We start from the raw sequence: 126,040 nt of genomic DNA on the forward strand, positions 1-126,040 counted from the left end.
ATCTACAGTAGTTCTGTATATGTACACATTATAGAAACTTGTCGGGTAAAGTTTTTTAAATTTTTGCAAGTTTAATAATCCATGTCGCTCATGGTATTGTTACCATATTTCTTTTGAAAGATACTGCAAACTTCTTTACCTCATCAGCTTAATAGTAAAATTATTAATGCACAAATTGTTGAGCAAATAATTCGATTGTACTATGTCCACTTCAATTTCTCAGGTACCAATGATTAAAAATTTATGATGGTTAATTATATAATAGACCCCAGGTCAGACTACTAATACAGATTGTAAATGGACTATAGGTATATAACACATATCTACAGATCAATATATCTTAATCTTGTATCATTTCTGCAGGTATCTTAGTGACAGCCTCAAAGAGTAAAGACAATACGTACAACTTTAACACAGTAGCTGTGGTCCTGCTGACAGAATGCCTCAAGCTCATTGTGTCAGTTGTAGTCTATCTAAAAGAGTAAGTATCCCCACAACTACAGTCTTGAATTTAGATTTTCCAAAAAATGATTTTCTTTAATAAGAAGGACTTGTGTTGGATAGGAACTTTAAGTTATAAGATGAAGTTATACTTATTCTCATGGAGACAGTCACATATGTCCCTAAAACACACATAATTGATGTACATAGTAATGATTAATTGATGTTTTTACAAACATGCAGCTTATGATTCATATTTTTTTTTTCACATTTCCTGATGAAAAAAAAATATAGTTCTGCTCATTTGATACTGGTTGGAACTTTAGTGTGAACTAAATGTCTGTTTACATTTACCTGGTGTGTTGATTGCTGTCATTAAAGGATGTAAACAAAAAAAAACAGACTACAACATCATAAAATATTTAAATATCTGACAATGTACACATACAATATACAACAAATAAATAATTTATATATATATATATATGTATTTATATATATTTATATTTATATATGGATTTACCTTCCACAAGAAAAAATTATGTTATTCCATACTTTTACACTTTTTTTACACACTTTTCCATTTGGAATGTGACAGACCCACTCATTAATGAATTTTGAATGACTGAAAATTATGCAAATTAGCTGGCGATGATGTCATGTCATGCCAGCTTCTATGCGTAGTGGTTTTTTTTATAAATTAATTCTTCATGTAATGATCAAGTTCATACATTCATGTGATATTCTTATTTTAGGAACTAATATAAGAAATTAATTAGAAGCTTTGATAGGAATATTTTTGTTTCATGCAAGTATATCATGAATTTGTGTAGTTGTATTCATACCAGCATGGAACTGAAAAAATATTCCCATCAAAGATTGAATAATGAAGATTGATATGTAATGCAATAAAAATTGATTTTCATCACATTAGATGTCACTGTAGAGCAGTCATTTGGTCCAGTAAGAAAAAGAACGTCATTGTTGTGTTTGTTTTGTTCGACAACACCTATGCACTGATTTTGATCCAATTCTGACATTATGTTAAAAAAAAGGACTCTATAATTGTGTTCCTGATGTCAGTCAATACCTGCACACTATGCACACTAATTTTTTTGAAATTTGGATGTCTAAATTTCAACCAATCAGAAAAGGCTATGTGGTAGCAATCTTGTCATTCAGAAAAAGGATGTCACCATTGTGTTTCTGGAGTGAAACTACACCTACATACAAATTTTCATGGGATTGGGATGATGTCTAAATTTTGGCCAAGTTTTCACCAGTAAGAGGCCATGGTTGACCGGTCAGATGACCAGTTGGAATATGGAAAAGCTCTCGTACATAATCACTCATGTAAAGTTTTGTTAAATTCCATCCAGTAGTTATTGAGAAACAAGTCGGAAACTAGCCCTTGAAAGAAAGTAAATGATAAGAAACCAAACAAAACGATATAACCCCCCAACTCCCTCACTTTGCTTGGGCACATAATTGCTTGATACTTGATGTATTAAGTATTGTTTGAAGGTATAAATTTATATAAGTATGTTAAAAGTATTGTGAAATCTCCTTTTTCAGATACATTCTGCAAAATCAAGGTCATATCTTAAATCCATTGTTATTTGTATTAGAAGTACCGCAGATAAGTCAATATAAAAACACAATTGTTATGGCATTCAGGACATTCAGTAGACCCTCAAAAGACTGTTTTTAATTCTTAAAAAAAAATGAATTTTTATTCTTGAGTTTGAAGGAACATGTCTATTTGACATATCTACATAAACTACAGCATGAACACCCTGAGTACATTTTATTAAGGAAACAAACTTCTAACACTTTTTTTTGTCCACTAAGAACAGTTTCAGCTAACATTTAAAGTTTTGTTGCTGTGACACCCAAGTTTTTATACTAAAAACCTGATTACATTAACAAATCCAGACTTCCTGTTTAAAGTCAGACGGAGATAGTGAAACTGGTTTATTTGTAGCATTTCCTGGAAATATATTTATTAAGACATACCATATGTAATGTACATTGGCCTTGTTGTAATAGGATTAACCATTGATACAGAATGATGTATATTTCCTGTGTTAACAAACCGTAACAAACATGTATTTTGTGAATAGTGCAATTTTACTATTATTGATTTGATGTTTTCTTGTACATTTCAGCCATTCTGTTGGTCAATTTTTCTCAGAAATCCACAAGTACAAACAAGGTAATTACTTTGTTAGAAAGAAAAAATTGTGTGCAGCTGTTACCAATAGAAAACTCTAAAGACATATACTGGTATCTGTAGAAATGAGTTACAATAACATATGTCTAAATCTGTTGCATAGTATTTCAGGTACAAATTCTGTGGACATGAGCTATCATTTAGGTGGCTTTACATTTAAGTAGAATAATCATTCCTATGTTTAATGCTTTTTTCTTTCATTCAGATATGAATAGTTAACTTTCAGGATCGTGTTTCCAAAGTGTAGTGTAAGATGATATTATTTGGTTAAGCCCATGTCTCTGTATAAATCATTACTGGTGATGTACTACTACCTGTATGTTATATGTTTCAGTACTGCTGTATGTACTACCAGTAACTTGTATACCTTATGTCTCCTTATAACTGAATATACGTGAGCTAGTGTTATGGTGTGCTCCTGTCACCGTCAGATTTTCCCTTTAAATGACTTCTTCTCCATTAAAAAGGCCTAGAGTTATACTTGATTGGGAAATTCTTGCAATAAATTCTTACAAAATTTACAAAAAGAAAAAAAATGTTTACAAAAACAAAAAAGAAATTAAAAAAAACTTTTGACCCATGGTCAATGTCACAGGACTTGATCACTTCAAATGACTTCTGATGATGAATGAGAAGGTCTTGAATCATATTTGGCTGGTAAGTTTCTAGGAAAAATGACTAAATCAAGGTCATGGGAGTCAAATTTGTTAAAAAAAAGAGATCTTGACCCATATTTAAGGTCTCCAGGGTCAAATTTGTTAAAATTCTCCAATGATTTCTTCTAATTGACCAAGATTTTGAATATCAGTGGTGTATCGTATATTTCAGTATTACTGTAAACATCACAAAGGTATTTGAGTTCTGGACTTGTACTTTCCCTGTGGAACTCACTAAAATTTTGAGATCTAACTGTATCTCTTAGCATTGGGACTTCAAAATATTGGCATTTGTGTTTTGAACACGCCTTAAAAATTCTAGAAAAAATACTGCTACTTATATATTTCAGTATTACTGTAAATATCACACAGGTATTTGAGTTCTGGACTTGTACTTTCCCTGTGGAACTCACTAAAATTTTGAGATCTAACTGTATCTCTTAGCATTGGGACTTCAAAATATTGGCATTTGTGTTTTGGACTCACTTTAATAATTCTAGAAAAAATACTGCTACTTATATATTTCAGTGTTACTGTACTACTTCGTGCCTGCTGCTCTGTACTGCCTTTACAACAACTTGGGATTCATTAATCTGGCTACATACGACCCTACAACTTACTTTCTGCTGCTACAGTTCCGTGTTGTAGTGACAGGGGTCGTGTTTCAGGTAGGTTGACATAAGTAGTTAGTGTAAGTAACATAATGATTTGTTAAAGGTATGGGTTCTTCTTCAAACTTGGGAGATGAAAAGCATTCAAGATGCACAATATTAATTAATTTACTGATCTTCACATAATTACATTGCGGAAGTTAAAGGGACAATTTAGTCAACCATCGTTTTTTTTAAATAAATAAAAAGTATAAATATCCAGACGAACAAAACTGTATATAAAAGTCATTTGCTTCGTAGCCTGTGCCAAAGATAGCAAGAATCGTCATAAAAATACGAAATGACGTGTCCTCTGGCAGAAATATATTTGCTTGTGAACAGATCCATTTGATGGGGGAACAGAGGGATGACATAGTGATATCAATCTTAGTTATGATTTGCCTAAATACGTTGCATACAATCCTTTCCATATCTTGTATTCTTGTCCAACAGTTATTCTAGGATTTTTTCCAATCCATTTACTGTGTTTGCATTTGGTGTGAGATCCTTTTACTTGTTTTTACTTATTACCGCTTGGTTATGAAAACCGGTTTGGTTGGCATTCTCGAAACAGGTTTGCACATGCCTGTTAAGTCAAAGTGGCCTTCTATTTGCATATAAAATTTTGGTTGTATCTTTAAGAATTCATTACCATTAATTAAGGACATGCATAGTTCATAATTGAGTACAGTACTATATCTCCATGAAAGACTTTTTTGACATGAAAATAAATTTGTTTAACTTGACTAAATTGTCCCTTTAGGCATCTAATACTACCTAAAATAGATGCTAAATTTAGCCGTGATTTTGACTTTGTTTGAAGATAATGTGTGCTTAACTTTGACTCACTGATCAAGACATCATTACCATTGTGACATTATAGTCACCCTGCTGGATATATTGTTGTAGATAGCTGGTTGATACTCAGTAATGATCATTTTGTTGGCAGTCAACCTGCTGTCTTCAAACAAGTTTTTGCTATAGTCATATGAAATATGGGGAATGCTTTCCAATAAATAAAAAATATGCTTTGCTACTTTTTAGATTGTCTTTAGCAAGCAGCTGAGTCGTATGCAGTGGCTGTCACTGATTTTCCTGACTGTTGGGTGTGTGGTAAAGGAATATGGCCATGATCACGAGACAAAGGTGGAGCCAGGTGCTTCTAGTTGGTCAGTCTACCTCAACCCAAGCCTGCTCCTCATCATGGTACAAATCGTCTCATCCTGTTTCGCCGGAGTTTACAACGAATTTCTTCTCAAAGACAAAGGTGTTGATGTGCACATAATGTTACAGAATGTGTTCATGTATCTGGACTCCATTCTGTGTAATATGCTAGTGTTGACCTTCAAGGGCCAGTTAACCTCTGCCTTCACTTTTAAGAGTATAGCTACCCTCACTCAACCCAGCGTTCTCATGATCATGTGTAATAATGCTGCCATAGGTATTGTAACTAGTCTGTTTTTACGCTCCTTAAATTCCATTTTGAAAACATTTGCGAGTGCTCTGGAGTTAATGTTTACAGCAGTTCTCTGTTGGCTGATATTTGGTATCAGGATTGATATCTATACTTTTATAGCTATTTTCATTGTATCTGTAGCCACAGTCATGTACGCTCAAAAACCTGTTGTAAATCTAGCTAAAACAAGCAGCCAGCATGGAGCGGAACAGAAGGCGAAAGAAAATGATGTTGTATGAATTATATGTCAATGTTTTACTTTGTCTTCGATAAATTTTATTAACTTCTGAAAGATTTTTTTTCTTTTAAATGTGAACAAAAACTGGCATTTCGGGATTGATGGCAAGTTTAACATTCTGTGTAGTTTTTGTAATTCAAAGTTTTTAACACAGACCAAGGCAAATGTGGTCCTGTTTTCATTACCTGAAGAGGTTTGTTTTTTTTAACTATGAGGAAGCATATCAATGATAAAATTATTACTAGAATTATCTTCTGTACAATATCCTGATGTTTGCAAGTTTTCTCAAATGATTAACATTGATGGGTACTTTAGAATAGTTGTGTCCCTTCAAATTAAGTATTGTTTTACTGCTTGGTTGTAAATTAGAATATAGGCCATTGAATTGATAACCAAGATAGATTTGAGAAAAGTATACAACATACCTGTTCTCTCTAATGAAAAACAGTAAGTCAGTTGGCAAACTTTATGTCCTAGTCATTCAAAGCTTGGTTAGAATTAAGAAGTGGTAAGTGAAGAATTCAAAACTCATGCTACTAGAATAGAAATCTGACCTGTCCCCACAAATCTTCCAAAGTTAATTCTGACCGAGCTTAGTGCAGCTAGGGTCAGATAAATATATGTGACTTTGATATCAACATATCACCATGTGTATATAGAGATATAATCTCAGAACAGACCTCCACAGTAATGCTTCAGTGATATATCTTAAATGCTTGCTTTTGCCATAAACTGCTGGACTATGCTAATATACATCTACTTCGGTGTCAGTGTAGTCACTATCACAGTATGTGTTTATTGTAGCCATCTTTCCAGGAATTGCTGTGCATTTTTATTAACTGTTTGTGTAACAAATCTAATCATTGTGTATGTATATGTATATATGTGGGTTGTTTTCTTGTTTGTAGATTTTTTTATTAAGTATACAACTTGTTATTTGAGGTATGCATAAATTATTTAGAGGTAATTTTGATTTTATCAATTATTAGGTCATCTGATACAAAGTCTCATGTTGACCTATTTTGAACGCCTTTTGTTGCTGTGTCCATGTGTATTAGTATGTCTGTAAACTTTTTAACATGTTCAACTTCTCAACAAACCCCTGAACTTACTTCAGTGAAATTTTATAGAAACTTTCCCTGGTAAAAACAAACCAAATAGGGAATTATATGGTTCCCACACACGAGGGGCCTGAGAGGCGGGGTCAAATTTACTCAAATTTCAAAAATCTTCTTCTCGACACCCAGATATGGTAGAATAAGTGCTGTTTGTAGGTGGGAGGGTCTTCAGGTGTTTTATCAAACATGTGAATTTATATGACCCCAGGGTCTTGCATGGGACCATGGGGAGGGAATAAAGCTTACTATAGTTAATTGAGTGTAACTATTATTAGCATAGAGTGATGACTTGATGGTATGCACTTATTGATCCTGGAGGACCCCAAAGGGCCTGAGGGTTGGGGTCAAATGGGTCAGATTGATTCAAATTTTTAAAATCTTCTTCCCAACACTCAGATATGATAGAATAAGGATTGGAGGGTCTTAAGGTATTTTAAGAAAATTGTGGATTTCATAACCCCAGGGTCTCACATTTCATCCTGAGGAGCTGGTGAATTTTACATATGTTTTTTATAGGAAAATTGCATGTTTGAGAATAATGTTTGTTTATTCTCTATTGGGAATAACTTGGTAAGAATTATTACTATAGAATGACAGTTTGGATGGTATTTGACTATGACTGACCTGCCAAGGGCTTAGAACATACAACTTAAGTATTACTGTCATCAATGTCACAATTTCATTTTTTGGTGCTTGGAAGCTACTTACCCTATAGGCTGTATATCTAGTATTGCTTACCTCAGATAACTATCAATGCTGCTAGGCCTCTTATTTTATTGAATTGTTTGAATATAACAAAAGAAACTTTCTTGCTAATAGACCCGAAAGTAATATCGTGATAGAAAATGATTTGTGTTTGAATAAAGACCTAATTTGACAAATATGTTTCAATAGAGGAAAAGATCCACAAAGTCATGATAACCAATAGACAAGTAAATTTCCAGTGTTTTAATGAAGAATTTTTTTATCCATGACAGTTGAGGCGGACTCCGATGAGGGTAACTTTGGGTGGGTGCCAAGATATCTCTGGGATCTCTTGTTTACTTTGATAAACAATTATGCAGAAATGTGTTAATACTTTTATATGCACCATGGGGAATTTGTTCTGTCTTGATGTTCATTGTGAAATAAGAGACATGATGTGTTATTTATGAGGGTTAGTACTTTTAGTATATTATGGTATTTGTGTGTTAATATTATTTTTAGGGTAATATTTGTAGATAGGAAGGGTATATATTAAAGGGTTTTACATCCATAGAATAAACCCAGTGAAATTTGTAATATGTGATTAATTGGAAATGTAGCTAGTTGTAAATCCATTCAGAAAGCTTTAAACAGTACAAAACAGACTTCTTAAGCCAGCAGTCAGTTACTGTGATTTAAGTTTGATAGTTTGAACCTTAATATATTTGATGGATATCTTTATCTTTAAAAGTTAAATCTAGATTAGAATTTTTTATTGATAATTTATTGATAAATAGAGTCATTTAGATTTAAGTGTAAATTTCCTTATTAGAAAAATATTGTCATTGTCATTTCACTTCCTGGAAATTTTTCCATGTCATTTAATCTACTTGTATATAATCTATAATATGAAATCACTCTATACATTGAAACCAATAAATGGATTTAATTATATTATATAATTAGGTCCTACTGGTGTATAAGTTAACACTTAATACATGGAGTTCATTTATAATTGGAGTTTGATACAAATCTTGGAATGGTGATTTGGTATTCATTGTCAGAAGCTTGTATAAACCTGTTTCTTCACCATGATGGCATTTTCAGATTTTGATGTGACAGGAATGTGGTTGATGCCTGTACTTTTGGGTAGTTTGTGAGGATGTTTACATGGTCATGTTGTGTATTGATAGGTTGTGAATATTCATATAAAAGATTATCATCACTTACACAACAATACTGTAAATCCATTTTCTTCCGTAATTTCACCCCAATTTAAGAACTTACATTATAAGAATTTTCTACGATTTTTTCGCTCTGATCATTGCTCAAAATGGCATGTCCTGTCAAATCTTTCTCTTGATCTACGCAGACACTTTACTGGTATTTTTGTACCTTTTGTCTTGTGTGTAGTAACCTACACCAATATCTACACATGTTTACTACCATGTCTGGTTGTAGTAATTAATAAGACAGCGTGCTATCATAACCAACTGACCAAAAATCAGTAGGGAGGTTAATCAAAGAAATCAGTTTCATACATTACGAGAATATTTTTTAAATATATACTTTAAGTATACAACTTCTTTTTTTTATGTAATTTGAAATAATGATATTTCGTTGGTTTTTTGTACTCTTTTAATGGGGCATTGATTTATCTCTGCAATGAACTGCTAATGTGCTACATGTGGAAATTACGTTTACCCAATCGAGCAGTCAGTCACACTTACAATGTGTGCTTAAGTTTGTTAATCAGTTCAGTCAATGCGGGTTTAAAACATGCTGATTTTTCATCTATGGTTTTCATTGAAACATTGATGGTAGGAGGGGAAGTGAGTATGGAAAATAATCATAAAAAAAATTGACAAACTTTGGTCAGGATTTTACATATACCTCAATTTTCATCATAACAGATGTGGGGTCATCTGTATGTATTTTCAGAAACATTCCCAGATCTATACAAGGATAGTGTGATATACAATGAATATGCATCAACTGGTTATTATTTTCTGGGAGATATTGAACAATAGTTCTGTTTATGTTATTTCTACTTCTCCACCCTAATCACACCCAGTCACTCTGTCTCCCGTTAAAAAGTCTGTAAAGCTCTGTAACGGAATTAGTGTCTTTAACAAATTTCATCATCTCTCTTTTCATCTAGAGCTGGAAATGCGATAGTGTGTCCATTTACCTTACCAAGTTTGAAGGCTGTAACCACTCCGATGTTTTGTATGTGAAGGAGAAAGAAATATTTAAATGGAATGATCATGTTTCTCACATTCAAGTTTTCATGCTTTATAACATATAATTACTGTAACTTTGATGTACATATATCAATTTTTTACAAAACCATATTTAATGAATATTGGTGTTTTACATTGGAAACATTATTCCATTGATGTTTGTGCTGATCTTTGTACTAACTATAATACAAAATTAATATTGTCAGTGTTCTTCACCTTTTTCTTATAAGTTAACGTGCCAAGAAATTACCAATACACTGCACTAATATATCTGTATGTGTCTTTTAACTTAATGTCGGCACAAAAATTATTAGATTTTTAATATTTCATACAATAGAATGGTAAAATATAATTTGATGTGTAATATATCTGGAAAAGGACTATTATGTAACTATGTATGTACCAGATATGTATCACTGTAGAATGTTAAAAACATTCTTTGCTTGTTCTTTTAATTTATATTTTATTGTCAAGGTAAAATTCACATGACTACATTTTAAAAAGTTACTTGTTTTTCTGCATTAGAAATGGGTCCAGTTTTAGATCCCTGCACATGCAGGGCTCTCGATCTGCCAGATTTGGGGCCGATATTCGGACCCATTCCCAATGCAAAATAGTATCTTTTTTCCCCAATTTAGACCCCAAGTTTTCTCAATTCTAAGGAAAACGCTGCTATTTTTCCCAATTCTAAGGGTCCTGGGCCCCAGTCCCAAAATGGGGTGTGAGAGCCCTGATATGTATAAACTAGTATTTTTCACGAGATGCCAAAATTGACGAATATTATATCTTTGAAAACTTCTTGCAATATCTGACTTTACAAAAGAAAATGGTAAGAAAAAAGTCATGTCTATTAAAGTTAAATTAAGCAATAAACTGACCTATTACATTGGTTTCGTATAAAATATGTCATTGTGTATGTGTATTTACTCCCACACATGCTGATCTAGTGGACATGCAAGATAGTATAATTGCGTATTGTCTGTTCAAAACAGCTGTAAATCGGAATCAGTCATTACCAACATATCAGTAGAATTGTTTAGCCAGAAATGGCCTTGTGCAACGATTTCTTCTGGGTTAAGAAAATAGGTTTGTACCTTATACTAAGTCAAATTTGTTACCATCAAATTTATTTTCTCTTCTGACTTGTCTAAAATCATGTTACTAATACAGATACGATGCACCACTCTTAACAAGGCATGCTTTCTTTAATTAGTTAAATACTGTTGTTGTGTAAGCTTTCCGTACTGTTTCTACTTAAATAATGCTATTTATAGCATTTAACTGGCAATAAGCCCAGGCATGTGCTTGATAATATATTTAGTTATGCTACAACAGTTGTGAAGGAAACTATCAGTTTCTATTCATTTTTTCTGGTTGCATTGTTTGGAAACAGGAAATGAGGTTTACTGTGGGAGTTAACCAGAATACTCGGACACACCCCAGACATCCACTGTGCCATCCGACCTGCCTGATACAAGAAATTTCAATAAAAGTACATTTAAAAAACTTTCTAGTAAATATTGTTTTGAGAAACAGTTGACAAGTCTAACATGGGGGTGTTAAAACACTGTTTATAAGCCCACTGTTGTGTGAACAAATGCTGTTTCATCATCATTAATTAATCCCATCCCTTATAAGTTGTGTAGTCACCTGGGCCTGTTGCAGAATGTTATTTAATATTGTTGAAACTTCTTTGGCATTTTTTTTTTATTAATTTATTGTTTGATAGGCTGCTCTTGAGATACAAGTTTGATGCTGCCTGGAGGAAGGTTGAATTGTTTCAATAGTCCTATGTTGAGTTTCATGATAATAATATATATATTTTGCATTACTTTCTGATACATATATACATATTGTGTATTTATGTAACCAAAAGTCTTAGAGAAATGTCTTCTAAATACTCAGTAATTCAGTAATTTGATGACAACAAACATAAACGTAATATAGAGGTGGGAAATAAGAAAATTACACGTTCTGTCACTGATTGTTCTTAAATTTACTAATCAAACAAACATTATCAAATTTTACAATCTTGCCTGTTAATTTACCAAATAATTATATTTATTTCTGAATAACTAGAGTCTTAGCATTATTATTTTTGTTTTGCTGTTGTTGTTTAGTTACAGAGTTTATTTTCTTTAGTCGATATACCTGTGTTGGTTATAATGATGTACTATTTTACTGGGAGATGATTGTTTACTATGCAGTTTGAAATCTTTTGCACCTTAAAGCTGGCAACACTGCCGTTAATAAAGTCATAAGTATACACTTTGTTGTGTCTCTGTCTTGTGTTTAAATGGCAATTACCTTCTACACATTATTATATAAAAGTTGTGATGCAGCTACGGTAGTATTAACTGTAAGGAGACAAGTATAACTTTTTCAATTGACTTACTACCAGTACTGATCAGTCTTTTAAGAAATTAGGTGAAAGTTATTCTGGTATATATATAAATCAGAATTGGAATCTGACCTTTAAAATCATTTGTAACCATTAATATTTAGTATGTAGTTGTCATACTTGATCTTCATTCAAAGGGATGTAACTCTTGTGTAAGTTTTATATCAAGATGCGTCTAGCTAAAACTGTTCTGAGGTTAAGCTATTTGAGAAGAATTGGTCCTAATTGGTCATGATATATATATATTTAAGCCTAACATCTGATGATGTTGGTCTTTTCAAATTGCCCTACATCTGTGGTCAATTCTTCTGTAAACAATTTTTGTTATCACTATTTCTTGGATCTTTCTCAAATTTTAACAGATTTTCCCCCTTGGTCCATAATGGTGTCCATTTGATAATAGGACTGCTCAGAAAAACAAACAAAAAAAAAAAAAAAAAAACGACAGGTGGCTATCTTTGATTATGACTATGAAAGTTATCACTATTTCTTGTGAAGTACAGGGTAGATTTTACTGGGATGTCATTTGTAGTTCCCCTTGGTTCCTAGTTGTGCCAGTTTAAAGTTAGAGTAAAGAAGGGAAAAGATCCAACTTTTGAATAATGGTGGGACCCTAGATCCCTCTGGGATCTTTTGTTAACAGAAAAAAAGGATAGTGGTTAAGGATAGGATTGGTGTTGATAAAATGATGTTAAATAATTCTCTTTCACAAACAGACAAAATGCTGCTTGGTATCCACTTCACTGATGTATTGCTGTCAGTATATGTCATATTAGCCTTTGATTTTACAAAATTTTGGTGATTTGGTCACTAAACATATGTATTTTTGCAATGGCCCATCACTCACAAACCATTGAAACAATTTTAACTTGGCTGAATTGTGGCACTTATCAAAGCCTTATTGGACACAGCAGCCGTTTCTAGAATTGTTTCTATGGAAACATAATGGAAGATCTTGATTGGTTAAAATTTAGGTATTGCCAAATGAAGCTAACAATTGGTTTATGGGTTGGCATTGGTACTATTTTCAAAAACTTTGGTTGTCATGGTAACCAAAAGAAAAGCTATGACTGAACAAAGTCTTTTCCAAGCTGCTGCTCCTAACCTTGTAATTTGTGAACCAAATTCTATGAAACTACAAAGGAATAGAAAACGTATCAGGAACTGATATTAAGATAAACAGGACGTGACAAAGGAATTATACATCTCTAGAGAAATTTGTGGTCATACATGTCACTGTCTAGGTCACAGAGACTGAAATATTACGTAAACTTCTTACATCTGTATAGGGATATCAAGTATCCTCAAGATGATAATTCTGTTTAAAATGTGTTCCTTATTACAGAAAAAATCCACATATTTACTCATTATTTTATTATAGTTAAGATTGTTCTTTAGTTGATGTTGATGATATCAGTGGTCAGTATTGACGTAACAAACAGTCAAGGCCTTTGGGGCCTCTTGTCCAAATTAGTCACAAACACCCAAACCATCTTACCAGTCATTTGGTTACAATGATAACCATCCAGACCTCCTAATATTGAGGCTCTTACAAGGGTTTCAAGTCAGACATGCATACCGGGTAAGAACTTGGTATGACAAAACTTAACCCATCATAGCTAATGGTTGAACACCTCCAAGAAGCAATCTCCTTCTATAAATCAACAGCAACATTTATATTTCATCATACAGCATAAGCAGGCATTGAACAAACTCAGAATAAAGAAATTCATGTTTTGAAGTTCTCTCTGTCCTGATACAGCTTGCCTTCAGTAACCTTGATCAGACCATATTATGTGTCCTTGTACATTTTCCATCCTGATACCATGTGCATTTAGTACCCTAGATCAGACATTATTTACCAATCTTAGTCCCTGGACAAATCTGGACATCACAAAATCCTGGTCTTGGGAGAACCTGACTGAATGTCAAGGTCATGTAATCACTGCTTTACATTGTGAAACACAGTTGTCTACCCTCCAGCTCCACATCCACAGGGATCACCACATGTTTTCTTGAAAGTCCACATACTTTTTACTTCCTGCGGAGAAAGTTCAGGTATGGCCAAGGAATTGGCAGAACAGTTCTTGTCACATTTCCAACGATCATCCTGTAATGTAAAATCACACTAAGATATGATATTCTATTTCTCATTTCCCAATTTGCAGAATTTTGCAAGCAGGCGAGTTTCAATAAGGCATTAAGGCAAGACTACTGTATAGCTAATTATCTTCACAGGGATGATATTTTTGCTATTTACAGGTATGTAAATGTGTCCACCAACTATAATCTATGAAATAATGGCATGTGACTGTGACTGTGTCTTAAGTGCCCTTTTAAATCCAGATTACAAAATTTGTTAAAATATAACTTGATCTATCTAAAAGAAAATTTATAAAAAAAAAAAAAAACAACAAAAAAACATGAAAATTACCAGCTAAATGGTATGATGTTTTAATAGAATATACATTATCGACTGATCTTATGCATTGGAAATTTATCAGTAAAAAAACATTTCTAAGGAATTTAATCAATTTAGTTGGCTATGGAGTGTTGTATAAGAGTGTGTAAGGGTAAGAGGGGATAAAAGACTACTAAAGATGTTGTTTTCTACCTTTATATAGCTCAGTTGTACTGCTGACATCCATATTCCCATTGAAATGTCTTCTCCCTGCCAAAACAGAATTGGTACAAGAATGGGAGTAGCTTCCCCTATACTGGAAATTTTATCAATAATGTTTACAGTACAAAGCTATATGAATTACAAAAGGTAATACACTTTGAAGACTCAAATTGAAATAGCTAGATTACGTGTATGATAGATATATGTCCTTAGTTAAAATAATATATAGCCCTTTAATATTTACCTGGTAAGTTTTGAGATTATTGACATTTTGACTAAGCCAAGTATGTATGCCCCTGGATACTACGTTTCCAACACCACAGGCAAACCTGGGGTAAATATCTGCCGTGTATGTCAGCTCTGACCACTTCCCCCACTGCTCCACCAACCACTGATCTCGGAAACTACAACCAAGAACAGATTGTCAAGAGACTACTGGTCATCTTTGGTCATTACTGGTCATTTTTTTATCACTATTGGTCATCATTGGTCATTAATAGTTATTGTTTGTAATTTCTTAGTTCTTTCCCTTCATGCAGGGCTTCTTTTTAACCTTTGGATAAAGGCCTTTTTATCTCATTTTAGGGAGAAAGCTGATCAGTAGGGTGTAAACTATGTATTTTGGGAATTTTGGCCATATTATGAAATATTTGGCTCCAAAAAGCTCCCCCATGAAATATTGTCATGGGTCAGTTATGTCAACACTAGTCAGCATTGGTTATTACTAATTTCATATGTGGTAAGTAATGGTCATCTGTGGTCATTTCTGCATGGTTATCAATTGTCATATTCTAGTTGTTAGTGGTCATTACAATACTGGAATCTTCTATCTCCTCCAGTCTGTATGGTACCTTTATGCAGGTCTTTGCAGTTTTGACAAAATCATGCACCATATATAAAATCCATTATCCATATATGCACCTCAGTCTCTGGATGACATATTGTAACATCTCAATGTCAGCTTAATCTTGAATGAAATTTTCCCTACAGAATGTCCGTCCTTAACCGAGATAAATTAACCTCAAATACATATAGGTAGCATATTCTATTAAACTTAAAGCTGACAATGTAAGTTAAGAAGAATTACTTTAGAGATCACAAACAAAACATTTATGTTTTAGAAATGCATCGGAGATGCCCCCTATGCTATCATATCTTCCTGTCAGCATATCTAAGGAAGTGGTAGACAATTTAGTCTTGGCCTTGCTTTGAAATGAAATAATCTCAAACAATGCCCAAAGGAAAATGCAAACTGAATTTGGTTAAAATCTTTACCCCTGTAAAGAAGAAGAAATAATTTAAAGGTTTAAGCTTTATTTTCCCTATTTAGTCCCACCCTCATGGTTAATACAAAATTGATTCCACTAGCCCTAAGGATACTTCAGACCAAATTTAATTGAAGTACTTCTATTGGTATCAAAGAGGAAAAAGTTTTTTAGATTTTATCTTCATTTCCCCAATTTGGTCCAACATCCACCACAACAGTGTCCATTGTATTTACAATACAGAGCCTCCTGCCCTTATTCTGACCAAATTTAGGTGAAATCCTTCCATTGGTAAAGGTTTAATCTTTATTTCCCCTATTGGGCCCTGCCCCTCTGCCCCGAGAGGGCCACACCCACTGTTTATAACAAAAATTGAATTCCAATAACCCAAGGATGCTCCAGATCAAACTTTGTCAAAAACTACTGGGCTTTTCTCGACCAATTTTGAGTTGAAATGGTTGACAGATGATGGATGGACAATGCATGGACCACAGATGGACTCCACAGTACAACATAAGCTCACCATTGTACTTTGGACCAGGTGAGCTAATAAGTATGCACTGACCACTAAAGCATAATAAAATCAAGGTTGAAAGTTTTTACAGATCGAACAAACTATTATTACCTCAAAATATGATTTTTGAAATTATCGGCGATTCAAATATTCTGATTTTTTTTTTCTAGAATTTTTTAAGTATACACAGTTTCCTTTTTTCTGTTAGAATTAGTATAAAGACCACTTTCCTGTTCCTTGATTGGCATTAACAGGCAGGTTTGATTGCAATGTGTTGTTGATCTACCTGTGTCTCAAATGTAATTATTTAACTACTATGAATTAAGCTTTGAGCAAACACTAGAGTGGTTATGACAGTTGGAGTATCAGATGTACCTGCCCCACCACATATCTCTGTCCCTTTTGTCTATCTCATCAAGAGCTGACATCACACTCCCAATATTGACAAAACAATCATCATCTGTCTTCAAAACATTGCTGGCGTTGATGTGGTTGTAAAGCCTGGAATCAACAACAAATACATAACTGTAAATACTATATTACTGTCAGTAAGGTATGGGTGGGCTTATTACTGGCATATGCTTATTTAAGCATTGTACTTCATGTTGTGGCATTTATTGCTGTTATAAATGACAGATCTTTACAGGCAAACATTATATTGCATGCTAGCCTCATTTGAAATCATCATTACCACAGTACGACAGTTCAATGCTCATACAAGTATTTATGTTCCTTACCAATTTGTTTTCTTATGCTGCAATTCATTATCCACTGTTCAGTCAAGCAAATGCAGCAGCCATTTTGACAATGAACCATTGCTGTTTCTATGTCCACATTAATTATTAGTGACGCCATAATGATTATGATTGTCTCTTACACCACGCATCTTTCCAGTAAGTGTATATTGTGACATTGCTGTGCAAATGTTAATACTGTTGGATAAATATGATATATGAAAAATATTTACCAGTTGTGAAACATTAAAAGTTTAGTTGGTAGATTTCTGTACACATCTGTGATGTTCATTATCAAAATGTCTCCATATTTTTCTGCCTCTTGGTTAAGTTTAGAATGTACTCTCTCTCGCATCTTTCTCCAGAACTTGTTCCTTTTATGTTGTGCTGATACCCTCTCTCTCAATGAGTCCATTTCTGTGAAAAAATCTCAACTGTTATAATTTTCTTCTCATGCAAAATAGTAAAACCTGCAAAATAGTAAAACCTGCAGTATACCACGTACAATCAGGCACCAACACTTCAGTTTACCATACAACAGTTTGTTTTATTGTTGTTTTACATCTTATTAGCAGCCAGGGTTATTTAAGGATGTGCCAGTTTTGGTTGGTGGAGGAAAGCCAGAGAAAAACCACAGACCTGAGGTCAGTACCTGGCGACTGTCCAATGTAGGCGTTGAACTTATGACACAAGAGTCCTGTAACAATGGTGCCTTAATGGATGAAACAACAGTATTAAAGGAACTGATGAATGGTTCCCAAAAATAAGTAATATTTATACTCCAAAATCTCATTTTTCTAGTTTAAATGCTTAAATGCAAGCAAAGTTATGCTATGGAAACAGAATTTTAACAAACGCCATTAACACTATATATTAGGGGTTGTGGGGCTTGATCTGAGTACACTGCACATCACTTTAGTAGTGTAACTGATTTACACCCCATGTTTCATGATCCTTTCTTGAAGTTAAATGTTCCAGGCAAGGAAGAGGAAAGATGGATGAACAGATGAACAAATGAAGTGAAATAAAAAAAAAAAAAAAAAAAAAATGGGGGGTGGGGGTAGGGGTGGAGGAGCCTAAATTTGATAAGAATAATTTCCTTAAATGCACTGCTAATAAGCAACAAATGTTATATCTTGTAATCAAGCTGACAATGTCAGTCACTTTCTCCCTGAAGACAGATGGTATACAGTTATATTTTTTTCTGACAGTTTGATGATTTTAGCTCCTATTCACAGTGTCACCTTTAATGCCACTGAATAATAAATTTGGTAAAAGCTGTTATATATAAAGTGTTGTTTTACCCACCCCAACATCATCTGACTTCATATATTGTAGCTGTGATAATTATCTGGCAAGGGAATTGATTGGGTTAAACACCCAATATAACTCAAGTATTTTCCCAGAGGTGATCTGCACTTCCACTTTGTATGTTGTAGTGTACACAGATCTGTGAAACTTTATCATGCTGGTAAATTTTGCTTAATGGCTAATGGCCAAGTTTTCTGTGGTAATTTAAATATTTTGTAAGTAAGTATTATGGACAGTCATCAATTTCACAAAAACTCAGATAAATTGTCTATCAAATTTTATATACTTAAATAAAAATAACTGACCTTGGATTGCCAGCATCATAGACATGAGATGAACACGTTGCTGAAGTTTTCCTCCAACTAGGTCCAAGCTGCTACTGGACAGCTCCTGGGTATAAAACATTTTGTTTTTATTATTTTTTTTTGTCATCATTCAATAAATAATTATCGGTACCATGACACATTAAGATACATTTTTACACCAAACATAAAACAGGAAGAGAAAAATACACCTTTTAAAGGCACTAAAATTAGTTCATCGATGGTTGACATTAAGTGCACTGTTTCCTTCTTTGATCACAAAAACTCTTGCAATCTTCATCCTGAAGACAAACTTCTCTGTGACCAAGATTCCAAACCATGCCCTGCCAAGAGGACATGTTACTTGTAAAAGGGAATCACAGGTAGTAATTACCGAGCAAAGTTACCGAGTTTACCCTTAATTATATATTTTTAACAAAATCAACAGATCACGTAAGGGTTTTATACTGTGGTGTGACTGATGGATGACTTTGTGGAGTCTAGCTCTGTAGAATGTTTCATGTCACTTTCAATAGTTTCCAGGCCTCTCCTCTCAACATAACTGCTAACCAATATACCGCTAAACGTTTCTTCCTGAATGAAAATCTAAAAAACCATCAGGATCTAAAAAGTTGAAATGAAATGATTTAGTACCCATTACACGTACTCACTAGACGGAGCATTCAATCAGAACTTCACCTGCTTTTTCACCTTATTTCTTCTTCACTTGAACCAGAAGTGTAAAGAGACATTCCATTAGGAATGAAGTTGCGTGTGTAGAGCTAGATTTATTATATATATGAGACTAAGTGACTCCTACTGCACAGAAAACCACTCTAGTTATAATCCCATGGGCTAATTCAATCTTCTTTCATCTCTTTAATCATATGATTCATTTTTTCATAAATTCTTTCATACCATCAACATTGTATTAAGGACACTTGAAATTAAGTATCCTGGACTTCACTGCGAGCCTGTCTACATACATTAGCTGAAATCTTAAGCAGAAGCTGTAGTTATAAGGGGAGTTATTTGTTTGTCTGGAAAAAACAGGAAAAAAACAGGGACACTGTGCTCTTGAAATTCTGACAAAAATTGCTAAAAACAGAGCAAAAATAAATTTCAAAAGTCATCATGGTGAAATTAAATCTTGAATAAGAAATGGAGACTTCTTGACAAAATGAAAGTATTTTTTCATAAGGGGCCAAATAATCAATTATTCTAGTTTTAAGAGCAGTGCTCATCAGCTCTGGATAATTGCATGTTAAGTGTTAATGGTATGTATTGACCGTGTTTAGACTGTTTATCATGCTTTAGAGTTGTTGATTTACCCGCAGTACTCACCACCTCTAGATGGTGCTACACTGTGTTCACTGTGTTTGGATGGACTGACTGCATTGTTTCATTGGTTCATGGCACTGATTCTGACTGGTTCATATTCGATCAGAAACATGGCCAACAGCGTTGGAAGAAGAAGATTGCTTCCATCAAGTTGAATGATAAAAATCAAACAAACAAAAATATTTGCATCCTCAAATTAACTGTGGTAAAAATTTAAACAGAATGTTTCAATTTCTATCAATATTTTACCAGAATTTACTCAACGAAATTGCTTACAAACTGTCTGATTCAATGTTTACTGTAACACACATTTTGTTATAGTGTTGAAGTGTATATATATTACTGAATGACTCTGCAGTCTATCAACCACAGAGTATGTAGTGAGATTGAAATGTACAAAATCTCCAACGAATGTAATCCAAATCATGACGGTTGAGTTTCAGAATTTAAAATGATTACATAAACTAGTAAATGTCTGTAAGTGTTTGACAATTCTATAAATAAAAACAGTAACCTTAACCTTAAAACCCAGACACAGAAATTAATTGAAAGTATTCCCATATTAAGGTTTGATCAAAAACCCTCAGAATTATAGTTACTTAAATGATCTTAACAAATTGGTTGGTAATTTTCTATAAATAGTAACAATGTCCTTGACCTTGGAAAAAACCCACCAATTTGAGGTATTCTTTTGACCTTTGCAGAGAGATAACACTAAAGAAACAGAGTTGTTAGCTATGTCAGTGAATGGATTGATAATTATCATAATGGTGACCTTGACCCTTAAATGGTGCATGCACATGAATGAATTCTTTGGTGGTGCTTTAATTAGTGTATTTGTTTCAGAAAATCACCAGTCAATGGTGAAAATTAATTCCCCAAGGTGTTTGGACACACCAACAAATTAATTCCCAAGCCCATCATAGGCCAAGGGAAACAGTTCAATGAGAAAGTACACAATCTAACAGAAATAGTTTGGATATTGACTGACATTAAACGAATAAAGCAACTGTTCCCTGAATTATCTAAATTAATGTCTGGACAGAATTACGAAATGTCTAGAATAAGGAAAGCAAAATGTTATCCAATTACATTAGCAATCGGAGCAGAAAGACGCTTCATTGTAATTGTTTGAATGCATAGACGTGCTCTCTTTTCCTACACCATCGCTCATCAAAAGTGTTGACCAATGAAAAACAAATAAAATCTAAAACCTAACTCCATCCCCTCAACTTCACAAAAAAAAAAATGCTCCTTCCCTGGTATCAAATGACTTCAATTTCAATAAAATGTCTACAAAACAATTATCTAGCCTTAAACACTTACCTAAACACTTAAAATCCCAAAGCCCACTCATGGAACAGAAAAAAAGATCCCACACATCACTTTTCAACCATTTTCATTTAAACCCATTAGTCCTTCTGTCCAATCGAAAATCTATTCCACCATCCAATGTAAAATGTAAAACATATTTCTGAGTTTTTCCCTCTATAGTTATTACTAATGGATGTATTTTTATCACTTTATCCAAAATACTCGAGTTGAGTTACCACAGACTTGAAATTTGTGTCAAAGAGCAAATTATTAGATCCCAGAGGGATCTTGGCATCCATCATTTTTTTTCTTCAATTGCTTTTTTCTTCTTTCCTTTGACTTTTAATGCATTCCTCTGAAGAAATACCTGGAGCAGTAATCATGTTAAACTGTTGAATCAAGATGGTTGCATATCAGCAATTTTGTTTTTATGATCAGTCCTAAATTTTAACAACTTTTCATTTTCAAAATCAAAGATGGCTGTCTGGCAGCCATTTTGTTTTCTGATTAGTCAAAAAGCAAAAGAGCAAAAACAAGGTAACAAGGGAAACCTTCATATGAAATAAGAGAATGATCCATCAATTACTTCTCAAGAAATTGTGACAACGAGAAGAGTTTAACGATGGACAATATGCAAGACTGACCAGAAATGCTGGACAATTTGAACAGCCTGCCATCTATATTTGATGGGCTTAAAAACTTGAGTTATTGAAGTTTATAAAATGGCATAAAGAGCAAACTGAACTAAAGTGTAGCAAGGGATTTTACATCTAGATTCTTGTATTATCTTCTTTCCTTTACAATCACTAGCTAGATTAATTTCCTGATAAAACTTAAATTTTCAAGCTTGTCATTATTTACAGGTACAAAAAAGATATGTGCTGATTTCACAAAAACATTATCTACAAAGCTGGCTTTATGGTAACTGCATAAAGTATGAAATATTGGCTCCTGGTACAATATGAAATTTAAAAAAAAATTAAATAGTTTGCAATGCTCAATTATAAATGATATGTCACTGAAGTTTATCACACAGACAACTCACAATCAATTCTGCTGCACTGGACTCCACTAATTTCAGGCTAAAGAAAAATAATTCTAAAAGCCCTGGTCTTTTAATCAAAAAGACTTATGGACATGAAAGTTTGGCACTGGATTGGAAGTGCAATTCTAGTGGATTACTGGTGTGGCAGTGATCTGTTTTAATGGGCGTCACTGTCGACAATAAAACCAATTTGTGCAGGCTCTCAAAAGTCATCATAAAACATACTGTAAAAGTGCAATTTTGTTCTTCTAAAATTGAAATAAGTAACATCACAAAACATTTTACAAAGAAAAGGTGTCATTGTTGGGCGGCTGTATTTTAAACTTCCGAAGACAAACATTTTAGTTATGAAAAAATTTCTTTACTGTATAGATAGACATGATTGTTGAAGACAGGCATGTAGGGAAGTGTTTCTGTTATTCAAGTGTTCCTGTACATGAACTTAGTCCATTAAGAAATATTTGTTATATAAGCAGGAGTCCTTCTTGAAGCAAAAGAAGATGTTTCTGTGTTCATATGTGCAAAAATTATAATCTGGTTTGTGACGTGTAATAGTGAAGAATTTTGATATGTTTGCTGTTGCTACCTAGAGAGAGGGTCAAGAATATCCTACAGGTACCATGATACTGTAGCAATATATCATGATTCCAGAACATTTGGTTTGTGAGAAGAAGTTTTTAGAAGAACATAAGTTGGAATCAGATGGAAAACAAGATTGGACGATGAATGCCTCACAAAAGCCTTACTTTCATTTATCTTAAGCAGGACAGATAAAACCCTAAGTCTCATCCTTACTTTTACCTGTAATCACCTCCTTGTCTTCCTTACCTTTAATCACCTCCTTGTCTTCCTTACCTTTAATCACCTCCTTGTCTTCCTTACCTTTAATCACCTCCTTGTCTTCCTTACCTTTAATCACCTCCTTGTCTTCCTTACCTTTAATCACCTCCTTGTCTTCCTTACCTTTAATCACCTCCTTGTCTTCCTTACCTTTAATCACCTCCTTGTCTTCCTTACCTTTAATCACCTCCTTGTCTTCCTTACCTTTAATCACCTCCTTGTCTTCCTTACCTTTAATCACCTCCTTGTCTTCCTTACCTTTAATCACCTCCTTGTCTTCCTTACCTTTAATCCCCTCCTTGTCTTCCTTACCTTTAATCACCTCCTTGTCTTCCTTACCTTTAATCGCCTCCTTGTCTTCCTTACCTTTAATCACCTCCTTGTCTTTCTTACCTTTAATCACCTCCTTGTCTTCCTTACCTTTAATCACCTCCTTGTCTTCCTCATCTTTAATCGCCTCCTTGTCTTCCTTACCTTTAATCACCTCCTTGTCTTCCTTACCTTTAATCACCTCCTTGTCTTCCTTACCTTTAATCACCTCCTTGTCTTCCTTACCTTTAATCACCTCCTTGTCTTCCTTACCTTTAATCACCTCCTTGTCTTCCTTACCTTTAATCACCTCCTTATCTTCCTTACCTTTAATCACCTCCTTGTCTTCCTCATCTTTAATCACCTCCTTGTCTTCCTTACCTTTAATCACCTCCTTGTCTTCCTTACCTTTAATCACCTCCTTGTCTTTCTTACCTTTACCTTTAATCACCTCCTTGTCTTCCTTACCTTTAATCACTTCCCTGTCTTCCTTACCTTTAATCACCTCCTTGTCTTCCTTACCTTTAGTTTGAGGACACCTGACACATTGTTGACAGCTGTTGCAAAAGTCAAAGATGGAAGCTTGTGGTACAGGTCAGCCATTTGGTCACTGTCTAACTCTACACTCATGTACCCTTCAAATCCCTGCAAACATAGGGAAAACCCTGCTGAGTGATATAAAGAATGAGATGTTTCAGTTTCAGCAAAGATCTAATACACAATCAAGAAAATAGGTTTCAAGATTGCTTCACCTATAGTAAAGCCTGATTATTGTAGTTTACCCTAATGTTGTTGTAAAAAGATAAATTATTTATTATCTACTGACAATGTGTGTTCATTTGATGTTAATGTAAGTTGAATTGTTTATAGTAGCCGCCACAACTACTGCCATTGGGGAATTGATTGCAGCACTTCATCATCAATCCATGAAACATTAATAAGTTATGTTTTCCTATTTTCTTTTTTTATTACAGAAAAACATAAAGAACAGGTTAGCCTTGCTGTTACACCAATACAACAATACAAACACTATATAAACATAGAGTCTAGAAATCTCCTCGAGAGTACAAGTCCAAGTCTTGTGACGGTACAGTCAACAGCAGGTCCATCAAGTCTTGTGACGGTACAGTCAACAGCAGGTCCATCAAGTATTGTGACGTTACAGTCAACAGCAGGTCCATCAAGTCTTGTGATGATACAGTCAACAGCAGGTCCATCAAGTCTTGTGACGGTACAGTCAACAGCAGGTCCATCAAGTCTTGTGACGGTACAGTCAACAGCAGGTCCATCAAGTGTTGTGACGGTACAGTCAACACCAGGTCCATCAAGTGTTGTGACTCTACAGTCAACAGCAGGTCCATTGAGCCTTAACAGTCCAGATGTTATTTCTACTACTGTTGGATGACATGAAAACCCTTATGCAATTAACAAAGCCAGAAACCTAGTACTGAAAGTAATCAGTATAGCAACTCTGAATTACACATGAAATGCTATTAGATCATGTCTTTATATAATAGCTGGAATCTGTTACAAAATCAAAGAGTGAAAGATTTTGTTTCAAGCATATCTAAGACAGAAGAAGACAATTGTTGGAATTTTACCATGTTTTTGGCCCATTCACCCAATTTCTTTAATCAGAGAAACGGGGCTGAGAAATTGGAGTTGTTGGTTTCTCCTGTCCTATTTATACCATAATAAACTTCAGCATCACTAAACGGTGCTTAAGGAATTATCCTACATTATGGGACTTTTCTTATTAAATCACTGAATCATTCTCCCTGCTACAAGTAAGTGTCTGCAACATGAGGTGCACACCCTACCTATGCTGTTCAACAAGCTCTATTACATGTGGTTTGTCTTCCTCATTAAGTATGAGAAACCAACCATTCTGCAGTGGTTAGGCAATTACGACATTTTACTCCAATTACTCTGAATGGCAAGCAACATGCCTTCCATATCTTGTTCGCAGTGGAAGCCACCAGCAGTTGATGGGGTGACTGAACGAGAAAAAATAAACAAAAATCTCACGCAAAGTATCTAACTGATTATAAGCGAGGAAGTATAACCTCATCATTCTGCCATTAGATTTCATGTAAAACTTTCTATTCTGTTTACTAGTAAAACATTGTTACAGTCTGAAGCCTAAATGCCTAAACAATGCTACAATTAAATAAGTAAGGTAATGAACTACAGGCAGCCTAGACGTAATGATATCCATTCTGGGTCTCTTGAGCAACCATGATATATGTTATAAAACAAGACTGTTTGTAAATTTCCCATTTTCCTAAGTAGGGAAAAGAGACCTTGATATCTGTTGTGGGTAAAGAGGGAGATAGTGAAAAAAGTAAATCCAATGAGTGGTTTAAGTTTCGATTATACTTAATCATTCTGGCATCACTTCATCGGTACAGGGTCTAAACTCATTTACCAACGAACAGAACAACACATGATATCAGTTGTAATTTTTGCTAAAAACGTAACAGAAATAAAAATAATAAGCAATCAATTATACATTTAAAAGTCAACCAAAACTCCATTGATTTTCTCCATAGCTGTTCTGCTGTTAAAAACCACAAACAAACCATGTCAAATCTAATTTTGTAATACTAATTTAAATCTCCTAATTGACCTTGATTCAGTATTCTTGCCTGTCAAGCACGAAGGTTGTTTCCATTAGTTTCCTTCAACAGTCAATGCTTGCTAACCTTGTCACAGCTGCATGTCCTCATATTTTTGCCTTCCTTCTGACTTCCCATTTTCTTCAGAATGGTTTTCATTAAGATTCATTAATTATAAGAAATTTTGTCAAAATAAAAAAAGATTAAGATATGCTAGGGACGAATTGGGTTTACAACTAAGGTTGATAAGAGGAGAAAATAAGATACAAAATCCAGAAACACAAACAAAACTATTAAAACATCAATATAAAGTCATTTACTACAAGAAGGGATATCCCAGGAGAGTTCACTTTCCAATGAATACAAGATTAAAAGGCTAAAGCCATATCAGTGGCTAAACGAAAAGGCTGAGTCATTTGATAGCAACATCATGTTGTTTATTTCAAAAGCAAAGTTCAATAAGGAAGAATTTCTTTAAATTGCCTTTCAGTCACCTGTCCTCAGTCTACATCCAGATCTCCCTGACTAATTGTTAGTCACCTGTCCTCAGTCTACATCCAGATCTCCCTGACTAATTGTTAGTCACCTGTCCTCAGTCCACATCCAGATCTCCCTGACTAATTGTTAGTCACCTGTCCTCAGTCCACATCCAGATCTCCCTGACTAATTGTTAGTCACCTGTCCTCAATCTACATCCAGATCTCCAGGACTAATTGTTAGTCACCTGTCCTCAGTCTACATCCAGATCTCCCTGACTAATTGTTAGTCACCTGTCTTCAGTCTACATCCAGATCTCCCTGACTAATTGTTAGTCACTTGTCCTCAGTCCACATCCAGATCTCCCTGACTAATTGTTAGTCACCTGTCCTCAGTCTACATCCAGATCTCCCTGACTAATTGTTAGTCACCTGTCCTCAGTCTACATCCAGATCTCCCTGACTAATTGTTTGTCACCACCTGTCCTCAGTCTACATCCAGATCTCCCTGACTAATGGTTAGTCACCTGTCCTCAGTCTACATCCAGATCTCCCTGACTAATTGTTAGTCACCTGTCCTCAGTCTACATCCAGATCTCCCTGACTAATTGTTAGTCACCTGTCCTCAGTCTACTTTCAGATCTCCCTGACTACTTAATCTAAACTGCTTAAGCGTTTATTTGCTCCAAGGTTCCAGTAACAATATCCCACAACATGAATTTACAGGTACTTTATTATTTTTGTGATCATATTTTCAGACAATTTGTGTTGTCATGGTGACAAAAATTAGTGTGAATATAAAGCTTTACATAATGACTAAAAATGATATGAGGTAGAGACAAATTCACAGTATCAAGTCTGTTTTGTAAAATTCAAGCAGTGATTTCCCATCCAGAACTATTTCCATCTTGGATGAAATATTTTTTTAAATTACTACTTTGATGCTGTTAAATGACAGAGAAGATTGATACCTAATCACAGGGGTTATGAATGCACTGTTAAATTCACTTCATTTTCAATATTTTCAAATCACTGTTGTATTGCAACTTTTCAAAAGGAAACTTCCCCATTACTGGAAGTTTAATTAGGCTGTTTTGCTTCAGCACACACTTCTTACTCATACATGGTCAATCAAGGATGTGAGCACCATCAACGTCTTATAGCCCGGAGATTTATGATGTTCTGATGGAAAAACACAAAATCTTTCAATTTGAAAACAAATCACTTTTCAACGCTACATGTTTCTGTTGAAAAAACATCATTTCCTGTTTAAAATGAAGTTTCTCCTCAGAATCTGCCTCTAGTCACACAATCGTTCCATACATCTTAAACACAAATACTTGTAAGAATTACCTCTGAGGAAGTTTCCCAAAAATCTGATGATATGACTTATCTTGAAAACTGTGCCAAATTGTGTTGGTAAGCAGATAAAAACCAGGAGACCAGAACTCTCCTCAAAATATCGCAATAAGCCATTAGAGGTTCCAGTTGGTGTTCTTGGTTGATCGTTACAGCCATTGTTGTCTGTCTGTGCTCCTCAGAGGTCTGAGGACCCTTCTGGTAGGTTAGGGCTAATTAACACTGGTCATACAACAAATTGGTGGCTGGATCACATTTTCTGGAGAATTCTTTGTAACACTAGATAACCCTGCTGAGACTTTTACTACAAATATGGTATACTTAAATACATTGGGTTGTAATCTGTACATGTACAAAATGTACATAGGCTAATAGATATATACCCAGTCACAAGCTCTGAGAACAAGACGGAACCCAGTAATATCAAAAGTACAATTGAAATTCAATACATCATTTGTTCATGCTAATAGTAGATTTTATAAACAGTAATTTTGATTTAAGCTTGGGATTGAAGGATGGTCTAACTGACTGCGAATAATATTGACACATTTCACCGTGATAAAGACAGGAGTGCCGAGATCTGATGAAGCCTCCATCATTAAGATCAGATCTCTCAGAATCACAGACATACTTTCATACAGACACTCAATTTTCAGTGGAGGAAAAGAGACAGGTACCAACGACACACCCCCAGGTGGCAAAAACAAACACTCACAGACTGTTCACAATGCACAGACTGAAACACAGGCTGTTCACAATGCACTGACTGAAACACAGACTGTTCACAATGCATGGACAGAAACACGGACTGTTCACAATGCATGAACTGAAACATAGACTGTTTACAATGCATGGACTGAAACACAGGCTATTCGTAACTCATCAACTGAACTAAAGACTGTTCACAATGCTGAAATTATGAACTGAACTATAAACTGTTCACATCTCACAGACTGAATTAGAGACTGTTCACAATTCACGGACTGAACTATAGACTGTTCACAGCACACTGACTTGAACCAGCGATACTGCTGATCCATTCAACAATAAACAAGAGGACCAGAGGGCCTGTATCACTCACCTGGATCTTTATGACCAACTGTACAATATCTGTGCATATGTTCCACAGTAGATGCTTAAAGCAATATGACCAATTATTCCATATGGGTTCTGTCCTTTTGTAGTCCAAAATAAGTCATTTTTCTATGAGCCTTTAATGGCCAAATATGATGGGTTTTTGGTTAATTAGAAGAAGTTAATTAACTATTTTACCAAATCTAACCCCAATGACCTTAAATATCATTATGGGTCAAGCTATTTTTTCACACACTATGTGGGCACCATTAAGGGAACCTTTTGGACAAATATTATGATCCTAAGCCTTTAGCTTAATCAGAAGTTGTTCAAAGGTTTAACACATTTGACTGTTGTGACCTTGAATATGGGTCAAGGTCATTTATGTTCTCAAATATTACTGGGCATCATTGAGAACCTATTTTGGAATAATATCACTATCCTAGATGTTTTGGATCATCAGAAAATGTAATTAAAAGATTTAACACATTTGACCCCTGTGACCTTGACTATGGGGCAAGGTCATTTCTTTTTGCAAACATTTTTGGACTTCATAAAAGGAACACACTGGCCAAATATAATGATTCTAGGCTTTTCTATATTTCATAAGAAATTGTTTAAACATCTTAACACATTTGACCCCCTGTGACCTTGAAGATTGGTCAAGGTCATTTCTTTTAGCAAATTTTGTATGAACCATAAGAGGAACATAGTAGCCAAATATAATGATTCTAGGCCTTCCGGTATTATGGAAGAAGTCGTTTAAAGGTTTTAACACATTTGACCTCTGTGACCTTGAATATGAGTCAAGGTCATTTCTTTTTGCAAACTGTGTTGGGCTTCATCAGAGGAACCTTCCAGCCAAATATGATAACTCTACACCTTTCGGTATTTCAGAAGAAGTTGTTTATATGAAAAGTTGACGGACGACTGACGGACGGGCCAGGTGAGCTCATAACAACTATTTCCATATTCCTATAAATATTCCTTGTACAGGGTATATTACAAATCTGCAATTTTGAAAAAGAAATAACATTGACAGTCCTAGTTAGTATATGTTGTCATGAACTGAGTTACCAGATTGTCAGCTGGTGAATCTCAGGCCAACACAGGTGTGTCACCTATAGGGCTATTTATCAGAGGAAACTAATTTGCCCTTATCTCTTGAAGTCAACCGTGTGAAATGTGATTAATAAGGTCAGTAAAACGTCAATAACCTTAATTGGGTTGGTTGAACAAAAGGTTTGTTTGTGTAACAGTCTGTAGTTGATATTATTAATCTAAAATAATATTTCCAATGATGAAACATTTCTAATTGGTATAAAATTGCAATTTTCATCTGTTTGTTCTTCTGATATCACAAGTCATATTTCTAGTAATAAGTTTTATCTGAAATTGCAGTTTTCAAAAAGAAAAATCAGCTCTGAGAAAAGAAACACTTTTAAAACATTTTGACAATAAAATGTCCTATATTAATATATTTAAGACGACCCAGAGGAAACAACTGCAAAGCTCTACACAGAAAGAACTACAAATATCTATCACAGATATCCTTAAATTTATGACCAAACAAATGCTGGAATGGTTGCATGGTAAATAACCACAAAAGTGCACCAAGTGAGTGACAGCTGGTGACACATTAGCCATAGGGTTGTCTGCCCCGTAGAATGGCCATTCTCAACATGGTATCCCATCATTCTTTTCAAGTCTCCAACCTCTGAGGGATATCAATACAAATCTCATCCACAAGCACGACAGGGTCACAGTTTTAAGAATTTAGTAGACAGTAGGTGAATATCATTTCCTCCATGGCTATCTGATACTATTGATGAAGGAACAAGTCATGAGCACTTCTACAGGAAACCAATAGTTTCGAGTGTAGCCACTTTCACTGATTTAATATAGTAGTGTCTTACTGTCAAACAATGATAGGTATATCTTCATTCTACCAAATTGAAACTGATTTACCATTTTATTTAAATCAATCTTTTATTGGAAACTTATTTTATATATCACAAAATCTGTCAAAGGCCTGATACACTTGAATTTACATGCTTGCCTAACATTTCTGTTAGATAATTACAGTATTCAACTGAATCTATATTCTAAATTCTTTTCCAGGAATGCTATCATTATTATTTAATATCTTAAATTTTGATTGATGTGTCTGTGTACTTGTTTAAGTTGTATGGAGAGGGCTTTCATAGGCTCTGCCCGTTGCCCAATTCCATTTGTCACCAACATCAAGACAATAAAATATTCTGTAATGAAAAAATTCACATGAACAAGGACATTCACATCTGGAGCATGCTAGTATATAATCATAGGTAAGTCCTGTCTTGAGGATATGCCTCCAATACTACAAACAGAATGTTTTTGTAAACAATTAGATCTCATTAAGACACCAACCAATAACTTTTCTGTACTAGGATTGTATATTAGATATTATCACTCCAAACATTTGCCGTGATCAGTATTGGTCATTTAGCACAAGTCAAACTGATCCTACAGTAGTGCAGTCTGCATTTTACCATGGAAACAATCCAGTTTTGTTTGGTACTTAGGTGATGATTGTGGCTAAGCTGAATCTTTCCTGGCAATCCATTCTATTGGTTAACATTAACTAATTGCAACGAAAGCAATTTCCATAAAGCACATTCTGATATCAGTCTTTACCCTGTGATAAACCCACTGGTCCACTTTAACTCAGGGAGTTAGCTTATAACAGAAGACAATGAAAAGGTATTTTTCCAAAATTTTTGATAAAATGAAACAGAAATGGTTATTATTAGCTTCGTGCTTATTTCTGTATAAATATGATAATTTACTGAGAAAGGAAATTATCAAAATTACCAAGAATTCTTGATAAATATGTCTTTGAATAAAACAGAATATCAAAAATAAACAGAGTCAAGCTGCTCTACCAACCAACAGAAGTTTTAATCTAATTAGCTCGCTTACAGAGATTTTCAAACTCCCATTGATTCAGAAACAAGATTTAGAACGAAGTAGAGAAATGAAATCACAATATAGCTAATATTTGTTACAGGTGATGAATTTCGTAATTGTCCTTTGAAATGATTGAAATATTTTTAACCACCACCATCACCACATTACATTAACTGGAGAACTTGATACAAACTTTTCCAGCATAGAGATACCTTAATACTTTAATGTCCTTTATAGTTTTAATCCATTTCTCTATCTGTAGTCAAGGGGACCATTTAAACCTTTAAGAATCGTGGCTATGCGTAAATAGCAGTTAAACACCTTCTGAAATAGCAAGGTGGTACATAATAACCTTTCAAAGACGTCTTGATGGCTGAGAGTATTGAAATCAAGAAAATATCATTGTGATTATTTCCAATGTAAACCTGACCATTATATAATAGATAAAGGTCAGTGAAAAAATAAATCACACACCAGCACACATATTATGTCTGGTGACATTATGTCTGGATATTGGGTATCAACAAACTCAACTGAAGGTCTTTGCTTCTTCTAGTAGAAACATCACCTAGACATTCTAACCCATGAGACCTAATGCTACCACTGAGCAGTTTGTTTGAAGATGACAGTTCAGCAGATGGGATGAAAGATCTTCAGCATATTTTGTTCAGACATTTCAGAAATATCACTGTATTTTTGTCTCTTAAATATAAAACAATCTAAAAGCACAGAAAATGTTGTGCTTGACTCAAGATACAGTACCAAAGTCCAAGGAATGTTCTGTTTGACTCTATCATCACAGGATTGACTCAAACATCACAGGATTGACTCAAACATCAAAGGAATATGTCATGCTTGACTCAAGATACAGTACCAAAGTCCAAGGAATGTTCTGTTTGACTCTATCATCACAGGATTGACTCAAACATCACAGGATTGACTCAAACATCAAAGGAATATGTCATGCTTGACTCAAGATACAGTACCAAAGTCCAAGGAATGTTCTGTTTGACTCTGTCATCAACGGATTTGACTTTATCAATACAAAAATTGCTTGAATCCAAACCTAAATCAAATTAATCGTCCGGGTCTGATTTAAGATCCAATATTATCCATATTATTGTTCTGTTTGACTCTGTCATCAAAAAATTGACTCATACATCAAAGGAATATGTCATGCTTGAAACCAAATCTAAATCAAATTAATCTTCTAGGTCTGATTTAATATCCAATATTATCCATATTACTACAAATGATTGAAAGTCAAATATGTCAGACTTACAGAATCAAACAGAGAAAATCAAATTCTCTTTGAAATATCTTGTGTAATTCATTAATGACAGCAATATTTACAGAAGTTAAAACCTATTTCATTCTCAGGGTATTGATTTGGATTGTTAAAACAATGGCCTTTCTATTATAAAGTGTTCCCTACATGAACTCCCCACATCAAGGACAAGTGATTTAGCTATCTTAATCCTAACAAACTTTGTTTTTAACCTTATTTGTCTTTATAAAGCTGCCCTAAACTATCCTGGTCATGGTAAAACAGTTTTGAGTGAAATAATCACCCTCATGGAGCAGATTAACTGGATTAATGCAAGTGAACTCTTGAGAATGCCAATTCAGTGTTTCATGTTTCCAAGGGTTTCAAAGGTTTCTTTCAAAAACTATGTCAAATGAGAGCCCATATCAGTTTCCACCCACTGTGATTCTGTCCATATATACCAACTTCAGAAGCATTGAGGCTCTCCATCTTTTGTCCAGAAATAGAAATGCATTGATCTTCATGTAAATATATCTTTCTTTTTAGCAGTTACTATCTTTCACATGTATAGCTACACTTCATGAATCAGGTGACAATAAGGCTTGAACATAAATTACTTTAATGCTATTTCAGTTTCAATTTATTTGGATCAAAATGCCAATTTTCGTGATTTTGCAACCTTACAGGTACTGAGAAAACTATATGAAATCTAGAGCATGCTGACCTTGAATAATCACCTGGTTCATCAAATTAAAAATTTGGGATTTACAGCACTAGATTTTTGGCCATTGATACCTGCACTAATGGGTTTTATAAGATAAAAACTTGTCAGATTTAGCAGTTGGAGAAAAAGATGGCAAAAAAACAGAAATGAAATTTTATAAGATTTTGCAAATAGGTCAAGGTCACTTATATATATATAAAAAAAATCTTTATAGCACTCCATCCTAGGTACCTACCAATACCAATTTTTAATGCCCAGCCTATCTGTAAGAAGACTAATATAGTACGTAGTTGCAATCAAGTAACACAGTTGCTTATAGATTTATAGAAGAAGTTAAACTTTGATGGACAATAGCTCCTTTACCATTACATAAACTCAATAGTATTTTATGCCATGTGAGTTAAAAAAAAATACCAGACTAAAAAGTCACAGATAGAAAAAAAAATGAAAATCATTTCCAGTGATATTTTGCATCAACCTAAATATATCATGAATTGGATAATAATCCCGGAAACGAAACCCAGAAGAGACACAACTGATAATTCATTTGATTGTCAGTTTTACAAAAACACAAATAATTATCACAGTAACATAGACCCATATGTCATTACAAAAACACCAATCTGTACATGAGATGGCGTGTCCTGTGTTATCATAGTGTCAGAACACTGTGCAATATATCACAATAGCGACTCATCTTATCCTCTGTGTGTCCAACCAGATGAACAATGATGTCTATATCATAACCTTTGACCTCTAATCAACATTCCTGAAAACCAATGTGATGGAAACAGACACCATGTCTTTGACGTTGCATCATCAGCTTGGGACTAAGGGCAAAAAGATTGATAAGGTTTCGACAGCATGTAGTGCAATGTGTGTTGGCTGAAATAACACTCTCACCCGGTGTCCTTATCCTGTCTGATTAAACAGAGTGGTGAGATGGACAGCCACTACATCAGTCCCATCAGTATATCCCTGGTGATCCTACCAGTAATCAAGTGTCACATAGTCTCTTGTCTAGGTGTTTCATGAAGCCTACTGTCCCCCATCTTATTGTATCCAACAGGCCAGGGACTCCCCTTGTGGGCAGAACAGTTTGGTAGGCATTCCAAAGTAATATTGTTTCATCAACAGATATAGGCCTTCGCATCATGTAATAAAAACATCTTCATCATTTTAGCGACGCCATATCTAAGATTATTCAGTCTAAACTGTGGAACTAATGCCGGTATAAGTAAACAAACGAACAGACATATAAAAAAATGTTTTGCCAAAAAACGCTATCAAGCATATCTTAGATTTAGGAACTAACATTTTTTCATTTAGCCAACCAAATATGGTTATTATGATTGCACAGTCTCTGTCCAGTCATACATGGCTATTATGATTGCACAACCAACTACATTTATTTCAACGACATAACATTTACAATACATATACAAATTTGAGCTTTTCCAGGTTAGCGATTCTGATGAGATAGACAAATATGTCATACTTAGTGGCATTAAAAATAATAGCAATAAAAGTATTGCCAGGGCCGTCTCATTGCAATGCTGAAATGCATTCTCAGATTGTGATAGAAATTTTCGCTCCAGAGCAGTCAAACCATAATAAATTCAATAAATTGTTATTAAGTTATTAAGAAATCAAATTGAATCATTGGGCCAAGCAAGCCGAACAGGTTGATCAGTATAATTGTATAATGTCAGATTTGCTTGAGATCTCCTAATGACAGAAACATTTTCTACGCCATTATCGTAAAGAAAGACTGCAGACAGGTTGAGGGGCATATCATCACACTAACTATAGAAGCGGACTATTTATTGATACAGAATCCGGGAAGAGCAGCCTTTCAGTAATTGTTTTGATAAGGGTGAAAACATACTTGACACAACCTTTAGTAAGCCAAGGACACTCCATGTCACACATGATGGGCAGCTCTGATAGAAAAAACACAGCTTATATAAAGACTTACCTGGTAAGTTATTATGTCTTTATCAAATAGTGTAAAATTATTTTTCTGACTTCAATCAATAAACAATTTCAGCAAAGTTTAAATACCTTTGTCAAAACATGTTATTAGCAAAATATGATCCTGGGCATCAATATATTTAATGGTATTGACACTGGATGGATGAAGATATAGCTGAGGCTGTGTCATGGCATTAAGCTCATTTTGTTATAGAATGAGTAATTATAAAATGCCTGAGGGGTGTGTATTGCTCACAGGAATATTTCTAATCTCACTTTAAAATATTTCTATTCACCACTATAATGCTACATTACCCTCAAAATGGGAGAAATTTTAAAGCCTTTAACCAAATTTTGACAAAATACGTTCATTAAAGCAGAAAAAGACTGATTTTCTGACATATCTTAACCTTTTGTATTACCTTTCTACTGCAGAAACTGAGAATGGTTTCTGTCTTAATACTTCTGTTAGTGACAACATAAATTTCAAAATTAATATTATTGATCTATCAAAAACGCATTTCTGACAAAGACAATTCCTCATCATTGATGTTAAAATGATAAAATGATGTCAAAACCACCAGCCAGGTTCAGGAAAATTTCTATAGGTTTTATATAAGCTGGCATTTTAATGTTAGTGTATAGATTTATATAATCTGATATTTTAATGTTAGTGTATTGGAACAAAGCATGCTTCCTGCCAACCCTGTCATCACCACAAAGAATTGTTAGGGGTATAAAATCAGATGTAATACTGGCTTGCCTGATAGTTCCATCATAAAGACCAGTAAATCATCATTAAACTACAATAAAGACCAACAGAGACACTTCCTATAGTGACAGTGTAATTCACATGGCTCATTAAGATTTGCATTTTTCAATTTAATCCGTACCATTTGTCACACTGCTATTGCACAATTCAGAAGACAAGTGCTCCCCTGACTTGTAATCACTACAGGCATGTTGAAGTTTTATATTCAGAATGTTTCCTCTGGCATAGCACTCACAATGAAACCATCACACCCAAACAGAATCCGTGGTACAAAAATACTCCACCTGAGACAACTGGGAACATTGTATCTAGAATGACCTTAAAACACTGTATTCCTGTGGGATTTTGCGCCCACCGTTGTTTGAATTTTTTTGGTTGTCTATTTGTTGGACTTTCATCCTTGTACTCTTTTTCTTTGCTCTGATTTGCCTCTTACCGGTAATAATGTGTTGTATCGACAGCTACAAGTAAGAGCTGTAGACCTAGATATAGAGAATACAGGATCAGTGTCTTGAAACAGAAGCTGTATTTTGCTGAGGGTTAAAAAGACAAAAGTGGCGAGCCTCTGGCAAGCTACTTTTGTCTTTTCTGTACCGAACCAAAATACAGCTTATATCTTAAGACACTGACCATATATTCTATTTATCCTAAAACATTAACTGAAAATTACACCATCAAAATTTCAACAGTTTTTTGTTCAGTCTTTGTTAACCTGATGTTGATGTCATGCTGAATTTTGTCTGATGACCGCCAAAATAATTGCTTCACACAGAAATGTAGGTACAATTTTAAATGGATATGACAGTGATTTTATGAATATTTGTAAATAACTTGATTCATTATAACATATGATATTGCTTATTCTAACATTTATTTATATTGTTGAATGTAAATTTTAAGTAAATTCAGAGAGTAATTCGGTTGAATTAGGGCACTTGCTGAAATACAGCTATTTTATGTCACTGCCAAATACAGCAAAAAAATATGTGGCAGGTGTATTCTGACAATGGCAGCACCAGTTGCAGGATAAATATATATGATGAATATTCTGGGGACGTCTTTAGCTATTGTTCCTATCAATAAATTGGAGAGTATCTGAAGCCTGAAAGAGGTGACCAACAAAGCATAGATTAGGAGAATCAATGTAAATAGATAAATATTTGGACTAACCGTCACTCAACAATTTTACGTCCTCTGTCACGGACCAATTTTACGTCCTCTGTCACGGACAAGTACAATGAGTTCTGTTCGATCATATTCCTGTTGATTCCACTGTCAGCAGGTGGACAAAGCTCCGTAAGTAAGTCACATATTCACGTTTTTGACAATTTCTGGGGGAATATTATGTTTGTGTCATAGTAACATTACCTTAATTACACTTAATTCAAAGATAATCTGATGTACATATGAAAATTTTCTGAAATTCTAGATCTTCACTCAGCATCATTAAAATATTTAAACAACACTGAGTATTTACGTAGCATTTATAATACTGACAAAAATTTCAACAAGCAGTCAACCACATATGTCCCCATCCAATACCTTTAATAGTGTAAGAATCTTTCTGAAGTCGGTTCCAGGAAGACATTATAAACTTAATGTTAAGTAGGAAGGGTTGAACAACCACAGAAATAATCTCTCACCACGAAAGCCAGGTCTTTCCATGCAGGATGGAATTACCAGTCGTAAAATAGGATCACATGGCTATGTTAATTTCACTGAGGAATTAATGTTGATGACATCAGTGTGAACATTTATGAGCCAGAATACATCTGACACCTCAAAAGGATAACAAGCTCAATCAACCATACATGTATAGGTATTCATGTAAAAAAAAAGTCTCCACTCTAGCATGTATAATTCCTAAATGACAGGGAGTTTGTCTGGGTGTGACAGCATTAGTCTGACAATCACAACAGTTATTTGTGAAAGTATTTCATAAAATCAATAATCATCCATTTAAACTCTTGGGTTCTGCTTGAAATGTCGAAGTTAAATTGAAAGAATTTTTAACACTTAACTGGCCGGTCATGTCATTACCAGTATCATAAGATATTGTAAGGCAAGTAACACTACTGTGACACCATGTTGAGTATGAAGACAGATTAATTGTGTTCCGCAGTGATAATTTGTCCTCTTCAACTTGGAATTGTATCTGTGCTATAGAGAAATAAATTATTAGAGTTTTGTCTTATTAGTAAAATATTACAATTGTGATCAGAGTTTTATTCAATAATTTGATATGGCACTCATCTTAGGCAAGTGTCATGCCAAATTATTCCACTTTTATAACTGGAACTATGTGAACTTGTTGTCATCAGCGAGCGCATGCTGCATGTGCTGTGAATGCTACTTGTGTAGGTTAATGTGTGAATGAGCAGTGCATGTACTGCAATGTCCACTATCCGCGTTCACCTGACCCGTCCTCTCACTCCACACCTGACCGACACCCAGCACACACCTGATTTCCTGGTAAGTAGTCTAGTGACCTATATTGTCGTCGACGTCCTTCAGGTATAAGTAATATACACCCATTTGTATCGTTTGTTGATCCTATTATAATAAATGGAATGCTACACCATACATTTGTATTGAAGGTTTCTATTTTGTATCCTGAAGTACAGAGTCCAATAAAAATATGTGTACAAACCAGAAGAATTTCCAAGTCGCTGTTAGACCAAATCTGCTATATAACTAATATACTATATGATATGGCCACTCATGTAAGAGTCTCCATATTGAAATTTAATCCCAAGCCCAATATGATATTATGTATGATGAATGTGAATTACAAGGATGGGGACACATTTTGACAAAAGATTGGTTTGACTAATTATACTGGATATACAACCTTCATGGTTTTAATCTTAACAGAAAATAATTAGGTTCTCTTTAGTGTGTATTGGGTCATGGAATAGGAATTAAATATTTCAAGGTATGACTATCACAGTCCCCTAAGGTGGGGCCCTATCCAAGAAACATCAAGAAAAAAATAAAAAGTAAACATATCGGTAATCATAATCCAATCTCAAATTCCATAAAACCAGAGCAAAATTGAACAAAAGAAAGATTTACACAGAGACTCCTGAAAAATTACAAGGAGAATAAGACCAGGTGTTTTGGAAGAGTACGAGTCTTCTGTTTCACTGATGACACCTGCCATGTAAACCTTGGTCAATCCACGTAGGTAACGTCATGTTCTCACAAACAACAAAATATATAACAACGGCACCAACAGGCAAACTCACATGTATCAAACACATTCAGCTTCGTATTGCACAAAGAAATAGAACATTTCTCAATGAGATCTCTCTGGCAACCATGAAACTTCTCTCTTATTTCCATCAACTTGCATTGTTTGAAACCCTGTGTTACCAGTCTGTCCATCAGCTGAAGACTGATTGTGATAATGTCCATCAGCTGAAAGAAAATTCACTGGGAGATTGTGATCAAATAGCTTGTTTAGCTGACACAGTTGATATGTAAAAGACTGTTGTGTTCCAATTCTGGTAGGTATATACGTAGGTTAAAGACAAGGATCAATATTTCTGGAAGTGAAATCAAATGACTTTGCAAGGTCTTTGTGACCTGTTTTTCGCTATCCAGAAATGGAAAATTCACAATTGGGAGATTAAAAACATCATGTTTATCAAATAGCTTGTTTGAAAGCTGTCCATGTTGGTTTCATTGTAGAAAAAGATTGAGATAAGCAGTTGATATGTAAAAGAGTCTGTTGTGTTCCAATTCTGGTAGGTATATACAATAGATGTGGTCAATAGATTTCTTGTTGTTTAAAGACAAGACATGATCAATATTTCTGGAAGTGAAATCAAATGACTTTGCAAGGTCTTTGTGACCTGTTTTGATAACATAAATTTGTTGATCTACAGTAAAACACATTTATAACGAACCTCTAGGGACCAAGAAATTTAGTGCGTTATAAACATAGTTCGTTATACACATACAACGAATTTAGGCAAATAGTCTCGCATAATTCGTTATAGGAATTGTACATGCAATAAAAATAAAGGAGCCTTATTTCATGATTATATTTTATTACATGTATAGAATGTCCAAATAAACAACAATTCATATTGCTTCGGAAAAACTCGAATAGTTACTTAAAAAAATCACAAATGACAGTTTCCTTTTTGTTACTGTCTGAGATCTTGTTATGGGTCTTTTGAATGGTATGTAATGCATTGAATTAAAATTGTACTCAGTGTTGTTGCTGGAATTTCGAAGCTATCTGCAATATCCTTGTTAACCTTTTCCCCATTGTCTACTTCACATATAATTTGGTATTTGGTTTCAATTGTTAACACTTTCTATTTATGTGACGGCGACGAAGCCATTTCCAAAATGACAACAACAAGAACAGAACTCAAAGATTTTGTATCGATAAAATCAGTTTAGTAACTCGAAATTCAAAAAACAATAGAACGCAGGTACGTATAACAACAATTGAAACTTACCTGGACACGGGTGTCGATACAGGACACACAAATTACTTCACTCAGGTGTGATGACTGCCCGAGGCCACTACGTTATATGGTTATTAATTAGCACTGATATTCACCTGAGCGGACCCAAAAGCTGCTACGTTATAGACATAAATTTGTTATGTGAAATTCATTATATATTTTGATTTTAACATATAAATGATAGGGCGATTGATGGGGAATGAAAAACACTACGTTATAACCATCAATTCGTTGTAAGCGTGTTCATTATAAATGTGTTTCACTGTATTCATGTCCAGCAATTGCATATATTGTTAAAAGGTAGGGACTTTTAAATGTCATATCTACACAGGTCTAAGTTCAGATTACACACAGTGCCAACCCTACATGGCAAAACTGTGTTTGTCATTCTAGATGATAAGGTAGTTGCGTATCTCAGGATATACTGGTTTAAATCCTGAACATTACCTTCATATATTCAATAGGTTTATTCCTTTAAACCAGACCAATGTCAAGGAAAGGTGTGGCCTATAATCTATCGCGTGGAAGATTTCATACACCAGTACAGCATGAAAAGTAACAATGCATGGTAATCTTGTTGGGAATCCATTACACCATCCATTCTAGACAAAAATTAAAACATGTCTCATTCAAGTAGATGACATGATATGAACAGATTCCAAAGGTAATCGAATCCATGCGATGACTTGTGTATGTAAACCCACATAACAAATTTGGTGAAAATCCACACAGTGTACAGAAAGTGATAAAAGAGTATATTTTCAGCATTTGAAGGGTCAAAACTTTTGCAAATATTGTTTAATGGCATGGGTTTTCAAATTCATGTGACTGATATGAATCCACATACAGCATTTGAAGAACATCCATCTACCAGTACGTAAGTTATTTTGCAGAAAGTAATCAAATGATACATTGACTACATTCAAAGTCCCATAACTCTTGCATACATAATGGGATATCACTTGTTATCAAACCCATGGGACCTTTCTATGTGTATTAAGCCACATACCAAATTCCGTGAGAATTTAACACATATGTTATTGTGCAGAAAGAAAAAGGAACAGACGAATGGACAAACTGATATCTATAGAGTACCTGCATTTCGATGTAGGAACCCAATGACCTGGATTGGATTTAGAAGAAAATTCTTGAGGGATGTAAATTAAGTTATGGTAACTGGTGACCAAAATCAAACATTAATTTATACTGAAAAGCCTACAACATGTTTATAATTAATTTCTATCAATCTGAATAACCAACTTTTCTGGAATCATTATGTTAGAATACTGCTGATTAATGAATACCATCTGTGAATTGTCTGAATGTTGACCAATACATGCTATAACAACATAAAGTATTTTCTCCTATATAACTATTGCTGATTTTTTGGGGGGTCATGAAAATGCAGTTTTTCTTAATTTCTTTATTGGAGTTTACTCTAGATTACAAAATATTCATTGTAAACGAGAATCCACACATGATTGTCTCCAATTATACCTCCTACACTCATCTCTTGGCTATTTTTACCCATTACAGTCTAGCTTTCCGCTAACTTTAAATCTTTAATTGACAAAGTATGAGCTGGTAGAGCTATAAGTTTGTTGAAGATAAAAGTTCTTTTTTAACGGGATTCTGATATTTATATCTATCACCTGGAGGTCCACATGAATACATGGAACCAATGAAGCAATTTGGCTTTAACAATGAAAAATACTCACTATACACGAAAGAAATACATAAATCACCAGTTTTAATCCTCCTGATGTTTTATGATGAATTTCTGTGTGTTTTTTCATTAGATGGTATCTATAATGACAGCACATTGGATAAACTTCAATTTGTAAAGGTGTTAAAAATGTCAGTACAGACGACTAAAACATGCAGAAGACACATAGACTTTATTTTCATGTGTCACCACCAAGCCATAAATACAATTTTAACCATGCGATATTACAGAAAATGATTGTTATTGTGGCTACAATTTTGGGGTTGGGGTTAGGGAAAGGTCAAGTGGTGGGGTTGGGGGGGGCCAATTTCGTTAGGGGTTACATAAAGAAGATTTCATGAAAGGTACTTGTTTAGACCTCCATGTTCTGTAAAGAGTTACATGTTGGGGCCTAATTGTTCTGTGGAGAGTAACATGTTGGGACGGACATCAATGTTCTGTGAAGAGTAATATGATGGGACATCAATGTTCTGTGAAGAGTTAGATGTTGGGACCTCAATGTTCTGTGGAGAGTTACATGTTGGGGCCTAATTGTTCTGTGGAGAGTAACATGTTGGGACGGACATCAATGTTCTGTGAAGAGTAATATGATGGGACATTAATGTTCAGTGAAGAGTTAGATGTTGGGACATCAATGTTCTGTGAAGAGTTACATGTTTGGACATAAATGTTCTGTGGAGATTTACATGTTGGGACATCAATGTTCTGTGAAGAGCTAGATGTTGGGACATCAATGTTCAGTGAAGAGTTACATGTTGGGACATCAATGTTTTGTGGAGAGTTACATGTTGGGACATCAATGTTCTGTGAAGAGCTAGATGTTGGGACATCAATGTTCTGTAAAGAGTTACATGTTGGAACCTCAATATTCTGTAAAGAGTTACATGTTGGGACCTCAATATTCTGTGAAGAGTTACCTGTTGGGACATCAATGTTCTGTGTAGAGTTAGATAATGGGACCTCAATGTCCTTTGGAGAGTTATGTATGAGGACATCAATGTTCTGTGAAGAGTTACCTGTTGGGACATCAATGTTCTGTGGAGAGTTACCTGTTGGGACATCAATGTTCTGTGAAGAGTTACATGTTGGGACATCAATGTTCTGTGAATAGTTACATGTTGGGACATCAATGTTCTGTGGAGAGTTACATGTTGGGACATCAATGTTCTGTGGAGAGTTACGAGCGAGGACCACAGTGTTCTGTTGTGTGGTTAATGCAAGGATTTCGCATTGTTCAGAGATCAAAACGAGAATTTGGTTTAGTGAAGAGAGATATGAGGGAGACCTTATTTTGTGAGGAAACAAATGTTGATATTTTGTTTTTTGAGATCAAGAGATATGTTGGTAACCTTATTTTGTGAGATGTGTGTGGAAATATTGCATTTTTTTTGGGAGATGAGTGAAACCTTATTTGTGAGAAGACACATATGTTTGGTGAGTTATGAGGGAGGTACTATTTTGTGAGGAGATACATGAGTGGATTTTGTAGTCACTATGCCAAGCAATTAGCACTTGTTATAAAGACACCCACTGTCCACTGGCAATGATATTGGAGCATCACAGTAACACTTTATTGTCTCTGTCAGCATGTCCAGTAATAAGGCCTGCTTATACCAGTACCCCCAGGATCACCAATAATTAAAGGACAGCAGCTCCGAGAGGGAAGTCAGAAATACTGTCTAAAGATAACACTTTACACTGACCATTAACAAAGGACATTGGGAGAGATAAGGCTTAGCAGATATCACTTATAGATGATACTGAGACTTTACAATGTCATTACTTGTAATGTTATATTAGTCTTTAAGCATTGTGAACTCGCTGCACCCACGTCTCCATTCAGGTTAAAGAGATAGGAATATTTCCATACGAAAGAATTGAAAGTTTTTATAAGTAATGAAATTTGATTTAATAATTGCATTGCCATTTCAGACATTGTTACCAACACAATATTGAAGTGTTTCCTCCAGCAGAGAATCTCCATCAGATCAGGAATCATTATAATGGATATGAACTGTAATTCAAGGTATCACTTATATATGTTAATCAGATAACATGGTTTAAGATATTCTGCTGATACTGCAGGAATCAAATCTAGTCAATCAAATATTAATAAAATTGAGGTTATAAATTCAGAAGTAGAATATTTTAGATATTTAGGAAGTTTGGAAAATGTTTATTACTATAGACAATATGAACCTGAATTTAACCACTCTCTAAATGGCACCATTACACGACTTATAATTACAGAGAAGAGCTGATGGCCCCACAAAGAAGTACTGATTCACTCATACCAAGTCATGATCACTTTCTGGAAGAGAATACCATACATTTTGTTTGTCCATTCAAAATTCCTTATCATGCCAGTTGGAAGACGGTTATCTCATGTAATATGAAAATAATCCCCACCTGAATTATTAATGACTAAGACATTTCCAAGGGGAATAACTCTAATAATTCTAAGATACTGCAATGTCCTTCGATTTCTCTACTAGATAAAAAGATGATTTTCTGCCTATCTCCATCTTTAACTTACAACATAACCAAGAAGCACAGTTTAACTCTAAACTCTATAGTAAACATGCTGATTTCAAATTCTCATAGGCAAACTTTCAATTTATATTTTCATCCAAGCAAATACCATGAGGGCTTTATTATCCTTTTCCATCTTGATAGTTGTCACTAGAACTTCAAACAAAAAGCAATCTGTTTTATTGAAGGTTTGGTAAAAAAAACATGAGACAAACAAAATAGCCACAATGCATGATTTATCTTTATTTTGCTTTTTGCAATAAAGGATATCTTTGTAATTAAATAAAACAATTGTCTTAATCAAATGTTTACCCATTAGACAAATTGCGTTTCTGACCTTGTGATATACACTTTCTAGTAGTGCCAATAAAAAGTCAGGCAATCCTAGCAAAACCTTGGGTACACAAGAAATCAAATGCTGTTTTATGCACAAAAACAAATATCTCCATCCTAATTTAATGTTATTAGTCCCGAAGTTCCTTTTCAAATTCAGAAGTCATACTGGTTTAAAAATGATATCATTTGCTTTATCCTGTCTGAGCAATTTTGAAGCAATTGTCTATGTGATGTAACCACAAACAGGAAAAAATCTAATGGAAATTAGTCTACAGTTTATCACCATATCACTGCGGTCACAATATTTTATAGTTCTGCATTTGTAAGCTGCGAAAGGTTAACAAGATTGATAGGACTGTTTGAATGTCTGGCCTAGCTAGATTTTTTTTTACACAAATTTCAGTGACGTTAAAAGCCAAGAAATATCCCTCACTCAAATAAGAAAATAACTTTCCTTAAGATAAAAAGTAATGTTATAACATTTTGAAAAGAGCTTTGAAAAGTAGGATTTAGAAAACCTTTTAGGCCTCTGAAATTACCACATCTTTCAATTCAAAATGAGAGATTAATGTCAGGTTATATCCTTGTCAGTTGCCTGTGAGAATCAGTTATATCGTTCAACATTAGTATCTTAACACATATGTAGGCACAAAGAACACTACTCCTCTGTTACTTTACTGATGCCAAGTTCAGGGATTGATATATTTGATAATATTTATATATGAAAAGATGAAATCTGTGATAAATGATTAAAGACAGTTTGATCCCCACGCAGAGTCAGGCATTGATAAAATAAAACATAAACTGTCAGAAAAATTCCTCAAATGCGTGAATCTGTTTATACAGAAACAAGAGTCTTTGTGAGCTGGAATTGATGACATACATATTCACCCAACACTCAAGGCGCATATTTTTTTGTGGAGATTTTTTTCAAACTTTTGTCTTGGAAGACTGTATCAGTCAGACAAAATTTTGAAAAAAAAATCACTCTATTTCGAGGTGTGAATCTTTTTCGAGGTGTGAATTTTTTCTGTTCCTTTTTTCTCTCCATGTAATATTTTTCTTATTTTCATAAATACCAATTGTTTAGTGGGACAGAAATTGTTTTGGATTACTCCCCCTTTTTTTCAGATTACTTACCAAGCTCTGAAGAGATTTGGGAATTATATTAAGTGGTATTTGCTTCATAAATAAAGCATGCAGATCAAGGAAAGACACATATAGGAAAGATGCACAAGATGAAGTATTGTAATTATTGTTAATATCAAGTATAATGGTCAATTGCACGGTTGCATTCATTCTTAAGTTACTTCAGGTCATGGTCATTAAGAAGCTTAAATTTGGTGGAAATGTTAATATCAAGTCAAGTCACAAGTATAATGCATAATTGCATGCATTCATAAGTTATTTCAGTTCATGGTCATTAAGAAGCTTGAGCTTGGTGGATATTCCTCAATAGAGTGAAATGGAACAGTACAACTGTATCGGCTCAGGTGTGGAACTGGTTGTCATAAGCATTTGGATCAACATTGAAACACTTCATATCTCTGACTTTATAGTCTTACCAGACAATTTACAACTTAAATCCTTAAATTATGCTTTTTATAAAACATTTGATATTACATTGAAATTAATGCACCATTACCTACAAACCCAATTAAATGGAAATGTTTGTACATCTACTTAACACGAGAATATATTCAACATGGAGTAGATTTCAAAATCTTTTCATATCATGTCAATGCATTGAAAATTTCTGATTCAATGACACATTACAACAAATGTACATTTTCTTCAAAGGTCTTTCTGAAAAAAATTTAATGTGAAAAAAATGCATACTCCAGTGTAATAGTGTTTTGTATGAATGATTACGAAATAAGCCGTTTTGATTACGTATATGCAAGAATCAGATGATCAGAGTGCTGCTTGTCACTGACATGTTATTCCAACTCTGATTCACTGATAATGATTAACACTACAGATATGCTGAAATGCCATACTGAAGTGTTTATCAACAAAAGATATACTAGCATGCTTTTTCTCCTGAATTTTTGTAGCTTATCTATTACACAATATTACTTGTTTACATTTTGATTATTCATCAAAGAGATAACTTACATAGTATACAAGACATACATTTCAATACTTTCTGCAGGGAAATTAGCCAAAATCGTAGAAAGCACACTGACATCTTTAAGAAGTATTGTATATTACTGTTTGATGATTTCCGTATGGCAAAAATACTGTAGCAAATCAAGGTCTTCCATATTTTGTACAAAATAAAATTAGCCATTTCCATTACTATGACAGCTCCTCTGAAATAAACAATTCTGTGGTAATGTCCACACCATATGTGTCCTTATTTGCTGCTATTGTTAATCTAAACCTGTGGATGTCCAACATTAGCTTTTGAGAAAACGCTGGCCATTGCGGTTGGACTTCGTTTGCAGATATTTGCCCTTAATGATCTCTCCAGGGAAGAACACCTTCTTTCAAGACATTTTAGTAAGTAAGGAGTAGTTTTAAATTAGGTTTCACATCAAGTATTTACAAGCAGTCTTCTTGTTTCCCAAGACATTTAATTGCCTGCAGGGTAATAGGTGTCCAGTGTGCTTAGACCATGTCACATGGTACTTGGTCAGGAAGCATAAAATAATGATGAAGTGACATTCCGGAAATCAAACCAAGCCAAGGAAAAGCCTGTTAATTGTCAGATTTCGGAAAGGACAAAATCAATATCTCTAACTAGATGGACTGTCATTCATGGTCACCATTTGTCCATCTTATAATGCCACTTACACCACTAAAAGTATAAGCTATCACGAGATGTTGCCATGGGAAAAAAATAAATAGCTGTCATTGCTTTTATTTTCCCCAAGTGAGAGTTTTCAAGCATTTGATTGGAGCCGATTATAGTAATGATGAAGATCTACACTTCTGAGTCTATATCTCCTAGTGATAAATCAGCTGTGCATTTGAATGTTTCTATTAAACAAGCACAGCTCTTTACTGTTACCGAAGAATTACTCATAAAAGATATCAAAGACGTTTTCAAAAGTATAATTATCAATGGCATGTCATTGTTCTCATCAAAAAAGGATAATTATGTGCTGATTCATTCTCACAAAAAAAAAAAAAAAAAAACCATCAAAGGTCAGTTTGTCAATAATCATTATGTGCCATACCAAAACAGATGTCAATTATCACCACCAAAGTTCTGTATGTCAATTATCATCATCAAAGTTCTGTATGTCAATTATCACCACCAAAGTTCTGTATGTCAATTATCATCACAAAAGTTCTGTATGTCAATCATCATCATCAAAGTTCTGTATGTCAATTATCATCACCAAAGTTCTGTATGTCAATTATCCTAACCAAAGTTCTGTATGTCAATTATCCTAACCAAAGTTCTGTATGTCAATTATCATCACCAAAGTTCTGTATGTCAATTATCATCACCAAAGTTCTGTATGTCAATTATCATCACAAATATTATGTTTGTCTACTTATCTCTTCTGATGTCAGAATTTTCTCACAAAACGTAAGAATTTCCACTTTCTCAACACCAAAGATCAGGATGTCCATTATATCCAACAAATGTCTAAATTTACATTATCGTCACTAAAGGTAAAAATATCCACAATTCCCACCAAAGGTCAGCATTACCATCATAGTGATATTGTCCCCACTGGAACAGACAATGGAAGACCAGCAGGTAACCCTGATCATTATCTCCCAGGATCAAACAGCAGACAGCTTGCCAGACTTACTATTTAGACTCCTAAGGAGACTTACATAACACCTTGTAACTTAGTTAGCATACCCATAATGACCCAGATAAGAGCATCAATGACATCACTCAAAGCTCTATCTATAGACAGAAATGTAATTAGCGAGATGGACAGCACCAACTTTATTGCTTTCTTACTAATGTTCATGTATTGTCTGGAACAATAAAAAATAGAAGCTGTTCAGATTGGAGATTCCAGGCATCATCAGTTATTTTGTCGTGTTAGGTCTCGAAAATTTAATATGCAATCTACAAACAACAACCGCTTTAGACATCTAGAATATTGGGAACTAATCACATTATCAAGTAATTACATCACACCATTATCTCACCTAGTCCTGAGATAAGTGTAACTTGTTCTACTGATGTTATCTAACCAATCAGATTAGGAACTCTGAGTCAGGCAATCCTCTGATATAGGTGCCAATAACAATAATACCTTAATATCTATAAATACTACAAAGACTTTCACCTTGTCTGAAGGGATCAAATATCATTAAGTGACCTTCAACTTGTCAATAGGAATAAAACTTCAGCAAGTAATCTATGTTTACCTCTTCTATATGAAGCAGACATCAGTAAGTGACCTTCACCTTGTCTGAAGGGATAAAATATCAGCAAGTGACCTTCATCTTATCTACAAGTAACAAAAATCAGTAAGTGACCTTCATCTTATCTACAGGTAACAAAAATCAGTAACTGACCTTCATCTTATCTACAGATAACAAAAATCAGTAACTGACCTTCATCTTATCTACAGATAACAAAAATCAGTAACTGACCTTCATCTTATCTACAGATAACAAAAATCAGTAACTGACCTTCATCTTATCTACAGGTAACAAAAATCAGTAACTGACCTTCATCTTATCTACAGGTAACAAAAATCAGTAACTGACCTTCATCTTATCTACAGATAACAAAAATCAGTAACTGACCTTCATCTTATCTACAGATAACAAAAATCAGTAACTGACCTTCATCTTATCTACAGATAACAAAAATCAGTAACTGACCTTCATCTTATCTACAGATAACAAAAATCAGTAACTGACCTTCATCTTATCTACAGGTAACAAAAATCAGTAACTGACCTTCATCTTATCTACAGGTAACAAAAATCAGTAACTGACCTTCATCTTATCTACAGATAACAAAAATCAGTAACTGACCTTCATCTTATCTACAGGTAACAAAAATCAGTAACTGACCTTCATCTTATCTACAGGTAACAAAAATCAGTAACTGACCTTCATCTTATCTACAGGTAACAAAAATCAGTAACTGACCTTCATCTTATCTACAGGTAACAAAAATCAGTAACTGACCTTCATCTTATCTACAGGTAACAAAAATCAGTAACTGACCTTCATCTTATCTACAGGTAACAAAAATCAGTAACTGACCTTCATCTTATCTACAGGTAACAAAAATCAGTAACTGACCTTCATCTTATCTACAGGTAACAAAAATCAGTAACTGACCTTCATCTTATCTACAGGTAACAAAAATCAGTAACTGACCTTCATCTTATCTACAGGTAACAAAAATCAGTAACTGACCTTCATCTTATCTACAGGTAACAAAAATCAGTAACTGACCTTCATCTTATCTACAGGTAACAAAAATCAGTAACTGACCTTCATCTTATCTACAGGTAACAAAAATCAGTAACTGACCTTATCTACAGGTAACAAAAATCAGTAACTGACCTTCATCTTATCTACAGGTAACAAAAATCAGTAACTGACCTTCATCTTATCTACAGGTGACAAAAATCAGTAACTGTCCTTCATCTTATCTACAGATAACAAAAACCAGTAACTGACCTTCATCTTATCTACAGATAACAAAAATCAGTAACTGACCTTCATCTTATCTACAGATAACAAAAATCAGTAACTGACCTTCATCTTATCTACAGATAACAAAAATCAGTAACTGACCTTCATCTTATCTACAGGTAACAAAAATCAGTAACTGACCTTCATCTACAGGTAACAAAAATCAGTAACTGACCTTCATCTTATCTACAGGTAACAAAAATCAGTAACTGACCTTCATCTTATCTACAGGTAACAAAAATCAGTAACTGACCTTCATCTTATCTACAGGTAACAAAAATCAGTAACTGACCTTCATCTTACAGGTAACAAAAATCGGTAACTGACCTTCATCTTATCTACAGGTAACAAAAATCAGTAACTGACCTTCATCTTATCTACAGGTAACAAAAATCAGTAACTGACCTTCATCTTATCTACATACAGGTAACAAAAATCAGTAACTGACCTTCATCTTATCTACAGGTAACAAAAATCAGTAACTGACCTTCATCTTATCTACAGGTAACAAAAATCAGTAACTGACCTTCATCTTATCTACAGGTAACAAAAATCAGTAACTGACCTTCATCTTATCTACAGGTAACAAAAATCAGTAACTGACCTTCATCTTATCTACAGGTAACAAAAATCAGTAACTGACCTTAATCTTATCTACAGGTAACAAAAATCAGTAACTGACCTTCATCTTATCTACAGGTAACAAAAATCAGTAACTGACCTTCATCTTATCTACAGGTAACAAAAATCAGTAACTGACCTTCATCTTATCTACAGGTAACAAAAATCAGTAACTGACCTTCATCTTATCTACAGGTAACAAAAATCAGTAACTGACCTTCATCTTATCTACAGGTAACAAAAATCAGTAACTGACCTTCATCTTATCTACAGGTACAGGTAACAAAAATCAGTAACTGACCTTCATCTTATCTACAGGTAACAAAAATCAGTAACTGACCTTCATCTTATCTACAGGTAACAAAAATCAGTAACTGACCTTCACCTTATCTACAGGTAACAAAAATCAGTAACTGACCTTCATCTTATCTACAGGTAACAAAAATCAGTAACTGACCTTCATCTTATCTACAGGTAACAAAAATCAGTAACTGACCTTCATCTTATCTACAGGTAACAAAAATCAGTAACTGACCTTCATCTTATCTACAGGTAACAAAAATCAGTAACTGACCTTCATCTTATCTACAGGTAACAAAAATCAGTAACTGACCTTCATCTTATCTACAGGTAACAAAAATCAGTAACTGACCTTCATCTTATCTACAGGTAACAAAAATCAGTAACTGACCTTCATCTTATCTACAGGTAACAAAAATCAGTAACTGACCTTCATCTTATCTACAGGTAACAAAAATCAGTAACTGACCTTCATCTTATCTACAGGTAACAAAAATCAGTAACTGACCTTCATCTTATCTACAGGTAACAAAAATCAGTAACTGACCTTCATCTACAGGTAACAAAAATCAGTAACTGACCTTCATCTTATCTACAGGTAACAAAAATCAGTAACTGACCTTCATCTTGACCTTCATCTTCTACAGGTAACAAAAATCAGTAACTGACCTTCATCTTATCTACAGGTAACAAAAATCAGGTAACAAAAATCAGTAACTGACCTTCATCTTATCTACAGGTAACAAAAATCAGTAACTGACCTTCATCTTATCTACAGGTAACAAAAATCAGTAACTGACCTTCATCTTATCTACAGGTAACAAAAATCAGTAACTGACCTTCATCTTATCTACAGGTAACAAAAATCAGTAACTGACCTTCATCTACAGTCTAACAAAAATCAGTAACTGACCTTCATCTTATCTACAGGTAACAAAAATCAGTAACTGACCTTCATCTTATCTACAGGTAACAAAAATCAGTAACTGACCTTCATCTTATCTACAGGTAACAAAAATCAGTAACTGACCTTCATCTTATCTACAGGTAACAAAAATCAGTAACTGACCTTCATCTTATCTACAGGTAACAAAAATCAGTAACTGACCTTCATCTTATCTTATCTACAGGTAACAAAAATCAGTAACTGACCTTCATCTTATCTACAGGTAACAAAAATCAGTAACTGACCTTCATCTTATCTACAGGTAACAAAAATCAGTAACTGACCTTCATCTTATCTACAGGTAACAAAAATCAGTAACTGACCTTCATCTTATCTACAGGTAACAAAAATCAGTAACTGACCTTCATCTTATCTACAGGTAACAAAAATCAGTAACTGACCTTCATCTTATCTACAGGTAACAAAAATCAGTAACTGACCTTCATCTTATCTACAGGTAACAAAAATCAGTAACTGACCTTCATCTTATCTACAGGTAACAAAAATCAGTAACTGACCTTCATCTTATCTACAGGTAACAAAAATCAGTAACTGACCTTCACCTTATCTACAGATAACAAAGATCAGTAACTGACCTTCATCTTATCTACAGGTAACAAAAATAAGTAACTGTCCTTCATCTTATCTACAGGTAACAAAAATCAGTAACTGACCTTCATCTTATCTACAGGTAACAAAAATCAGTAACTGACCTTCATCTTATCTACAGGTAACAAAAATCAGTAACTGACCTTCATCTACAGGTAACAAAAATCAGTAACTGACCTTCATCTTATCTACAGGTAACAAAAATTAACTGGCCTTTAACAAAAACATAACTGACCTTTATCTTATCTACAGGTAACAAAAATCAGGCAGGTAACAAAAATCAGTAACTGTTGTAACTTTATATGAAAACACTAACTAGGTTGCCTTTAACGTTCTTGGCAGTTGTGATACATAACTGTTTTATTTTTGTGCTGATCTAATGAATACAAAACTCGAAAAAGTTATTTTCTTTGCCAAACAATTAAGATAATTAAATGTCATTATCAATTGTATGTTACACACCAGATGAGATAATATAGTGTAGTAAGGAGTTACCTCCCCTGAATTAACAAAAGACATTAGCTTTATTTGCTGACCTGTTGGGAGATGCATCAATAGACAGACTGTAAATTCTGTTGATAATATTCACATGTCATTCTAGAGCAGCTAATACATGTTTATTAAGATTTTAGATAAGTGAGTTATCACGACCTCGGATGTAACGGTTATCTTTGTCAGGTCTGATTACAGGGTTTCTGCAAACCACCACCAAACTTCATCAGGCCAGCATCTGCAATGTATTCAATCATTTTGTAGTGTACAAATACTGCTAGCTAAAATGAGATGAAGTCTTTTAGAAGATCACACAACACTGAAAACATTTTCTCCTTAACAGGAATAACAATTTTACATAAATGTCATTTTGACCTTTACATAATATTTTTTTTTTGTCAATTTAAGTGACATTTCATTCAGTTATCACAATTTGTAAAAGTTAAATAACTGTAAGGTAGTATATAGTAGTGTGAAAAATAAATGATACAATGATTCTGTTCTTCAAAACAGCAAAAAACAAAACTTATAAGTTTATTTTCTCATATCATTAAACTATATGTATACATTATTTGACATTTGATCTTTTTAGTGTGAACAGCTGACCTACATAACTAATTTACCTTTTGTAATATGAGCATTGGTTTGTAAACAACAGTGACTTACTTTTTTTTGTTCCAGCATTCATTTGGGATCAGGATCAACATATTTTCATATTGTTCAACCCATATATAATGTCCTACATTGTTCAAAGCCATATACAACTTCCTATATTGTTCAAAGCCATATACAACGTCCTACATTGTTCAAAGCCATATACAACGTCCTACATTGTTCAAAGCCATATGCAATGTCCTACATTGTTCAAAGCCATATACAATGTCCTACATTGTTCAAAGCTATATACAGTGTCCTACATTGTTCAAAGCCATATACAATGTCCTACATTGTTCAAAGCCATATACAGTGTCCTACATTGTTCAAAGCCATATACTGTGTCCTACATTGTTCAAAGTCATATACAATGTCCTACATTGTTCAAAGCCATATACAATGTCCTACATTGTTCAAAGCCATATACAGTGTCCTACATTGTTCAAAGCCATATACAATGTCCTACATTGTTCAAAGCCATACACAATGTCCTACATTGTTCAAAGCCATATACACTGTCCTACATTGTTCAAAGCCATATACAATGTCCTACATTGTTCAAAGCCATATACAATGTCCTACATTGTTCAAAGCCATATACAATGTCCTACATTGTTCAAAGCCATATACAATGTCCTACATTGTTCAAAGACATACACAATGTCCTACATTGTTCAAAGCCATATACACTGTCCTACATTGTTCAAAGACATATACAATGTCCTACATTGTTCAAAGCCATATACACTGTCCTACATTGTTCAAAGCCATATACAATGTCCTACATTGTTCAAAGACATACACAATGTCCTACATTGTTCAAAGACATACACAATGTCCTACATTGTTCAAAGCCATATACAATGTCCTACATTGTTCAAAGCCATATACAATGTCCTACATTGTTCAAAGCCATATACAATGTCCTACATTGTTCAAAGCCATATACAATGTCCTACATTGTTCAAAGACATACACAATGTCCTACATTGTTCAAAGCCATATACAATGTCCTACATTGTTCAAAGCCATATACAATGTCCTACATTGTTCAAAGCCATATACAATGTCCTACATTGTTCAAAGCCATATACACTGTCCTACATTGTTCAAAGCCATATACAATGTCCTACATTGTTCAAAGACATACACAATGTCCTACATTGTTCAAAGACATACACAATGTCCTACATTGTTCAAAGACATACACAATGTCCTACATTGTTCAAAGCCATATACACTGTCCTACATTGTTCAAAGACATATACACTGTCCTACATTGTTCAAAGACATACACAATGTCCTACATTGTTCAAAGACATACACAATGTCCTACATTGTTCAAAGCCATACACAATGTCCTACATTGTTCAAAGCCATATACAATGTCCTACATTGTTCAAAGACATATACAATGTCCTACATTGTTCAAAGCCATACACAATGTCCTACATTGTTCAAAGACATATACAATGTCCTACATTGTTCAAAGACATACACAATGTCCTACATTGTTCAAAGACATACACAATGTCCTACATTGTTCAAAGCCATACACAATGTCCTACATTGTTCAAAGCCATATACAATGTCCTACATTGTTCAAAGACATATACACTGTCCTACATTGTTCAAAGACATATACAATGTCCTACATTGTTCAAAGCCATATACACTGTCCTACATTGTTCAAAGCCATATACAATGTCCTACATTGTTCAAAGACATACACAATGTCCTACATTGTTCAAAGACATACACAATGTCCTACATTGTTCAAAGCCATATACACTGTCCTACATTGTTCAAAGCCATATACAGTGTCCTACATTGTTCAAAGCCATATACACTGTCCTACATTGTTCAAAGCCATATACAATGTCCTACATTGTTCAAAGACATACACAATGTCCTACATTGTTCAAAGCCATATACACTGTCCTACATTGTTCAAAGCCATATACAATGTCCTACATTGTTCAAGGCCATATACAATGTCCTACATTGTTCAAAGCCATATACACTGTCCTACATTGTTCAAAGCCATATACAATGTCCTACATTGTTCAAAGACATACACAATGTCCTACATTGTTCAAAGCCATATACAATGTCCTACATTGTTCAAAGACATACACAATGTCCTACATTGTTCAAAGCCATATACAATGTCCTACATTGTTCAAAGACATACACAATGTCCTACATTGTTCAAAGACATACACAATGTCCTACATTGTTCAAAGCCATACACAATGTCCTACATTGTTCAAAGCCATATACAATGTCCTACATTGTTCAAAGACATATACACTGTCCTACATTGTTCAAAGCCATACACAATGTCCTACATTGTTCAAAGACATATACAATGTCCTACATTGTTCAAAGACATACACAATGTCCTACATTGTTCAAAGACATACACAATGTCCTACATTGTTCAAAGCCATACACAATGTCCTACATTGTTCAAAGCCATATACAATGTCCTACATTGTTCAAAGACATATACACTGTCCTACATTGTTCAAAGCCATACACAATGTCCTACATTGTTCAAAGACATATACAATGTCCTACATTGTTCAAAGACATACACAATGTCCTACATTGTTCAAAGACATACACAATGTCCTACATTGTTCTAAAACTTCTTCAGATTTAAAAGCTTGTTAAACTGGTTGTTTTTTGAGTTTCAAACAAAATGTGTATGGTAATTTGATAATGTTAAAGAGATGACTTTCTGAATGCACCTAATAACACTCCCCCAATAGAGATTAAAAGTAAAAGGAACTCTTTTTTCAAATACTTGTAGAAAGATAAATTCCCTCAGTAAATGTTATTACCAACCACAGCTTTTGATACATGTTATCTTAATTCATGTTTTTTATATCTCGAAGTTTCCCTCCATTTGTATAAGATAAACACATCTGTAGAGACAGATAAAGTTTTATAAACAATTTCTGCAAATTTTATGAAATAACATTATCACAAAATAAATAGTATTTTTCATTAAAGTCAGTGCATTTCTAGAGATGGGGAGATGATAAATTTCTGTCTAACTCATCAGACAACAGATGTCAAAACGGACATAGGTGATAGAGCAAATGTTGGTATTTTGTAGCACAACTTTCACTCTGTTTATTCACTGTTAATTGAGTCTCCCGTTGTTACAAACTCTTGGATCTTAAGTTCAATCAAAATATGTTGAGGTGCAAGCCTTTGTGAATATGTACACATGACTCTGCCTCACAATGATATTACCCATCCTTCACTGACTATGTAACAGATGTGTTTGGAAATATTTATTCTCACATTTTAAGGAAACTACTGAACACACCTTAGTTCGATCCAGATTCCAGAACACAAGTGTTTACTGAATCAATAACAAAAAATATATTTTTGAGGTGAAGTTTCCAGTGTGAAAAGATTTCTGTACACTAACACCCACCTACTCAAAAGGGTATTTAAAAGCCTCATTTACTTTATCATTTAATGTTAGACGTTGAGATTTTAAATAGACGTAATAATGTTATGTCATTAGAAATTTTGATTTCTGTTGCCCAAATGATACTAGGTATATTCCTTCTTTAGATGCAATTATTGAGAAAATCAATCTGTTTTATCCTTCAGGTGAATTTTTGACTATAGACTACAGAAATATTTCCATCTGGTACACTTTAACAAAAAAACCAAATGGTCAGACACAGAAAATTTACTTTTTGTTTCCAGTGTGTCCATCAACACAGATGTAAAGTTCGCACTAATATCATTATTCTGTCTAGACAAGCCCTGGTGTCATTCGTGTTATTGTCCGCTAAGTACTCCATCAGATCTCGTTATATAAACCGTCATCACAGCCATCATTAAAACTACAGAATACCTTATGTTGGCATTACTGGATATCAGTGTTTCGCTAACCCCACAGAGCGTGATCACTACAAAGGTCATTGCACCACAACAGAAGAGAAATATAACATGTGTACTAACAAACACTTCAGACATATCAAGTGTGTATATATACTTACCTCAATAGTAATCAGTAATTATTATAAGGTTACTCAATATCATCAATAAAAACAGACAATATCCATATACAGCAAGGATAAGAGAGACACTCACACAGAGAAAGGAAAATGGGTAACTCTTACAGAGAAAGGTAGATGGGTAACTCTTACAGAGAAAGGAAAATGGGTAACTCTTACAGAGAAAGGAAAATGGGTAACTCTTACAGAGAAAGGTAGATGGGTAACTCTTACAGAGAAAGGTAGATGGGTAACTCTTACAGAGAAAGGTAGATGGGTAACTCTTACAGAGAAAGGTAGATGGGTAACTCTTACAGAGAAAGGTAGATGGGTAACTCTTACAGAGAAAGGTAGATGGGTAACTCTTACAGAGAAAGGTAGATGGGTAACTCTTACAGAGAAAGGTAGATGGGTAACTCTTACAGAGAAAGGAAGATGGGATGGGTAACTCTTACAGAGAAAGGAAAATGGGTAACTCTTACAGAGAAAGGTAGATGGGTAACTCTTACAGAGAAAGGAAAATGGGTAACTCTTACAGAGAAAGGTAGATGGGTAACTCTTACAGAGAAAGGAAAATGGGTAACTCTTACAGAGAAAGGTAGATGGGTAACTCTTACAGAGAAAGGAAAATGGGTAACTCTTACAGAGAAAGGAAAATGGGTAACTCTTACAGAGCAAGGTAGATGGGTAACTCTTACAGAGAAAGGAAAATGGGTAACTCTTACAGAGAAAGGAAAATGGGTAACTCTTACTTACAGAGAAAGGAAAGGTACAGAGAAAGGAAAATGGGTAACTCTTACAGATAAAGGTATATGGGTAACTCTTACAGAGAAAGGTAAATGGGTAACTCTTACAGAGAAAGGTATATGGGTAACTCTTACAGAGAAAGGAAAATGGGTAACTCTTACAGAGAAAGGAAGATGTGTAACTCTTACAGAGAAAGGTAGATGGGTAACTCTTACAGAGAAAGGAAGATGGGTAACTCTTACAGAGAAAGGTAGATGGGTAACTCTTACAGAGAAAGGTAGATGGGTAACTCTTACAGAGAAAGGAAAATGGGTAACTCTTACAGAGAAAGGTAGATGGGTAACTCTTACAGAGAAAGGAAAATGGGTAACTCTTACAGAGAAAGGAAAATGGGTAACTCTTACAGAGAAAGGAAAATGGGTAACTCTTACAGAGAAAGGAAAATGGGTAACTCTTACAGAGAAAGGAAAGTGGGTAACTCTTACAGAGAAAGGTAGATGGGTAACTCTTACAGAGAAAGGTAGATGGGTAACTCTTACAGAGAAAGGAAAATGGGTAACTCTTACAGAGAAAGGAAAATGGGTAACTCTTACAGAGAAAGGAAAATGGGTAACTCTTACAGAGAAAGGTAGATGGGTAACTCTTACAGAGAAAGGAAAATGGGTAACTCTTACAGAGAAAGGTAGATGGGTAACTCTTACAGAGAAAGGAAGATGGGTAACTCTTACAGAGAAAGGAAGATGGGTAACTCTTACAGAGAAAGGTAGATGGTAACTCTTACAGAGAAAGGAAAATGGGTAACTCTTACAGAGAAAGGTAGATGGGTAACTCTTACAGAGAAAGGAAATGGGTAACTCTTACAGAGAAAGGAAAATGGGTAACTCTTACAGAGAAAGGTAGATGGGTAACTCTTACAGAGAAAGGTAGATGGGTAACTCTTACAGAGAAAGGTAGATGGGTAACTCTTACAGAGAAAGGTAGATGGGTAACTCTTACAGAGAAAGGAAAATGGGTAACTCTTGGGTAAAGATGGGTAACTCTTACAGAGAAAGGTAGATGGGTAACTCTTACAGAGAAAGGAAAATGGGTAACTCTTACAGAGAAAGGTAGATGGGTAACTCTTACAGAGAAAGGAGAACTCTTACAGAGAAAGGAAAATGGGTAACTCTTACAGAGAAAGGTAGATGGGTAACTCTTACAGAGAAAGGAAAATGGGTAACTCTTACAGAGAAAGGTAGATGGGTAACTCTTACAGAGAAAGGTAGATGGGTAACTCTTACAGAGAAAGGTAGATCTTACAGAGAAAGGTAACTCTTACAGAGAAAGGTAGATGGGTAACAGAGAAAGGTCTCTTACAGAGAAAGGAAAATGGGTAACTCTTACAGAGAAAGGAAAATGGGTAACTCTTACAGAGAAAGGAAAATGGGTAACTCTTACAGAGAAAGGAAAATGGGTAACTCTTACAGAGAAAGGTAGATGGGTAACTCTTACAGAGAAAGGTAGATGGGTAACTCTTACAGAGAAAGGAAAATGGGTAACTCTTACAGAGAAAGGTAGATGGGTAACTCTTACAGAGAAAGGTAGATGGGTAACTCTTACAGAGAAAGGTAGATGGGTAACTCTTACAGAGAAAGGAAAATGGGTAACTCTTACAGAGAAAGGTAGATGGGTAACTCTTACAGAGAAAGGTAGATGGGTAACTCTTACAGAGAAAGGTAGATGGGTAACTCTTACAGAGAAAGGAAAATGGGTAACTCTTACAGAGAAAGGAAAATGGGTAACTCTTACAGAGAAAGGAAAATGGGTAACTCTTACAGAGAAAGGAAAATGGGTAACTCTTACAGAGAAAGGTAGATGGGTAACTCTTACAGAGAAAGGTAGATGGGTAACTCATACAGAGAAAGGAAAATGGGTAACTCTTACAGAGAGTCATTCTATTTTCCTTTCTCTGTATGAGTCACTCTATTTTCCTTTCTCTGTATGAGTCACTCTATTTTCCTTTCTCTGTATGAGTCACTCTATTTTCCTTTCTCTGTATGAGTCACTCTATTTTCCTTTCTCTGTATGAGTCACTCTATTTTCCTTTCTCTGTATGAGTCACTCTATTTTCCTTTCTCTGTATGAGTCACTCTATTTTCCTTTCTCTGTATGAGTCACTCTATTTTCCTTTCTCTGTATGAGTCACTCTATTTTCCTTTCTCTGTATGAGTCACTCTGTTTTCCTTTCTCTGTATGAGTCACTCTGTTTTCCTTTCTCTGTATGAGTCACTCTATTTTCCTTTCTCTGTATGAGTCACTCTATTTTCCTTTCTCTGTATGAGTCACTCTATTTTCCTTTCTCTGTATGAGTCACTCTATTTTCCTTTCTCTGTATGAGTCACTCTATTTTCCTTTCTCTGTATGAGTCACTCTATTTTCCTTTCTCTGTATGAGTCACTCTATTTTCCTTTCTCTGTATGAGTCACTCTGTTTTCCTTTCTCTGTATGAGTCACTCTATTTTCCTTTCTCTGTATAAGTCACTCTATTTTCCTTTCTCTGTATGAGTCACTCTGTTTTCCTTTCTCTGTAAGAGTCACTCTGTTTTCTTTTCTCTGTAAGAGTTACCCATTTTCCTTCCTCGCTGATGACATGTTTAAGGTACAGTAGTAAAATATCTATATCAATATTTCTAAACTTGTTACATAATTGCTTTCCAATCCCATCATTACAAAGGATTTAGCTGTCAGCAGCAGTGCAACTTGTTGAGTGTAAACAGGATTACCTCCCCTACCATAAGTATTGTTATGGCTTATGTCGAAAGGGTGTGCCTGGTAGACAACACACTAAAGTGCAACAAATTTTGCAGCTTAAATGTCTATTCCATAAGTTCTGAATTTATGTTTCAGGAATTTTAATGGATGCAGATAATTGAGGCATAAAATCTACTTCTAATAGATCTCCAAGAAACACTCCAGTAATCTTATTTAGCCTTCAAAACTAATACATATCAGATCACTAATGGTAATCTCAGCATAACAAGGGAGACCAGTCTGATACAAGTAGATTAAAATGGTGCACCTCTCGATTTTCATCATTTACACACTTATGTACTCTGTGACCTTCTGAACATGCTTCATCAAAGATAAATTCTAAAGTAATGGTAACGTCACACATTTTTTTTTCATTTGAAAATTTTCATGATCTAATCCTCATTATCTTCACGATTTCTGACACTAGCCCAAAGATGGCATCCATCTTTCCGGTTGTGGCAGATGAACGACAACGCCATTTGAGAAATTAATCATAACGACATACTAAAATGTGTCATCAAAATGGGCCCGGGCTTTGTGACATTTTTTCTCTGCTTCCAGCTAGCTTGAAGATAGGCCCAATGTCAGAATGTTGACAAAGACAATAATAAAGACAATTATAGTATGTCATATTCTCCATCCAGGTATCAATTTCTGTTAATAATATCACAACACAACTTAACCATATCACATGGTATTGTCTACTTTTACTGGATAATTCTGTTGAGAATGATACATAAATCCCAATCTCCATCTGAAAGAAACACATTGACAACTTCAGACAAATCTCCCATCATGATCTCTCATCGATGCCCCTGCACATCCGATATCCAGTGTTTTTTTGTTCCACTTTTGAGTAAACAAATACCTTTACCATTCAGAGAGAGACATGATGAATTTAGGGTATCCTTACCAAGAATAAATATAAACAACAATTTGAGCATGCAGACAAACATTTTCAGCCGTTCCATATGTCGTGACCTACATCATGTCCGGAAACTATCGACAACTTGACTCAAAACTAGAAAAAGCTCAAAGATTATCATCATCATACTTTCCACTTCACATTTCAATGACACATTCGAGCATATCTTTATTATAAATTTCACTAATTTCAATGTTGCTCATCTGCCTCAACCACGAAAAATGGCACCATCTTCAAGCTAGCATCATAATTCAAGTGTATATCAGGGATTAGATTGTGAAAATTATCCAATTAAAAAATGTGTTATATAATCATAACATGCATCTTGGAATGGTAATTTGAGCGTCTTTTTATTTCTATTTCAGCAATGCAAATAAACTGAAAGCAAATAACAATGACAATGGAAATAAGGATGTATCTTTGTGATCTGGTGGTGTCGAAATTTTACATGATGGTGGCCATCTTGAATCCAACACAGATCTCAACAGTGGAAATCCTCCTTTCATACTACTTTCCAAGCATGAGAAACATGGTGAGAGGGTAGCAACCTTAAATGACCACGGCACTGGTTCTAACTGCGGTAAAAAATTCTGTGGAAAATGCACGCAACAATTATTGATGAAAGTCGTATACGATTTCTGTTAAATAACAGTGATAACAAGATTTTAAAGATGGTGGCCAAGAGGACCATCCTTAGGTGGTTTGTGTCAGGAATCAGCAACCTCTTTGGACCATACAGGATTTTTAAAAATGGATTTCCGAGAGAGTCACCTTGGAAGTAAACATGAGTTTTATAAGTTTAGTAATGAAAATCAATATCAAAACTGCATGGTTAGCTTGCTTCAAATTCATAAAAAATCTTTCCTTAGTTCAAAAGAATGTTTTTACATTCTACAATGTGATGTTGATGAACTAGTTAAAGAATTTCTCATTTCAGTGAGCCATTATCAAGAGAAAAAGCAACATTTGCAATGATGTTTTCAGGCATCTGGTTTGTTAATGATTGTACATATATAACACTTCTTTCAGGTATCTACAACACTGAAGATATGAAAGACATGAATCCACATGGATAGAACAGAGGGGCATGGGTAACGGAATAGGCCCTCGAGATTTCAATTCAAAGTAAAAAGATTGATGACTAGCTAGGCGACAGACTAGTATATATCTGAGTATACACACTGCGATTTATTTGTGAGGCCAATACCTCGATTATCTTGATACTTTTTTTTTCTCTTTCTTAAATATACACATTAACAAAATGTACAGTGACATAATGTTAACTACAGGCTAGGCTTCCCATTCTTATATACACAAGCCAGCCAAAACAACAAGAGGCTCATGGGCCTAAACAGATATCTTATAATATAGATCTATATAGGATATAACAGTACAATTAGTAGAAGGAGCAGTACATGATTAAAAACAGTTCAAATTCAGAATATTTTAACAGTAATCACAAACAAGAGGCCAATTGGGCCTTAACTGGTTACCAGTTTTACAGAACTATGAGAACATTTAAATTCAAAAATCAGTTTCTGCAAACTGTAAATCCTATTCAAGCATTCTAGCACAACAAGACAGAAAAACTTCAATAGTAACAGAAGTTGTTTCAAGATTCTGACCCCTGTGACCTTGAAACTGATTCTGTTTCATTCTTTTGAACAAACTTGGTAGCTCTTCATCTCAGCATCTTACATGTATAGGCCCAGTATTAGCACCATGAGCCAATTGGTTATTGAGAAGTTAGTTGAAGATTTTAACATGGTCAAGGTCATTCACTTGAACAGCCCCTTCATCCCAGCATGTTAAAGCACCAATATGTCATAGCACCAATATCACTAGCCTGAACCTTTTGACTATTGAGAAGTCCATTTAAAATTTAAACAAATTTGACCCTTGTGACCTTGAAATTAGGTCAAGGTCATTCATTTTTATAAATTTGGTAGGCCTTAATCACAGCACAGGCCCAATATTAGCACCTTATAGAGGAAATTTCAACACATTTGATCCCTGAAACCTTGAATGTGGGTCAAGGTCATTCATCTGAACAGATTCTGTAATCCTTAATCCCAGCATGCTACAGGCCAAATTTCAGTACCCTTAGTCTTCTGATTAAGAAGAAGTCGTTTGGAGATTTGAACACATTTGATCCCTGTGACCTTGAAAGTGGGTTAATATCTTTATACAAACCTGGTAACTTTTTATCCCAGCATGCTGAAGACTCAGTTGCAGCAACCTAACCTTTTGGACATTAAGAAGAAGTCATTTAAAGATTCATTAGAACAAAACTGGTATCCAATTATCCAGCATGCTACATGCCTAATATTAGTATCCCTGGCCTTTAGGTTATTGAGAAGAAGTTGTTTGAATGACCTAACAAGAGGCTAAGAGACCTTTATAGTCATCTGATTACAAAGACCAGTACGTGTTAACTGCAGTACTAGTAGTAGGGCCTATCAGCGATTAATAAAATTTGGAACATATTTTAGCAGTGAAGAAACAAAACACTCTTCATTGTCCTGGCTTCTCTACATTTCACAGAATTTCAGCTCAATTGTAACAGTGGAACTTGAAAAGAAGTTTAGAATAAACGATTTTTCATGATGGCAGCCATCGCAGTCGTATTGGATTTCTGACAGAGCTGTAAAATTAAAACTCTTGGTCATGACCATCTCAGAATCAATTTAGCCAATCTCACTGGTGGAACTTGAGCAGAAGTTTAAAATATCTGCTGTTTACAGAAACCATTATTACCCAATCATATTAAAAGATGGCTTCCATGGCTGCCATATTGAACTTTAATGAGGCCAAAAGACAGCCACATTTTGTTGATTTCCTTTCCCACCAACTTGAGGTTTTTTCAAATAAAACCAATTTTTATGATATAATACTTACCATATTGAACTTTGGACTGACCCAAGAAATAACAACATTTGGTCAGGAGCATCTCTGAGGATCATTTCAGGTATGTTTCAGCTGAATCCGACTAAGAGAATTGAAGTTTAAAATAGATGTTGTTCAGAGAAACCATTATTGTGCAGTCATGTAACAAAACATCAGATGATCTAAAAAGTATGATACATATGAAATTGGTTATTTATCCAGCAAGACTATGGCTACAGTTGTCCAGAACACTCCTCCCTCAGAAGTCAATATCCACAGCAGAGATTAGATGCCACTAAGTGACATTTTCAAGCACAATGCTTCAACTTCTAGCTTACATGTTCTTACAATCAATCCCAATAATTGTCACAATCAATCTAGAAAATATAAAAATTCACCAATACCATACCATTAGTTTATTTATGTAGAACATCAACCAAAGCTTATTGGAGCTGACCAACATCTGAACTGGTCAGAGTAGATGATGAATGGAGTAAGAGAAAATTGATCAAATCCCTATATTGTGATGTTTGTTACCTTGGTAACTGCAGAGCTAGATCCATAAATGAAGAAAGTAACCAAAGCTTACCAATAAAAAGTAGCAACAAAATGGCATGTGCTATTTTGTTCTACTATTGCAATGAATAATGTATAAATATCAAACTGTATACCCAGAGCATTACACTTCTACGCTGCCATGCACTGGGCCTAAAGTTGTTGACAAAAACAAGAGCCTCATTGGCCTAAACCGTCAACTAAATGTACTCACAAACAGAAACAATTAAAATTAATGTGTAGTATGAAGAAGTGAAAATGAAAAATAATTTGTACACGGAAAATTAAATTGATGTTTTTACTCATTATTGTAGAACTTTTGTGACATAATGGTGACCTACTTAACTATCGCAAACTATACCCCCTCCCCAACAGTAAATATGAGACCCCAAGGCCATGGTATTTACAACTTTGGTGGAACAGAGCAGGAACTCTCCCAACCATACAGAGTACTTAATACTACCATATTTGGGTACTGAGGAAGAAGATTTGGTCTGAGAGCGGAAATAAATCCTTATTGGTATTTGTTTTTAGGTTGCCATTAGCAATGTATCGACATAACACCCTGGTTTTAGTGTCCAAATCGTAGTTCTAAACCTGAGTTATTCTTATTATCTTGAACTGTCTTAAGTGTAAGTCAATTTTGAATCGTAAATTTACTTACAGTTTGTTTTAAACTGGTCTTACAATAAATCTTGTCTGTATCTAAAAAACACTGTGTGTTTCACAAGTATATACTTAAACAATACTGTCCTACCACCAAACATGAAAGTCAAACGTTTTCCTATCACTTAGTGACAGCTGATATTTGTATGTTGAACATGATGGCCTCCACATCTCACAGGAATAATCACAATAGTTTCGTATTTACAATGATTCATGCATCTGAATTTGACAATGTTTGACCAAGAACATGTTTGTTTAGAACTAGGAATCACCATGTTGGTGCTAAGAGACTTAAACCTAAAGCCATTCCAACACAATGGCTTATTATGTCTCCTCATGAAGGGTTCACAACATGGCCAAAACCATCAAACGGTGGACATTCGTTAGAACCTATTGACATATTGGGCACTCTGGCACACATACTTGATCTCCTGGGGGTATTGGTCAACTACCACTAATACTGACCAACACAAGGACAAATACACATAATGTAATACATTGCAAACAGTATATGCTGTAGACCTCTAGTCAAAATGAAACTGAAATCCTGTTTCAATAAATTGTCCTTCATCATATTTACAGGTGATTAACCTTGGTTCACTGTGAATTATAAATGCCAATTAAATATCCTTTCCCCATTACATAATATCATATTTCTGTATTTCCAAGGGAATCAGTTGAAGTGTTGGCATACCATAAAATAGACATAATGGAAATAAGCTATGATTATGAATTCAATAATTTTTAATGTAAAAGTACTCAGCATAGCAGTTATAACAGAAGTATACACAACATCTGTCAATATCTTGTGGATATCGTGTACATCTATGATGACGTGTGCTTTTACGTTTTTTTGTGTCTAACAAAGGGTAGATCGAGTAACACACAGAGGGCGTTAAATGTGTCTGGGACAAGCGAATGGAGCACAATCTTTGAGTAACTAAAACACAACACAGACTGTTTCTAAATCCTTCAGAATCCCAAAATCCTTGCAATACTACATGTCTGCTAGAAATTCTTACACGTTTTTGTCTGTTAGCCCTTGGAATTCAATTTTGATGTTTTATTGGTTAACCATTCAGACTTCAATCAAGGTGCTGTTATTTTCGAGAATATCAAAGAGGAAGAAGTAAAGGGATTTTAAGAAAATCTTTTAGTACCAACAAGAGAAAAATTAATTATCTCCGGCACCCAGAATTCAGTTCCAGACTGTCAACCAGAGTTTGGAAAGTCGTATCAACCTTGATCAATATTTCTACATTTCAGATTTTTTGTCATTATAAATATTTATTTATTATTATACAATTATTGTGTGAAGTATGTCCACCTATAGACAAATATGTTCAGGGAGACATTATCTAAAAATTAAATCTCATAACGCATTACCATATGTAAGCTGTTTTATCTATATAGTACAATAAGCTTAGCGAGACAGAATATCATTTCAGATTCAAGGACTGGTCTTATCACAGGACATTGAAATAGTATATATTCAGTGATTTATCTATATATTTGAAGATGTTGAGGCATTTTCTACCAAACAAACAAGCAAATACTAAGACATTTCCTATATATAGCATATCCAATTTCCCCATTTTGACTGGACAATTTAGAAACGTGTCATTTGTCCTGGAACTCCTGGGTAAATTGATTGCTGTGTATTGTTTTTAATTCTACCGATCCTCTGTATGGGTTTGTTATGAAGCAAGGGCTGATTGCCAGACAAATATAGTAAAGAGAGCATATATGCTGTTTGATGACACAATCCTAATGTGACATGAGGATGCAAAACAATATATATGCACATCAAGGTTTTTCGGATCCAAATAAAAATGGGAATTCCTTTTCACATAACAATGATGAAAGTACCCCCTGGTTACAATATTTTGGTCTTCATTAACGTCTAGATATTTTCTATAAGTCCTGCACCCTCTAGTTATAGACTGCTACAGATACGTTTCTGTGGCAAAATCAAATATTGTTATCAATCATTTCCTCGGAGGCTTTTACCTCCCTTGTTTTATAATGAGTACGGAGTGAGTGCCCTCCTAGTATGACCCAAGACATCATGAGGACTTAAACCCTAGTATCAATAGCTTACTTTGTGTCTGTTTGTAGATATTAACTAGGATATTTCAATTTTTATACACACAATCAACCGCTTTGTGTCAGTTATTGTAATGCTATTTTTGACCCTGTATGTACATTGCACCACTTATGCTACAAGTCTGTATTTCTATTTCCGTATGTTGATGCGTGTTTCTTTTCTGTTTAGTTATTGTACATGAACGTCTGACATTTCTATCATACCAATTCAAAAAAAGTACACGGAAGTTCTGAAAGTAAGGCATGGCTAGACTTATGTTAGGTTCTGTTACTCTTCTACCTCCTCCAAACTTCTTTGTTCTGTAGATTGCCAGCCACATAAGTACTTCTTCTACAATGGTACTGAGGAGGTCCATTGATCAAGGACACATAGTATCATATTATAAATAATTTGTGTTTTGAAAAATTTGTTAGTTTTTTAAAAATTCAAAATATGTCATTGTGACATTAATGTTAACTCAGATTAAACATATGCAGTCAGCTGTTATTTGTACACATATAAGATACTTTATCAACATGATCAATTTTCACAAAATGTAGAACATATGTAAATATATCACTACTTTGATGAATGGAAGCATAAAGAATATTGTTTTGTTTTTCTATTTCCGAAAATTCTCCACACGCAAAATTACTTTCTCTGTTTCTCCACTTATATCTGTTGTAAAAAACTCAATTTGAACAGCTATTATGAATTCGTTTTAAACATCGATAGATTCAGACTGGATGCCTGCTGCAACTGATTGACCTAGAAAATGGTAAAACTGTTGAGAAAGACTTTCAGAAAGATAATATACTTTTTTCACCTTTTGAAATACACTTTGTATGAGCTGAAGTCTCATTATCTGTTACTATAATGAAGTGGATTTGCCTGTCGTACATAAACAATCTATATTTGTTACAACAGAAGTTTGTGTCATTTCATAACTTCAACTTAAAGTATTTTTTTGGTTTTATTGTCTCAAAAATTCAACTTGACCAATATTGTCATTGCAATAATTAATTTCATGAATTCAAGTGTACGCCAGGGGGATGTGTCATACTTTATATTAATTCAGTGATTTAACACAACAGGTGTTATTGCATAAATTTAACTTGCTAAAAGAAGGAAATGCATCAATTATTTCATTAATTCACCTGTCTAAAAGACGATTCTATTGTAAAGCAGAAATCTCTTACATACTAAGTGAAAGATAGAATGAGGGACCCATCATCAATTCTACCATATGAAACATTAAAGTTCATACACAGCCTTTTCATCGGAAAGCACTAAAATTGATGTCGTTGTGTGAATGTGGAATATGGAGGTGTCAATTGTATGTTGTGATATCATTTAGCACCATTAGACTGGAACCAATATAGGATTATAGGTTAACACTACGATATACAGCTAATGTCAACCCAGTTATGAAACATACTTTGTCTCTGAGATGATTATCAAAGTAAGGGTTCTCAGTCATGTGCCTAATGTGCCCCTTCCATGTCTTCGGGCCATTGAGGGCATAGCTAAACGTTTCCAGATTCGCTCTGAGTGTTGAGAAACCTATATTAGTTTGTTTCAGCTTTTCTCGATAAGCTTCACTTGCACTTCTCAGTGTCCTGCATCTGCAAGTTTGATAAATTGATTTGTATTTTGAATTATGTGCAACAAAAACATAACAGTTTCATGTGTTTCAGTTGTATGTAAACTTGAGTTCATGTGCTTCAGTTGTATGTAAACTTTAGTTCATGTGCTTCAGTTGTATGTAAACAATATCGTGAAATACAACAGATACATGTAGTATCAATTAACCTGAAAGGTATACTTATGATTAAAGTATTGTTTATTCTATATTTTTTTCACCTGGCAGGAACAACATGCACGCCATGCTCAATGCTGTTCCCAACCAATACATGAACTGCCTATTTTACACAATCTTCCCATTTCACCTCACAATGTACATGCTACATTGAAAACCATAGATCTGTTCAATTTTGTACCTTTAATCTCTCACACTGCATGAAATAACCATCAAGTCAATGGTTCAAGTGTATAGTAAGTCATTGGTGTACTTTGGCATTACAGCATTTTAACAGTTTTCAAGTTGAGAGAAATACCATTTACAGCTTTACTCAGGAACTTCAACATGACTATTGTAAATTCTGGGATGTCATCATATTGCAATTCTGTGTATTAATTTCTTATCAAATCTGCATGGCAATGTTGCGGTAGAAATGCAGAAACATTTACCGTTCAGAATGAGATTCATCAGTTGGTACATGTACTTGTGGGATTGAAAATCGCTGTCTGTGCTTTAGATAAACATCTTCTTAAATAGAATGAAACCATTTCAAAGGATGATAAATGCATGTATTGCATGTTGTTCATGACATCATAACTGTAATCATAGAAACAGTGACAGGACGTCATCAAAATATCTGTTCCTTCTGAAAAATACCGCTTGTCTGTAAAAGACACTCACAATCACATTCCCAGTCAATATGACATAGCTTTGCACTTTGCAGGCCTCGTATAAACGTGAAGAGGTGATATTCTAATTCTACTGAGACTTGTGTCAAGCAGTTTGACTAAAGACTTAAGGATTACGTCTGCAGTACAAGGGGACGTCAGGTTCTAAAGTGAACAGAGTGCTTGACTTTCTTGACCCAAGTCTGATTCCTCATTCAGGTGAATAACTACTTTGAGGTTACTTGTGAGACCACGAGGGCCTCCTCCCACAGATAAGGCTCCTAGTGTACCAGAGATCTCTTCCAGAGGACTAGTCCTGTTGTGGAAACTAGAAGCTGAAACCACAAAGCCGTAACCAAGTAAACAATGACTAGACACCATCATTATTTGGACTGACAAATACTCTTGGGACATTACAATGCTTCTTCATATCTAAACACCAAACACTGGCTTACAGCACCAGTGGTTCTTGAATAAAGTTGAAATCCTGGTTCTATAACAGATATAGATAAATAAAAAAGGTGGCTTACTTTGCAGGAAGATATTAACAAAATCATGCTAAAAGATTCTTCTTCACATAAAATTAATGTGTAGGTAAAAGGGAAATTAAGTCTGCCATGAAAAATAAGAATTCAAGTTTGGAATTTTGATGTGAACATGGCGGCAAAATGTTTGTAATCTGGCACTATATGGTTCATTATCACAAACATCCTTATGATCTAGACAACGAAGCACTTTCATTCTTATCAGTGAAAATGAAGGGCAGGTTAGCTAACATTATACAAAAGCTATATCTACACTGAACAGCTCAGCAGTTTTAACAAATATATCTGATAGCACTTTCTAAATTATTCTGGGTAGGTTTTGCTAACCAGGGGATATTCTGGAAGATTATCATGGCCAGAAAAGATTGGCTGTCTTTGCAGCAAGTCTCAGGCCAGATTCGTCCTAATTAAGACGTGATTAAAGATGAGCCAGCTCTGCTTAATGTTTGGAAATAGACTGCTACAGACACAAGAAAAATGTTTTGTCTCCTAAGAAAACACCCATCATTTATCGGTCTGTACGAAAACTTGTTAAAGAGATGCATTTTTCCATTACCATCGAAGTGGAGATAAATTGAGCAGCCGTATGCAGATGGGGTATTAATGGTGGTGATACTCTTGGGTATTGAAGGAGGGAATGTTGCATCCAATTTACAACGTTTCGTAAGACTGGCTGGTGGTCCTCAGCTGTATCTACTATACACCTACAGTTTTGCCATCTATCATATATACTTAATGGATGTCATGATCATAAATAGACACAATAATTCAAATCTGAGAATGGATCAGACTTACAAATATAGATTTAAATTCAGCATTCACTGTGTGTAATGCTTTGTCTTACTTGTCACCAAGTGGAAAACCATTCTCCTTTTTCATGCAAATCTATTTTCCCAGTTTTCCTCCTATACAAATGTTTTGTCTCAGCTTTTAATGCTGGAGTTTTCCTCAAATACATATCTCTTGTCTCAGATTTTTAGCAATACAAATCTATTGTCCTACTTTTCCCCCAATACAAATCTATTGTTTCAGTTTTCCTCCAATACAAATCTATTGTCTCAGTTTTCCTCCAATACAAATCTATTGTCTCAGTTTTCCTCCAATACAAATCCATTGTCTCATCTTTCCCTCAAAACCAAATACAAATATCTTGTCTTATCGTGACAAACAGATTTTCTTTTCAGATTTTGAATGATATCGCAAGTCACTTTGGTTTTTATATGCAAAACCAAATTCTCTTCAGATCTCAGTGTTTTCTGCTTGTTGCACACATTGAAATGATTTCTGTTCTGTTACAAACATCTGAATGATTTCTGTTCTGTTACAAACATCTGAATGATTTCTGTTCTGTTCTGTTACAAACATTGAATTGATTTCTGTTCTGTTACAAACATCTGAATGATTTCTGTTCTGTTACAAACATCTGAATGATTTCTGTTCTGTTACAAACATTGAAATGATTTCTGTTCTGTTCTGTTACAAACATTTGAATGATTTCTGTTCTGTTACAAACATCTGAATGATTTCTGTTCTGTTACAAACATCTGAATGATTTCTGTTCTGTTACAAACATCTGAATGATTTCTGTTCTGTTCTGTTACAAACATTGAATTGATTTCTGTTCTGTTACAAACATTGTAAAGATTTCTGTTCTGTTACAAACATCTGAATGATTTCTGTTCTGTTACAAACATCTGAATAATTTCTGTTCTGTTACAAACATCTGAATGATTTCTGTTCTGTTACAAACATCTGAATGATTTCTGTTCTGTTCTGTTACAAACATTGAATTGATTTCTGTTCTGTTACAAACATCTGAATGATTTCTGTTCTGTTACAAACATCTGAATGATTTCTGTTCTGTTACAAACATCTGAATGATTTCTGTTCTGTTACAAACATCTGAATGATTTCTGTTCTGTTACAAACATCTGAATGATTTCTGTTCTGTTACAAACATCTGAATGATTTCTGTTCTGTTCTGTTACAAACATTGAATTGATTTCTGTTCTGTTACAAACAATGAAATGATTTCTGTCCTGTTACAAACAATGAAATGATTTCTGTCCTGTTACAAACATCTGAATGATTTCTGTTCTGTTACAAACATCTGAATGATTTCTGTTCTGTTACAAACATCTGAATGATTTCTGTTCTGTTACAAACATCTGTTCTGTTCTGTTACAAACATTGAAATGATTTCTGTACAAACATCTGTTACAAACATCTGAATGATTTCTGTTCTGTTACAAACATCTGAATGATTTCTGTTCTGTTACAAACAATTAAATGATTTCTGTTCTGTTACAAACATCTGAATGATTTCTGTTCTGTTACAAACATCTGAATGATTTCTGTTCTGTTACAAACATCTGAATGATTTCTGTTCTGTTACAAACATCTGAATGATTTCTGTTCTGTTACAAACATCTGAATGATTTCTGTTCTGTTCTGTTACAAACATCTGAATGATTTCTGTTCTGTTACAAACATCTGAATGATTTCTGTTCTGTTACAAACATCTGAATGATTTCTGTTCTGTTACAAACATCTGAATGATTTCTGTTCTGTTACAAACATCTGAATGATTTCTGTTCTGTTACAAATATCTGAATGATTTCTGTTCTGTTACAAACATTGAAATGATTTCTGTTCTGTTACAAACATCTGAATGATTTCTGTTCTTTACAAACATCTGATTTCTGTTCTGTTACAAACATCTGAATGATTTCTGTTCTGTTCTTACAAACATCTGAATGATTTCTGTTCTGTTACAAACATTGTAAAGATTTCTGTTCTGTTACAAACATCTGAATGATTTCTGTTCTGTTACAAACATTGTAAAGATTTCTGTTCTGTTACAAACATCTGAATGATTTCTGTTCTGTTACAAACATCTGAATGATTTCTGTTCTGTTCTGTTACAAACATTGTAAAGATTACTGTTCTGTTACAAACATCTGAATGATTTCTGTTCTGTTACAAACATCTGAATGATTTCTGTTCTGTTCTGTTACAAACATTGTAAAGATTACTGTTCTGTTACAAACATCTGAATGATTTCTGTTCTGTTACAAACATCTGTTACAAACATCTGAATGATTTCTGTTCTGTTACAAACATCTGAATGATTTCTGTTCTGTTACAAACATCTGAATGATTACTGTTCTGTTACAAACATCTGAATGATTTCTGTTCTGTTACAAACATTGTAAAGATTACTGTTCTGTTACAAACATCTGAATGATTTCTGTTCTGTTACAAACATCTGAATGATTTCTGTTCTGTTACAAACATCTGAATGATTTCTGTTCTGTTACAAACATTGTAAAGATTACTGTTCTGTTACAAACATCTGAATGATTTCTGTTCTGTTACAAACATCTGAATGATTTCTGTTCTGTTCTATTACAAACATTGTAAAGATTACTGTTCTGTTACAAACATCTGAATGATTTCTGTTCTGTTACAAACATTGTAAAGATTACTTTTCTGTTACAAACATCTGAATGATTTCTGTTCTGTTACAAACATTGTAAAGATTTCTGTTCTGTTACAAACATCTGAATGATTTCTGTTCTGTTACAAACATTGAAATGATTTCTGTTCTTTTACAAACATCTGAATGATTTCTGTTCTGTTACAAACATTGTAAAGATTACTGTTCTGTTACAAACATTGTAAAGATTACTGTTCTGTTACAAACATTTTCAATTACAAACATTGAAACATCTTTATGTTTTCTGTACTTTTGGAAACATCTAGATCATTTCTGACTATTGGATCTGATATCTGAGGTATATCTAAATTGAAAACTGTCTCTATCGTTGAGGAAGACTTCAGAGCTTTATCAATATTTTACATGCAAGATCAGAAAATCTTTTTATATCATCCATAATATCAAAACTCTCAAGCCGACCAAACAAATCATCTTGAAATGTTGGAAAACATCATTTTGTCCAATGGAGGTCTTTAAATCTTTTCTCCAGAGCTCAAACTGTTTGAAATTTAGAATGCATGCATTCCAGTGTCTAATGCTAGAACACAGTTCTGGTACTTCATTTCAGAGTGCCATGTCTAGTGTTATATGATTCTGATCATGCAAAATATACAGCATACCTTAGAATCTTAGAAGTTGGTTGTCTACCTTAATATTCTGTAATACGCTCAATCCTATACACTCAGCATCATGCTGAAATATATTTGTGTGTATTTGGCTTTTCCGGATTTTATATGAATAACGCCATGCTATATTTTTCATATCAATGTATTTGTGAAATATATAAAAAGTCAGCATATGGTGACCATTTCCAATGTACATTTTCCATGGAAAAAATTAATTTCTATGGAAAAACCATCATTTTCCATGGAAAATACATAGACAAAATAAATTCCATTGAAAATGTCCATGGATTTTCCATGGAAATAATGGAACATGTACAGCAGGGATATTCATTCACATTTATGTAACAAGATGGAGGATGCATATATATAACTACGTGAATTGGTGTCTCTGAATGCTACTTTCACATTACTATGCAAATACTGAGGATGCACAAATTCATTGTTGTACTAATTTGATAAAAAGTTATCATGTGTAAAAAACTGATTTTACCAAATACCGTATATTTAGGTAACTGAGGAAAATACTTTAGGTGAAGACAGTTTAGTGAAATATCCGTTGACGATATTTTGTACACAAATGACACACCTAGAGAAAATGTGTATGCTACCTTTATATCTTTTATTAGACAGTAATATCCACACCAGTATACACTATCTAATTATCTCCTATCTATTTCAATACAATTAGTCTACTTAGGCAAACACTCAAATAAAAGTACATCTGGCAAATTAATCAATGAGTCGGCAATGTGATGGGGACTGGTAATGATCCTGATAAATTTCCTATTAGGAGAGACATATAATTATGTTTGACCACGGAGATTTGTCTGGTAATCTCTCAGATTTGCATTACCTTGTTTGAACCGCAGCAGGTAGAAATAGCAATAAACCCTGAATGGGGTGTATAGATTAATTTTTGCAAGCCTGATATTGGTTACAGAATCAGGTTATATCGAGAAGCTGATAATTGGCTACCATCGAATGCTGTCATGTTCCATTTAGTAGAATTACTTAATCCTATTTTGCCTGCTACAGATTGCTATTTCTATATCCTACCTGTAAATTGTTAAAAGCATCCACATCATGTGTGTCTATAATTGGATATACATTCTCAAATATCACATAAAATCCTTCATGATTATCTTTTCTATATTTTTATACAGTTAAATGATCAAATGAATTATCCTGTCCCCACAATCTCCTAACAAACATGTATATCAGGATAAAAATGTACATCAGCTGCTCAGTGCTGGACCGTCAGAATATTCTCCATTAGAAATTTGCTTTAATGAGTAAATATTTAGCTGGTAAACTGTGCAGTTTTACTATTAAACTTTGTTCAGTGTAAGAGACAAAGCCCAGACAAACTTTTTTCCAAAAAACATTTTTAAGTTTCTCTTTTCTTGTGGAGTAATAGGATTTTTGAAATGGTGAACCATTCTGGATTACTGATAATTAATGTTTGAAAACGTAGCCAAAAATAAAAGATAATGTCTGCTAAACCGGGGGTACTGGCACTACTGATCATGTGACACAAAATCAGGGCCTATCTCCAACCATTACAGGACAGGTGATATTTGCCATAAAAAGTTGATACTTTCACGCCTCACTGTTGGGATTAAACAACATAAAATTTCCTTGATGTTTTCGCAGTGTCAACTGAGTTTTTGAACTTGACATTTGAAGTTTAGTGAAATAAGATATAAATTTTTGCCCTACACAAATGACACACCTACTAGAAAATGTGGTGCTACCTTTATATCTTTTATTAGACAGTAATATCTGGGTGCAGTATACACTATCTAATTATCTCCTACTATTTCAATACAATTAGTCTCTTACAAACACTCAAATAAAAGTACATCTACAAATTAATAGAATGAGCTCAATGTATGGGGACTGGTAATGATCCTGATAAATTTCCTATTAGGAGAGCATCTAATTATGTTTGACCACGGAGATTTGTCTGGTAATCTCTCAGATTTGCATTACCTTGTTTGAACCGCAGCTAGGTAGAAATAGCAATAAACCCTGAATGGGGTGTATAGATAATTTTGCAAGCCTGATATTGGTTACAGAATCAGGTTATATCGAGAAGCTGATAATGGCTACCATCGAATGCTGTCATGTTCCATTTAGTAGAATTACTTAATCCTATTTTGCCTGCTACAGATTGCTATTTCTATATCCTACCTGTAAATTGTTAAAAGCATCCACATCATGTGTGTCTATAATTGGATATACATTCTCAAATATCACATAAAATCCTTCATGATTATCTTTTCTATATTTTTATACAGTTAAATGATCAAATGAATTATCCTGTCCCCACAATCTCCTAACAAACATGTATATCAGGAAAAAATGTACATCAGCTGCTCAGTGCTGGACCGTCAGAATATTCTCCATTAGAAATTTGCTTTAATGAGTAAATATTTAGCTGGTAAACTGTGCAGTTTTACTATTAAACTTTGTTCAGTGTAAGAGACAAAGCCCAGACAAACTTTTTTCCAAAAAACATTTTTAAGTTTCTCTTTTCTTGTGGAGTAATAGGATTTTTGAAATGGTGAACCATTCTGGATTACTGATAATTAATGTTTAAAAACGTAGCCAAAAATAAAAGATAATGTCTGCTAAACCGGGGGTACTGGCACTACTGATCATGTGACACAAAATCAGGGCCTATCTCCAACCATTACAGGACAGGTGATATTTGCCATCTAAGTTGATACTTTCACGCCTCACTGTTGGGATTAAACAACATAAAATTTCCTTGATGTTTTCGCAGTGCGTGTCACACTGAGTTTTTGAACTTGACATTTGAAGTTTAAACAAGAAACAAAGATATAAAGTTTCATTGCCCTACTAGGGCAAGATACAGAGCTCTACTAGGGCTGGGTGCAGAGCTCTACTATGGCTAGGTATTGAGCTCTACTAGGGCTGGGTGCAGAGCTCTACTATGGCTAGGTATTGAGCTCTACGATGGCTAGGTACAGAGCTCTACCATGGCTAGATACAGAGCTCTACTAGGGATAGATATAGAGCTCTACTAGGACTAGATACAGATCTCTACTAGGGCTAGATACAGAGCTCTACTAGGGCTAGATACAGAGCTCTACTAGGGATAGATATAGAGCTCTACTAGGGCTAGATACAGAGCTCTACCATGGCTAGGTACAGAGCTCTACCATGGCTAGATACAGAGCTCTACTATGGATAGATACAGAGCTCTACTAGGACTAGATACAGAGCTCTACTATGGCTTAGTACAGAGCTCTGCTAGGGCCAGGAACAAAGCTCTACTATGGCTTAGTACAGAGCTCTGCTAGGGCTAGGAACAGAGTTATGAAGTGCCTGAATCAGGGGAGACTACTAAATAAAATATCCTAACAATGAAATAAGATCATAATTATACACCTAGTGGATTATTTCTAAAACAGTTGATGTTTACAAATTATCTCCAAATAGAACATTTAGCTGGTCATTAAACTGTGAAAATGTCACTGGTTGAGTGTTTGTTTTATTGATTGTGGAGCTGTTTTTATCACCGAGATCCAACCGCGGCCTGTGTCAGAGTATAACTCCCATGTGATTGGACTATTTTCTGCTCCAGAAGTTCTGTCAATAAATAGCTCTACAGAAGAAGCATCTGTGGATCTCATTACCAGCATATAATTACAAGATCAAATGGTTGTGGGATTACTTCTTTGTTTCATATTGAAAGAACGTTTAACCTAGTATGCAAGGCAAATCAAACAAGACGTGGAAAGTGGTGATGATTGGTATTATGAGATAAGGCTGACTAAATCTTAAGTAGTCTTACATTTGTTAGTGTAGGGATGGTGTTCCTAAGACAAAACTGATTTCATTTAAGTAATAATTACTATAACTTTAGTATGCAAATACAGTACATACACCCATATTTGTAGCCTAAAACAAAAGATTAAAAATCCCGCCCTCCATACAGCCCTGTGAGTCATTATGGCAGAAACATAGAGTGATCTCCCTTTGTCTTTCCTTTATGGTGATAACCGGTGGCTGATGTTCTACAGCTGAGTTCTGTTCTAACTTTGTTTTTTTTAGCCATTCAGAATGTTTCTTATGTCAAGACTTACTTTTGCTCAGTTTTAATTGATTTGCCCCTCTGCCCTTTTGTTTATTATTATCTTGATTGTTTAATTGTGCCATTTTTCGGCTATTTTCTTTCCTCCACGTGTCCAAGTGGTTTGCCACGTGGTCTACCATTACAGTTTCGCAATTAGATCTTTGTTGTCAGCCTTGCTTTCAGCTTTTTAATAGCTCGGCTTACGTCGTGTTTTTGTTTGGTTGGCATGTAATTTTGACTTACGTTTATTCATTTATATCTTCTTTTTTTTCCGTGATTGTTCACAAATTCCAATCATTTGTTGGAAGTATGTCTTGGACAGGATTGTGACAGGGTTCAGTCCATGGTTGTTCCAATTTTTTTTGGGAGTTGGACCCTTGTGATGGTTGTCCCCTACGTCGCCCTTGTAATGAGTTTTCTCCGTGTGGACAGTCTCAGGTCAAGACCTCCCAGCCTTCAAGACGATCTTCTTCCTGCTGTAAGAGAGAGTCATTTTCGTCTTTTTCCGGCATGAGAGGAAACCTTGTTAGGGATGCTGTGTTTGGCTCGGAGTTGTTTTGTGATGATGCCAATCCTATCTCAGGAAGTGGGGGGTGGGAGCTTGTCCCTAAAAGTTCCTCTCTTAATCAGGGTTGGTCCCTCCTGTCAAGGAACTCCCTTGAGAAGGGAAGGAACAGCCCCATCCTGGTTTGGTTAGGGTCAAATTGGTTAGGAATTCCTATAAACCTATGGGTTTGACTTTGGGCAGGGATTACTGGTTGCTAGTCACTGATCTTATCAGTGATTACAGTGTTCCAGGTGGGCTGTTGATAGGAGCAGCATTGGTGCCAGGCCTGTCCTTTCAAGTTCAGGTCCTAGATTCACAGACTTCCTTGCTGGCTTGTCTGTTTCTACTGGGATTAATGACACACAGCTCACTAATCCCGGCATCAATGCTCAGCTGACTCTGCCACCCAATTAGTTACCTGGTCTTGGTCTGATTCGGCCCTTCCCAGTTTCCTGTTCCTGGGTGCCCAGGGGGTTACCTCCTAGGGGTTGGCTTTACCAGTAAGGTGACTGGAAAGCAGTCTCCTTTTCTTCCTGGCATTCCAAGGTGATTTGTGTGGCTATAAACAACTCATCAGTTGTCACGTACCTGAAAGCTTTGATCTTGGAAGCTCTATCTATGAACTGGGCGGAGATGTATCCCTATGTATTCCCTTCATTCAATCTGGTGGGCAGTGTGCTAGAGAAGTTTCAGGAACATCATAGTTCCTTACTTCTGATAGCGTCCATGTGGCCGAGGTTTCTGGAGATCTTGTTGTTTCTGGTGGAAGCAGCTGTTGGCTCTCCACATCAGATGGAATCTCCTTCCCCAGCCTTAGTCCAGGACAATGCTACTTCATCCAGAGATCCTTCACCATTATGTGTAGAGTCTATCTCAGGAAGTCTCATTCAGACACAATTTCACAAGACATGTCAGATTACATCTCTCAATCTATCAGGACTTCCTCTTCTACAGTCTACTAATCTCGATGGAAGATCTTAGTACCAATTAATCCCTTTTTTGGTACTATTTGGGGGGTTCCCAAATAAAAACTAATTTTTATAATGTAATTACTTACCATAACTTTATGGAGTCCCATCCTTTCTTCCCCTTTCCTTTCCTGTCTGGCAAACCTTTGATGGCTTCATAGAAGTGTTTGAGGCAGGGATATCACTCTATGTCTCTGTCACAATGACTCAATGGAGGTGGTAGGGAGGGTGGGACTTTTGTAATCTTTTGTTACTATATTTTCATACTAAAGTTAGAGTAAGTATTGTATCATGAAAATTGGTTTCACTTGAAAACACAACCCTAAAATTACTGGAAACATTTACCAATCCATTTAAGTTTCATTACAGAAAGTAGTTTATAACTTTGTAATCTTTCGCTTAAATCACATTTAGTTTAATTAAAGCTTTGCACTTTTACAACTTTGAACTGTTGGACTTTGTACCACACAGTACAACTTTGAACTGTTGGACATTGTATCACACAGTACAACTTTGAAATGTTAGATATAGTACCACACAGTACAACTTTGAACTGTTAGACATTGTACCACACAGTACAGCTTTGAACTGTATGCCATTGTACCACACAGTACAACTTTAAATGTTGGACATTTTGGGCATTGTACTGCACTTCATTCAAATCACAACACAGCAATATACAGACTAACAAGTATCTGATATTTTTAGTTTAATGCATTGCTATCTTTGGTGTTCCCTGAAGTCTGATAAATGGCCTTGTGATTTTTTTTTTTGAAGTATCTGCAATGATTTCCTCATGTTCCCATCTCCAGACAATGTAAAATGGACAGCTTCTTCCCATCTCCAACCAGTGTAAAAGGGACAACTTGTTCCCATCTCCAGCCGGTGTAAAAGGGACAGATTGTTCCTATCTCCAACCAGTGTAAAAGGGACAACTTGTTCCCATCTCCAGCCAGTGTAAAAGGGACAGATTGTTCCTATCTCCAACCAGTGTAAAAGGGACAACTTGTTCCCATCTCCAGCCAGTGTAAAAGGGACAGATTGTTCCTATCTCCAGCCAGTGTTAAAGTGACAGCTTGTTCCTTTCTCCAGCTAGTGTTAAAGTGACAGCTTGTTCCTATCTCCAGCCAGTGTTAAAGGGACAGCTTGCCGTAATCATTCACACATGATCCATCCATATTTCCTTTAAATGAAGTTAGCTAGATTAGCAGGCGCCAGTGAATACTGTAGGCAAACATATCTATCTCTCGATTACAATTACCACTGCAGCACCGACAGATTGGTGTATTCACCACGTTGTGTGGTCCCCTTTGCCTCATCTGTCAATGTTCCGGCTCAAACTTTGAAATCTGTCTCCCAACTATACAGCAAAGAGTATTAAAGAAGAAGCTAAAAGACAGTTTTTACGGAAATGTCGTTATAGGTCAATGATCTCATTTTCTATCTCATGTAATCCTCCACCCGTTTTGTTTATCCAATACTTAGTTTCAAGAATATCTCTTACAGCAGTGACAAAACCATGCAAACTGTGTGTACATTTATTGGAAAAGAGATAGAGAAATATTCCAATTTTCTCGTGAAGTCTTCTTGTTACGCGTTAATCCATTCATCATGAATGTGTGAAATTACTTGGAGCTTTTTGCTTTTTATGGATGAGTTGACAAATAGGCCATTACATGAACATACAGACAAGTGGATGACTTTGTAATGTTTACCTTGTCTGTCTAATACAACATTTCACACAATTATCCTCTACGTGTAACTCAATTAATACAATCAACTATAGAGTTACCTCCCCTGTTATGTAATGGATTATCATTAATTTTGTTCCAGTAATCAATACAACCTTGCCTCACATATTCTACAGTGATTATATGTGGTATTTCAAGGAATTACTTATTTTCTCATATTCTTTATCTTAAATATTAGGTCCTCACTCTCGTGTTACTCTCTTCTTGCATTGCTCTATAATGATTCCCAGAATTTGTCTAACAAGATTGTTAACATTTTATCACAACAAGAAACACAAAGGCTAGGACAGGGTGTCTACATTTTCATCCTTATTATACACAAGTACCTTATCAGCAACTGAGAGCTAACAAGAAAGATGTATAAAACATCATTTATGTGTGGATGTTCTGATTTTCCTAATGAGTATATGCATGAGACAGGTCAATTTGAGACATATTAACTTGTAATAACATCTTTTAAAATTTTGATACAATAGATGTCTGTGACCTTGAAAGTGGGTCAATGACATCTATTTTATCATTCTTACCTGATAGGACATCAATCCACTTCCTTCTATAAAATTTACATCAAAATTTGTGTCTCTTTACCTTATATCAAATAAAGCTAATGGCATTTGTACACTACTAGCTATAGTCACGTCATATAAATATCTGTTTTGGATTTTATGTTCATAACTTAACAGGTGTTTAACAAACACTATCTATAAGTTAGCAGGTGTTTAACAAACACTGTCTATAAGTTAGCAGGTGTTTAACAAACATTGTCCATAAGTTAACAGGTGTTAAACAAACACTGTCTATAAGTTAGCAGGTGTTTAACAAACACTGTACATAAGTTAGCAGGTGTTTAACAAACACTGTACATAAGTTAGCAGGTGTTTAACAAACATTGTCCATAAGTTAACAGGTGTTAAATAAACACTGTCTATAAGTTAGCAGGTGTTTAACAAACATTGTCCATAAGTTAGATGAAAATTTTCTTGGGAGTTTAAAAATTTTGCAAGTATGGCCAGGCAAAATAAATTTCTAACTTTTTGACAATTTAAATGAATAAAAAGTAGATTTAATTTGTAGGATTTATTGCCCTGTGAACGGTCAGGGTTTTTTTTGAGGCAGGTTCTCCCTGTAGCAGCTGGTGGCAACTTTATTCTAAGCTACCTTAGAATAGAATAGGAGTAAAGACCCAAAGGACACAACCAGTCAGCACAGACCAGCATGTTTCTCAGCTTCTGCAGAAACACAAAACCACAGGGAAAGAATCAGCACAGACCAGCATGTTTCTCAGCTTCTGTAGAAACACAAAACCACAGGGAAAGAATCAGCACAGACCAGTATGTTTCTCAGCTTCTGCAGAAACACAAAACCACAGGGAAAGAATCAGCACAGACCAGTATGTTTCTCAGCTTCTGTAGAAACACAAAACCACAGGGAAAGAATCAGCACAGACCAGTATGTTTCTCAGCTTCTGTAGAAACACAAACTGCTTCAGGGAAAGAATCAGCACAGACCAGTATGTTTCTCAGCTTCTGCAGAAACACAAAACCACAGGGAAAGAATCAGCACAGACCAGTATGTTTCTCAGCTTCTGTAGAAACACAAAACCACAGGGAAAGAATCAGCACAGACCAGTATGTTTCTCAGCTTCTGTAGAAACACAAACTGCTTCAGGGAAAGAATCAGCACAGACCAGTATGTTTCTCAGCTTCTGCAGAAACACAAAACCACAGGGAAAGAATCAGCACAGACCAGTATGTTTCTCAGCTTCTGTAGAAACACAAAACCGCAGGGAAAGAATCAGCACAGACCAGTATGTTTCTCAGCTTCTGTAGAAACACAAAACCACAGGGAAAGAATCAGCACAGACCAGTTTGTTTCTCAGCTTCTGTAGAAACACAGACTGTCGCAGGGAAAGAATCAGCACAGACCAGTATGTTTCTCAGCTTCTGTAGAAACACAAACTGCCGCAAGGAAAGAATCAGCACAGACCAGTATGTTTCTCAGCTTCTGTAGAAACACAAACTGCTTCAGGGAAAGAATCAGCACAGACCAGTATGTTTCTCAGCTTCTGCAGAAACACAAAACCACAGGGAAAGAATCAGCACAGACCAGTATGTTTCTCAGCTTCTGTAGAAACACAAAACCGCAGGGAAAGAATCAGCACAGACCAGTATGTTTCTCAGCTTCTGTAGAAACACAAAACCACAGGGAAAGAATCAGCACAGACCAGTTTGTTTCTCAGCTTCTGTAGAAACACAGACTGTCGCAGGGAAAGAATCAGCACAGACCAGTATGTTTCTCAGCTTCTGTAGAAACACAAACTGCCGCAAGGAAAGAATCAGCACAGACCAGTATGTTTCTCAGCTTCTGTAGAAACAAAAACTGTCGCAGGGAAAGAATCAACACAGACCAGTATGTTTCTCAGCTTCTGTTGAAACACAAACTGCTACAGGGAAAGAATCAGCACAGACAAGTATGTTTCTCATCTTCTTCAGGAAAAAAAAAACTGCCACAGGGAAAGAAAGTTGAACCAAGTATTGTACCCTGGATCCTTATCTGAGGTTACTGAGGTCAATTAATGCTCTACTCAACTGAGATATCGAAGCACTGGCTTTCAAAGTACAGATAAAGTAACAACTTACACACCAAATGATACCTAGTACTAGAAATATGGAATTTTTCTGGTCTCAGATATCATTAGAAAGCTACAAAATTAGTAATACTGAGAAAGTGGATCTTAGAAAATTTTTATATGTCATTTTGACAAACCTTTACAAAGTCCTTCATAACTTATATAGCACAGGATTAAGTAAAAACTATGATGACCTTGACATGAGAAAGAGTTTCAATGGCTGAAAATAGTGGAGAACATGACATTTATTTGACCTTTGTCAGTGAAGTTGACCTTCATTTGTCATGGTTATAGATATAGTATTCTGATATACACCCACTAAATATCCACCTTCAGACTTATGACTCCATAAAATTCCTTTATAATGTGAATACATGTACTGGGGACCTTTAAAAACATGCTATTCCCAGACCAAGTCATTTACTGCCAAAAAATTCATACCAGCATCTCTAAGAAACCTTATTTTTATTCATTCTTTGATGTCAATTGTTGAAACTCTAAAAATAAATCAAGAACAGTGCACATATATCTTCTGTACTACAGCAGTAGGTCCTATGAGCTTTAACCAAAGTTACAGTAGGATAGAAAAGTGCTGGATTGTGGCTTAGCTAGATTTATAAATGTAAGCTCCCTACATCCCAGTAGAGATGTGTAGGCCTGGTTTTATGGTCATACATGTCAGTTTTTTTTTTCCAGAACAGATTCCACAATAGCTGATTTTTGTTACTGACTGCATTGTTCCTCAAACTTGATAATCCAAAACTGATACTGGGTTATATTCTACTGACGATTGCCCTGTACCTCAAACTTGATAATCCAAAACTGATACTGGGTTATATTCTACTTACGATTGCCCTGTACCTCAAACTTGATTGTCCAAAACTGATACTGGGTTATATTCTACTGACTGCCCTGTACCTCAAACTTGATTGTCCAAAACTGATACTGGGTTGTTTTTCGCTACTAATTGCCTTGTACCTCCAACTTAAATCCCCTTAATGGAACTGGGTTGTTTTTTGCTAATGATTGCCTTGTACATCAAAACTTGATTCCCTGTAGTGATACTGGGTTGATTATTGCCAATGCTTGCACTGTTCCGTCAACTTCAATCCCCATTATGATACTTGGTATTTTTGCTGATGATAGCCTCATAACTCTTGTCTCTTTGACATCATTGATTCCCTATAATTAAACAGATAGTAATGGATCTTTACCAAATCAACATATGTAACGGGTCATATAATAATATCACACTGAGTATGTCAGATAAAAGCAATGATAACTGTGAAATCAGGAAGACATTTAGATCAAAAAGTTAGACTGGTCCCTGACTGATTTCCAGGTCTAATACATTCCACTAACCTAGGCAGACTATATGTAATGGATAGTTCTATTGATTCCAGGTAAAAAAATTTTGTACAGTTTCCCCAAATCTTCAGTTTCCATTTAACAGTTCTACTTACATCTAGTTAGTTCCACTGACTCCTGACTCCCTATACTTTACATCAGATAGTTTCAACAACTCTTCAGTTTCCATTTAACAGTTCTACTTACATCTAGTTAGTTCCACTGGCTCCTGACTCCCTATACTTTACATCAGATAGTTTCAACAACTCTTCAGTTTCCATTTAACAGTTCTACTTACATCTAGTTAGTTCCACTGACTCTTGACTCCCTATACTTTACATCAGATAGTTTCAACAACTCTTCAGTTTCCATCTAACAGTTCTACTTACATCTAGCTAGACCCACTGACTCCCTATACTTTACATCAGATAGTCACTCCCAATCTCAATATTTTTTACATCAAACCATTCCAATACTTTACAGTAAACATTTCCACTGATTCCCATCATTGTATACCATAAAGCTTTCTCAGCTCTTGGTTTTACTTCCTTATATGTGCAAGTTCCATCAACTCCAGTCAGACTTATTACATGTAATGGTTCAAATGATCTCAGATTTGTTCTTTACATCTTACAGTTCCCCTAACTCCAGACATATTATCAAGTGTCCTTAAATGCTAGGTTTTTTGTCTAATCCAGCAATGTTGTCACAGCCATTCAGAATCAGTGTTAATAATGTTTTATTTGGTCAGATATCTCTGGAAACAACAGAGTCAAGAGACGCTTATAAAGATGTCTTAACACCGGAACCAAGTAGATGTGTCCGATATTTCTGGCAAATAAGAATAATGTTGATGAAGCACAAGGAAATGAGGAAATATAGAGACAAACACCCAGGAGGCCAAGATTAATGGAAGGAACCTTGCCAGCCAGTTTTATTGTCAAAACAATTACCAATTTGTACGTCGGTTGAGATAAGATATAGCTTGAGTTGGCTAAATATATACAGAGTAAGTTTGATGAATATCACAATGATAATATTGTATTCTCAATTATTCAGTTTTTTTCAGTGATAAAACTTCCTTTCTCTGTTCTGGTGTGTTAGTAATATCCTAGTCCTCTACCAATCCCCACTGGAGATGAATGGTTATGACAGCGTAACACTGACAACATATTTAACAATTTTCATATCAATTAACCTTAAAGACAAATCATTGTTATATTTCAAAACTGATTCTTAAAGAATAGTAGAAAAAAAGAAAAAATATTGTAAATGTTAATGAAATAATTATGTTTCTGCTAACACTTATCAGATTAAAGGAGCTTAAAACCATTTTTTTTTCAAAAGATATCACTTTGCTCCCAAATCAATACCATATCAGTATTGTTAGAATTGGTATCTAAATTTAACTGATGGATGGCCTGACAGATGGAGGATTGAGAATATTTCAATTTTTTTGCTTGTTTTTTTCAAAAAGTTAATTGTAATGTCAACCTGTCAAGATCAATGTGTATAAATAAATAACCGTAATACCCTAGAACTCATCCTGCTGACTTTTGATTATAAACTAGTATCATCCTAATATGTCTTACCATCTGTCTGTGTAAAAAGCCATTATTGTATCAAAAGTGACGTCAAAGCTAAACGATGTTCTATTTTTCATGTTAACAATGTACACCACTATCACAAAAATTTGTCAGTTTTCATCAAGACAAAAAAATAAAAAAATATTATGGTTGCACTCAAGGGTTCTTAAAATGATTCATATAGGTCATGGTTGCCATGTTACTTCAGGCATTTCTACATAAATATTTTCCTCTTATGTAAAGAAAAATAGTTCATCTCACATACATTGTTTTTGCAATATATTTCGATACAAGGATAAACTATGGTAAATCTATTTGTAATCATACAAACTTATTAGAGCAAAACAAAACCGTTTCAAATACAACTTACAGGCCAGAAATAGAAAACTGGAAACACTCAGTATCATAGAAAGCTTGATTTTTTTAGAATTTTGTCTGATGTGACTCATGGACTGCTTTAAAAATAAGAGCAGTTCTCAGTGTTGTTTAATCCTTCGTCACTGCGCCCTAATTAACGAGCAGTATGATGGTTAATAAACTTGTCAGTTTAAAAAAATATGTGGATCACACAAACCATTTTCCTTTCTTTCCATATAATTTATAATTCTAACTTAAAATTGGTCAAACTTTTAGACTTATCCTTCAATCGTATTTTTCTTCAGCATGATATTATTGAATACACTGTATTTTGTTTTTGTCGGAAAAGTTAGGTCATTCATTTAGCAGGGTCAGGTCATAGAAATCAATTAATTACTGTTTTTAATAAATATCAACTCAAAAACCAATACCACTAAAGACCAAGGGGGGACCTTAAGAATGAAATTTGAGAGAGAACCACTGAGTACTTTTTCAAGAAATCGTGATAACAAATGTCATTGAAAAAAATCCAAGATGGCCGCCATCCCAAAATCAAACGGGCACAACTAGGGATCAAGCAAAACATACATATCAATTTTGCGAAAGACCCATCCAGTACTTCTCAAGAAATAGCAATAACAAAAGTTGTTAGCAATAACAAAAACTGTTTACAGATGGATATAGGGCGATTTGAATCAAATCAAGTTTAAAGAATAAAACACAAAGTGAATGCAATGTCACTCTAAATAGTGTGCCCTATTAGTTTTTGGAGTAGAATCAAGGGCATGAGGATATCAGAATATGTATACCTTATATTACTGAATCAAATGGACAGAAACTCATAACACTTTGTAAACAGATGCGCCAAAAATAAAAGATCTTCAATATTCGCCATCACACTCCTAATACCTTTATGGTTAAACCAGTGGCTCATGCATGTTACAAACACTTATCTTTTTACCTTTAACTGATTAACATGAAAATGTACTGATTCAACTTCTTCCAGTCTTAAAAGCAAATCGTTCAAGTGTCTTCGCTTTACACTGGTTCCAGTGCCTGATTATACATTTTGTGTATAAGACAATTTAACCAGTACTTTTCAAACTACTCCAGGCAAAATCTTCCATGTTACTGCATTGTTGACCGGGGTAACTCCTGGAGCATGGTTAATCAGCAAAACTTATGGACAAAAACTTGCAAAAATTGATGTAACATTGGATAAGATAGAAGGCAGGAGAAAGCAACTTTGTCAATTATGGTCACCTAAACAGCAATTTAGGTTACCTGAGCAGTAAAATAAGACACAAGTGCAGTTGGCAATAAAGGAAGTATAAGTTGAGTAGTAACCTAGGCAACTACAGCAGTAACAGTAGTAATTCAGGCTACCTCTGCAGTAACAGCCTGTAGTAACCCTCGCAAGCAGTGCAGTAATCTAAGTAACCCTGACTACCAGGGCATTAACAGTTATAGACCTACCTATCTAGGCAAGAACAGTGGTAACCTGGGCCACCAGGTTAGTAATACAAGTCATCCAGGCAATCAAGGCACCAGTAAAGGAAATCTAGACCATCAGGGCAGTAACATAAGTAACCCAGGCCAACCAGGTAACAACACTTGTAAACCAGGCCATCAGGGCAGTAACATAAGTAACCCAGGCCAACCAGGTAACAACAAGTAAACCAGGCCAACCAGGTAACAACACTTATAAACCAGGCCACCAGGGCAGTAACATAAGTAACCAAGGTCACCAGAGCAGTAACAAAAGTAACCCAGACCACCAGGCAACAACAGTAGTAACCCAGGCCACCAGGGCAGTAACAAAAGTAACCCAGGCCACCAGGCAACAACAGTAGTAAAGTAACCCAGGCCACCAGGGCAGTAACAAAAGTAACCCAGGCCACCAGGCATCAACAGTAGTAACCAAGGCCACCAGGGCAGTAACAAAAGTAAACCAGGCCACCAGGCAACAACAGTAGTAACCCAGGCCACCAGGGCAGTAACAAAAGTAACCCAGGCCACCAGGCAACAACAGTAGTAACCCAGGCCACCAGGGCAGTAACAAAAGTAACCCAGGCCACCAGGCAACAACAGTAGTAAAGTAACCCAGGCCACCAGGGCAGTAACAAAAGTAACCCAGGCCACCAGGTATCAACAGTAGTAACCAAGGCCACCAGGGCGGTAACAAAAGTAAACCAGGCCACCAGGCAACAACAGTAGTAACCAAGGCCACCAGGGCAGTAACAAAAGTAAACCAGGCCACCAGGCAACAACAGTAGTAACCCAGGCCACCAGGGCAGTAACAAAAGTAACCCAGACCACCAGGCAACAACAGTAGTAACCCAGGCCACCAGGGCAGTAACAAAAGTAACCCAGACCACCAGGCAACAACAGTAGTAACCCAGGCCACCAGGGCAGTAACAAAAGTAACACAGGCCAACCAGGCAACAACAGTAGTAACCCAGGCCACCAGGGCAGTAACATAAGTAACCCAGGCCACCAGGGCAGTAACATAAGTAACCCAGGCCACCAGGGCAGTAACAAAAGTAACTCAGGCCAACCAGGCAACAACAGTAGTAACCCAGGCCACCAGGGCAGTAACAAAAGTAAACCAGGCCACCAGGCAACAACAGTAGTAACCCAGGCCACCGGGGCAGTAACAAAAGTAACCCAGACTACCAGGCAACAACAGTAGTAACCCAGGCCACCAGGGCAGTAACAAAAGTAACCCAGACCACCAGGCAACAACAGTAGTAACCCAGGCCACCAGGGCAGTAACAAAAGTAACCCAGGCCAACTAGGCAACAACAGTAGTAACCCAGGCCACCAGGGCAGTAACATAAGTAACCCAGGCCACCAGGGCAGTAACATAAGTAACCCAGGCCACCAGGGCAGTAACAAAAGTAACTCAGGCCAACCAGGCAACAACAGTTGTAACCCACACCACCTGGGTACTAATAGTTGTACCCCACACCATCTTGGCAGTAACAGTAGAAACACAGACTACCAGGCAACAACAGTTGTAACCCAGGCCATCAGAGAGCTAACAGTGGTAATTTGTCTAAGGGCCACCCAATACAACTGATTAATTAAATTAAAAGTCAGTAAACAAATGTTCCAAATTAAATTTTAGTTCTAAGTAATTATTATTGTATTCCTAACAAGTTTGAACAGCAATAACTTAAATTTCGCTGGACCAAACAATTTCAAATTAGTTGGTTAATTATTTCATCTTTCAGACTTGAATGTCTTTAAATGATTAGAGTTTGAAATTGCAAGCGACTTAAATTGATTATCACAATTAAGAACTCTTTTGAAATGGAGGTGATAATAAACAAGTCACTGGGGCAACTCTATAAACAATCAAGAATGGTGACAAATATTAATTATAGGTTGAAGCTGTTTAACAAGTTCAAAAAGTTGAACAAGTTTTGACAACATTCTATTAGCAAAACTATATAATCCTTCATTTTAGTTTCATATAAAGCTAGTAAAGGCAAATTCCTTCATTTTCTACTGATTCAAATATCAACGTTTTGTTAGATTCTTTCCAGGATCGAACTAAATTTGATGTATAGAAACCTAAACTAAACGAAACTTTGTTCTTCAAGGTGGCAACCAGGATTGCCAATTTGAATTTTAGAGTGGCCACATAAAAGCAACATTTGATGGAAATAAGGATTATTCTTCTAATATTTCAGCTGAATTCCCTCTGGTACATCTAGCACTTCCAAAAGAATTTGAAATGAGGGTTTTTTAGAGTCAATCTCTTGTATATTGAACAAATCCAAAATATTACCATCACTAATGGTCAGGATAAATCCAGGATAAATGTCAAATTTCAAAGTTTTATTAAAATAATTTTTATAGGGGATTTATTTTTGTCACTTGTTTGCATTTTTACATTTCAGAAATTGATTTTGGCCATAAAATATTGGGTTTTTTTTAAAAAACCATGATGAGTCTTCTGATAAGTAACTGTATCAGTGGAAGATGTGTTTAAGAATCTCATGACCATAATGCAAGACCATCTTAAGCATCAAATCAATCTGATCATTATCAGTAACATGTGGACAACTGATATTATCATACAGAACTATTCCTGGTAAGTGTCTATCAAATCCCAAACAACTTAACATGACTTGAGGAATACAATTTTTTAAAAGGAAATTAATGACTGTATAATCAGGTCAAATGTTTAGGTCTAATTGCATCAGCTCTAAAACAACACAATTTTTCCAACTTGAGTGCTAAAATATTCTAAACAATCAATGACAACTTAAATTTCATATTGGGGTATTTTGACATTACAATCGCCTTGGATTTCTACCAAGTCAGCAAAATATCAACATTGGATATAATTGTTCCGCAACCTTTCACCAGTAATCCCCAGTAGGAGAATTTTAAAAGCTCAAAAGTTCACTCAGTAAGGTACACTTATAGAATGACGATGAAGCACAATGATTAGGACAGACGTCATCATGGCAATCGGTCAGATGACCTGGAAAAAATCAGACCACTCAGATCGTCAACAAAGGGCCTGCTGTGTGCCTGATTAGATATTGGTCTATATATAATCACAATACTGAAGCTATTTTGATAAAGACTATTAGTCTGTCTGGACGAACTGAAAAAGTGTTGTTGATTCTCAATGGATAATTGGACATAGGCAAGAAAATGACAAGGATCATAACATAGTTCTATAAGTATATTCTGCTCTAATTTCAAAAGTTCTGACCAGGAAAGGAAGTCTGACAGACTGTTTGTTTGAAAGTCTGATATATTTAGCATTGTAACTAAACTAGGTACCAGATCTTTGTTACAATATTATAGCAGTGTCGCCAACTCATCTAATTACATCAAGTCAGTTAGATATTGGTCTCATTATCATTCATGATCTGTTTAAAAATTAAAAACAGCTACATTCATCTGATATTTCTTTACTTTTTAACTATTTTCAAAATCAATGTTTGAATCTATTATAGTCAAAGCAATGTTCAGCATCAGATGAAACAATACATACACATGTGATAACCAAAAGATTGAATCTCTTCATCATTTCTACTTCCATAGTTCTAACAGACTTTGATACATCAAATTCAAAGCCTTTTGCAAACTTCTGGCATCAAATTCAAGGACATTTCCAAGGCTTTTTGCAGACAGTGATCAAAGTATTCCACAATCAGTTAATGAGTTTTTAATTTTTAATGAGTGATTAACAGTTTTTCACAAATATTTCCACTTTAAAGGGAGGTAACTTACATTTAAGCAGTTACAAGATTGCTCCTATCAATCACAAATATTAAAACAGATATTGCTCAAGATTTATATGGGATTTCCTTGTTTTATGAATATTTAAGTAAAAGTAATTAGTTCTCTAACTTCTTTTACCAACAAAGACAAAAAGTTAACAACTTTCAAGGCATGATTTTCAAGTTACAAGACTTTAAAAGCATGAATTTCAAATTACATGTACTAGATTTTCAAAGCATGATTTTCAAAATACAAGACTTTCAAGGCATGATTTTCAAGTTACAAGACTTTAAAAGCATGAATTTCAAATTACAGGTACTAGATTTTCAAAGCATGAATTTCAAATTACAAGACTTTCAAGGCATGAGAATGAATTCCAGGACTTTTTCCAGTCTAGGGTTGAAATTCAAACAGTTTCAATACAGCTGTATGAAACATGTCATCTCACAACCATCTGATCTCTTATGATGTTCATCAAACATCTCTAGTATAACTATGTGTGGTGAAGGAATACCCTGTCAGAACTCTGATACATTATTGTATGATTAACACCAGCTTTCTCTGTTGTCTCTATGCATTACATCATTCACAGTGTATCAGTTCTGAAAATAGTTCAAAGAACGTGAGAATGATATGAATTTCTTAGGGGTAACATCAAGTTTTAAAATATTCTGGTTGTAATGATGAATTGCCGGTCTTGATCATAGTGAAACATAATGATGACGTTTATCTCCTTTAAACCAATTTCCTTACACACAGATTTTTGATGGACATGTCACAAGGTCATTACTAAGGATTACACAGCTCATAGATTGAAGGGATCTTTGTAACACCATGTCATAAATTTACAGGTCATGTAGTGTAGAAGGAACACATTCATGTTCAATTGACAGTTCAATTCTTGAAACAATCCTTACAGTTTCACTTAATCTAAAGAAATGGCAGAGTCACATTTTGGATAGGTTTGAAGGAATGTTGAATTGATGATAGATAATTACGGCAATTTGATATAGATAGAAAAATATAAGTGAAAGTTAATGAAACCTGATGCCACAGTTGGAAAGCTTTCATCCCCCTTTGGAAATTTTCAATTTTGTTTTTATAAATATGTAAAACTACTTTCATTCTTGAATAGATTGCAGAAAATCACGTACCCTCAAGATGTGCTTGTCCTTGGAAGTTAAGATTGAATGTCAAACTGTAAGCAAAAAGATTTCTATACATAACATGCAGCACTTGCTCCTAAGAAAAAAATATTGTCATCTTGATAGCATGCACATGTATCTTATGACAAGCCATGCAGAGCAGATGTTACCCTTGAACAAAACCTGACACCTCTTTTAAACGTATTCAATGTGGTAGTCTGTAAAACTTCTAATAAAACATTCAAAAGCTTAAAATTGTTTTAAAATATCATGATATTTTTAAGCTTGTTTGTGTTTTTGTCCTTTATTGACTGCTGTCTGTCCATTATTTTGCAAGTGAACCTGCACAAGTGCAAGCTACATTTTCTATAATGTCTCTTGTTGCAAAGATATGGCCATAGGCCTATTCTCTTGTGTTCTAATTGTCACCATGAGATAGCATCACAGCACACACAGATACATACTGCCTTTCCACTACATCAGAAACCTAACAAAGATGTTACCAGCTTCATCATGTTGACATTGTGTGAAATTACAACCTGTCGTGCTGAACAAGCCAATTTTGATTGGAAAATGACAAAACCTTTCAATTTAGCCTCTAAACATGTTTTCAATTAGATACCAATTAATTTCTTTTTTTATTACTGATGCAAAGTCACAATGAATGATCATTCGACTACACGTTATGTAAAATTTTAGGATGACCCATGAAATTAACAACACATTTAAACAGCTTTTTATCCACTATCTCATTTTTATTGTTTTACACAACCTGTTACTAGATGATAAAAGTAAAGGTTTTACACAACAGCACAGATCGATATATGCATAGTTCAACAATCTAGAGCTTTCAAACACATGAAGGTATACACCCACATCTCTCCAGTCTTGTTGATCTAGTTACCTCAGTACACAGATATTGCTGTCTTTATTATGATGGTACTGGGGGTTTATAATTTCGATAACAATATATCAATTCCCAGATGGTTGGTGTCAGTTTCGCCATATCTCATCTCGTTCTTCATTCAATTTCACCTGATGGTTGTCTCCCCGTTAACCCGCCCTTTTATCTATTAGATGGTTATTGTTTCATACTTAAATTCTATTTATTTGTTGTATCAGAGTAGAGTAGAGTTTTACTTCTTGTCGCCAGACAAATGACATTATAAAGCAAGATTTTATGTGTTGGTACTCTCCGCCATCTGTAAGGTTTATATAATTAGCTGGAACTGTCCTCTAATGATCTCCAATCCTTCCTAACCCCGATGGTTACCACAGGACCCTGACTCTGATGGTTATCACAGGTCCCTGACCCTGATGGTTACCACAGGTCCATGACCCTAATGGTTACCCCCACATTTCATACCAGTGTCCACAGGCCCCTGAACCTGATGTTTACCACAGGTACCTGACCCTGATGGTTACCACAGGTCCATGACCCTAATGGTTACCCCCATGTTTCATACCAGAGTCCACAGGCCCCTGAACCTGATGGTTACCCCCTCATGTTTCCCACCAGTGTCCACAGACCTCTTTCAATCTGATTACATTAAGGTTTATAACAGAAACCGTTCTTTAGATTCTTTTTCAAGTAGGTCATAAATAAGTACAGGTGTCATACCTGTCGATGCAACTCTGATTTGGATTTTCTGGAGAAATGTGTCAGATTTCGGTGAAGTGGACACCACAAAAAGTCTGATGTGATACTTAATAACCAAAGGATTAATGATTGACAATAATTATATTGACATCCATTGGTACTGATGAAACAACATAACATTCTTTGCATTGTATTGTAATGAGTCAGAGATTTTGAGTTGGAACCAAAGATTTCTTGCCTGCCAAACACAACTAGAAAATACTAATTATATGAACATAACAGGGCTCTCACACTCCATTTTGGGACTGGGGCCCGGGGCCCTTAGAATTGGGAAAAATAGCTGTGTTTTCCTTAGAATTGGGAAAACTTGGGTTCTAAATTGTGAAAAAAAGATACTTTTTTGCATTGGGAATGGGGTCGAATATCGGCAAAAAAAACCTGGCTGATCGAGAACCCTGCATAATCATTATCAAAAACCAAATTCAATTAAACTTGAACTAGAGAGAGATTTACACAGAGACTCCTGAAAAAGTGCGTTGAGATTAAAACCATGGTACATAATATCTTGGTTTGGATTATTTTGATAGTTTTTAAACAAACTCCATCACATGAGATATCCTGATGATAATTTATATACCATTACAGGGCTGAGGTCAAGGTAGACATGTGACTTCCCTGGTCAGGTCTGCTGCCAATATACAGGTGCTTACAATTCCAAGGGGACATCATTGTTCCCGATAAATGTGTGGATGATGACCCTTCACTAAAGCATTGCTGAACTTGTAAAGCTAATTGAATATGCACAGCCTACTGGACACATTACCATCAAGCAGAATGTGTCTGTGGTACATAGGGGGGAACCATGCCATGTCAAATCACCAAGGGACCTAGTGAGGATCACAGAGTTTGTATTTGTATCATGATAACAGTGAGTCAATTAACTATCACATTTCATTACACAAACTAGGTGACAAGGTTTACTACAGTAAATTGGTCTTGTGACCTGGTCAGCACTCTGTTCATTACTAATAAACAATATTTCATTTCCATAATGGCAGCATTTGATGAATATCATTTAAACACTGATGACTAAATGGTATTGTTGTATGGTGGTTGACAGGTTTTTCGTCTCTGTGACTTCTCCTGTGTTTGGGTATCAACACACCAATGAACATCAGTGTTTTGGCAACGTGTATTGTTGTATCTATAATTTTGACAAATAGAAGTCCCTCATGATATTTACAACCAGAAGATCAAGACATTTTTAAAATGAAAAGTGTCACAAGAAATATGAACAAATGTATAAGTATATGCCTGGTTCTGGATTTGCTGTAAATATAATCATGTTTTTTTTTTTTTTTTTGCGTTGGCCTTGACCTTGCAAATAATGAGGTACAAGACTGATACAAAAACTACCCTTTCCAGTCCTGAAACATTTATGATTTATGAAATTTCATGTAAAAAGAGTCTGTCACAATGAAAATGTGAACAAAAAACTGACATGTTCATTGATATGGGAGTCCGTCATCTTAAATGATACACTGTGGAGACTTATCAAACTGATGTTTTTATGGAGGTCAAGTTTCACTATAATTGATGTGTTTTATTTTTAAATTTTGGTTTCCATGCATGCACCAAACACATCCTTAGTCTTCAAAGTGATAAACATTATTAAGTGATACTGTACATGGACTACAAAAAATAAAATATATGTTTGAGAAATTCTTTAAGGCTTTTAATTTTCTTTTTTTTTGAAGGAGTTTTTTTTTTCCCCTTTTTTTTGATACAGATTTGTGAATTTGTTTTCCATTTTGCAATTAGAATTCTAATCATTGATGAAAGTGACCTGTCACATTAACTACCTTTACATGGTAAGCGTCATTGATGAAGCAGACGACACTTACTCTTCTGGAACACCTGGCCTTATTCTCCTTGTACTTTTTCAGAAGTCACAGTGTAAATCTTACTTTGGGTCATATTTTGCCGTGGTTTTATGGAATTTGAGTTTGAATTCAGATTATGTTTCCATGATGATATTTTCTTGATTTCAATAGCTGTCATTTTAAAAAATCTCTTTGCTGATTACATGATCGCAATTTGCACAAATCAAAAGCCAATTATTCCATTTAATTTCTTAATAGAAACTGCTCACAACTAACCTTACTGATGTGTTTAGGACATGTAACTAAGACCATCTGACTTTTTATCATACATCTACTACTGGGGCTTCTGACATATCATATCCTTAAGTAGACACTTGTATTTAAGCTTTTGGACCACCCTTTAGCACCTGCTTGACACCATCTTAGAGAATAGTCATGGACGTAGGTCAATTGTATTCCAGAGATGAACTTTAATTTCGTCCGAGACATCCTACAGGGTAACCGTCCATGTGACTTTTAAGAACCTATCTAACAGCTATTCTACAATTTAATGCACTGTTACTGTCAAAGACCTTTCAGAGATTCAAATATATTCGTACAACATTTGTCCTATCAACCACACAATCCTTATCTTAAAGAAGAGTGTGTGAGAAAGATTCTAAAAGAATCTAAACGTGAAGGCTAGGGTTATAGTACATATAAAATATGGTTATCCAAGTGTTGTTTAAAAAAGTAAGCAAACGTAAACTATTTCAGATGATTGTGAAGAAACCATAGGTTCTGTATTCACAACTTTAAAGGGTCACTCTACAATATTACTTCTTTTTGTGATCATAGTTATCTACTCCTTGGAGCAGGAATTGATTGTAACGTCATTTGTTTGGTTAGGGAAACGTAAAAAAATAATGTAGTTTTCTTACACAAACTAATGATGTAACAATCAAGTCTGGCCCCCTGGAGCAAATAACTGTGAATTACAAAAAAAACCACAACTGTTGCTTTGCAGGATTTTGCGATTTTGTTCTTATTTCATGAAATAAACAGGAAGCTAGGATTCAAGTAAATTTTTAGCCACAATAAAATGAAATATTATAGAACTTATCAAGCATAATAGTAGAGGTCTTAAACTATAGTGAAATTCGCTTATTATGATATTCTAGTTTCCACATAAAAGTCATAACAGCCGGTATAATAAACAAATGCCTACCCAGCCTGTATCACTCACCACATTTTGTTTCATTGAAATGACTTTCCTCCAAACTAAAGAAAGGTAAAGGATTTCTAAAAGTTTATACCAATTTTCCTCATTCAGTCTCATCCCTTTGCTCCCTGGTGGTCAAACTAACCATTCATACAAATGACTCCTTCACCAAAGTATGCTTCAGATCAAACTGGGACAGAATGCTGGTTTGTTCTACAGAAGGATTTTAAAGAATTTGCTCCATTTTTGATACTAGGCCCAGCCACTCCAATCCTATTGAGCTGAGACCCACTATGTATACAAATGATTTCCCTTTACTCAAAGATGTTTCAGATCAAATTGAGACAGAATCCTGGCATTCCTAAAGAACAATTAGTTCTACTTCCCAAATTGGTCCCCACCTTTCTGGCCCAAGGGTGATTAGACCAAATGTTCACCAAAGGATGTATCATTTAAAATTGGGACAGAATTCAGGCATTCTTAAAGAAGAAGGAGGAATATCAACAAAAATTTGCTCTATTTCCTTCACCTTCTAGGGTCCCAACCCTCCTGCCTCAGAAAGTCAAGATCCTCCATGCATACAATAGTGACTTGTCTTTACCCAAGGATGCTTCAGACCAAAGTAGGAAAGAGTCTAGGCATATCTACAGAAGAAGAATTATAAAGTAAATTTGCTCTGTTTCCTCAATAGGGCCCCATAATGCTCTGCCCCTGGAAGCCAAGACCTAATGTTCATAAACAAAATTGATTCCACTTCACCAAAGGATACTTCAGACCAAATTTGGACAAAACCTGTTAATTCCTTTTGAAGTGTATGTATTTATAAAAAATTGCCAAATTTTCTCGTTTTGGTGGACACTGTGCATAAGCTTTCAGACTAGATGAGCTTAAAATGATCCATATATAAATTAAACGAAAAACAAAATTCGGTTACAAATGCCAACATAGTAAACAATATATCTTACACAAGAAACTTTTATAAATAGAACTGCAAGGACACCAAAAATGATAACAAATAAACCTCACTGAAATAGAAATCTACTGCAACCTTGGAGAGGTGAGAATATCCTGATGAACAAGCAAAATTAAAACTTCAAAGAAACAGCAGCAAAACAAATGAAGAGGTAGGAGGTAATGACATAACTGTCAAAGAGAACAAAACAGGCGACATAACCTTCAACACGGACTAATAATCAAGCCAATTTTCATCTGGTGAAGTCTGTGCAATATATAGCCACAATGAGTGTAAAAGGAACTGATGTGATGACATTTACATATGTTTTAAGACATCTACTGTCTAGAATTTTGCACAAGGAAGTAATACATCCTAGACTGGAATCTTAGAGCCCGCCATTTTATGACTTTTATTTCTTCCTTCTTGTCATTCTGTCTTCCTCAGCTCCTGCTCCTTATCACGTTTATGAAATTAAATTTCTTCAGAAAAAGTGATAATAACTTAGAATTATCAAATCAATGAGGCTGCCTGTCAGCCAATTCGTTTTTCTGATCAATTTCAAAATCAGAAGGACATGGTTAGGGACCAAGGGAAAAATACTAATGAAATTTTAGAAAGATTCGTCAGTACTTTTTGGGAAATAGCCACAAGAAGAACTGTTTACAGATAGATAAGGAAACATGGACGAGGGGCGATTTGAATTGTTGTCTTGTCCCTGTGGTAATATCAAAATAGGAAAATGTCATATTTCATATAACCTCATAGCTTTGAGAAATTCCCTTTATACTGCAACATGTATGTTATGGTCACTGCATGGTGTTCAGCTTCCTGGTCTGACTCACCCTTATATCACTGGAGTTAGAACATATATAACTGCCAAAATCTCTGTGAAAGGAAAATGTTGTCAAGAAGGAAGGAATTTAAGCTGTAAAAAATAAAACTCAGAAGATGAAGCATTTAGAAAATTAAAACAGATTTCAACCATGATATGCAGGGTCAAACATTGATCAATATTAATTGTTTCAATGATAGGACCATGTACGGCTGAAAAAAAAAAACAGATTGGCCAGAAGACCTTGTGTTAACTTTTGACTATGTATGAAGAACACAATAAATCTTAGTGTAAAAAAAAACATAAAAAAAACCTTGATTGACATCTGGAATGTAGCATTTTACACAATGATAATTTTGATATGAAATTCATCAAAATATTTTTAATTGAAAATTTAGTTATTTAATTTAAGAAAATATCTGTATCACCAGGATATTTTATCACATACATTTGTAATTCAAATACACAAAAAAAAAAAAAAATATGTAGAAACTATCAGTGATATAATTATCTATAAAACATGCAAACTTCAATCAGTTTGAATATCATAGCTTTCACTACTCATCCAGACACAATGGCTTAGAGATGTATTTGACATTTATAAAAGATTTTCTTATTTGATCAAGCATGAAGAATGGAAAGTAAATGATATCATCTGTTAACCAGTGCATGACAAGGAATAGAGACATCATAATATAAGAGAAGTCACGCAGAGAATATCAACATCATATAGACACAAATAATGGAGAGAGTTGATATTAAGGGCCAAAGATAATGAGTGACTATAGTTCTGTCTACCACCCAATCAAACAGTCAGGAGTCATTGATTCCAGCGAGACAAAAAAAAATCTGTCTGTCATGGTTATCAAAGGTCTTTACACAAGAAAAATGATGATATACTAGGAGGGCCTATTTATAAGTGTTCCAATTTCTCAATATAGACAAGGAGGTTAGCTGTTTGTTCTCTTGAGAAATGTAGGGTAGAAGACCTAGATCTGTGGTCACAATAGAACACATATGTTTTAGCCAATGAAGAGCCATCAGGTGAATGAGTTTATCCAGAAATAGAAATAACGATGGAGCTAATTTACAGCATTAAACATGAAAAGTATCATATATGTATCTACACCCAACACACAAAGTGAGTAATTGAGTCATTATTTGTTGTAACAGTAGTGGTATACCAGTAAGTTTTCCTATGGGAATTCACAGTGCTGCATATGTCGCAATTCCCTACCATCAATCAAATGTCTTCTCCTGTGATCAGTCATTACCTCCCCTTAATCCCACTCTCTTTTAACATACAATTTGCTTGGTGAGTTATCTTCCTTTCACACTCCTACATCATCAAAAGTGTATCTTCATGCAGAACAGTAAATATTTGCTAATTGAAAAGAATTCTCAATTTGGAACAGATTATGCAAATTTGAAATGTAGATTTCAAAATTAGAAATAATATGTTACAATGACAAAATCTTCATACTTTTCATGAATTAATCATGAATTATATAGTGATACAAATCCTATGTCTATTTAGGAACCTCCATCTGAGGTAAAGATAGTTGGCAAGTGTCACTACTTCTGTCTTTAATGAAATCATTTTCCTGTTTTTTTTTCTCCTTTTTTTCACCCGTTTTTGAATTCCCGATAGAGTTTAGACAAGGTTCTACAATTTGGTCATGTTTTTTATTAAAAATTGAATCTTGACCTCTGCATCTTATCTTTATCAAGCTATAATAAATAGCTGTTCAAATCTATATATATTAAAAGTAAATGAACGGTAACCATTTTCTGATGTATCGACAGTCATGGGTAACACTATATCAGATCTGGCCGTTTCATGGTGGGGCCACAAAAATATAACATCCTTTTGATCGTCCACAATACCATCTAACAATAATTCGTGTATGGAGTTATTCCCCATGATTTGACCAATATCGTAAAATCTCGAAATGGGAGTAATTACTCTGAATTTTCATAAATATCTAATAAAACCTGATGAGATTCCAGCGAATTAACAGTTGCTGAGACAAGTACACCTCATTGTCATACAAGGCCATGACATTGCTTCATGACAAATAGCTGCTGCTTTGGCCAACATCAGATGGCTGTGGGGCAAATGCACTGTAGAATACAATATAAACAACTCCAGAATGTTGAGAGGCCTCCACTTATCCACTCTACCATTCTGCTGCCGTGGACATAAACATGTTAAAGGTCTCCAGACCTGTGCCCAGTGTCCTGATAACTTGGTCACTGCCAAAAAATCACACATCTAATTGACTTTGGTTTTTATCAACCAGCTTTCAGTAAACATCAATTAGCACAGATTCCAATTATAGTATATAGCACACATTTATCTCATGTTCTTTTGCTTTGTGAAAGTATAGTCATTAAAATGCCTCTCTTAATTGCTTTAAACATTCAATATCTTTTTAGAAATATTATACTGTAAATCACCTCAATTTTGCGACTGCCTAATTTTTGTGAAATTACCCCTTTAGACATATTCATGAATACATGATTCTGTGAATGCTGATCTAGAATTGACTTTAAATTTGCAAATGATGAGCTATAAGGGACTAGGAGCATCTGATATCTTTATTACTCAACTTCATTGTGTTTCTATTAAGAATATGTAGTCTCATTTATCTTGATAAGATTTTTGTATGACATCATAAGTCTAGAATTTTTAAAGTAACAAGGCAATCATGTGTTGTGAATGGTTCAGATATCAACTAAGGTCGAGTTATAGCAGGAACTGAGTAGGGTTTTAGCGGGAATTTAGCAGAATTGGTAGCAGGCTTTTAACAGGCATTTTGCACTACTGAATCACTGCTGTAATCTTAACAGAAGTAAATTATTAGTAATTAAAGCAGGATTTAAGCCAGAATTAAACAGGTTTTCTGTGAATTAAAAATTCAAATGAGCCATTTAGCAGACTTCCAGTGAACAGCTCTGTAGGATCTCAGTGGGCAATACAACAGAATTTCATCAATCAACACAGCTGGATCTCAGTGGGCAATACAACAGGTTTTCATCAATCAACACAGTAGGATCTCAGTGGGCAATACAACAGGCTTCCACTGGTCAACACTGCAGGATCTCAGTGGGCAATACAACAGGTTTTCATCAATCAACACAGCTGGATCTCAGTGGGCAATACAACAGGTTTTCATCAATCAACACAGCTGGATCTCAGTGGGCAATACAACAGGTTTTCATCAATCAACACAGCTGGATCTCAGTGGGCAATACAACAGGTTTTCATCAATCAACACAGCTGGATCTCAGTGGGCAATACAACAGGCTTCCACTAGTCAACACAGCTGGATCTCAGTGGGCAATACAACAGGCTTCCACTAGTCAACACAGCTGGATCTCTTCCACTGTTGCAGGATCTCAGAGGGCAATACAACAGGTTTTCATCAATCAACACAGCTGGATCTCAGTGGGCAATACAACAGGTTTTCATCAATCAACACAGCTGGATCTCAGTGGGCAATACAACAGGCTTCCACTAGTCAACACAGCTGGATCTCAGTGGGCAATACAACAGGCTTTCATCAATCAACACAGCAGGATCTCAGTGGGCAATACAACAGGATTCCATTGGTCAACACAGCTGGATCTCAGTGGGCAATACAACAGGATTCCACTGGTCAACACAGCAGGATCTCAGAGGGCAATACAACAGGATTCCACTGGTCAACACAAGAGGATCTCAGTGGGCAATACAACAGGCTTTTAGAGGGCAACACTTGATAGCTATAATTTTTTTTTCCTTTAGCTATATTTTTTTTCTTAACCCATTTAGTTTTGAAATCCTACATATCACCTGTCGACAAACACTTCAAAGAAACCTTTTAAAATCAACAGTTGATATATAAATCTTTTTGGTAACAAAACTGTATGGGATTTAATGCCAATCATTTCAACTTAATGAGAAGTGTAATAAATCTATGTCATGAATTTCTATGAACTACTGATGATGTTACTCACAATTTGATATCAAAGTTTTTGTTTTCATCCTGTTGAAACAGCAGGCTTTGAATCTTAAACAGTGACATCTCTGTTAATGAATTGCTCTGTAATGATACTATAGAATTACGACTTCCGAGTTTCAGGTCCCGAAAGATACAAGACTTATAAAACTATATAACAGTAACTGACATTACAACAACAACAAACTGGAGATAATGGTATAGAAACATGCAAATCCAGCCTGTAACATCATTACCAAGACAGTGAATCAATCAGTTAAAACTTTCACATTTCCAATCATATCTTTCATCCACTTCTGAAATATTATGTCTAATGTTAAAAATCCTGACAGACATACCATAATCACTTACTTAATGCAAATATCAGTTCAATTGACTATAAACCTCAACTATAAACATATTTTCAAATTTAGTCTGTTTTCAAATCTCTTCCAATATCAGTAATATTGCTTTAATTTACAGTGTTGATCTGTCAAAAACAAGTACCTGTTGTAGTTTTTCTGTAATATCTAGACACTCTCTTTCAACACAACCACATCCAGTATAAAATATGAACTTTAATATTGATTAATTGCTTCTCAATTTTATCTTACGCTTCTAAAACTTTAGTAGGTATAATTAGGATGTCAGATCAATGAGATTGTGGCTGTAGCACACCGAGTTTGAAAACAGAAAAACATTCCTTTTTATCCTTTTATCAATTGAAGTATTTGAAATTCAATTATTGTTTCAAGTTTTGTACGTAAACAATATTTCCCATTTATTGTTTTCATTTCTTTACAGCTGATTTTTCATTTTCCTGCTAAATTTCAAATTGACATAATATTTTTAAATTCTTTAACTGGTTGCCATGCAATGAACAAGAGGGCTTCCATCATTCAAAGAGGATATAATAAAATGTAAATACCTATGGCACTGGAACGAAGTGTCCATAACACCAAATGTAGACACAATGATTTACAGTCAGTGATTGGAAGATAATAGATAAAGTCTGCAGGCAGACAGCTATATTGACAGAAAGATGGAAATATCGACTAAACAGTAAAAAAATTGGCAAATGATAATCTAATTCAGCATTTACTTTATTCCGTCAGACTTTAACATGTATTGGTAGAGTGTGTTCGGAGAAGATATGTTAAGTGAAATGGCATGGAAGTTAGGTCCTAGACACACTTTGGTATCAATACACAAAGGGCAATAACTCTGTATAAATGGAAAATAAAGTTCAATACCTAGCATCTAATGCTCCACCTTTTGCACTGTAGTAAGTAAAGCAAAAAACTGAACATAAATGTTGGTGAAGCAGCAAGTTATGGACATGGATCCAGCAAAAATGTTGTTGATTATTGTTTAGTCAGCTAGAAAAAAATCATAACTTAAAAAATTTTGTACAGTTTTATCAACAATTTACAGTCAATCCTTGATATATTTCCACAGGGGCAACCCATTACTCCTGTATGAAGAATGAATTCCATGATTCTTAACAGGTAAATTTTGAATAAATTGTGTCGGATTATAATTTTGGTCATCAGCATTGACAACATGATGCATGTTTCCTGGCAATGACTGCTGAGAAACATTAATGTTCTGTCATTTTAAAATAGAAATGATAAAAATTTGTCAACCGTTCAATTGTTCCTGTTATAAAATTCCTAACATATGATGTATCTGCAGTGATTACAAATCTGTAACGGTTTACTTATACACCAAAAGATTTCAAAGTGTTCATCTATAGTTAAGAACATATGACAACGATATATCAGGTGTTCCAGGCAAAAACCTGTCATTGATTGTGAATCATACATGCGGAGAAAATTCAGAAGATAGATATATAGATCAAGCCTGACAGGGACTGATCTGTTGTCTTGTGTAGCGTTATCAGAGATCTATCTTATGGAAGTGTAACTGTTTCTGAATCATACAGCGTAGGTTTTATCATTACTCACGGACAGAGGAAACAGCTTCAGAAAAAGATAAATACAAGCCCATCAGTCTGCTTTTGTAGTCAACTGCTTTTGATTCTTTTCCCTATTTTACTTACATGTAAAACTGCAAGCAATGTAGGACTTCACTCAAATTCTGCTTTCCCAATCCTTAGCTTCACCCATCCTCTCCTTCAAATAATCTGAATAACTCCATAATAACTGCATCACCCTGTCTCCATTAAAACAAAATGGCTAACAAGATACTGATAAAGAAAAAAGGAATGGAAAACTGATGGCATGATTCAGATAATATCAAAACAAAGGCAAAGTAGCTTATCACTTGTAATATCAAATACAGAAAAGGTCAAACAGTTAGAAACATTGAGGAAATAACATTTGTGTTAAGGTTGTTGTCTTGATGAAACTTTACAGAAATCTGGTTAGATATCTAGAACTATGCACGTATAATTAAGTGCTTATGGGTAGAAAACTCCTAATTTGTCTGTAGGATCTGTTAAACCTTTTACAAAGGCTGAAATTGTATGTGTCGCTCTTCCACTGTTGTGTTAAACAATGCGTAAAGAGCAGCAACACCAGTCAGCTTAACGTTTGTACTACAATGTTCAATATCACACACACCACTGCTTAACCAATGGTTGCTAGGGAAGCAGTATGATCACCAATGACAGCCGAGTATGGAATCACATCCCTAGTAACACTTGTGGCATGCAGTCATCAGTGTGACCACATTGCCATACTGAACAGAACAGGAATACCAGAGAGTAGTGCCTCGTAAAAGCCTGGGCGACAGTGGTAGCAAACACTGGATTAAAGGGCTGGTCAGGATAGCGAAGCTCACTACACAGCTACCAGTGCTTGCCATTAATATTTCCTCCCAGGTTATCTTGGTCTAGAATAGTATCAGAACTTTGTCCAATCTGGAATAATCACAGCCTACTCATACCATTTTCTGGACAAATTTAATCCTTTCCAAAAAAAGAAAATGTCAAAAAAATATTCATCCTGATAGGAAAAAATAACAAGATCACAACGTATATTATTCAATTTTCCATAAGCTATGAAAAAATTATATCATATTCAAAATTATTAAACTATAACAAGTATCAAATTAAGGAAACCAAGAGATCTGACCATCAACTGACCATCAACTGACCAGACAGTGTGTTTCATATGTTTCTAAAAAGTGTGGCTCAGTAAGCATGTAAGCTAAGGATTTATAGTGTCTGGTTTAATGATCTTTCACATAAACCTGTGGATCTGGCTGACTAAGAAAGTCGCAGGATGATATTGTTCTCCAAATGAATGTAAGTATACAGAGGCTGGAGTAGTTTTACGAAGATTTTCCGAGACATTTGATATCACGTTGGTAGAATATGTATGATGTATGTGTTATGTGTATCAAAATTTATTTGTTACTTTATCTTTGTCTGAGTAATGTGACAGTCACCGGAAAAATCAATTTCAAAATAACAATAAGTCAGTAATGTAATTACTTAGCACCTTATTTACTGAAATAGATTAGTGATGAAGTCAAACAGTAAATCATCAGCTTATTTGAAATAATACAGATCAGGAACAGTCAAACAGTAAATTATCAGCTTATTTGATAGCACAGTTCAGGAACAGACACAAACAGTGAAGTATTGGGTTAATTAAAATAAGGCAGATCAGGAACAAAGTCAAACTTTACACTATCACCTTATTTACTAACACAGTTCTGAAACAGAGTCAGACATTTAATTATCAGCTTATTTTCTAACACAGATCTGAAACAGAGTCAAACATTTAATTATCAGCTTATTTACTAATACAAATCCTGAACAGAGTCAAACAGTAGATTATCAGCTTATTTGAAATAATACAGTTCAGGAACAGACACAAACAGTAAAGTATTGGTTAATTAAAATAAGGCAGATCAGGAACAAAGTCAAACTTTACACTATCACCTTATTTACTAACACAGTTCTGAAACAGAGTCAGACATTTAATTATCAGCTTATTTTCTAACACAGATCTGAAACAGTCAAACATTTAATTATCAGCTTATTTACTAATACAAATCCTGAACAGAGTCAAACAGTAGATTATCAGCTTATTTGAAATAATACAGATCAGGAACAGTCAAATGGTAAATTATCAGCTTATTTGCTAGAATAGATTAGAAAGGGAGTCAAATAGCAAATAATCAACTTATTTGCTTACATATTAAATTATAAGCTTATTTTCTAGCACAGTTCTGGATGATAGTCACACAATCAATTATCAGCTTATGTGTAACCAGCACAGATTAGAAAGAGAGTTAAACAGTAAATTATCAACTTATTTATTAACACAATTCTGGATGAGAGTCAAATAGTAAATAATCAGCTTATTTTCTAACACCTACTAGATGTAGTCAAGCAATTATCAGCTTATTTGTAGCCAACACAGATTAGAAAGAGAGTCAACCAGTAAATTATCAACTTATTTGTAGCTAGCACAGATTAGAAAAGAGTCTAACCATAAATTTTCAGCTTATTGGCTAGCACAGATCTGGATAATAGTCAAATATTAGATTATCAACTTATTTGCTAGAACAGGTTAGAAGGAGAGTCAAACAGTAAATTATGAGCTTATTTTCTAACACAGATCTAGATGTAGTCAAATATTAAATTATCAACTTATTTGCTAGAACAGATTAGAAAGATAGTCAAACAACAATTTAAAAGATTATTTACCAATGAAGATTGCGAACAATTTAAAGTCAAATAAATTCATTATCACAGATTATAGAAAACAATTACCAAGTGATAACAAATAAAAAGTTTCATATTCAAATCGATTCTAAAATATTTAGCTAGTCAAGAACAGAAAATGAAAACTGTTTAACAACTCACTATCATATTGACCTATTATCTGAGTAAAATATGTTTGGTTTAAATACTGATCATGTTCAATTACTAACTGTGACAATAAGATATACAAAGGAAGACATATTAAAATTCTAACAGCCAGAAAACTTTACCAAATCTCTTACTACATCTGCACTAAGTTACAGTTAAGGACATATTAAAATTCTAACAGCCAAAAAACCTTACCAAATCTCTTACTCACATTTCATCCAAAAATGGCCAAGTGACCCTTTTTTTCGCAAGAAGAGTAAATTGAAATTGTACTATCACATGTTTATTGATCCAAGGCACTTTCAAACTAAGGACTTATTTGTAAGTACACTGTTTCATTTTTAAAAAATGGAGCTTCATCAAGGCTTTGATTAACATTAACCTAGGTAATTTCATTGACAAAATCTTCACTTTTACTACACAAAGAATAACTTATCTTGATTCACCATCTGTGTTACCTATCATTCATATGCAGCACAGTCTCTTTACTTTCTAAATATAAAACAGTGACTACAAGTTACTTTTCCAATTAGTCTAAAAATAAAACATGGATAAGGCCAATGACAAGTGTGTTATCACTGTACTATCTGACTATCCAAAAACTCTATTAGTTCATTGCACCAGGAAGACTGTTTGAACTTTGCAGTTTATAACAACATATTTCATATAATGAATTATTTTGAAAAATGATAAGAAAAATTGAATCTCTTCTACTTTATTAGAATTAGTCTGAAAAGGATCTTAGCTCCCACCAATGTAAGGATTCTCACAATTGTAATGATATTTTCCCCTAAAATACAAAATGGTCGAAGTTCAGAAATTTTGTTAATCTCATTATGATTCATCATACACAATTAAATCGTAGGGACTAGGCGGGATGTATACCATATTTTACGGATTATAAACCACACCTTTTTTTTCGTTGTAAGCTGGGCGTGCAGCTTATATGTGGACAGAAAAAAAATGGCAGGATAAAAAAAAAAAACCAAAAATTGAAAGCATACTAGTAAAGCAGTACAAGATGGTATACTTCTATAACATAAGAGGGAGCTGGTCGGCCATTTTATTATGTCATTATTGTGCTGATTGTGACTACATGGCGCCTGCCTGACCACGTGGGTTTTCCCTGGGTACTTCCGTTTCCTCCCACAATAAGACCCCCCACATGCTTACATCCAGGCCAACAAGAGTGTTTAGTATAAATTGAAATAACTTGTTTCGCAATTGTTGTAAAATAAATAAAGTTTATATTTTTTTAATATAACAGACAGGTAACAGACAATAGACTACAGGCCAAGGGCAAAAGATGAACCCAACATTCTCCTCATAGCAAGTTTAAATTAAAACAGCTTTAATGCTGATACTGCCTAATGATGAAAGGCCTGTTATAGGAGATAGGCAAGTTACCAGCTAGTGTGTAGTGTAATGTAAAAGGATAAATATATATATATATTTATATATATATATATATATATATATCGCTGGAGATTATTCCTTTAATTGTAGGGTTTCCTCCAGTAAGTGGCAACTATCAAGACCACTGACAAGCACAATGATGGCAGGAAGAAACCAAGAAATATAAATTTTTATCTATATTAGATTATTTCCTGTACGGGACCATCAGTTTTTATCAACATACCATTTACACAGCAAACATAATTGTCATTTGTCGTTCCCCAATACTTGTTTATGTACAGTGACACAAAAAATAACCAACACATCCATAATGACAAATTGGAAGAGATTTGTTCTGTCATGAACCCTCTTGTGGACGTAAAATTGGGTAAGTGTTTCATGACCAGTACAGATCCTCATGGTAACGATGCTAAAACTGCGTAATTGCGAGCTGATTTAGTTACCTCGAGCAAGATCTGCCATGATAGAAGTGAGGATAATGGCAGTTCTAACACAGGAAGACTAATCTCCGCTGTACAGGTGTCCTTGTGGACAAAAGCACAATAACGTGGAGTAGGAATAGAACTTGTCCCTTCACAAATGGATAATATAATTAATACCAATTATCAATTTCTTAATTGATACAGTGAAGAAAAGGACACTTTGTAACTTTTGAAGAGGATAATGTTAAAGAATTTTTTTTTTTTTAAGTTGGATTCTGTGGAATAAAATGTCTCGCATCTCAACTGGATATTGTTGAAAAAGGAACAATTAAGCTCCTGAACTCCAACTGAATTTATTATCAGGTAACAATAACCCAGGTTATGTCCAATATGTAATAAAAAGACTACTGATGATGTTCAAACAGTTCCTAAACTGAAAAAAAAAACTAAGTTTACGGTTAACTTATCTGTTATGTAAAAATAGTATTATTTGAAGCTATATAGGCAAGCACAAATGCCTCAGTGTTGCCATTTCATGACCAGCTACGACTGTGACAAATGCTAGAATCACCTTATAGTTCCTTACTTTTGATCAGTATGTTAAAGTTTCAAATTCAATTTTGGGATGAAATGTAGTCAAAATAATGTTTAAGAATAACATTGAACATTGTCTAAATACATACAGAGGTAATAACTGTACAGTAGAATTGATCTTAAGGTCTTTTAACACAATGACACTTTAAAACATGTAATTACCCTTGATTTTGATGGCAATGACCAGATATTATTTGACAAGCAGTTGGCGGCATTGACAGCTTGAAACTAAAAAATAGTAATTTTTTAACAGACACAAAACATTTTACTAATATATACAGAACTTTTGACTGTATCCGTTAATTACAACCATGCTTGCAATATGAAAAAGCAAACTGTACCAAATTCTATTGGTCAATTATTAAGCCAATATTTTCAAGCCAAATCTCGTCCAGTACTGCAGATGACCAATAAAAACATTACATTGTCATATATTCGTGCCATTTCTCTACTGAAAGTAGGAGGTTGTGTAACAGTCTCTTAGACTTATTCAAGAATTTATTTAGTATTTCAGTTCAACAAGATCATAAGACAACTGCCTTGAGCATAAAGTACTTCACTAACAACAATCATTAACCTTCACCAACACTACCAGTATTTCTCCTAGATTTGGCTTGTATCAAAAGGAGGATGTATATGTCCATTTGAGAAAAAAAAGGCATACTTAGTCAATGACCTGTGTGTTCCTTGGCTAGCTGGTTGACCTTAATAGCTTTCTCTTGGTTTTTTACCATCTACGTCCATTGAAGGAATACCTTGATTGTGTTATGTCCATGCACTCTCAGAACATAGGTCCTAGCCTTTGTCGCACCTTAATTGTATTTATTGGACAACACATACAGACCAAATGAATTCTAGTGGATCTTTGATAGAGATCATCATTCTATTGCCAGTATATCATGAAAAGTTGACTTTAGGGAGACATGAAAGGTGCCTGTTTTTGTGACTGTAACATTCGCTACAAACATTAAGATTGATATGACTTCACTGTTTAAATCAAGATTCTATGAGGGTATATATGAAGATGAATTGTATAGTATACTCATCTCTTATTTGAAATCAATTTTCCTAAAAATAACCACATTGATTTAAGTCATCATTAATCTTCACTTCCTGTCAACATAAGGTTGGTTTTAACTTTACTTCCTGTCAATATAAGGTGGGTGTTAACTTTACTTCCTGTCAACATAAGGTTGGTGTTAACTTTACTTCCTGTCAACATAAGGTGGGTGTTAACTTAATTTCCTGTCAACATAACACGGGTGTTAACTTTACTTCCTGTCAACATAACACGGGTGTTAACTTTATTTCCTGTCAACATAAGGTGGGTGTTAACTTTACTTCCTGTCAACATAAGGTAGATGTTAACTTTACTTCCTGTCAACATAGGGTGGGTGTTAACTTTGTTTCCTGTCAACATAGGTGGGTGTTAATCTAACTTCCTGTCAACATAAGGTGGGTGTTAACTTTACTTCCTGTCAACATATGGCGGGTGTTAACTTTACTTCCTGTCAACATAAAGTGGGTGTTAACTTTACTTCCTGTCAACATAAGGTTGGTTTTAACTTTACTTCCTGTCAACATAAGGTGGGTGTTAACTTAATTTCCTGTCAACATAAGGTGGGTGTTAACTTTACTTCCTGTTTATTTCCTGTCAACATAAGGTAGGTGTTAACTTAATTTCCTGTCAACATAAGGTGGGTGTTAACTTAATTTCCTGTCAACATAAGGTGGGTGTTAACTTCATTTCCTATCAACATAAGGTGGATGTTAACTTAACTCTTCATTCCTACACAAGGCTTTTGTTAACTTAACTTCCTGTCTACACACAAGATAGGTGATCAATCTCTAGTGTTAATACTGTTTTGTCAATTTTTTTTTCAATCGTAGGTCTTCGCGACATTTCATTCGTTTTTTGTCATGTCATGGAGGATGGCTGTGATGGTGCTATTCTCTACATAGATGTCATAATTTGGCTGCTTGTCTGACTTGTCATTGAGGAAGCATTGCCACTACTTCCCCAGACAGATATTACAAGGATTGCATAAGACATCTCATTATATCATGCCATTTAAGACATAAAGCCTGACACTTCCATCATAGAATTAATTGTTACATAATGACCTTATAGAAATTTTCCTTCTAGACACTCTTAGCTGAATATTTATAGAAGTATTGAGTTTAAAGGGAAGCCCATTTTGTATATCAGCAAAATTTGAATGATTTTGTCAGCAACGTACATTTGAATTTATACAATCTGGTTGAACTTTCTGAAACATATTTATAAAAGTATCATATAAAATATTACTATATTTCATTTAGAAAATAAAGCTTTTGTAAGAAGAACTGTCAGACAACAATAAACCAATACTTTAATATGAAATTAGAAAAAAAATGTGTAATACTGTGTAGCAGTTTGACAATAAATTTTAAAACCTGTTGAAAATAGAATAAAAATGGAAGGTAACATGTCATAGACTTTGTATGTGGGATAGAAGGTAACATGTCACAGGCTTTGTTTGAGGGATGGAAGGTAACATGTCACAGGCTTTGTATGAGGAATAGAATGGAACATGTCACAGGCTTTGTATGAGGGATAGAATGTAACATGTCACAGGCTTTGTATGGGGGATGGAAGGTAACATGTCACAGGCTTTGTATGAGGGATGGAAGGTAACATGTCACAGGCTTTGTATGAGGGATGGAAGGTAACATGTCACAGGCTTTGTATGAGGGATTGAAGGTAACATGTCACAGGCTTTGTATGAGGGATAGAAGGTAACATGTCACAGGCTCTGTATGAGGGATGAAAGGTAACATGTCACAGGCTTTGTATGAGGGACGGAAGGTAACATGTCACAGGCTTTGTATGAAAGATGGAAGGTAACATGTCACAGGCTTTGTATGAGGGATAGAATGTAACATGTCACAGTCTTTGTATGTGGGATTGAAGGTAACATGTCACAGGCTTTGTATGAGGGATAGAATGTAACATGTCACAGTCTTTGTATGTGGGAGGGAAGGTAACATGTCACAGGCTTTGTATGAGGGATGTAAGGTAACATGTCACAGGCTCTGTATGAGGGATGAAAGGTAACATGTCACAGGCTTTGTATGAGGGACGGAAGGTAACATGTCACAGGCTTTGTATGAAAGATGGAAGGTAACATGTCACAGGCTTTGTATGAGGGATAGAATGTAACATGTCACAGTCTTTGTATGTGGGATTGAAGGTAACATGTCACAGGCTTTGTATGAGGGATAGAATGTAACATGTCACAGTCTTTGTATGTGGGAGGGAAGGTAACATGTCACAGGCTTTGTATGAGGGATGTAAGGTAACATGTCACAGGCTTTGTATGAGGGGTTGAAGGTAACATGTCACTGGCTTTGTATGAGGAATGGAAGGTAACATGTCACCTGTGCGGGTATGGGGTGTGTGTAGGGTGTTGATAAATATTAAATATCTATCTATAGGCATCATCTTTCTCCAATTTATACAAAGAAAACACAGCAAATTGACTATGAAGGAGATGAAATAAAAGAATATTTCTTTTCCCTGTTGTAAACAAAAGATGAAAAAAGTACATGATATAAAGATTAACGACATGAAAATAAATCTCCTGAAAGCAATTTCTGTCTCATATTTTATACATAGTCTTGAATGTATTCATGTGACACAATAAACAGTACATGAAATGAAAGGAAATCTGCGTAATATCTTTTATTGGTGCTGAGATGTATAATATGATATGACATACAATTTATCATTCCAATAAACACAATTTAAAACAGAAAAAAATTATGACTAGTAGTTATATATCGTGAAATGGAATGAAACCTTTTGCTTAGCAACAGACTATTTGGATATCGCTGAACATATCAGGCATGAAGGTTTTCAGTTCCGTTTTTCTCATATATACCAAAACCATTATCTACATCCATACAAAGTCACATTTACAATCACCTAAAACATTTATTTTATCATTTGGAAGTGAAATTGTCCCCAAGAATTGTTTTGCTATTTCACCAAATTTGCATCATATGTCTGTCGATTGAATGACAGATCCACTGATTCACAGATCCAATGTGATAAATTCTTCTCTTTTTCAAATGAAATTCAACATCAGTGGTGGAAGTATAATATATAGAAAGCTTTAGAAAGTGAGAAAATTGGTGAGTGTTACATCATTCAATTACTTCCTGTATAATGTATATCCTAGACTGCAATGGCCAGCATGATTGCTGTTCATTGGACTTCAGCGGAGGTCGTCAATACATACTTTGTAAATAACACATCAAATCAAAAAACCACATAGTCTGACTCCTTAGTTTCAACAAATTCATCACCGTCTTGATGACAGTGATGTTTACTCAGCTTCCTTATTGATTCTGCCCCAATATTTATCTGTAGCGTAGTAAAAGGTGACCCTGATTTCAATACAGGTCACTTGAAGCTAAAGGATGGTAACATGATATCACAGTTAAAATTTCCTTATACCCCACTACACCAAGACCTTGAGCTCACAAATCTTCTATTTAATTGACAAATATAAATCTAAATTTGGAATTGTGATGATAGCCAATAGCAATGCTGGTATGGTTTCTATTAACTGTTTGGCTGATTCTGGTTATTCTGGAGAATATTCTGTTGGTTTTAACCTTCTGGTGTTGCTCCATTTTACATAAATCTAACTGTATGTGTTAATTGATAAGAGAAGTTAACACTGATGTTGTGTACAGTGCCAAGGCTAAAATACAAGCTGAAACTGTTTGGAGAAGATAAATCTATTTTGAACAAAAAGGCGATAAAAAGCTATTGCTGTGTGCGTTAAATATTTCAAAATATATCACACTGATGAATCTGATTTTCAAGGTCAAAACAAGATCTTGATTATAAACTATGAAGAAGTCATAAAAAAATGGAATGCTACTGTTGGCGCTTTGATCAAATCTTGGCAAAATTTTTAAAAAGTTCAAACTAACAGAAAGCTACCAAATCTTATTGTTGAATAAGTTATAGGAATAAGATATACATATACTTTAGCTTTATATTAAAGAAAGGCAGAGTTGGTAGAGTTCAGTGTCTTACGTAGCTGTTGATTCAACATACTTAATCAAGTATAGCCTACTGAAAGTGAAACTAGCAAAATCTGACTGTAACATAGACTGTCTGTGAGCTATGTAATGACTCCATCACTGGACAGATGTCAGTTTTGTTTAAAACCCAACAGGAAGAATTTTGCCAAGTCACTGTCAATTAACTGTTCTAAACAAATGTGGACGTATGAGACTTCCAGAATAGCAGAAACAATGACTAAATCAGTTTTTGAATTCAAATTTTGAACATTCCTTGAAAGTATCGGAAACTCAGAAATGGTAGGTTCTATCCATGATAAACAGCTGAATGAAACTTATTGAGAAGTAGTTCACACTATTTGTTCTAAATGAGTTATGTTGAGTCTAATTTCCCCTTTAATGCCCTGCCCCCAAGTCCCTAACCAAATTTGGTCTGAAACATCATTGAGAGTGGAGAATCATTTCTTTAATCCCGAAACTTGATTTGACCCCTAGAGACCTGGGGACGGGTGGAGCCTGAAGTGGGAAAGTTAGTCAATATTGTGCTTCAAAATGCTACTATTTCTTAACGCGTGAAAGAATTTCAAGCAAATTTCATTTGAAACATCATTTGGGGGTGGAGGATCATTTCTGATCTTCAGAAGAAAAGTTGATTCAACTCCTAGGGACTTTCTTTTTTAATGCTTGAATGAATTTCAACCAAATTTAGTTTGAAACATCATTGAGAATGGAGAATCATTTCTTAAATTCAGAAAGTTGATTTGACCCCTAGTTAATAGGAATGACCTTGATCTGCTTGGAAGGTCAATCAAATAACTTTAAATCTTTAAATGACTTTTTTTCAATAACCAAAAGCCCAAGGATGATATTTCACCTGTAGCATGCTAGGATGAAGGGCTACCAGCTTTGTTAATATGAATGACATTGACCCACTTTCAAGGTCACAAGTATTAAATATGTTAAAATGTTCAAATGACTTCTTCTCAGTAACTAAAAGGCTCAAGGTGCTGAGATTCGACCAACTCTCAAGGTCACTGGGTCCATTGTGTTGAAATGCTTAAGCAAATTCTTCTCAATAACCAAAAGGCCCAGGATGATAATATTAGGCCTGTAGCATGCTAGGATGTAGGGCCTTTGTTAACATTTGTTAACTTTGTTAACATAAATGACACTGACCCACTTTCAAGTCAAGGTATCAAATGTGTTAAAATAATTAAAAGACTTCTTTTCAATAACCAAAAAGCCCATCTCCACTTTCATACCTGGATGGATTTCAACCAAATATGGCTGAATCCACTGAAGCATTAAGAAAGAGTAGCATTTTGAAACTAAATATTGACAAGCTTTCCCATTTGGGGCCCCACCTTTGGACCAGGTCAACTAACAAAATTGAAATTAATATCATAGTCTTACAAGAAGAAAACAAAATAAAAATAATTTTAATTTTAATAGACTTTTTTATTTATTCGAGGTAAATCTTCCAGACAATCAGATTTCCTATAACACAAGGTTTTCTATATCATAAACGCTAAATAACATGCTGTCATGTGATCTGTCTTTATTTAGACAATTTTTGTTGTTATCATGTGATCTGTCTTTATTTAGACGATTGTTGTTGTTATCATGTGATCTGTCTTTATTTAGACGATTGTTGTTGTTATCATGTGATCTGTCTTTATTTAGACGATTGTTGTTGTTATCATGTGATCTGTCTTTATTTAGACGATTGTTGTTGTTATCATGTGATCTGTCTTTATTTAGACGATTGTTGTTGTTATCAAACTTGTAATCCTCATAGTTTTATCAAAATCTATTTGAAGAATATGCATATTTATAAAAAAATGTGAAAAATATGTGCATTTACCATCAAAATCAGTTGTTTAAAATTTCAATTCCTTGAGATAAGATCTGTGCCTGATTGTTTTCATCTGTTCTGATACCGTACTTAGACATGCCTGGGAATGCACCACATCATGTGGTATCATAACAGGTGCAGAATTCAATGCAACGCTACATACATCTGGTTGTCAGCAGCAGCTGTAATCTTATAAATATGATTTAACAGATTAGAAACATATTATATTTAGTACATGCAATAACAGAACCTTTAAACCCAATTCTGTCTCTTTGCAAAACAGAATTATCTGCCCCTGTGAGATGGTAATTAGTTTGTCAGAGAAAAAAGACATGTTCTCACAAACACATGATTTCACAATCATAAGAGCAGATAACTCTGTACTACAAACAGAGAGCATACAGTTATGTTATCTGGAATTTATACTATTTTAACCATTAGTTAACCATTAGTTAACCATTAGCTAAGCTACATCAAATGCTAGTTATGACTATACTGACTTGACTCTATTATTACTTGAAAACTGAAAGGTCAAAAGATCATACTAGAGGTCATAAACCCTGTTAAATAAATAAATCTATTAATTAAGTGCTCATTAGATAAAAAATAATTAATTTCATTTCAGTAATAATTACCATAACTTTAGTATGCAAATACAGTACCTACACCCATCTTTGTATCCCAACAACAAAAGATTCAAAAGAAAAACAATCCCGCCCTCCCTACGATCCATGAGCCATCACGGCAGGAACGCAGAGTGATCTCCCTTCCTCTTACCTTTATGGCTGCCGACGAGTGCGGAGGTGTCTGAGCTAAGTGCTTTTCTTACTCCTTCTCTTCGTACTGCCATTATCGTTTGAGTATATTGTTACTCTATTAGTAGTCTATAAACCCATCTCCCAACTTATATTGTGAAATTAAGTATTGTCATTTGTTTATTTTGACCGTATTTCCGGCCGTTTTTTCCTCCACGTATTCGAGTGCGTGACTACTTGTCTCGTTGCTCGGATTTGCGTGAAGTTGGAATTTGTTTTCTTGCTGCTTTGTCGGCCGTGTTGTACGGCCGTTTTATTTATGCAGTGCAATCTTGCTGCGTACGGTAGGCTTTGTGCTCTCGTTCGTAGTTTTTTGATTGTTCGAGAACTTCGTTTCCGGCCGTGTTTTTACTCCGCGTGTTCGAGTGAGTGACTACTTGTCTCGTCACTCGGATTTTCGTGAAGTTGAAATTGTTTTCTTGCTGCTTTGTCGGCCGTTTTGTACGACCGTTTTCTTTTTTTTGCAGTACAATCTTGCTGCGTACGGTAGGTTTTATGATCTCGTTCGTAGTTTTTTGATTGTTAGAAAACTTTTTATCCTTGTTTTCATTGTTACAATTTTTTATTGTTTCGATGCTGGATAAAGGTGCCGGGTTTACGTCGGGGGTCAGCGCATGGATGTTCCTATTTCTATAGATAATGGGAACCCCATGATACCTGTCCCATTTGCCGACATTACAGCCAGACCTCACTATGTGAACTTTGTTTGCACATGGAGTCTGCTGCTTAGGCTTCCATGCCTTTCCAGCTAACTTTCCGCCGGAAGAGGGATTCGTCCTCTTCTTCCGGTAAGGGAAGTAAGCTTTTTAAGACCTCCCTCCTGAAGTTCTGAACCAGAGCGTTCCTGCTGGGGGTGCTCTCGTTCCACCGAGCTCCGCCCTTCAGCAGGGGGTGGCTCCCCCTGTCCAGGTGCGTCCTGGAGTAGGGGGGGGGGCAGCCCGACCCTGACTCGGCGCAGTCAAGGGTCGAATTGGCCGGTAGCTCTCGATAGGCGGCGGTGTTACCGTCGGAAAGGGACTTCCGGTCGAGGTCTCTGATTCCTTCAGGGACCTCGGCACGCCAGGTGGCGTCGTTGGTGGGGGCCGCTTTGACTCCGGAACTGTGCCTTCGGGTATAGGTTCAGGGGCCACAGACTTTTTGTCAGGATTGTCTGTGGCTACGGGGATTAGTGACACTTGAGTTCACTAATCCTGGTGTCAGCGCGGGGTCTGTTTTCCCACCCTCACAGGCTTCTGGCTCTGGGACTTCCGTCCCAATCCAGATTTCCCAGTGCAGGGTTTCCCAGGGGGTTTTCCTCCAAGGGTTTGGGGCTTCAGGCCAGGAGTCCGGTTTCCGGTCTCCCTTTCCCCCGGGCTCAGGGAGTAGGGGTGCCTGCGGGCACTTCTTCCTGGGTCGCCCAGGCCAACCTGCGGATGGTTTTGGGTACCAACAGTTACTCAGCAGTTACGGGCTTAGCCTGTACATGTCTGGGTTTCCACCTGGTGGGAGTGGCGGTTCATCCTGGTCCTTTGGACAGGATGTCCAGCCCCAGACTCAGGCAGGCCATCTTGGCCAGTTCTGGGGTCACTCCCGGCCCGCTGGACCGTTCCCATTCCCTCAGGGGTTTGGGTTTTTACCCCATGGGTCTTCACTCGTGGAACCCATAGGGGTTGGTCTCTCCTCTAGGAGATGTTATAGCAGTGCGGAATCCCCCCAATGTTCTGCTACTTCGGGGGCCTTGTTGGCCGGTCCTATAAAGGTTTGCCAGACCTTAAGGACTTCCGCCTCCAGCGCGGACCCGTCGGTCTCCTGTTCCCAGGGGTCGGCTTCGGGTCTCCGACCCAAGCCTACAGCTACAGCTGTTGGTCGCGCTGCGTCCAAATGCCATAAAGAGGAGTTCCCCTCTGCGGAGATGGCTCCTCTGGCGGCCCCTGTTCCTCCCAAGGGGACTTCGGTCTCTATTGAGGAGGAGATGGACATCGAGGATGCGGGCTCGGCAGAGGAAGACGATGTCATTCATCTTTCTCCTGGGCCAAGAGGGTTCACAAGGGGAAGATGGCCCTGAGACTGCTGAAGCTGAGGCTCAGCATGTGCTTTCTGGGATGCGGGTCCTCCGGGCCAACATCTCCCGGATTCTCAGGGCGGAGGTTTGCCCACCGCCTCAGCATCGTCGGCGCCTGAATCCACCATCCTTCTGGGTTCCCTGGTGGCTCCTCGGGCTTCCGTTCGCTCAGATCGGTCTCTGCCAGAAGGCAATATCATGTCTTCGGTTCTGGCCACGGCCCGGGCTCCGGTTTTAGAGAAGGACTCCTTCTCTACCCGTGCTCTCGGGTTTGTCGGTCTGCAGCTCAGTGTTGGTGAATTGTCGGAGGCTTCAGCTTCCGACTATGCCACACATGATGGGCAGCTGGCCTCTCAACCAGCACAGCTGGAGTTGAGACAGCTGGCTGCCTGGCCCGGCAAATCAGTGGACCAGGTGGTGCTCGATCCCAAAGAGCACCACAGGATGGAGAGAATGTTGCACCTCTCCATCCAAGTTCTGTCATACATAGACTTCCTGACAGTTTGTCTATACAGGGTATCCGATTTGCCTGAGTGTCGGTTATCCGAGACAGAACAGCCGACATACAGGACACGGCAGCCTTGCAGGTTCTCTGCTTGTCAATGCCGTGTTGGCTAGGCAGTTTTCAGTTCTGAAATTCCGCCCAGTCCAGTAACCCTACCGTTTCCGCTTGTTGAATGCCCCCTTCTAGGGCTCTACCCTGTTCAGGGGAGCTCTTCCTTGGGTTCAGAAGGATATGAAGGAGGACTCGGTCGCCTCAGCACTTCTGGTGAAGAGGTTTCAGGCTGAGAAGGCCAGTGCCTCGCAGGGGTCAGTGCCTCCTAAGAAGAAGGCGAAGTCTTCGGCTGCTCAGTTTTCTGCACAGCCCAAGTCCCAACCTCACTTCAACGGCAACAAGGGGAAGGGTAGGAAGGGTAAGAAACCTCCTGGGGGCAAGAAGAAGGGTTCCTGACTATTTCTGCTTCTTGGCCGCGAAAGGCGAAGGGTTTGGCCGGGTGGACGGTGGTTCTCCTTTCCCGGGCTCATGTCCTTCTCCTGCAGGCTCAGGCTCCGGGTGGGCAGACGATTCTCTGGTCTGGCAGGGGCTCGTACTGCCCATGGAACTCCCTGTGGGCGGACGTCTCTCTGCTTTCCTTTCCTAGTGGCAGGATATTACAGAGGACGCTTGGGCTTTTGTCGGTGGTCAGGGAGGGTCTAGGTATTCCCCTTCTTCAGGATTCGTCCCTCGCCTCCTGGCCGTTTTTGTTTCTTTCCTCCTCCCGGGGATTCAGAAAGGGCACGGGTGCTCCAGGAGGAAGTAGGGACCATGCTGCCAAGGCAGAGATGCCCTTGGGGCTCACGACAGCTCCTTTGGTGTTCACCAAGTTGCTGCTGGTGTTTCCTTCACTCCTGCAGAATAGACGTCCACATCTATTTCGACGACTCCCTCATGCCTCTTTTGGTGTGGGAATCGTTAGTGAAGGACACTCGTCTGGTCCTGAAACTCTTGCTCAGAGTCGGCTTCATTCCTTCCAGAGAGAAGTCAGAGGTTCCTTCATATTAGGACTTCTTCTTCCTGGGGAACCATTTTGACATGGTTCGGGGCTTAGCCCTTCCACCTCTGGAGAAGTTTGAGAAGGTCAGGGCTCTGGCTCTGACTTTCATCACTTGGTCACTTGTCCAGGTACATTGGTTCCTCAGTTTTCTGGGCATCTCATACTCTTGGCATATGTGGGCCCCCCTAGGGAGGATTCACATCGA

The 126,040-nt window shown here is 35.4% G+C and overlaps 3 protein-coding genes across 3 annotated transcripts in view; 2 read left to right on the top strand and 1 right to left on the bottom strand.

Moving 5' to 3' along the window:
* Nucleotides 1-8,328, top strand: part of LOC132542998 (UDP-galactose transporter senju-like) — a 10,178-nt gene extending 1,850 nt beyond the window's left edge. Inside the window, exons 2-5 of the mRNA XM_060206451.1 lie at nt 364-481; nt 2,610-2,656; nt 3,859-3,998; nt 5,025-8,328. Of these exons, the coding sequence (XP_060062434.1) occupies nt 364-481; nt 2,610-2,656; nt 3,859-3,998; nt 5,025-5,675 (956 nt within the window). The 3' untranslated portion in view covers nt 5,676-8,328. The remainder of the gene's footprint in view (nt 1-363; nt 482-2,609; nt 2,657-3,858; nt 3,999-5,024) is intronic.
* Nucleotides 8,329-13,496: 5,168 nt separating this feature from the next.
* Nucleotides 13,497-82,125, bottom strand: LOC132542995 (UDP-GalNAc:beta-1,3-N-acetylgalactosaminyltransferase 2-like). The gene is made up of 10 exons (XM_060206448.1): nt 81,984-82,125; nt 25,647-25,715; nt 24,787-25,112; nt 24,241-24,363; nt 18,873-18,957; nt 17,490-17,673; nt 16,898-17,023; nt 14,988-15,147; nt 14,735-14,791; nt 13,497-14,230 (listed from the first exon to the last, which is right to left on the bottom strand). Exons 1-10 carry the CDS (start codon nt 82,123-82,125, stop codon nt 14,093-14,095), a joined length of 1,410 nt encoding a protein of 469 aa, XP_060062431.1. The 3' UTR covers nt 13,497-14,092.
* A 250-nt stretch (nt 82,126-82,375) lies between these two features.
* LOC132542996 (putative uncharacterized protein DDB_G0282133) lies at nt 82,376-106,997 on the top strand. Its single transcript, XM_060206449.1, has 4 exons — nt 82,376-82,652; nt 91,775-92,044; nt 92,762-93,042; nt 106,188-106,997. Exons 1-4 carry the CDS (start codon nt 82,376-82,378, stop codon nt 106,995-106,997), a joined length of 1,638 nt encoding a protein of 545 aa, XP_060062432.1.
* Nucleotides 106,998-126,040: the final 19,043 nt, after the last annotated feature.

Source organism: Ylistrum balloti, unplaced genomic scaffold (assembly GCF_031769215.1).
Source record: "Ylistrum balloti isolate Yb309-2 unplaced genomic scaffold, AGI_CSIRO_Ybal_v1 Utg369732, whole genome shotgun sequence".
Lineage (NCBI taxonomy): Eukaryota > Metazoa > Mollusca > Bivalvia > Pectinida > Pectinidae > Ylistrum > Ylistrum balloti.

Excerpts from the sequence above, each read along its gene's own strand:
- LOC132542995 (XM_060206448.1), bottom strand. The coding sequence starts at position 82,125 with ATGCCGGGATTAGTGAGCTGTGTGTCATTAATCCCAGTAGAAACAGAC. Across the intron at positions 17,024-17,489 it reads CTTTTAATGTTTCACAACTG|GCTTTACAACCACATCAACG; the intron begins GTAAATATTTTT and ends TGTTGATTCCAG. Across the intron at positions 14,792-14,987 it reads ATAATCTCAAAACTTACCAG|GGAGAAGACATTTCAATGGG; the intron begins GTAAATATTAAA and ends CTGTTTTGGCAG.
- LOC132542996 (XM_060206449.1), top strand. The coding sequence starts at position 82,376 with ATGTATCCCTATGTATTCCCTTCATTCAATCTGGTGGGCAGTGTGCTA. Across the intron at positions 92,045-92,761 it reads AAGTAACCCAGGCCAACCAG|GCAACAACAGTAGTAACCCA; the intron begins GTAACAACAAGT and ends CCAGACCACCAG. Across the intron at positions 93,043-106,187 it reads CCACCGGGGCAGTAACAAAA|ACTTCCAGTGAACAGCTCTG; the intron begins GTAACCCAGACT and ends GCCATTTAGCAG.